The 144179-nt window shown below is 34.5% G+C and overlaps 1 protein-coding gene and 1 non-coding gene across 2 annotated transcripts; both read left to right on the forward strand.

The window, feature by feature from the left end:
• The first annotated feature begins 4003 nt into the window (after positions 1 to 4003).
• Positions 4004 to 112595, forward strand: HDX (highly divergent homeobox). Its single transcript, XM_066249772.1, has 9 exons — positions 4004 to 4150; positions 11002 to 12111; positions 35049 to 35102; positions 73510 to 73656; positions 87018 to 87225; positions 95752 to 95831; positions 99503 to 99583; positions 107877 to 107996; positions 112470 to 112595. The coding sequence occupies exons 1-9, from the start codon at positions 4004 to 4006 to the stop codon at positions 112593 to 112595; spliced, it is 2073 nt and encodes a 690-aa protein (XP_066105869.1).
• Positions 97329 to 97458, forward strand: LOC136318053 (small nucleolar RNA SNORA11). Its single transcript, XR_010728019.1, has one exon. It is a non-coding gene; the product is annotated as a small nucleolar RNA SNORA11 (small nucleolar RNA).
• Positions 112596 to 144179: the final 31584 nt, after the last annotated feature.

Raw genomic sequence — 144179 nt, forward strand, 5'->3', positions numbered from 1 at the left:
TGCATATGTATAATTCCATTCATATGGCATTCTATAAAACTCAGAATTATAGAAAACAGATCAGTGGTTGCCAGGAGCTAAGTGATTAGAGGGATTGATTATAAGGAGCATCATAAGATAAAGTTTTTGGAGTGATAGAATTGTTCCATATTTTTATTGTGGTAGTGCTTTCATGACCACTGTGTATATTTGTTTTAACTTAAACTGCACATCAAAAGAGTAATATTTACTAAAGATAAATTTAATAATAATAATGAACAAAAAATACAATGTTAATAAAGACACATTGGTCAGATAAAGACACTCAAGGTGTTGCCCTGGCCGGTTGGCTCAGCGGTAGAGCATCGGCCTAGCGTGCGGAGGACCCGGGTTCGATTCTCGGCCAGGGCACACAGGAGAAGCGCCCATTTGCTTCTCCACCCCTCCGCCGCACTTTCCTCTCTGTCTCTCTCTTCCCCTCCCGCAGCTAAGGCTCCATTGGAGCAAAGATGGCCCGGGCGCTGGGGATGGCTCTGTGGCCTCTGCCTCAGGCGCTAGAGTGGCTCTGGTCGCAAGATGACGACGCCCCGGAGGGGCAGAGCTTCGCCCCCTGGTGGGCAGAGCGTGGCCCCATGGTGGGCGTGCCGGGTGGATCCTGGTCGGGCGCATGCGGGAGTCTGACTGTCTCTCCCTGTTTCCAGCTTCAGAAAAATGAAAAAAAAAAAAAAAAGAGATACTCAAGGTGTTATATTAACCTAGGCTTAACTGTTTGTAAACAACAAAATAAAAGGCTTACACAAACTTCTAATTTTTAATGTAAACAATGTTATATTTGAATTGGTGATGATTTTATGGACTCCCATTTTTAAAATCAGATTTTCCAAGTATGAGTACTTATGAGTAAAATATTTTATGACTCCAAATTAACCCATTAAGATATTATTAGGGATTATTAGAGCTGATTTTAAGTGTGACATCAGATATATAAGAACAGTGTTATACCTGTATAGGAATTTATATGATATATTCCCATGTGAAAATACATACTTAGTTATCAAGAAATTCTAAAGAAATAGTCTTTCCTAGAAACTGTATTTTTTAATTGAGTTTTATTGAGGTCATTTGGATAATGATCATACAGGTTTCAGATTCCCAATTCTATAACACACCTCAGTACACTGTACTGTGTGTTCACTCCCCCAAGTCAAGTCTTTGTCCATCACCAATCATCACCCCTATACCCTCCTCTTCCTCCCCCATCCCCAGCAATCTCCACATTGATGTCGGTGACTGTGAGTTTAAAAGCTGCATTTTTCAAGTACGTCTGAAACAATAAATCAAAAGTATGTTATTCACTGCTCTGCTAGTTTGAATGCAATATACTGAGTATAATGTAATTTTTTCTCAATGGCTCAGGGTTCTCATTAAAACAAAAAATCCTAAAGCTGACAGCAACCTGATGAATCCCATACCTGAATATGGTAAATAATAGTGCCTAGCTATACTTAAAAATATAAATATGTTACAACTGTAGCATGCTGTACAATTTAAGAAAAATGAGTTTGCATACCCTTAATTGTTCTACCAACCCAGGCTGGCAAGTGAAACAAGTCATGTAATCCAATATTTTACAGACTAGGAAATGGATGCTAATAGAAATTAAGTGATTTACCCAATATATCACAATGATTCTTAGAGTAGATCAGAGGTTGTCTTATTCTTATGGGGTGGCAGGTACTTAAGAGGTGGGGCAATGTAAAGAGTATTAATTTAGGAATTCTTGGGATAAAGCTAAATGACTGGCTGTTTCAATATTTAATCCCCAAATTCAGTTATCCTCCCTACTCCAACTCAGTGAATCTCAATTTTCATGAAACCAGTAGACTGTCGTTTTATCCATCACATATATAAGAACCCAAATTTTAAAATGAAGGTTTTCACAAATCTTTGATTTTTGTGCAAATGATTAAAAACTTTGGTTTTGCAGTCATTCAGTATTGTTACACTTAATAGATCAAGATGACTAGGGCAGGTAGAGGTAATGACAAGGTAGCTTGCCTGTAAGGGTTTATCTACTTATTACAGTAAAGAATAAGCTTGCTATTACTTAAAAGAATAATAGTAGGTCTCTTGAACAAAGTGAATTTCTTGATGCTGCTACTAAATTTAAAGAAAAAATTTAAAAGTTCATAGCATTGTTATGGGAAGTTGACTCTAGAAATCTGTTCAGCATTCATTACATAGTTTGGTTGTTGGTATCAGTGAGAAAAAAGTCCTGTTGTGTTTTTAAAGGTTCATATCATAATTGGGTAAGTATAGCAGTTTTAGCCAGCCAGTAAAAAAAATTCCTATATATCTAGTGCAGCACACTTGGGAATCAGCCATATCTTGCAGTCTAGGGGTTTCGTGGTATTACAGCCCTACAGAAAAGGATCAGAGCATTAGTGACTGAAGTTGACTCCCTTTCTCAGGACTCATTCCGAAGTTCATTACTTCTAAGTCCAGACCATATGAAGTTTTTCAGGTATTTTACCTCCATCTTTTGGCTGCTATTGTGACTATAGCTGAACTCTTTAAAGAACCCTAAATTGCTCAGAAAACTGGTAGCCATAACAGTAAATATTACTTTAATGGATACTATCCTCTGTCCCCAATATTTCTGAAGATTGGTTGGGTTGCAGATAAGAGGTTTATATTGCTGCGTTAGTGTACTTGAATGAGACCCCCTTCAGAAAGTTAGTGGAGTTATTGGTTTCTGAGTGTTCCAGAAAGAAACTTTGCTTTCATTTTTCTATTGCCTTCTCCAACAACTAATTTTCTTTAATCTGATCCCTTAACATAAGATAAGGAAGTGTTTGTAATAGAGTCAGGAGTACAAATGCAAATGATACCTCTCCGATGGCCTTTAATTTCTTTATGAGACAGCTTTATTATTTAAAATATTCAGAGAAAGAAAAATTAATTCTTTATGTCAGTGTACTTTGTTGTTTTCATAATCACTATACTAAACTGGCTTCTGTTCGGTTTGGCTTACGGTGTTTTTCTTTTTGTTGTAGTTTTCCTAATTTTGAGAGCCACTTTCTTTGGGAAGGGTTTTCTTTCTGTCAACTTTTAGCAATAACAATTTCAGTGTGACAGCTTTTAACAAGAACCTGAAATTGCTTTAATCTAAGTACAAGATTAAAAATATAAAAACATAATGCACTACTAGAATTTCTTTTTTAAAAGAGTTTGACTTGCCTTTTATTTATTTATGAGATTCACAAAATTGTTTTCCCTTAATGTCAAACATGTGGCTTGTTGAAGGGAAGGATAAAGTGTTTATAAATTTATTTTGTCTAATTTTGATGTTAATTTAATTAAAAGTTTCATAGTGTTTTGCATAGGTTTTTTTTAGTAAAATGTACATATTTTTAAATTTTGATTTGTGTACTACAGTCATTAAAAATAATTACTTTGGTTAATATTGCCTAAAACAATTTTCACAGTCGCTAAACCCTCTTGTTTATTTTTAAGTTTTAAAAAGAGGTTTTGTTTTAATATATAAAAGGAACCCCTTATCTTAGAAGGAAAATAAAATAAAAACACACTTTTGTTCCAGAGAACAGCTTCTGGCTATGAGACATATTCCAGATGCCTGGCTTGACAAAAAACAGTCAGTGTCCCTGTTGATAATTGACCACGTATGGCTACCACCATCTCTGACTTTACTAGCCATAAATATTTATTTTAGTGAAAGAGACTTTTTCCTTCATGTACTGACACTACCCAGATAAGGATTTTCCTTTTGTTGTCTTTAGAGTTAGTACGTTTTCTGAGCAAATTCAATGTGTTTGCATTATGTATAATTTTCAGTGAGAACCTGTCTCCCTTTAGCACACAAATTATTGCCCATTACTACAAATTAATTGACTTAAAAAATCTTTCAGCCTCAAAGGACTAAAATTGGTTTTGAAAAAACGTGCCAGTTCTACACATACCAAATTTTATTTCCAATTTTCAGAGTATCTTCTTTTATTTTTAGATGAATCTACGTTCTGTATTTACTGTAGAACAACAAAGGATTTTACAGCGTTATTATGAAAACGGAATGACAAATCAAAGTAAAAATTGCTTTCAGCTCATATTACAGTGTGCACAGGAGACTAAGCTGGACTTCAGTGTAGTCAGGGTAAGTATTGAGGTCTTCCACTCTTGAATTTGTAGCTTTTTATTGCAAGTAATAATTGCTTGATGTGAAAAAGTCCATCAGGGTTTGAAGCCACTAATTTTATAAACAGCTTCATTTTCCTGGTATAAAAATATTATTTTTAAATAACTAGAGCTAATTATTTAGTGTGTATTTGTTTCTATGAATAACTTGAAAAACCTAAAGTTTTTGCACTGTAAATATATTTTTAAAAATCCCAGTCCTTTGAACTAGGTAAAATGTTATGTAAATTATAAAGAATTCGGTAAACCTGTTTCATTAAACAGTATCTTTAAAATTAGTTCTTGATCTTATACTTTCTTTAAATATAGACTTAATATAGGTATAACCTTACAAAAGAATATCAGTAAAACAGGCATTACTGAGGAAATATTGTGTATCTAACATATTTTCTTGTTGTATTTGAACTTTTCATCAGATAGTTATGATTTTAACATTTTTATCATTTTAGGAAAATCTAGACTTTCTTATGAATATTTACTTTTTTAAGTAAAACGCATGCATTTTAACGGGTTAGCCAATAAGGGACAAGAAATCACAAGGAGGAAATGTTCCTGGATCACAATTATAGTTATTCATCTGTAAAAGTCAGAGAGCTGCCAAATGTTTGTGAAATCAATGAGAAGGTGATAGAGAAGAGACAGGAGATATGTCCAGTAGAAGAAGTCACAGATTTCACTGAGTGCATAGCTTCTTTCATATTTTCTGGACATGCTACAAAATTAAATATTAACTTTCCCATCATTCATTCATCAAGCTAATATGAGGAAGAGAAAGAATATCATTTTTAAGGTTATTTTCTCTCAAAAGAACTTTCAAAGATCCCAAAGATAAAAATATCTTGATAAGTAAAATTCTTTGAGAAATCTATTTTTTAAAGACTAAAAGATATATTTACCTTCAAATAGGGAATTATGTCAGTAATTCTAAGGGTGTGGGAACATGCAAGGTATCTGTTGCTTATTGGTTGAGATCAATAATCATATTTATATTTGTTGAAGAACTAGAAATATTTCTTATTGATAACTTTACATTTCTTTTTTTTTTTTGTATTTTTCTGAAGCTGGAAACGGGGAGAGACAGTCAGACAGACTCCCGCATGCGCCCAACCGGGATCCACCTGGCACGCCCACCAGGGGCGAAGCTCTGCCCACCAGGGTGTGATGCTCTGCCCCTCCGGGGCATCGCTCTGCCGCAACCAGAGCCACTCTAGCGCCTGGGGCAGAGGCCAAGGAGCCATCCCCAGTGCCTGGGTCATCTTTGCTCCAATGGAACCTTGGCTGCGGGAGGGGAAGAGAGAGACAGAGAGGAAGGAGGGGTGGGGGTCGAGAAGCAAATGGGCGCCTCTCCTATGTGCCCTGGCCGGGAATCAAACCCGAGTCCCCTGCACGCCAGGCCGACGCTCTACCCCTGAGCCAACCGGCCAGGGCTACATTTCTTATTTGAAATGTCTTCAGTAAACCAAGAGAAAAATGTTAACTTGCCTTAGTAAAAGTAATATAAAATGTGTATCATTTCAAGTTGATGAGATTTTATTTTATAAGTATAAACTCACCCCTTCCCACACACACACTTTTGGTAACTTTTCTTTTTTTAATATTATTTTACCATTACTTTTAAGTGAAATGTGTTCTTAAGCAGCTGCTTTGTGGACTGTGACCTTTCATATTTCAAATTTGTTATTTCAATCTTCCCTAAGAACTTATTTGATTATATTTGAATATTGAGAGTGCTGGAATCCACTGGTTTATAGTTATGCTACTACAAATGGTGTGAAATCTAAAACAAACAATGAAAATAAAAGAAATGAATTCATAGAGTACAAGCTTATAGGTAAAATGTTATGTAAATTATAAAGAATTCGGTAATCCTGTTTCATTCTCTCTGCTATAGTACAGAATAAATTGTACAGAAATTTGCTCTTCCTGATCTAAATTCTAACTCAAATTTGTGTCTTTTCCATTCTGACAAAAAGGAAGTTTTTTTACTCATCATTCCACAACCTCCTTAACCCTCAGTAGTTTACTTGCTTTGTATGTTCTATTTGGAAGAGACTTTTTCTTGGTTTTAATATAGTCCCCCCCCCAAACTTGAATCCCATTTTACGAAACTTGATCTTAATATGATTAGAGCTTAAAAGGTTAAAACATCCATGCAAAAAATATATATACTGGGGTAATGGAACAGGAAAACAAACAAGAAGGTATAAAATAAGGAAAAGAAAAGAAATTTGGAGAAAATGAATTTTGAAGAGAGAAATGAAAAGAATTTAGGAACACTGAGATATGATGACTCAAATATGTTTCCATTTTTTGTATAGTCTATCACTTTGTTAGTCCAAACTTCAAATTCTTAATTCAATCTTGTTTGACCCACTTTTTTTCTCTCTCCAATGAGATATTTGGAAAGTGAAATCATTAATATCCTATAAGTATTGGTAATTTTTTTTTATAGAGACAGAGAAAGAGAGAGTCAGAGAGAGGGATAGATAGGGACAGACAGGAATGGAGAGAGATGAGAAGCATCAATCATTAGTGTTTTGTTGCGACACCTTAGTTGTTCATTGATTGCTTCCTCATATATGCCTTGATGGGGGGGAGGGCTAAAGCAGACCCAGTAACCCCTTGAGGAAGCCAGCAACCTTGAGTCCAAGCTGGTGAGCTTTTGCTCAAACCAGATGAGCCCGTGCTCAAGCTGGTGACCTCGGGATCTTGAACCTGAGTCCTCCGCATCCCAGTCCAATGTTCCATTCACTGTGCCACAGCCTGGTCAGGCAGCATTGGTAAATTTTGTATTATGTGACTGAAGGACTTTTTATTCATTTTTTTTTAAGAAAGAGGGTGAGATGCAGGGAGGAAGAGAGACGGTCTCCTGCATGCACCTCGACCAGAATTTACCCAGCAAGCCCCCTACTGGTGGATGCTCTGCCCATCTGGGGCTACTGCTCTGTTTCCTGGCAATCAAGATACTTTAGAGCCTGCGATGAGGCGATAGAGCCATCCTAAGTGCCCGGGACCAACTTGCTCCAACCATTCAGGACATCACTGCAGGAGGGGAAAAGAGAGAGAGAGAGCGAAAGGGAGAGAGAAAGAGAGATGAGAGAGAGAGAGAGAGAGAGAGAGAGAAAGGGGAGGGGTGGAGAAGCAAACGGTTACTTCTGTGTGCCCTGATCAGGAATCGAACCCGGGACATCTATATGCCAAGCTGACACTCTACTGCTGAGCCACCCAGCCAGGTCAGAATAACTTTAAAAAAAAATTATTCAGTTATTTGGAACCCTCAGACAATGATTTTTTTTTTATTTTCAACATATTAAGTGGAAAATATTTCTTAGTATTTACTACTTTTACTTCAATAGAGATTATTAAAATAGTTAAACACTTTATTACTCAGAGTTTTAATATGGAAATCAGTTATTGTACTGTGTTCACGTAATAATGCTCACAACATGGGAAGGTATATGGGGTGATTTTTTTTCTTTAATAAAGAACACAAGACTAATGATTTCTTACATCGATTCCCTTGTGTGTGTGCGTGTGTGTGTTTTCCTTTTTAGTGAGCAATATATATTTAGTAAACATTGTTAGTTTTGGGGCTAACAAGTTGCCTCCAAAAGGAAACTCAATCACCAAGGCACCTCATGTCTTTTCTGTCTAATTTGTTATAGATTAAAATACAAGGCTTGATAAAAAAAATATGTATAAAACAAAATAAAGTGGGTTTTAAAGTCTAGGGATCTCCTTTTAGTAAAGTACACAGATTTTGTGATATCTATGTTGGCTGCCTTCCAAGGTTAGAGAGTTGAGTTTTATATGCACACGATATTCTACTGAATTTTACTTTGTAGTGGGTACATAATATAAATACCTAGTGAATTATGTAAATAAATATTTGCACTATCTAAGTAAGCTATAAATGAACAATGCACTAAGATCACTCTTAAATTTCCTGTGTTAACGTAGATATTCTGGTATTATGATGAGAATATGGTAAGCTGTTTGTTTTTTTAGGAATATTGCAGAGCTGCCTTTCAAAAGTAGTAGCTCTTGAGTTCAAATTTACCAATTCACAATGCTTTTCCCATTTAAAGTTTTTAAATATAATGCTTATGTATTTTTACAAAACTGTATGCATCATAATTTCTTTGCTTATTTTTGTGCTTGAAAAGCCATATCACAGTAATGTATTTGGAATATTATAAAATTCACCTTTCTGAACCATATATTAAAACTATATTTATCAAAAACACATTTTATTAGATATTTGTTTTTTGTATATACTTTAAAACCTTTTAGATTTTCTCCCTTGCCTCATCTTGTGACATTTATATTCATTTGTCTCTTTAATTATAATTTTCACTTCTGCTGTTTAGTAAAACTAAATCAGAGTTAATTTAAAATTCCCACACCCTCATGTGAAGCAAAATTGAGCTATATCAGTTTCTGAAACTTTTTTTTTTTTACTAGAGAACATTAATTATAAAAGTATTAAACGGCCAACAAAGATGACTGTTTCAGGAGTTTCTCAACATAGTGGAAGGGTAATATGTTTTCAGATCAAGTAAAATTGATTTTGAATCCTTGTAGTAAGAATCCACAAACCACTTAACATTTCTAAACCTCACCTCCACCTACTCAATTTGAAAAATAGTACCTAGCAAAGGAGCCTATATATATGTGCATTCAATACTTAATAACTTTTATTTATAGAATCACAGAAAAATTAATATATTTGATAATTTTTGTGATATTCAAAAGCATGTCACACAAAAGTTAACCAAATATATTTGTATCATGTCTGTGCAAAGCTAGTTTATTTAATATTTTCCTTCATTTATTTTTTAAATAATTCTTAATAAATGAATGTGTTTGGGTATTTTATAATATGGTATAGATTTTGAAGTAATTATAAAATTTATTAATCATATTATAGAATAATATTTTATTGCATATTTTAAAAAGAATCATAATTTAGCATTGTAATACTAAGATTATTATAATAAATTATCTATATAAAAGTACATACTTTATAATTAAATACTAAATGCTAACCACTGGTGTTATTTTTATTAATAATATATTTTCTGTTTATAAAAGTAATACATATTCACACTATAAAATTTGGTAAGGAAAGAAAAGTGTAAAGAAGAAAATAACTACCATAAATTAATGACAAACTGAGAAAAATATTTGCAATTTATGACTAAGCATTGCTATCTTTAGTAGAAAATTGCTCTTATAAATCAATTAAGAAAAACAAATACCCAATATAAAAATGAATAAAAGAAATAGAAAAGCAATTCTATCAAAGTTATATAGTAACCATAGACATTCAAATCAAAAAAGCAATTATATACCTTTTATTAATTCCTGGGATAAAAAAAAAAGACTACAAAAAGATAATGCAAAGATTCCTAAGGGAGTGAAGAAATAAGAACTCTTATACATATATTGCTCAATAATTTGAAAATATCAGCCCTGGCCAGTTGGCTCAGTGGTAGAGTGCCTGCCTGGCCTGTAGATGTCCTCAGTTCAATTCCTGGTCAGGACATGCCTGAGAAACAACCATCTGTTTCTCCATCTCCTCCCCCTCTCCCTTCTCCCTTCTCTCTATCTTTCTCTTCTCCTCCTGCAGCCATGGCTCCGTTGGAGCAAGTTGGCCCCAGGCACTGAGGATTGTTCCATGGCCTCACCTCAGGTGCTAAAAAAATAACTTGGTTGCCCAGCAATGGAGCAACAGGCCTCACATGGGCAAAGCATCCCCTTGTAGGGGGCTTGCTGAGTGGATACCGGTCGGGATGCATGTGGGAGTCTGTTTCTCTGCCTACCTGCTTATAACTAAAGAAAAATAAAATATAATAAAAAGAAAATATCAAAAAGCAGAGTGATTTTTCTAGAATAATATTCTAACAGAACTACAGCACAAAAATGCAAGTACAATGATGTGTGTTGCAGTATAGTTTATAATAGTGAATCTTTGTAAAAGTAATCTAAATATTTTGTTTAGCAATATTAAATTAATCAAGTTAAAACATATTAATAGAGAAGAAATTTAAACTTGAAGATTGCATGTATATATTGTTTAAACTACTATTAGTATTTTCCAAGGTCATTAACTACCTTTAGTATGCTTTCATTTTTCACTATTATAAAGAAATATGTAATGAACAAAATTGCATGTAAACTTTTATATCAAGTTTATTGGGATGAAATTGGTTAATACAATCATACAAGTTTCAATTGTACATTTCTATAAAACATGGTCTAGATATTGCATTGTGTGCCCACCACCCAAAGTCAAACAATCTTCTATCACCATATATTTGGCTCCTTTCACACCTTACCGCTCCACCCCTTTCCCTCTGGTAACCACTGTACTATTTATTGTCTGTGTTTATGAATGTTTTATATCCTACCTCTAAGTGAAATCATAAAGCTCTTAGCTTTTCCTGACTGACTTATACATTTATGATTATTTTTAGGCTAAATTCACAGAGGTAGATTTACTAGATCAAAGGATGTAAACATTTGTAAGGTTCTTGCTACAGATTAATTGGATGAGTTTTGAGGACAAGAGCAACAATACAATTCTGTACTCGAAGTTCCTAGATATTTACTAAGTGTGAGTCCTCGATCATCTCTCACCTTATATTTTAGTTATGTTTCATTTCATTGTCTTTTTTCCCTTTATTTGTATAGGCTTTGGCTCTCTAACAAGTGAGAATATAATTTATCACATAAAAATTGTTTTATTTTGTTTTTTTTTTGTTGTTCTTAAGACCTTTCCATAGTGTCATATTTTTATTCTTCCAGACGTGGGTCGGCAATAAAAGAAGAAAAATGAGCAGTAAAAATTCTGAATCAGCAGCAGTAACAACAGGAGCTGTTTCTGGTACGTCCTTGGCAGCTCCAGACATTACAGTAAGAAATGGAGTTAATATTGCTCGACCTTCAAATCAACAGTCTTCTTGGTCATCTGCCAATAATGATGTCATTGTAACTGGAATATACAGTCCAGCCAGTTCACTAAGTAGGCAAGGGACAACCAAACATACAAATACACAAATTACAGAAGCACATGCAATCCCCATTCAGAAAATGGCTAGTAAAAATGATACTGAGTTTCAGTTGCACATTCCTGTTCAAAGACAGGTATCACACTGTAAAAATGCCTCTCTGCTCTTAGGTGAAAAGACAATTATATTATCAAGACAGACAAGTGTGTTAAATGCTGGAAACTCCTTATACACAAAGAAAAACTACGGAAGCTCTTCAATGCAAGCCTCTGAGATTACGGTACCTCAAAAACCATCTGTGTGCCACCGACCTTGCAAAATTGAACCAGCTGGAATTCAAAGACCATATAAACCTGAACACATAGGTGTTGCATCACATAACTTATGTGGGCAAAAGCCACCTATTAGAGATCCTTACTGCAGAACACAAAACTTGGAAATCCGTGAAGTATTTTCATTGGCGGTTAGTGATTACCCCCAGAGAATTCTGGGAGGAAACACCCCACAGAAGCCTAGTTCAGCAGAAGGAACTTGTTTGTCCATCGCAATGGAGACTGGAGATGCCGATGATGAGTATGCCAGAGAAGAAGAGTTGGCATTGATGGGAGCACAGATACCAAGCTACTCAAGATTTTATGAAAGTTGCAGTTCCCTTGGAGCTGAAAACCAAAGTACAACTTTGCCAGGACCAGGAAGAAGTATGCCAAATTCACAAATGGTGAATATCAGAGACTTGTCAGATAATGTACTGTATCAAAACAGAGACTACCATATTGCACCACGGACCTCACTACATACAGCATCTACTACAACCTACAGTAATACAAATCCATCACGGAGTAATTTTTCTTCACAGTTTGCATCATCAAATCAATTGAGGCTATCACAAAACCAAAACAATTACCAGGTAATGTGTCAGTTTATTTTATAACGGTTTTAAAGCCCATTGTTTGTTTGTTTGTTTTTTTAATTAAAAAAACTATGTTAGTATCCAGTTAAACTTTAGACCTGGGTCATTTAACTCATATTATAGTCATTTAAGAATTTTTTTGCTTCAAAATGGTGGGTTCGGGTCAACTTTGAAAAATCTTGTGCTCTTTTGATCATGTTTAAAAATGGTGCATTTTAATTCATGGAATATAATCATTTTTATAACATGACAGCTTTCTCCTGTCACTTAAAATGACTTTGATGAGGAAATAGTAGCCTTATGGGAAGCAACACATTTTCTATCACTAAAACAGGACTAAACTGGCTAGATTCATCCCTTTGAAAATAGATTATCTCTGCAATGATTTTTGCTTGCAGTGTGGAGAGATGTCACAGGATGAGTGGTGCTTTCCCTGGGTACATTGCCAGGGAAGTCAGTCATTTTTTTAGGTGATGATGGCTGAGAAGTCAGAACCTGCTGTACTCAGCCAACTCCTTTTTCTAAAAGAAAATGCTTTATTCAAACATTAAATGGAACATAAATCAAATATTCTTTTTAAAAATGTGTATAAAGAAAAGACATATTCACAGTAAAAATTAAAGCAATTTTATACTTGTGCAAAAAGTAAATGTCATTTCTTTACTGTTTCACACAGTTATTTATATATGCTTCAAATATTCTCAAGAATCAGGTATAAGCCTACTGTAGAACATCTTTTAAGGTCACAGATCTTCTCTGAAAAATCTGCTTCAAAGAATTTGAATAACAGAGCAAGGGTGTTCGCTATTTTTTCTTGCTACTAGCTAGACTCTTTAATTTGTTCAAACACAGTATTTAAGTTTTGTCAGATTTAAGATGCTTCCAGGTTATTCTAAATTAATATAAAAATAAATTTTCCATAACTCCTTCCATCTTTTAACTCTCTACTTCAAAATGAAAAGTATAGGAAGTACCCCTCTAGTACCTGTCTCTAATAAAGAAAGACTCCATCATCAGCATTAGTTTTCAGTTCTTATTGAGGATCTACTGATTTTCTATATTTGCTCTTTCTTAAAACATGCTTAAACTAACATGAGTTATACTGTAAAGATCCTTCTCAGTACCCACTTTCGTTCCCTATTCTTTTATACATTTTTACCCCTTCAGTGTTGTTTTGGATGGTAGTAATAACAATAGCATTTAGCATTTGTTGAAGGCTTTACACACACCAGCACCATGAGTCGCTTCATATTTTTTATTCATTGATTTTATTGGGGTACAGGTTCTTATATACCTGCTCTCATTTAATCGCCATGGTAATCTAGACAGAGATTTAATCCATATTTCAATAGCCTGTCCAAGATCACACAGCTAGTACATGACAAAACCAGGATGCAACTGAGAAAAATATCCTGTATTTTTCTGCTTTACCACACACCCTACCAATATTAATTGTATTAGAGTATTTAGAGGTCTGATAGTATAAAGTTGAATCCTCAAAGATAATTTAATTTATAGTTATACCATTTTATAATCTTTTTTCCTAAAAGCGCTTTTAAAGGGATTAAATTTGTTTTTTATAAAATAACTTTGTAAATGGAATAAAACTGAGCAACTTTTTTTTCTTTCTTTTTTTATGAACAGTAATTTTGTTAAAGAAAGGCAGTCTGATATAACAATTTAGAGTGTAGGTTTAGAGCCTTATATACTTGGGTTCAAATCTAGGCTATGCTGCTTTCTACTTGTGTGATCTCAGGCAAATGTCATAACTTCTATGTGTGGCATTTTCTTCATTTGTATAATATGGTTAATGACACTTCCTTTTCGGGAATGCTGTACTATGAAATGGCAAAATCTGTGCAAGGCTCTTTGTACGTTCCTTCTTACATACATTTTTTTTAATACTTAAACCATATAGGTAGAAAGTTAATGAAACTCTGCTAGTCTAGGTAGGTCTTTTCATTCCATTTCAAGTAAAATATTGCAAAGCCCACAATATCACAATGTTGTTGAGGAAAAAATAGCTGTAGCGCTGGCTGTGAGAAGACTGGAAATCAGCTATCAACTTCAGCATAATCTGTGTATAAAAAGCCCATATATTTCTATTAATATGATACCAGAGCTCCATCAACTTGACTTGAGACAGTATGGTAGAGATTTGTATGCAAAAAACACTTGGAGCATCATTTGACACTTACTTCCTTTTTAAATTAAAAAAATATTAATTTTGAGAGATGGGGAACATCGATTTGCTGTTCCACTTCTTTATGCATTCATTGATTGATGCTTGTATGTGCTCTGACCGAGAATTGAAACCACAACGTTGGTATGTCAGGACAATACTCGAACCAACTGAGCTACCTGGCCTGGACATTTATCTTTACTTTTAATTACTTGATATTTGGGGATTCCAGGGCAACCTAGGAAAGTGTAGTGCATGAGGATGAACATCTTAGTCCATTTTTGTTTCTATTACAAAAAATACCATAATCTGATTAGCTTAAACAACATTTATTTCTCACTGTGCTGGAGTCTGGGAAGCTCAAAATCAAGGTGCTGGCATATTTTGTGTCTGGTGAGATTCCACTTCCTAAAGTATAGAAGGCTGTCTTCTTACTTTCTCACTGTGTACTCAAATGTCATGAGTAATGATATCTCTTTTATAATGATACTAATCCCATTTATGAGGGCTCCATTCTTCTGCCTTAATTACCTCCTAAAACTTCAACCTCAAAAGGCCATCAATACTGGAGAATTAGGTTTGAAGATGTGAGTTTGGCTGGGACACCAGCATCCAGTCCATATTAGTTACCCTCCAAGATATTAATGAAGTTCATTACCAAGGTGTATTACTGTAACATCAGACCTAAAAAAACTGTAGCCTATGGCCATCTTGGCAGCTCATTAGCTATGAGACTACGGTGTATAAACAAACAAACCATTCTATTTAATTTCCGACCCTAGGACTATGTAATAGAGATATCTGCCTCTTTTCTCTGTTACATCTGGTATGTTCAAGCTATTCCTGGAGAATCATCTAATTCCAAGCTATCTAGGTGAATGAGTACAAATTGAGGGACTCCTAAAGGATGCTAAAAAGTGAAATCAGCTCTATTTTATAGTCACTTGGGAATATCATACTGTGGTTTAACTGGTAGTGAGGAAACTATCAGAAGGTGGCTATAACCAGGATACCATAGCCAAGGTCTACTTCAAGAAATCTGGCTAACCTCACTCCTTTGAGGGCAGATTGCAACCATATTGGTTTCCAAAGTGCCATTCAGTATTCATGTCATCATTGTTGGTCCACTATTTATCATGAGTGGTTTGATGAATAAAGATGAATAATTTACAATCATCTATGTGAAGATATAGGAACATTTTGGAAGATAAGTGCTACAAGATTTTTTGTTGCAATTATTGTGGATTAATAATCAACTGCATTTCCATCTTTGATGAGCTTCATAAGAATTTAGCAATTAATAAAAGTAGAACACTTTGAGCTTCTTTTAAATGATATATTTTTAAGTACAATGTATATATCCCTATTAGTGTATGTGCTTCGGTAGTGCCCTCCAACTTTCATCAGTATTTGTGGGCTTTGATGCATTTTTTTAAAAAAAACATGAAAGTTTAATGGTTGGAACGTTAAACATCATGGCATTTTAAACCAATAAAACTTATATTTTGATTTGAAGAAAGTGAAGCATAGTAACATTCAATGACTGTTAAAATTACTCTCAGGCAAATATTCAACTTCAAAAACGTAACAATAATCAGCTGAATGGCTTTAGTCAGCACAGATGATTTTTACACAACTTTGTTGAGATTTAATTCCCATAGGATAGAATTCACATATTAGGAGTGTATAATTAAGTAGTTTTTATATATATTCATGGAGTTGTTCAAGCAGCACCCCAATCTAATTTTAGAATGTTTAATCCCCTCAGAAATGAACTATGTACCAATTAACATACCAAATCCCCCATACCAGCACTAGACAACCACTAATCTTTTTTCTATTTCTGTGAATTTTCCTATTCTAGGTATTATTGTAAATGGAATTGTACAAACTGTGGTCTTTGGTAACTGGCTTCTTTCTGTTAGCATAGTATTTCCAAGATTTGTCTAGATTGTAGTATCAGCCCTTCATTTCATTGCTATATTACTTTTTATGTATATAATCATTTGTTAGTTGCTGGACATTTCAGTTGTTTCTACATTTATCTGTTGTGAATGTTATAAACATACATATACAAATTTTTGTATAGACATATTTTCAAATTTTTGGAGTACATATCTAAGAATGGTTTCTATTTCTTATTGTAAATCTATGCTTAACATTTTGAAAAACTGCCAAAATGTTTTTCTAAAGTGCCTGTACCACTTTACACTCCCACTTCATTGTATAAGAGATCCAGTTTCTTTACATCCTAACCAAGACTTATGTCATTCATTTTAATTATAACAGCTATTATGGGTGTGAAATATCTCATGGAGATTTTGATTGCATTTCCCTGATTGCTAACAATGTTAACCCTTTGTCCATTTTTAAAATTGGTTATTTGTGTGTTTTTTAGTTGTAAGTATTCAGTCCTTTATATACTCTATACTAATCCTTATTATAGATATGACTTGCAAATATTGTCTCCCAGTCCACATGCTGACTTTTCACGTTTTATACTGTTTATACATTAATGTTTTTAATTTTGATGAAGTTTAGTTTACCTATTTTTTTTCTATTGTCACTTGTGCTTTTGGTGCTGCATCTAAGGAAAGATTTATCTAAGACAAAATAGTGAAGATTGTCTTTTATGTTTTCTTCTAAGAATTTTATGCTTCATTTCTTACCGGTTGGCCTTTCATCGGTTTGCAGGTAACTTTTTGTGTGTGGTGTGAGGTAGTTTACCTGGATTTTTTTTTTGTATATGTATATCCAGTTGTCATACCTTTATTAATTGAAAATACTATACAATGCCCATTGAACAGTCATGCATGCCATCTTTCTCAAAATCAATTGATCATATATAAGTTTATTTCTAGACTCTCAATGTTATTCCATTGAGATATATATGTATATGTGTGTGCATATCTGTCCATTTACATATATATTTATGTGTCTCTCTTATGCTAATATCACATTGTTTTGATTACTGACACTTTGTTAGAATTTTTAAATTGAGAAGTGAGTCCTCCAACTGAATTATTTTTCAAACTCATTTTGTCTATTCTGGGTACCTTGAATATTCATACGAAATTAAAGATCATCTTGTCAATTTTAGAAGAAAAAAAAGCCACCTGGACTATAGATAAAGATGGTGTTCCACTGTAGATTAATTTGAGAATATTTTCATATTAGTAATATTGTGCTTTCTTATCCATGTATGCCTTTCCACTTATTACATCTTTTTTAATTTTTAATATGTTCTAGGTTTCAGTAGATAATTTTTTCATTTATTTTATTAAATTTATTTTGAAATATGTAACTCTTTTTGAGTTACCTAAAATGGAATTTCCATCCTAATTTAACTGTTGGATTATTTATTAATTTTTTATCAATCTTGTATTCTGAAAACTAGTATATTAATTATAGTAGATACTAGTGGATTCCATCTACAAGTACAGATAGTTTTACTTGTGTAAAATTTTACTGCATTTTCTTTCTTTCTTTCTTTCTTTTGTTCTTTCTTTTTTTTCTTTCTATTTCTTTCTATTTTTTGACTAATTAATAGTAACTCTAGTACAATGTTGAATAGAAGTGGAGCAACCAGATATATTTCTCCTCTTCTTGATCTTAGGTAGAAACATTCAGTCACTCACAATTAAATACATTGTATTTTGTAGATGCTCTGTGTAAAGATGGGGAGGTTATCTTTTATTCCTGGTATGTTTAGTTATTTTATCATAAAAGTATTTCTTTTTGTCAAATGCTATTTCTGTATCTAATGAAAAATTCATGTGTATTTTTTATTTTATTAATATGAGTACTTGAACTGTTTTCTTTTTTCAGTAACTATTTTTATATTTTTTCAGTTTTATTAAGAAATAATTAACATATGGCACCATTTAAGTTATATAGCACAATGATTTAAGTTACTTATATTGTGAAATTTTTATAATAGGTTTAGTTAACATCTATCATGACATATACATGCAAAAAAAAGAAAAACATTTTTTTCTTTGTGATGAAAACTATTGGAGACTACTCTCTAAACAACTTTCAAATATACTTTCATCAGTGTTATTAATAGTTATTATATTGTACATTACAGTCCTAGTACATATTTATCTTATAATTGAAAGTTTGTACCTTTTGAACACCTTCATCCAATACCCTCCAACCTCTGGTGACCACAAGTATGATCTCTTTTTGCATTAGCTGTCTTTTGTTTTTTACATTCCACATATAAGTGTGATCATACAGTATTTGTTTTTCTCTGTTTGACATATTTCAAATAACATAATGCCTGCAAGATCCATCTATGTTTTCACCTATGGCAAAAGTTTCTTCTTTTGACAGCTGAATATTTTTTCTATATAAGTAAGAAATGTATATATAATCATAACAGCACTATTTACAGTGACCAGTTTTTGCAAACAACGTAAGTTTTGATCTGCAGATTAAAGGGGGTCACAATATCTCTGTGACCAAGTGTTTTCATTGACTTTGGATCTATTCACAGAATTGAAATTGCTGGATCATGTGGTAGTTCTATTTTCAATATTTTGAGAGAACTCCATATTATTTTCCATAGTGGCTGCACCAATTTACAATCCCACCAACAATGCACAATGGTTAACATTTTTGCCTACATTCTTACCAGCATTTTTAAATGATAACTATGATTAGCCTAAGGTGATATCTCACTGTGGTTTCCATTTGCATTTTCCTTTTGATTAATGATGTTGAACACCTTTTCGTGTACCTGTTAGCTATTTGTATATCTTCTTTGGAAATATGTCTATTGAGAGTCTTTTCCCATTTATTAATTGAATTATTAGATATTATCTATTGAGTTATATGCATCCATTATATAGTTTGGATATTAATCTTTTACTTGATACATAGAATGGAAATATTTGCCCATTCCTTAGATTGTCTTTACATTTTGTTGATTGTTTCTTTTGCTTTACAGAGGTTTTTTGTTTCATGTTCCACATTTTTATTTTTATTTCTTTGTTGTGTGTGCTTTAGGGGCCACACCCACAAAAAAATAATTGCCAAGACCCATGTCAAGAAGATTTTTCCTATGATTTCTTTAAGAAGCTTTATGATGTCCAGTCTTACATATGTCTATAATTTATTTTGAGTTAATTTTAGAATGGTGTAAGATAGAGGTTATTTAATATTTTTGTATGTTAATTTCTAATTTTCCCAGCACCATTTATTTTTTTTTGTTTGTTTGTTTTTATTAAGTGAGAGGCAGGGAGGCAGAGAGATAGATTCTCGCATGCACCCTGATCAGGATCCACCCAGCAACGCCCCTACCTGGTGATGCTCTGCCCATCTGGAACTGCTGCTTCATTGCTCAGCAACTGAGCTACTTTAGCACCTGAAGCAAGGACATGGAGCCATCCTCATTGCCTGGGGTCAACATGCTTGAATGCATTTGAGCCATGGCTGTAGAAGGGGAAGAGAGAGAAAGAGAGAAGGAAGAGGGGGAGGAATGGCGAAGCCGATGGTCTCTTCTCCTGTGTGTCCTGACTGGAAATTGAACCTGGGACTTCCACACATGGGGCAATGCTATACTGCTGAGCCAACTAGCCAGGGCCCCAGCACCATTTATTAAAAGGAATGTATTTCCTCCATTGAGTATTCTTGGCTTTTTCATCAAATATTAGTTGACCATAAGTGCACTGCTTTATTTTTAAGATATCAATTTTGTTTTGTTGGCCTATGCATTTGCTTTTAAACCAGTTCTATATTATTTTGATTACTATAACTTTTTCATATAGCTTGAAATCAGGAAATGTGATGCTTCCTACTTTGTAACTTCTTAAGATTGCTTCGACTATTTGAAATATTTTATGATTCCATATAAATTTTAGTATTATTTTCTACTTTACTAAAAAAAAATGTCACTGGAATCTTGATAGAGGTTGCATTGAATTTGTAGATGGGTTTGGGTAGTATGGATATTTTAACAATATTTCTACTTCCAGTTCATGAACCGAGATACCATTCCATTTATTTTTGTCTTTTTCAATTTTTTTTTTCTGTCAATGCCTTATAGTTTTCAGAGTACAGAATTTTTTCTTCCTGGTTAACTGTATTCTTAATTATCTTCTTTTGCTTTTAATCTATTAAGAATTTTCTTTGTTTCTTTTTCAAACAATTTGTTGTTAGTGTAAAAAAATGCTACTGATTTTAGTATGCTAGTTTTGTATCCTGCAACTATACTTAATTTTTTTTTATTATATCATACAGTTTTTTTGATGGAGCCTTTAGGGTTTTCTCTATATATAGTCATGCAATCTGCAAATAGACACACTTTTACATCTTCTTTTTCAATTATGAAGCCTTTTATTTCTTTTTCTTGTTTGTTTGCTCTGGTTGGGATTTCCAATAATAGGTTGAAATAAAGTGGTGAAAGTGAACATCCTTGTCTTATTATTCTTTTCTTGGAAGAAGAGATTTCATCTTTTTACCATTGAGTAGGATAATAACAGTGAGCTTCTCATATATGACCTTTTTCTGTTTAGATATGTTACTTCTACATCTATTTTGTTAAGAACTTTTTATTATGAATGGATGTTGAGTTTTGGTTAATGATATTTTTTGTATATGTTGAGGTGATGTGATTTTTTTCTTTTGTCTTATTTATATGATATATTCCATTGATTAACTTTTGTATGTTGAACCATCCTTGACTCCAGGCATAAATCCTACTTGAAAATGGTAAATTATCCTTTTAAAATGTTACTAAATTTAGTTTGCTAGTATTTTCTTTTTTTACAGAGACAGAGAGAGAGTCAGAGAGAGGGATAGACAGGGACAGACAGACAGGAATGGAGGGATGAGAAGCATCAATCATTAGTTTTTCGTTGGGCATTGCAACACCTTAATTGTTCATTGATTGCCTTCTCATATGTGCCTTGACCGCGAGTCTTCAGCAGACCGAGTAACCCCTTGCTCGAGCCAGCGACTTTAGGCTCAAGCTGGTGAGCTTTTGCTCAAACCAGATGAGCCCTCGCTCAAGCTGGCGAACTTGGGGTCTCGAACCTGGGTCTTCCACATCCCAGTCCAACGTTCTATCCACTGCACCACCGCCCAGTCAGGCAGTTTGCTAATATTTTAATGAGAATTTTTCATTTTCATTCATCAAGGTTATTGACCTGTAGTTTTCTTTCTGGGTAGTATTCTTTTCTGGCTTTGTTATGAGGGTAATGCAGACTTTGTAAAATGAGATTGGAAGTGTTCCTTCTTGTTTGACTTTTAGAGGGAAAAATCTGAGAGGGATTAGCATGAATTCTTTAAATGTTTGGTAAGATTCACCAGTGAAGCCATATGGTCTTGGCTTTTCTTCATTAGGACATTTTTTAAAATGACTACTTCAAATTTCTTAAAAGTAATTGGTTTGTTCAGTTTTTCTATTTGTTCCTTATTTAGTCTTGGTTGAATATATGTTTCTAAGTATTTGCCCATTACTTTTGGGTTGTTTAATTTGTTGGCATATTCCTGTCCATAATAGCTTCTTTTTAAAATTTATTTATTTAATTAATTGTGTTTACATAGATTCTAGGGTCACCTCAAATGCATCCCCCTCCCCCATATTCCCCTCAACATCTCCCTTGCCCCCCTCCCTACAACATCCTCCCCACTTCCCTTCAGGTTTATCCCATCCTATCATCCCCTTTCCCTCTGTCTTCTTTTCCTCTGCTCCCTTTGATACCTCCTCTGTCTCCATTCCGTTCCTCAGTTCTCATTGTTCCTTGGATTCCTCAAATGAGTAAGAGCATACAATGGAGTAAAGACAGTCTCATTAACAAATGGTGTTGGGAAAATTTGACAGCTGCCTGCAAAAAAATGAAACTAGACCACCAACTTACATTATTCACAAAAATAAACTCAAAATGGATAAAAGACTTAAATGTAAGCCGTGAAACCTTAAGCATCTTAGAAGAAAACATAGGCAGTATGCTCTCCGACATCTCTCACAGCAATATATTTGCTGATTTATCTCCACAGGCAAGTGAAATAAAAGACAGGATAAACAAATGGGACTATATCAAACTAAAAAGCTTCTGCACAGCTAAAGACAATAAGAACAGAATAAAAAGACAAACTACACAATGGGAGAATACATTTGACAATACATCTGATAAGGGGTTAATAACCAAAATTTATAAAGAACTTGTAAAACTCAATACCAGGAAGACAAACAATCCAATCAAAAATGGGCAAAAGAAATGAATAGACACTTCTCCAAAGAGGACATGCAGATGGCCAATAGACAGATGAAAAAATGTTCAACATCACTAATCATTAGAGAAATGCAAATTAAAACCACAATGAGATACCACCTCACACCAGTCGTAATAGCTTCTTATGATACTTATGAATATCATTTCTGTCTTATGATACTTACGAACATTTCTGTTGTATCAGTAGTGTCTCTTTTTTATTTATAGTTTTGTTAATTTCAGTTCTCATTCTCTTTTGGTCAGTCTACACAAAGGTTTGGCAAATTAGTTTTATCTTTTCAAAGGATCAATTCTTAGTTTTGCTAATTATCCTATTTTTTTCTGTTCTGTATTAATTTATTTCTTTTCTTATTTTCATGATTTATTTCTATTTGCTACATTTTGTGGGCAGTTATTTTTATTTCTATTACTTATAAGTGTATAGTTACATTATTTATTTGAGATCTTATTTCTTTTTCTTTTTTTGGCTTTTATTACTGTTATTTTTAAATTTAATTTATTAGGCTTGGTGGTTTGCAAAATCATACATGTTTCAAATGCTCAACCCAATGTTAATGTTTACTGCTATTAACTTCCCTTATAGAACTGATTTTGCTACATTGTATAAATTCTGGTATGTTTTATTTCCATTTTCATTTGTCTCAAGAAACATCTTTATTTCTTATTTAATTTTATCTTTGATATATTGATGATTCAGGAGAGTATTAATTTCTATGTGTTTGTGAATTCTCCAGTTTCTTTTTTGTTATTAATTTCTAGTTTCATACCATTGTTCTCAGAGAAGTTAATTGATATGATTTTAATCTTTTCGATTTTTCTAAAACTTGCTTTGTGTCCTAACATATGGTCTATCCTAGAATATGTTTCATATACACTTGAGAATATGTATTCTGCTGTTATTAGATAGAAAGTTCTGTATATATCTGTTAGACCACTTTATAGTATTGTTCAAATCCACAATTCTATTGAATTATTGACTGGATGATCTATACATTGCTGAGAGTGACGTATTGATGTACTCACCTATTATTGTATTACTATTCATTTCTCCTTTTAGTTAGTTGTGGCTTTATATATTTAGTTACTCTGATGTTGGACACATAAATATTTATAATTGTTGAATCTTCTTGGTAAATTGACATATATATATATGAAAGTCATATATATGTCTAATAATATATACTGTATATTGTTATTTACTATTTTTTACAGTAAAATATATTTTGTCTAATGTTAAGTGTAACTACTACTGCTTTATTTTGGTCAGCCTTTGCTTGAAATGTCTTTTTACATTCATTTACTCTCAATCTATACAATATATATGTCTTTAAGGCTGTTACTCTTTCGTAGGCAGCATATTATTGGGTCTTGCTCTTTAAAAAATCTATTCAACCTTTCTTTGTCTTTTGTTTGAAGAATATAATCCATTTGTATTTGAAGTAATTATTGATAGGTAAGATCTTACTATTGTAATTTTGTTCATTGTTTTTTGTTTTTGTTTTTTGTAGATCCATTGTCTTTTTTATGTGTATTTTGATGTCTTTTGATAACAGTATGTTTTGGCTTCTTTATCATGTTCTTTTTTGCAATTACTACAAGATTTTCCTTTGTGGTTACCATGATGAGGCTTATATAGATTACCTTAAACCAGGGGTCCCCAAACTACGGCCCGCGGGCCGCATGCGGCCCCTTGAGGCCATTTATCCGGCCCCCGCTGCACTTCTGGAAGGGGCAACTCTTTCATTGGTGGTCAGTGAGAGGAGCATAGTTTCCATTGAAATACTGGTCAGTTTGTTGATTTAAATTTACTTGTTCTTTATTTTAAATATTGTATTTGTTCCCGTTTTGTTTTTTTACTTTAAAATAAGATATGTGCAGTGTGCATAGGGATTTGTTCATAGTTTTTTTTATAGTACGGCCCTCCAACAGTCTGAGGGACAGTGAACTGGCCCCCTGTGTAAAAAGTTTGGGGACCCCTGCCTTAAACTTATAACATCATATTTTAAAGTGAGAACAACATAACTTCAACATAATTCTTATACTTTTTGTTTTTACTTCTTTCTATCACATTTAGGTTATTGCTTTTATAATTTACATGTTATTAATATCTTGTAACAAAACACAATATTGTATTTATTATTTTTGCTTTATCCATTTTAAAAACTTTTTTTTTGTATTTTTCCAAAGTGAGAAGCAGGGGCGGGGGCAGACAGACAGACTCCCGCATGCATCTGACCAAGATCCACCCAGCATACCCACCAGGGGGTGATATTAGACCCCTCTGGGGCATTGCTCCGCCACAATCTAGTGTCTGAGGCAGAGGCCATGGAGCCATCTCAGCACCAAGGCCAACTTTGCTCCAATGAAGCCTTCACTATAGGAGAGGAAGAGAGATAGAGAGAAAGAAGAGGGAGAAGGGTGGAGAAGCAGATGAGCGCTTTTCCTGTGTGCCCTGGCCGGGAATTGAACCTGGGACTTCCACAGACCTGGCCAACGCTCTATAACTGAACAAACTGTCTAGAGCAATTTTTAAAACTTTTTAACTGGAGTTGTGAGTTATATACCCTTATTACCATATTGCAGAATCTAAATGTGACTATATATGTACCATTACCAGTGATACTTACACTACTTTTTTGTGTAAAGTATATTAATTAGCTTTCTTTTGCTTGCACTGAAATATCGCCTTTTAGCATTTCTTTTAATGCAATTCTACTTCTAATGAACTTCCTCAATTTTTGTTTGTTCTGGAAAGCTTTTATTTCTCAGTGTGTTTCTGTTGATGTTGAAACCAGAAATATCAGTGTCCATGCTACTCAGCCAAATAAATAAATACAAGGGTAACTTTTTAGGGGTGATTTATTCAAATGGCTGTCAATCTGAGAAGACAGGGATTATATACCCTAAAAAGCCATCTTACCTTTTTATACGGGGAAGAAATAGCTAAGAAGGAGGTTTGGAATTCAAGGGAAAGTTAATTAGGTGATAGTCAACAGACATTCCAGCCGAGGCGTACAAAAGCTTTGCTTGCAGTCTCTGGGGCACAAAGGTGGATTGTTTGCTGTCTTGTAAAGTTTTGTAGACTCATTCGGGTATCCCAGTTCCTGGAACAAAACTTTTAATTGTGTTAACTGTTAAGCCTGTTGACTTTAACTAAAGCTACTATTACTCCAGCTAAAATTTTAACTCTTGAGTTGCCTCTATCAATGTCTTTGGGTAGGTAAGACCTACTACTGTAGTCTATTTGAGAGCAAGTCTAGTCTTCATCCTCTGAGGATGAAGTTGGGGGAAACATTTGCATAGGACTATTGGCTTGATTCCTTACCTTAGTGAAGCCCTAATATGGATTCTGCAGCTGCCTGGATTCTCTGATTAGATCTACTATATGGATGGGACTGGGTTTTATATTCATCAGCAGATGAAGGTATAAATTACCTTCTCCTTCTTGGCAATTTAGCAGGATGGTACCCAGGACTTGTATGGAGTGTTTTTTGGGGACTTGAATCAAGCAAGAGTGTACTCTGAATTCCTTTTTTTTGGTCAGGTGAAGCCCTCAGTTTTGCTCTGCAGCCATAGAAAACCATGGAATATGCTGTCTATTCAAATGTTTATTTTGCTGTTGAATGGGCTCTGCAGGTTCTTGTGTGTTCTAGTTAGGTTCCGTAGTCAGACAGACTGAAGGCTATCTTCAGTGATGAACAGGTCTACTAATTAGATACCCTGCCTAGGCAAAGCAGGAGAGTCAGATTTAAAACTGGTAAAGCTCCTTGCTTTCTTAACTCAAGTCGACCCACAGCCAGTTCGCTGGCTTTGTTCTGCATACTATTGGCTTTATTTGATCTTCTCACTGCTTAAGTGCTGCTGTGTCACACATCTTTCAGTTTTTAATTTGTTCTTGTTTGTTTACTTTTTTTTTTAGCCAGGCTTTCTTGTCAATTAGGGCTGGAAGACATTGTACAGTGGATGGGACTGTTTCTCAACTTCCTTACTTGGGCTGCTTTAAGGTACTTTCAATTTTTCAAACAGGTTCTCTGGTCAGAAAGGGTGGGAGCTATCCTCAGACTTATCTATGAATTAATCTTCCTGCCTTTTCATGGCCCTGGAATCTTCCAAACCTGGTATTGGCTTTGTTTTGAGGATGATCTGCTTTTCTTAACTGCTTCTAAGCTTTAGCCCCACTGAGTCACACAACTTCCAGGAATTGTCACCAGCCCTTCTGGTCAGATGGGTCTGGAAGACACTTTCCATATTGAGTGTGTCTGTGACTTAACACCTTGCCTAGCATGGGAATTTTCTGGGGTCAGAATATTCTTCTTTTGAGGATCTAATCAAACAGAGCTGCAACTTGTTGGGTTCCCTGATCTGAGTGCACCTGAGAGCTAGTTCTATAAGTAACAAAGCTGCTGTTTGAGATTATTATTGAGACTTTGCATGTATGAACTCGGTCTTCCAAGATCTATGTGCTAGTTGCTGGTGCAAGTGTCCACCTTTTTCTCCATCGTTATCAGATTTCCAGTGGCTAGTTCCACAGATTCCCCTGCAGTCCCTATGGTGAGATGTCAGAGTAAGGGCTCCTACATAGCATCCCACAATGCTAGGAGAGGCTGGTTTACTCACTCCCATTTTTTTCTTTCTTTCTTTTTTATTGGAGAAAACAAACTCAGTAGAGTGTTCTCCATGTGTTGCTGTGCTGTCCAGGGAAGGAACAACATGGTCAATGTGTCACTCCTCTTATTATCCTAATACTGCTAATGCAGTCTGTTTTAGTCTTTGAGGTACAAGAAGTACTTTAGACTCACTTTTGTATTCAAGAATTGTCCCAGTATTGTCTTATTCTTGAATAGATATTTGTTGTGTATCTTGTAGTCGGTAAGGTGGTAAAGTCTGGAAAACCTTTATTGCCACTTTGGTGATGTCACTCTCCCCCTTCTGCCTTTAATGTTCATAAGTTTGGTGGTGAGTGCTTTCTTTCATTCTTAATTTTAGTAATTTGTGTTTCTCTTTAATTTTTCTTTTATCAGTGTATTAGTGTCCTAGGGTTGCTGTAAGAAATAACCATAAAGTAGTTAACTTGCAACACTAGAAATTTATTCTTTCACATTTCTCAAGTTCAGTGGTTGGAAATCAAGCTATCATCAGAGCTAGACTCTTTCTGATGGCTCTCAGAGAGGCTACTTGACTTGTAGTTGAATAACTTCCATCTGTGCCACCATCTTCACATGACTTTCTCCTCTGACCTCTTCAGTTTCTTCTCTTGTAAGGATATTTGTCATTAGATTTAAGTCCCATATGAATAGTTTGGGACAAGTGCACCTCAAGGCTTTTACTATGATTACATCTGCAAAGGTGCCTTTTCCAAATAAAGTCACAGCAGATTTTAGTGATTAAAAACATAGACATGTTTTTGGTAGTCACCATTCAATATACTACAGTAAATCCACCTAAAGTTTTGTAAATTTAATTGTTCTTTTAAAAAATAAAAACAAAGAACAAATTTGTTTCTGTTGATTTTTTCTTGTGTTTTTTCCATTCTCTATTTTCCCTTCCTGCTGCATTTGTTAATTAGTTTGATATTTCTTTGCTGTTTTTAAAAATCAAATTGCCTATTTGTTGTTGAATTTTAAGGTTTTTAAAAATATTTTCTGGATATTAACCCTTTATCAGATATACAACTTAGAAATATTTTCTGCCATTCTATGGGTTATTTTTGTTATTCCTTTGATAGTATTTTTTGATCCATGAAAGTTTTTAATTTTGATGTATTTTGTCTATTTTCCCTTGGTGTCATATTTTAGAAATCATTGTCAAAGGCAGTGCCATGAAGCTATTTTTCTACATCTTTTTCTCATAATTTCATACTTTTAACCTTTATGTTTTAAGTGTTTGTTCCATTAAAGCTAATTTTAGTTATGGTATAAGGTAAAGGTTTTTAGATTTAAAGTGGGTCTGTTATATGAAGGGATTAATGAATTTATATATACCTAACACATAGATACAGAAAACAAGATAACAAATCCCAAAGGGAAGGGGAGAGGGAGATAAGGGGAGGGTGCAAAGGGAGTGTAAATGACATGGAGGTGAGTGGGTAAGGTTATTATATTTAGTGGGACACTTGAATCCATGTTAACACAATAAATTAAAATTAATAAAAATTTAAAAAATAATAAAATGGGTCTGTATAAATATACTATACTTGAATCCTGTTTTTAATCTATTATTTCAATCTGTCTTTTAATTTAGGAATTCAATTACATTTAAAATAATTACTAACAGTGAAGTACTTACTATTGGCCATTATGTTTATCATTTTTTTTAAGCCTTATGTTTTTGTCCTTTATTGCCTCCATTGCTACCTTCTTTTCTATTTGATTTCTTTTAAATGCTTACTTATACTTTGGTTCAATGAAGAACCATATGCAACACAAAGACATGAAAGTCTAGCCCAACAAATATTGTAGCTTTATAAGAGCAATAAATCTTTTGCTATTTAGGTAGCTGATCTCTAAATATACATGTAATAAAACATTTCATTTCAGTTGTATATTTAAAACACAAATCTAACATTTGTCAGTTTACTTTATAAAGTTAATAAATAATTTGTGTATGTTCTCAAATATCTATTTTTTACATGAAAAAAATTAAGACAGTATTTTATAATGTTACAAAGTAAGATATCATGAGATCAAGAATTGTAATTGTACACTTCCCAGGGCCTGTAGATCAGAATATAATCATTTCATGTATCAATTTATATTGTTTTATTTATACTTTGATTTTTTTTAACAGCTAGCATCTTAAGAGACAATATGGTAAAATTAGATTTGCCATGTAATGTCTGAGTACTTTTTATGATTTTCTTGAAACATCTTGGAATTCTAGTTTTCCTGATTTTAATCTCTTGTGGTTTGTAAAATTTTAACTACTAAAATCATGTTAGGAAAAAAATCTCAATTAGCATTTTAGTTGTCAACTACAAGAACTTTTCTGACTAATAAAATTTTCTAAATACTAGTTTTATATTACTTAAGAAAAAAATTCATGTGCTTAAAAAAGTGTTAGTTTGCCAAAATTTATAATATTGAAATTTCAATTTGTAAAGCTTATTTAACTTCTGAAAGGTTTTCTAGAATTGGTAGAGAGGAGATGGGAGAATATTTTTAAAATAAGCCACTATATCTTTCCTCCTTTGCTCCTGAATTTATTTATTTTTAACCTGAAGCAACTTATTTTCCTCCTTCTATTACCTACTCCATATAACAGTCTCTTGTATATTTCCACTCTTGGCCTTTTGTTAAATTTCAGCAAGTGAAGCCAGTGAATAATGAAGGCCCTAGTGAATTCAATCAATCAATCAGCTTATATTTATTTTTTGTCTACCACATACCCAGCAGTGTCCTCTATGCGCTATACCTTGTAATTGAAAAACACCTAGAGAACACTGCTTATTAAAACAGAATGATTGATAGATTTTAATGCTCAACTAATACCAGAACATCTGATGCAAAGCTAAAACATTGATTTGTGAATCTCTTACTACTGAACTTTTCTGAAAGACATATTTATTGTCTGATTGCTTTAGTTAATCAAATTTTATTTAATGACTTGCTAATTAATAATATACTATATTTTCTTGACTCACATAAAATGTAATATATTTTACATAGGAGCTATCCTAAACCCATAAATTTGTCTGAACATTTTAAAATAGAATATCCAACATATGTGTAGAATTGTCTTTATAACAGATTTTTCTAATCAAATAAATTCATTTTTGTGTATATTCCCTGTGACTATATAAAAATAATTAGACTAAATTGTTTTAAATATGATATCTTGCCTTTAATCACCTCATAACCTAGTGAAAATATTGCAACAGGATTATATTTAGGATCTAAATTATAAGATTTTCTATTTTTATTTTTAAGATTCTATTTATTCATTTAGAGATGAGAGAGAGAGAGGAAGAGGGGGGAGGAACAGGAATCATTAACTCCCATATCTGCCTTGACAGGCATACCCAGGGTTTTGAACCAGCAACCTCAGCATTCCAGGTTGACTCTTTATCTACTGTAGCACCACAAGTCAGGCAGGATCTAAATTACATAAAATAAAATACAGTAAAATTACCTTTAAAATTTCTTAAATCATCCATTAAAGTAAATGTATTGCTTTCTTATCAATATATAACCATATACTATGATGTATATAATAATATATAATTAATATTCTGATACATAGTATCTATTTTAAGTATGATTTTTTCATGAGAAAGATAATGCATGATAGTTGATTTAAAAACCTTAACTATTCACATGATGTGACTTCAGTTTACATCCAAATAAGTTTCTCTACTCTTAGCCAAGAGTAGCAGATTTCCAACAGTAGGTACTTCTTTGCATTTACATTCAAAGTTGTGTCCCTCTAATTGTCCATTAGTTTGAGCAAGGCAACCATTTGGAGAGCTAGTTTTATGGTGGCCATAAAAAGACTATTCCAGTGATGTCCAGCCTGTCTAATTCTCTTCTATCTCATACATAAGACTTTTCCTTAAAAATATGTTTTTTTATTTCTCCTCCCAATTTCTACCTCACTTAACATAGTTCAAAGCCTGAATTACCTACCCCTTGACTAAACAATTATTAAAGTTTTTATACTTATTCAATTCACACTTAGTTAAATTAGTCATCCAAATATCTAAAAACACAATTCTGACCATATAACCTGTTGCTTAAAAACCTTCAATTGGCTCCCCATTTTCTACAGAATTAGATATAAACGTACCTTAGTATTAATGGCCTCCACAAAGCAACCTCAACTCCCTTTCTAGTTCTAGTTGAGCTGACAATTTCCAAAGACACCTTATCCTTTTAGTCCACTGTGTTTATACCACTGTTTTTCTCCAAAATGCTCTTTTCTATTTCTGTCTATCAAACGTATGCTCATCTTTTCAGGTTTGGATGAGATATCAATCCTCTAGTTGATGTAATTTTGCCACATCTTGAACTTGTATAGCACTTCATTTATTGACCTGTCGTCATGGCACTTATCATACCTTTCTTTGTATTAAAGTCATTCATATGCCTGTCTTATCTCTCCCTCTCGGATCATAGTTTTTGCCCTCCAGGAAATTATGTTTTACCTATCTTTTTCTTTTTCATTTTTATATTTCCTGTAGCACCTAAAACAGCACCTAGTATAGAAGATATGCTTGATAAATATTTGAACAAAATTCAAATAAGTTACCTTGGAAAGTTATCTATCCTTATTTCAATAATGTTCAATTTGCCAAAAAAGTTTCTGAAGTCCTTTACAATTGTTTTAAAGGACTGTAGGATTCTTTTAAAAGATTTCAGTGGTGACAAATCTTTGTCATTTGATGGAAAATTGATTTTGGAAAATGGAATTTATTCTTAGTCAAATTTAGTGAATAATGTGGCTGTTCAATCTAGGCTGTTATATTTTCAGTTATTGAAAAAGGAATGTGAAATAATGAGACAAATCTCTGGGTGAATCATAACTGACAACTCGAAAAGTAAAGTTTCCAAAATGATTTCAACAATGGTAATATCATTGTAATGACTTTATAACATCTTGAGTTTTCTACTTTGACTACTTATTTAAATGTGTAAGTTCTAATACATTTGTTAAATCTCTCTTGGCCCTTGTAGATTAATTTTGTGATTCTCCACACCACATTGTTGAAAAATGTCTTTGAAATTTAAATGTTATTTAAACTAGAAGTAAATTATCTTGTTCATTTGAAATAGTGCATTTTATAGTTTTTGGTGGAGAAACTTTATCAACATTATTGGACCAAACAAAATTTCTTAAATTGGAAGAAAATATATTTATACTGTTCTATGATTCAAAAAAATCTTATGAATTCAGCTACTATGCCTGGCTGTTCTGAGTTTTACCATAAGCGTAATAAACTGAAGAATAGATTAGTAGCAAACAATAGAGGGTAACTGAATATAGCATTTGAATACCATGTAACTGGTGCCTCAGAATTATAAAACAAAAATGTGAGACTTTATCCCTTCCTAAATCTCATGAAATTTATAGTATTGGTATATTAATTTCTTATGGAAGTTTTACAATTGGCTTAAGTAAGAAACTACATTTTATATTGTTAACATTTATAATATCCATGTTTAAAGAAATTAAATTAACCATGTTTATTACATGTATCATTTTTGTTATTTCATATGCAAACTTTTAGTCATTACTGGGTCTTTTGCAATTCATTTATGTTATAACTTATTTTACACATATTTCCATAACAACTTCATATAGCCAGCTTTAAATTATCCTAATATATGGGAGTATGTGAAGACATAATGCAAAATGTTTAGATATTTCTGCTTTATTTCAAAACTGTTGATGTGACTACTTTAGCAAATTTACCTCCTTCATTAAGGTTAGCAATCAATTTACTTTACACACAATATATCAAATACTAATTATTGGTTGCAAGACAAGAAAGTATATGTTTTGAAGAATTTTCAATAGAAATATTATCACTCTCAGTTCATCATTTTAAAAATAAATTATTTTTTTAATAATTTTATTTTTAATGGGGCAACATCAATAAATCAGGATACATATATTCAAAGATAACAACTCCAGGTTATCTTGTCGTTCACTTATGTTGCATACCCATCACCCAAAGTCAGATTGTCCTCTGTCACCTTCTATCTAGTTTTCTTTGTGCCCCTTCCCCTCCCCCTTTCCCTCTCCCTCTCCCCCCTCCCCCCGTAACCACCACACTCTTATCAATGTCTTTTAGTTTCACTATTATGTCCCACCTACGTATGGAATAATGCAGTTCCTGGTTTTTTCTGATTTACTTATTTCACTTCGTATAATGTTATCAAGATCCCACCATTTTGCTGTAAATGATCCGATGTCATCATTTCTTATGGCTGAGTAGTAGTCCATAGTGTATATGTGCCACATCTTCTTTATCCAGTCATCTATTGACGGACTTTTTGGTTGTTTCCATGTCCTGGCCACTGTGAATAATGCTGCAATGAACATGGGGCTGCATGTGTCTTTACATGTATCAATGTTTCTGAGTTTTGGGGATATATACCCAGTAGAGGGATTGCTGGGTCATAAGGTAATTCTATTTTCAGTTTTTTGAGGAACCACCATACTTTCTTCCATAATGGTTGTACTACTTTACATTCCCACCAACAGTGGATGAGGGTTCCTTTTTCTCCACAGCCTCTCCAACATTTGCTATTACCTGTCTTGTTAAATAAATTATTTAAACTTCATAATCTTTAGGCATTCTAGTTAATTGATATTTTACTCTAATGAGACTTTAACTTGAGAAAAAGTAGTTTTATAATATTTCTTAAAAGAATTATATCAGTTTTAACTTATCCTCAGTATATTAATATATTCTGAACTCAAAGTAAAATGGCAGGTCTAGTGGCCAGGGGTAGTAATAATTTAACTGAAAATTGAATAATTGACTATATTACCTTATTATTTACATTGGATGATCATCATTTCTTACTAATAGGAATAATAGTAATTCATTGGCTATCACTGAATATAATTTATCAAATTCAATAAATGTTTGGTTGAATACCATGTTCCCACCGCCACCACTTAGTGAAAATAAATTGTCTTATCAATTTCTCAGGAGGTACTCGTTTGGGAGGGAAGGAGAGGACAAGTGAGAGTTTGAAGTATTCCAAAAGTTTGTGTATCTCAAGTAAAAGTATGATAAAGTACAGGCTAACCTGAGCCACAGCTCATAGGACTACCTTGGTCTCTATAAGCACTCTCCAGAATCCAACTAGGGTAGCATTTATCTGCTTGTGTGGCATGCTGATGTAATAAGGTGTTGCTGGCTATTTCCCTTAGTAGCTTCTATTTAAAAAAAAACCTTACAGGACTGACGTGTGGTGACACAGTGGATAAAGTGTTGACCTGGAATCCTGAGGTCGCCGGTTTGAAACCCTGCACTTGTTCGGTCAAGGCATATATGGGAGTTGATACTTCCTGCTCCTCCCCCCTTCTCTCTCTCTCTCTCCCTCCTCTCTCACTCACTCCCTCTCTTCTCTAAAATGAATAAATAAAAAAAAATTTAAAAAAGGAACAGTTATGTCAGATGAATAAATCCTGTGAAGTAATACAAAGCATGATGACTATAGTTAATAATTTAAATATTGTAATTCATTCCAAAGAGCACTGCATATTTATTATAAGAATTTTATTTTTCATAGATTGCCAGACCATACTTTCAGGCCCCAACTATGTCTTAGAAATTTTGTTGAATTCCAAGGGAACCTTGCACCACTTCTAAAATTTCCCCACCAAGGAAGTCCTTTTCTATCTAGTGCATTCAATAAGGAAACAGAATTGTTTATGTGGGGGATACGCTATGAATGAAAACCTATCTTGAAGTCTTATGTGATTTTTTTTGGTGTTGATCAGCATACCAGGTAGTGTTAATGCATACCTTACTGAGATTACATTTGTTGTTTCCACAGATTTCAGGAAACCTTACTGTGCCTTGGATTACAGGGTGTTCTAGAAAAAGAGCAGTAAGTAATCTTTCCTTTAAAGCAGCAAATGGGTTTTCCCCTGTGTTGTTAGTAGGGATGCCATTGAGAAAACTGTAATGATATTTATAAAGTTGGCAAAACCAAACCTCAGTAAGACTGCATTATCGCAAAGGATATATTTTGTGATCATAATATTTATATATACTACAAAAGTAACCTTAAAGAAAATGCACTAATCAGTGCCTTAGATAATATTTGAGCACATTTTTACAGTTTTTAAAAGCATTGAAATTAATAAAATAAATTAATAAAATGTTGTACTTTTTCTACATCTAGTTAACCCAGCTAATTTGATCATAACATTTGAATCGTGATTGATTTAAACATCTCAGTCAAAATTAAATAATTTATATTAGTATTAGTGCATTTTCATATCTAGCAGTAATGAGTAACTCATATTTTAACAGTCTTATTTAGTTTTTGTGTTAAAACTGTTTTGTGATGTTAATATAAGAGAACTTCATCAGAATTGTGTTTTCTCAATGAATCCCATCTAGTTGGTCTGTGTAAGACCCATAAATCTACATTTTAACAAGCAGTTCAGGAGATTTTTATACAATAGTCCATAGATAAGAAATTATTAAAGAATTTTAATAATAAAAGAGACATGAGAAGACTTTTAGAAAGATAACTCAAGTTACTCTATTAGATAGTTTTGAGGATAATAAAATGGAAGCTAGTATTATAGTACTGGACAGGATTATGTAGACTCCTTTTTCTTTTTACTTCCACACAAAATAAACTACATAGCATGAAAGTAATACAGGAGGCCACCAAAGGAGAACTCTGAAAGATGGAGAGAAAGCAACTGGTTAAGGACTCTAAGGCTTTGAAGACCTACAAGGTATTTTGTTGTCATATAATAACATCAGGTGACACAGATTAGGCATAATATGACCCCCAATCTAACAAGAGAAGACAACTTGGGGGGGGGCTTAGTCCTCCCATTTAATAGATGAGAATCCCACAAACATGAAATGAGCTTGGTTATATTGGCCCAAAAAGATCAATTTGAAACCTCAGTGACAATAAGTAAGCAAGGGAAATATTTGTTTGTTTGTTTCCCATTCTGGGCCTGAACTTCTTTCCTAGAAAAACTGGGCAATAATATATATTTTTAAAAAGGGAAGCCTTTTTGTTCCTTTAGGTCAGAGAATTATTTCTCCCACTTTTAGAACCAAGTGACTTAATTAATACCAGGAAGTGTGATCAGGACACCATAGCTTCCCAACAAAGGAATTGTGTTATTTATCCTTAAATAATGTAAAATTTAATGGAGAATCTATTTTTTGACCTTGAGACACTGGTCTATTAGGTGGCACCAATAAGCAACATCTTTCCACAATAATCCCTTAGGCTGGAGAAGGACCTGTGTCCCTTAAGATTGTAGCAGTAGTGATCAATGGGAATCCAAGTGATACCATATAGACCAAAAAAGTTAAAATATCAGTACAAATGGTCTGAAAATAAAATATCATTGGAACCAAAACCCATAAAATAGGCCAAGACCTGTGTGCTAAACATAACTGGGTGACTATTAGATAAAATGAAAAGATTTAAATAAGACCAAAGGTCTGCCTGACCAGGTGTTGGCACAGTAGATAGAGCATCCTACTGGGACGCAGAGGACCCAGGTTCGAAGCCCCGAGGTCATCAGCTTGAGCGTGGGCTCACCAGCTTGAGTGCGGGGTCACTGGTTTGAGCATGGTATCATAGACATGACCCCATAGCGGCCGGCTTAAGCCCAAGGTCACTGACTTGAAGTGCAAGGTTGCTGGCTTGAGCCCAAGGTCACTGGCTTGAGCAAGGGGTCACTGGCTCAGTTGGAGCCCCCTGGTCAAGGCATATATGAGAAAGTAGTCAATGAACAACTAAGGAGCCACAACAAAGAATTGATGCTTCTCATCTCTCTTCCTTCCTGCCTGTCTGTCCCTATCTGTTACTCTCTCTGTCTCTGTCTCTCTGTGTCACACACACACTCACACACACACACAGACACACACCCCAAAAGTCTCCTATCATAATGGATAAAGTGGGTAGGATATAATTGAAAGTCATCAATAATTCCAAGAACAGAGAATCGCAGCTTGAATAACAAAAGAAAATCAAATGCAATGAACACTGAGGTGAATTAGGTAATGGGATTATCTGACAAGGATTTTAGAGCATCCATGATAAAAATACTTCAACATGCAATTACAGATTATTTTTAAACAAATGAAAATTTCAAAAATTATAAAAGAACTAAATTAGAATTATAGAACTGAAAAATCCAATAAATAAAATTTTAAAAATAACTTTCTGTATGGCTCAAAATTTGAGAGGTGTTTTAAAAAAATAGAATCAATGAACTTGAGGACAGATTGATAAAGTTTACCTAATTTGGACAACACAGAGAATAATGGTTGAAAACTTAACAAATTTAAGGAAAAAATAATATAAACCCACAGATTCAAGAAACTGAGTGATCTGTAAGCAAGATAAATGCAAGTAAATCCATACCCAGACACATCGTAATTAAACTTCTGAAAACTAAAGATAAAGACAGAGTCTTAAGTTTAGCCAGAGAGAAATACATTTCCTATGGAAAAACACCAATTCAAATGACAGTAACAGATTTTTCATCTGAAATGTTGGAGAAACAAATGCCAATATTTTTCACATGTTTAAAAAATATAACTTTCAGCCAATAAATTTGTCAAAACTGGATTATTTCAGGAATGAAGGAACAATAAAGACATTCATAAATAAAAAAAAATGAAAGAATTTGTTAACTGAAATACTAGATATCAGGTATATATTGTTGCTGAACAAATCATCACTATTTTAACAGCTTAAAATAACATGTATTTATTATCTCAGTTTATTTGGGTCTGGAGTCCAGGCATGGATTAGTTGGATCTTCTGCTTAGGCTCTCACAGGATGCAATTACAGTGTTGACTAGGCTATATTCATTTATAGAAGTTTTAATGAGGCTAAATAATACACTTGTAAACTCATTCAGGTTGTTGGAACAATTTATTTCCTGTGGCTTTAAGATTGAGACCCTGTTTTCTCATTGGCTGTCGGCTGGAGGTTACTCATATTTTCTAGAAGAGGCTGCTCACAGTTCTAGAGGCCCTTTTTAGTTCTTAGAGGATACCCACAAGTCCCAGATGCCTCCCACAATTTCTTGTCATGTAGTCTCTTTTGTTTAAATGCTCACATTTTTTCTAAGCCACCAGAGTTTCTACAGTGAGTCTGCTAGCAAGACAAAGCCATTTACAATGAAACATAATCACAAGGTTGATATTTTCTTATCTTTATTATATTCTATTAGTTAGAAGCAAAGCAATGGTACCCTCACAGTAAGTAAGGGAGAAGGGATTACATAAAAATATGAAAAGGAGATGGTGGGTTAATGAGGTTGCAAACTTAGTGACTGTCTACCACAGGCAACAGATGAGTGGTGTTAAAGCCTCCTAGTCCGTTTTGTTACTTTGAAAAAGTTACTATTCTATGGTGCAAAGAAGAGAAGCCTAGGTGGGGTCTGGAAGGTCTCCTTAAGTTGAAGAGATGGAGTTAAGAGTACAGAGAATATAAGATGCTTAATGTTTGCAGACAAGAGTATTGAAGAAGAGAGAGCTATGCAAAGAAGATACGTCTTGAAATCATGTTGTGCTTTGTCTTTAACTATATACTTTCTCAAAGTTGTTTTGGCTGTTGTAGGTCTTTTGAATCATCATATGAATTTTAAAGTCAATTCGTTATGTTCTATAAAAGTTTACTGTGTTTCTGGTTAGAAATGTTTTGAATGTATATGTATGGAGAGAATAACATCTTAGCAATAATGACCATTTTGACCCTGAAAAAGTTGTATCTCCTTATTAGTTTAAGCCCTTTAAAAATTTCTTAGCAATATTTTTTTATGAGCACACCTTGTAGATATTCTGGTTTCCTTTCCAAACCACCACAATAAGGTGAATATTGCAATAAAGCTAGTCACATGAAAGTTTTGGTTTTCCAATGCATATCAAATTTATGTTTATACTATACTACAGCCTATGAGGAGTACAATAACATTATGTCTAAAAAATGTACATAACTTAATTTATTGTTTATAATGCTAATCATCATCTGAGCCTTAAAGAAGAAATATATATATTTGTGTGTGTGTGTGTGTGTGTGTGTGTGTGTGTGAGAGAGAGAGAGAGAGAGAGAGAGAGAGAGAGAGAGAGACTGTGCGCGCATGCGCACACGCACGCACAGGTGAGGAGGTTTGCCTCTGTGTAGATAGCTGTTGACTGATCAGGGTGCTGCTTGCTGAAGTTTGAGGTAGATGTGTTAATTTTAAAAAATAAGACAACAGTGAAGTTTGCAACATCAATTGACTGTATCATCCAGAAATTTCTCTGTAGCACATCATGCTGTTTAATAGCATTTTATAAATGTAGAACTTGTTTCAAAACTGGAGTCAATTGTCAGAAACCCTGTCATGACTTCTTCAATTAAATGTATGTAATATCCTTTGTTATTTTAACCATCTTCACCAAGAGTAGATTCTATCACAAGAAACCACTTTCTTTGCTCATCCATATGAAGCAAGTTCTCATCCATGTCTGTTCAGTCACATCTTCAGGCTCCATTTCTCATTCTAGATCTCTTGTTATTTTCACCATAACTGCAGCTACTTCCTTAACTGAATTCTTAATTCCCTCTTAATTGTCATGAGGGCTGGATTCAACATTTTCTAAACTTTTGATAATATTGATATTGTGGTCTCTTCTTCATGAATCATCAATGTTCTTACTGGCTTTTAGAATAATGAATTATTTCCAGGAGGTTTTTTAATTACTCCACCCAGTTCCATCAGAGGACTCAACAACTATGAGAGCTATAGCCTTATTAAATGTGTGTGTATTTTTTAAAATAATAAGACTTGAAAATCAAAATCACTCTTTGATCTGTGGGCTCCAAAATGGATGTTATGTTAGCAGGTATGAAAACATTAATCTTATTACATATTTCCATCAGAAAGAAAATTTTTCTGAGAAGTATTCCTCAACTTAAACTATTCAGTAACCACATTGTAAACAAATGTGCTGTCATCCTGGCTTTTTTTTTTTTTAATTGAGCATAAGAACAGTCAATTAATCATTATTTTTAAGGGCACTAAGATTTCTAGAATGGTAAATATGTACTGGCTTTAACTTAACATCACCAGCTTCATTAACCTGTAACAAAAGAGTCAGCTTGTTGAAGCTTTGAAGCTAGGCATTGACTTCTCTTTTGCTATGACGGTGTTAGATGGCATCTTCTTCCAATATAAAGCTGTTTCCTTTACATTGAAACTCTGCTGTTTAGTGTAGCCACCTTCATTAATTATATTTGCTGAATCTTCCAGAGAACTTTCAGACCCTTCTACATCAGCACTTGCTGTTTCACTTTGTACTTTTGTGTTATGGAGATGGCTTTTTTCTTCTTGAACTCTATGAACCAACTTCTACTAGCTTCAAACTTTTCTTCTGCAGCTTTCTCAACTCTTTAAGCCCTCATAGAATTAAAGACAGTTAGGGCCTTTCTCTGGACTAGGCTTTGGCTTAATAGAAGGGGGTGGCAGATTTGATCTTTTATCTAGACCACTTAAGTTTCTCATATCAGTAATAAAATTGTTTTTGCTTTCTTATCATATGTGTGTTCACTGGAGTAGCACTTTTAATTTTCTTCAAGAATTTTTTCTTTGCATTTACAACTTGGCTGTTTGGCACAAAAGTCTAGCTTTCAACTTATCTTGGCTTTAATGTCTTTTTCATTAAAATTAATCATTTCTAGCTTTTGGTGTGAAGTGAGTTATGCTTAACTCATATCTTTACTTGAGTACTTAGAAGTCATTACAGGTTATTAATTGGTGTAATTTCAATATTGCTGTGTGTCTGAGAATATGGAGGCTTGAGATGATTAGAAAGACAGGGAAACACCTGGTCAATGAAGCAATCAGAACCCACAAGGCATTTATCTATTATTTTCATAGTCTTATATGTTTGTGGTGTCCTCAAATAATTACAATAATAACATCAAAAAGACCTTATCATAGATCACCATAGCATATATAATAATGATCCAAACCTTGAAATATTATGAGAATTACTAAAATGTTTCACAGAGATGCATAGTGAATAAATGTTGGAAAATGATGCTGATAGTCTCATTCAATGGAGGGTCACTATAAACCTTTTATTTGTAAAAAATGCAATATTGTAAAACAATAAAGTGAAACACAATAAAATTAAGTTGACCTTTATTTCTTTTTTTGTAAAATGCTTACTTAAGGAACCATACTTTTCTTAATTTTCTATCTCTTTTTAAATTTGAATACTACTAGTGACCAGAACTGTGCTAAACAAATGTTAGCAAGATATCCTTCTTTATACAAAACCAGATTTTTAATCACATTAAATACATTTTCTATGATTACCAGTGCATTATACTTTTAAATAATGTACATGTGTTTTAGAAAATCCTATGCTCTATAGATATATTATTCCATTTAAGTATTGATATATTTCCTACCCTCAGTGAAAGTGTCTTCTCTACAAGAGGTAAGAGGATGTATTCAAAAAGTCAATTGTGATTTCCGGTTGAAAATTTAATTTGACATTTTTTACTTTGTTTTAAAATACTCATAGTGTAAAATATACCATTTTAACTACTTAAAGTGTACAGTTCAATAGTATTGAGTATATTCATATTACTGTATAACCAATCCCCAGAACATTTTTTAGTCTTCATTCCCCTGTGTCTCCAGAGACTGACAACTACATTCTACCTTTTTTGTTTCTATGACTTTATTTACTCTAGATAACTCATGTAAATAGATTAATATAAAATTTCCTTTTTGTAACAGATTTAATTCACTTAGAATAATGTCTCCAAGCTTCATCCATGTTTTAGCTCTTCCTTTTTTTAAGAATGAATATTATTCCCTTTTATATATATTGTAAAACACATTTTGATTGCATCAGTGCATTAGTTGATGGACAGTTGGGTTGTTTGCATGTTTTAGCTATGGAGAATAACATTTTCATGAACATTGTCATACAGGCTTCTGTTTGAGTTCTTCTTTTGACTTTTGGGGGGTATATACCTAGAAACAGAACTATAAGATCATATGGAAATTTTATTTTAATATTTTGAGAATTGTCATACTGTTTTCCATAGTTGCTGAACCGTTTTACATTTCCCCCAGCAGTGAACAAGTGTTCTAATTTTTCCATATGCTCACTATGTTATTTTCTGTTTTTGTTTTTTTTTAATAACCACCCTAGTAGATGAGAGGTGATACTTCATTATGGTTTTGATTTACATTTTCCAGGTGATTAATGATGTTGGTTATCTTTTCATGTGCCTTTTAGCCATTTATATATATTTGGGGGGGGCAAATGTCTATTTTAGTCTATTGTCTGATTTTTAATCAAGTTATTTTGTTGTTTTTGTTGAGCTATAATAGTTATTTATATATTCCTAATATTAATCCCTTATCAGACAAATAATTTATATTTTACATTTTGATAACTCTGTCTTGAATTTCTGGGATCTGTTCCTGTGATGATTAATTTTATGTGTCAATTTCACTGAGCCACTGGCTGCCTTGGTATCTGTTCAAGTGTTATTTTAGGTATATCTGTGAGGATGTTTCTGGATAAAATCAAGAATTGAATCACTAGACTGTGTAAAGCAGATTGTCTTCCGTAATGTAGGCGGTCCTCATACAATTAACTAAAGACCTGAATAAAATAAAAAGGCTGAGTAAGAAGGTACTCCTTCTGCCTGACTGATTGAATTAGAATATTGTTCTTTTCTGAAAGCCTTTGGACTAAGACTGAAACATTGGTTATTTTTAGCTCTAGAGCGTACTGGCTTTCTAACTTAATTTTGAGCTATTGCTTATCCTAGTTCTCAGACCTTTAGACAGACTACAACTACACTTTGGCTCTCCTGGATCTCCAGCTTGCTGACAGCAGATCTAGAAAGTTCTCAACCTCCATGATTGCATGAGTCAATACCTTATAATAAATCTCTCTGTTTCTATGTTTCCTTTTATGTACTATATACATATATACTTATTCTCTCTATACACATACATGCACATATACACATACATACTTTTATTAGTTTTATTTCTCTGGATAACTCTGACTAATCTCTTCATAATCCAAATCCACTTATACTTTATTCTTTCTTGAAAATAACATCTCTTAGATGTATATTATAGGTGTCTTGGCATGAGGTATCTTGAACTCTTAGTCCCAGGATTTCTGTCTCCAAATCCCTGACCTAATATTTTTCTGAAGTTACTATATGTGAGAAATTACTATTTTTGTTTCCACTCTTTTAAAAAGATCAACAGTCAACCCTAGAGTTTAATCTGACATAGCCTAGCTAACATTTTACTTGTCAGACATGCAGTTGCAATCACAATCTTCTGCTACAGGAATGTAATGCAAAAAAAATCTTAAGCAGGAATAGAAAACTTCATTCTGCTGACAAGCAGAAGTGAAGCAAAAACCCATTTAACATAGCCTATGGTTAAAAACATTGAATTCAGATAACTAGACTTGTTTAAAAGTCCCTGAAGGAATGGACTCACCCTTTTTAGAAAAAATCAAGTAAGTTATTTCTCCCTTTAAAGTTTGGAGACAGCAGTCTCAATAAAAAATAGAGGGATTGCTGATAAGTTTTTATGTACAAGAGAAAACTTAAAAAAAAAAAACAGAAAAAAATATCAGCACAACAAAATCTTACACAATGAAATCCATCACTTCAACATGTATACATAATTTCTATTCTTCAGCAACAAAAATTAAAAATTAGAGGTAGAAGATATTTCAATTATGATAGGCACATAAGGGAGGCTCAAAACTGGTATAATTTTCTTCCTCGGTGCAAAAGAGTGGGAATTGAGAAAATCCTGGGTTTTAAATTTAGCTCTGCCAGTTTCTAGTTGTGAGCCTATGACTTTATCCCTGAGAGTTAATTTCCATATGTGAAAATGGGAATAATGCTACGTACCTCATAAGATTGCTAAAGTCATTAAAAGAAAACAATATAAAACATATCATGCTCATAGAAAGATCCAATAAATGTTAGTCTCTCTTTGATACCTACCCTCCCACACACATCCACTTATATCTTAAGCAGAAAGGAAGTACAAGATACTTTTGGGTGATGACTAATTTAAAAGAATCACATATACCTGAAAGAATCTGTTATTTTAGTAAGAGCAGCAGTAGCTTATTATGCTGTAAATTTGCCCAAGCTTCTTTGTGAAGGACATTTTATCCTGCTTTCTTTTTCCTTATTTTAGAAACTACAGGCCCTGGCTGGCTGGTTCAGCAGTATAACTTTGGTTCAGCATGTGGAAGTCCCAAGTTTGAGTCCAGTCAGGGCACAGAGGAGAAGTGCCCATCTGCTTTTCCACCTCCTCACCCTTCTCTCTCTCTCTCTCTCTCTCTCTCTCTCTCTCTCTCTCTCTCTCTTCACTTCCCACAATAATGGTTAGAATGGTTTGAGCAAGTTGTCCCCAGGCACTGAAGATGGCCCCATGACCTCACTACAGGTGCTAAAATAGCTCAGTTGCCAAACAACAGAGCAGCAGCTCCAGATGGGCAAATCATCGCCCACCTGGTAGGGGGCTTGCCGGATAGATCCTGTTCAGGGTGCATGTGGGAGTCTGTCTCTGTCTCTCTGCCTCTCACCCTCTCACTTATCATATTTTTCATTCCATAAGACAGACCTGACCATAAAACGCACCTAGGGTTTTAAAGAAGAAAATAAGAAAAATAATATTCTGAACCAAATGGTGTGTTAAAATATTTAATAAAATATACCACAATAATATTTCAACAGTGTAAACTCAACAGCAATATTAACAAACATCAGCTCTGTTATTAACAAATGAGAAGAGACTTTAATGTTCAAATACTCTTCTAGTTGTCTGGGAATCCGCAGCAGCTAAAAAAAAATGAACATTTGCTCCATAAGATGCACAGGCATTTTCCCCTCCACTTTTGGGGAAAAAAAGTGCATCTTATGGAGCAAAAAAATACAATAATTTAAAAAAAAAATGACATTTGCATATGCTCAAGACAGTAGATGAGTCTTTTTTTTTTTACAATTTTATTTGAGATATGAGATCCAAGAAACACATACGTCATTTGGATGATAGCTGGTGTGTGAATAAGTTCTGATTTCCTGCCTTGCATGTATCATCATGTAACCGTAAATGGCTCCATTAGAAGCTCTGCTTGGGATCCCTCAGTGATAGCTGCCAGGTTTACATTTAGTACTGCAAGCTACTACGTGCTCTCTGAGAAACCTGTATTGACTAAATTAAACCGTAGGCCTAACACCCTGCAGCCAAGTGCTGGAGCTAAAGGGCAAACTGTAGCATACTCCTTCTGCAATATGACACCTGGTGAGGTGCACATTTCCACCACTTTTACTGCTAAATTCCTATGGTCTTATACACTGGAGATATTTTTCCATATTCACTTAGCAATTTATAAAATTAAGAAGATAAAAATAAATCAAAATAAGAAACCCACACCAAAATGTAGTTTGAAAGAACCCTTTTATTAATAAAAATGGAATGAACCTGTAGATGTCTTAGTATGTTCAGATCTAATAAAATAGCAGCCACAAAGACAGAAAGAAGAAGGAGTCATAGAATTAGGCAAAAGGTATAAAACATAATAGCAAATCAGGTAGTTCAGCACTAAGGAAAACTTGCCTAACTTTTCTTTATATATCTTTTACAATATTAATCCAACAGCATTAAGTATTGTTACATTTTTCAGTATTAAGTACATTTGATATTTTATTTAAACATCAATTTATGCATATACATATTTAATATTTAAATATATATATATATATTTATTTTTTTACAGAGACAGAGAGAGAGTCAGAGAGAGGAATAGATAGAGCCAGACGGACAGGAACGGAGAGAGATGAGAAGCATCAATCATCAGTTTTTCTTTGTGACACCTTAGTTCATTGATTGTTTTCTCATATGTGCCTTGACCGTGGGCCTTCAGCAGACCGAGTAACCACTTGCTCAAGCCAGCGACCTTGGGTCTAAGCTGGTAAGCCTTGCTCAAACCAGATGAGCCCGCCCTGAAGCTGGCGACAGCGGGGTCTCAAACCTGGTTTCTCCACATCCCAGTCAGATGCTCTATCCACTGTGCCACCGCCTGGTCAGGCTAATATTTAATTTTAAGACATAGTTAATAAAAACTTTTTTCTATAACCTTAAATCAGAGATAAATCAATGGCAAAACTTCCACTAGATAAGGTCTTTTGTCATTCACTCAATTAATGTTGGGTGTCTACTAGGTATATAGTATACAACTATCCAGCACTCTGGTTTATAAATTTTCATTTACTGACACTAAAACTTATGGATGGCCAAGGATTCTCTATTGTAAATTTGAACTTACAGCACATTTTTGGTTTTTAAATCCTTCTTTAATCTTATTGCATCTTACAGTTTCTTTTTTTGTTCTTAAAATATCTTTTTAAAAATATTTGTATCTTACTGAACTAAGGTATAACAGATTTAAAATAAGAATTATTCACGTAAAATGTAATTAAATTCAAACAGGTTTTTCAGAAGATATAAGTTTTACCACAGTGTTCTTGCCTTAGAATGGTAAATCTTTTGTAATTAGTGTAAACTAAATACAATCATAAACATTAGACATTTGATTTGTAAGGTTGCAGCTAGTGCCAGGCCTGGCGTCACTTAGCAATGAGTGTGTATGTGTGTGTGTGTGTGTGTGTGTGTGTGTGTGTGTGTGTGTGTGTGTGTATGGTGTGCAGAGTTCAGATGCTATTTGTCTGAGAGATTTTAGGAAGGTTAGAAGAATGAGAAAGGGAGTCCAATTGTATAGAAAAGCCACTGAAAACAGCTTGGATGGGCCACAAGTTGTGTGGGGCAGGTTCTCAGGGAATCACCAGGGCAAGCCAAACAGTGGGAGCGAGCCAGCTTGATGGAGACTCAGGTATGGCACCCACCTATCCTCTGTGTGTGTGGTTGTCTTAGCAAAGGAAAATGGCTTCTGCCAGCACTTTAGTAGACAGAAAGTTGCCTTCCAGCTCTCGTCCTGATTTCAGACAATTAAGTTGCTCTTCATATATGTTCCTGGTTCCTTTTGAGCTGCTGCTCCAGTACGGTAGCTCAGAGTCCTTGTTAAGACTTTGCACAGGCCTTTTAAGAGAAACTGCCTGGGTTTTTACAAACATAAGTTATGGGTTATTTTTCTTCATCAGACTGGAACCCTGAGCCAGCAGTCCTGGTATAGGTCCTTCCTCAAGGAGGACCTCCACAGCCAAGGTATTTCTTTTGATTTTAAACTGCAATCCATGGGTATGGGACAAACCTTTCTGCATCTTCAAGCCTTGTGTGTCTTTTTGTCTTCAACAGGTTAGTTAGGTTAGTTTTCACTCACTATTTCTTTAAATAAGTCATCAATCTCTTAGTCTCTCTCTTCTTATTCTGGTACACCTATAATACAGATGTTACATTTCATGTTGGCCTAAAAGTCGCTTAAAGTGTCCTAATTTTTTAATTGTCTTTCTTTCAGCCTTTCAGATTGGGTATGTTCTGCTACCCTTTTTTTCAAATTACTGATTTTATCTTCTGCTTCATTGAACCTACTGTTCATTGATTTAGAATATTTTTCATTTCTGATATTACATTATTTGTTTCTGACTGGTTATCTTTTTTATGGTTTTTATGTCCTCTTTCATGCTGTTCCTCTTTTCACTAAGTTCCTGAAAGTTGCTACTAAGTTTCTTGAGCATTCTTATAACCATAATTTTGCAATTTATAACTGGTAAATTGCTTACTTCCGTTTCATTTAGCTTTTGTTTTTTGAAATTGTTCTTGTTTTTGTCATTTCACTCATGTTCTTTTTTCTCCCCATTTTAGCTGCCTTTGTATGTTTGTTTCTATTTATTATGTAGATCTACTATGTCTCCCAGACTTGGTAGGGTAGCCTTATGTAGTAGTTGTCCTGTGGGTGCCACCAAGTGCCACAGTCTTTTTTATGTAAGGTGGTTGGGTGCTCCAGAAATGTCTTTTGAATGGGTTATATATGCCCTCCTTTCATAATTGAGTATTGAATGTTCTTGGCCCACTTGTGCATTGGGTTGATCCTCAGATTGGCTGACTGTGAAGACAAAACCCAACTGCAGTTTACAAGCTGCTGTGCTGGAACTGACCACACAAAGTGGAATTTGCTTCAGCAGGGTCTGGTGCCTACTGAGATCTCCCTTTGGATATGCTGCTTTTGAAGCTTATTGAATGCTGTTCTATTGTTGTCTGATCTGGACCACTAAAGGTGTCTGTTCTACAACCTCTTGGGGGGGACTCTGATGGAGGTCAATGTCAGAAACTTCCTGTGAATGGCCCTGGGCAACCTGTTTGGAGCTACTAAACAATCTACAATTTGTGACTCTCTGCTGGACCTTGATGTGGATGGGAAAGACCAAGCTGTACACCGAAGCTGGCTTCCACAAGCACTTGCTCTGTGGTAGGTTAGAGAACAGTCAAAGAAACCCCGAGTTCTACCTCCACCTACTAGCTATCTGTTAGGCTTCTAGGCTTAGTTACTGAAAGATGCTTAGGTAATAATCAAGTTGCCAGAGGTATGTTCATAGTGTGTCACCAGGTGAAGGTGATTGCTGTTCACTAGAAAAATACAAGTTCAAATTCAGTGCTAGTGCTGAGTTAATGCCACCCAGCCAGTCTCTCTCATGGTATACCAAGTAGAACTGCTCCCTGCTAAATGGTGGGAAGGGGGTCTCGGAGTGGTCAAGATGAAGCCAACAGAATATATTGGGCACAAACAGAACGAGATTTGTTGTGCAGGGGAGAGCTCATTGCTGATGTAGCACACAAGGAAAAAGTGGCCTCCATCCTAGAGCCACAAAGCTCAGTCTATTCCATAGTCTGCGGAGAGCCTGAGTTCAACAAGGTGGGGTTTCTGAGAGTTGAGAAGATGGTGCTAGTGGATTTCCTATGAGTGGGAGATGGCAGTCAGGCTTGCCTGAAGGTGGGGAGTATGATGTTCTCACCGAGACACACAACTCAGTTTGTCTCAGGTTGTGCACTAACCTCCTGAGGAGCCTGCACTTGGCATGGCAGGACCATCAGAAGCAGTAGTTAAGGCCTCTGGGACACTGAAGTGTAAGGCTAGCATCTCCTATGAAAGGAATGTGCCAGTCAGCTTCATGAGAAAGTGACAAGAATAGCTGCTGGCCCAAAACCACACAACTCAGTCACTGACTCTCCTTGAGTCTGCCCAGACCTCTACACTCAAGTTCAGGCAGCTGACTTCTCAGCAGGGTGTAAGTTCTGCAAGGTGGGTGGACAGGGAGTCCAGATTGTTGGGCTATTGCTTTCTCCCAGGCTGATGTTATAACAAGGAGGATGATCCACCCCAAAAAAGATGCTGTCTGCCATGTGGGAAAGGGACTCAGCACAGGGATCATGGTGCTGTTCTTATAGCTCTACCCCCAGAGCCACAAGCTCCAGTCTTTCACAGGACTCTAGACTACTTTTCTCTCCTTCCATTGGAGCTGTGAGTAACTTCAAATGAGATTTTGTGTGTTAACCCATGAAGAAAGTGCTTGTCTCCAGTAGACACCTTTCTATCTCTGGCAGACAGAATCCCCATTGATTTTCACAGCCAGGTGTTATGTGGGTTCCTCTTTCTGACTCTAGTGCTTTTTGGTAGAGATGCTGTTGTGGATTTGAGACCCCCACATTCTTCAAGGAAAACCTTTGCAGCTGAGATATTCCTCCAGGATCTCAAATGGGCCAGACTTTTTTGCATCTTCACCCTTTCTATCGGTGTGGTTATGGCTCTTCTACAAATCTTTGGTTATAAGACATCTGTTCATCTAGTCTTCAGTTGATTATTCAGATTGTTCTATATTTGAGTTGTAAATTACAGTTTGGTCCTGTGAGAAGGGGACTGTAACTTCCATTGCTTTGCCACCAACTTGGACCTTTAACCTTTATTTTGTTAATGTGAAGTCTCACATTGATCTATTTGCATATGTTGAATTGTCCTTGAGCCCTTTCAACAAACCCAACCTAATCATCATGGACTATCTTTTTAATGTATTTTATTTGATTTGAATATGCATTTAACAGAAATATTCATCTGTAATTTTCCTTTTGGGGGTCTTTCTTTCCAGATTTTGGTATCAGGTTAATGTTGGCCTTATGAAATGAGTTTGGAGGTAATGCCTCTTAATTAACGTTTTGTAGAAATTTGTGAAGGATAAGTATTAAATCTTTGTCTAATGTTTGGTAGAACTCACTTGTAAAAGTCAACTGTTCTTAGTGTTTTTTCTTTTGAGATTTTTGATGACTATTTCAATTTATTTACTGTTGATTTATCTCTTTATATTTTATAAATCTTCATGATTCAGTCTATAAAGATTATATATTTCTAAGAATTTGTCTATTTCTTTAGGTTATCAAATTTGGTATAATCTCTCATAATATTCTTGTATAAACTTTGCTTTTCCAGTAGTGTCTATTATAACTTCTCTTTTCTTTCTGATTTTCCTTCTTTTGCTGTCTTTTCTTTTTCCTCTGTGAGTCTATCCAGTAGTGTGTCAATTTTATTTATCTTTTCAATGAACCAGCTCTTTTTTTAATTAATTAATTTATTTATTTATTTTTACAGGGACAGAGAGAGTCAGAGAGAGGGATAGATAGGGACAGACAGACAGGAATGGAGAGAGATGAGAAGCATCAATCATCAGTTTCTCGTTGCGACACCTTAGTTGTTCATTGATTGCTTTCTCATATGTGCCTTGAGCGCGGGCCTTCAGCAGACCGAGTGACCCCTTGCTCAAGCCAGCGACCTTAGGTCCGAGCTGGTGAGCTTTTTTTGCTCAACCCAGATGAGCTCGTGCTCAAGCTGGAGACCTCGGGGTCTCAAACCTGGTTCTTCCGCATCTCAGTCTGACGCTCTATCCACTGTGCCATCACCTGGTCAGGCGAACCAGCTCTTTTTTAATTAGTGGTTTCTGTCGTCTTTTTTTCTCTATTTTATTTAATTCTGCTTTACTTTTTAATATTCTCTGTTACTGACATTGAGCTAGTTTTTTTTCTTTTTTTTTAATTTTTTCATCTAGTGCTTTAAGGTGAAATGTTAGGTTATTTCAAATTTTTCTTGTTTCTTGAGGTGGACTTGTAGTACTATAAACATATCTCTTATGATTGCTTTTGCTGCATCTAAAAAAAATGTCCTATTGTCATCTTATATGTCTTTTTCTATGTCTTGTTTTTTGACCCAGTCATTTTTCAGTAGCATATAATTACTTTCCAAATGTTTTTGGTTCTTTTAGCTTTCTTTTTGTTGTTGATTTTTAGTTTTATAATACTGTGACCAGAGAATATATTGATATGATTTCAATGTTTTAAAATTATTTGAAACTAATTATTTTTCTAATATACAGTCTTTTTAAAAATATATATATTCCATGTTTGCTAGAGAAAAAAATTAATAACCGGGTGTTATGGAATGAATAGCTCTATAAATATTGGTTGTGTCTACTTGGATTAAAGTATCATTTAAGGCAGGGGTCCCCAAACTACGGCCCACGGGCTGCATGCGGCCCCCTGAGGCCATTTATTCGGCCCCCGCCGCACTTCCGGAAGGGGCACCTCTTTCATTGGTGATCAGTGAGAGGAGCATAATTCCCATTGAAATACTGGTCATTTTGTTGATTTAAATTTACTTGTTCTTTATTTTAAATATTGTATTTGTTTCTGTTTTGTTTTTTTACTTTAAAATATTGCAATGAGATATATGCAGTGTGCATAGGGATTTGTTCATAGTTTTTTTTATAGTCCGACCCTCCAACGGTCTGAGGGACAGTGAACTGGCCCCCTGTGTAAAAAGTTTGGGGACCCCTGATTTAAGGGTTATATTTCCTTATTTATTTCATGTTTTGATGTTCTATTAACTTCTGCCAATAGGATATTAAAGTTTCCTACTATAATTATAGTTTTCTCATTTTAGGTTTGTTACTTATTGTTTCATATATTTGGTTGTTCTCAGGTTTGGTGTATATAAATTGATAATTTTTATGGCTTCTTAATAAATTGTCCCTTTTATCATTTTTCTTGTTATCTTTTTATCTTAAAATCAATTATTTTTCTGATGTGGAAGTACAGCTATACCTGTTTTTCTCTGGATACCATTTGCTTGGAGTATCATCTTTCACTTCCTCATTTTGAGATTCTCTTTGTCACTGAGATTTGTGTCCTGAAGGCAACATATGGTTAAATCTTTTTTTAACTCATACTGCTAGTCTTTTAACTGATGAGTTTAGTCCATTTATATTGAGGTTAATTATTGAAATATAAGGACTTTCTATAGCCATTTTATCTTTGTTTTCTTGTAGGTTGATGTCTCCATTGCTTCTTTTCTTTTGTGTTTGTCTATTATTTAAGTTTGGTTGTATTCTATGATTTTTCCCTCTATTTCCTTTTTTATGTTTTATGTCTCATTTTTAGATTTCTGTTTTGTGGTTACCATAAGGTTTATGCAAAAACAGTTTCATATATAAAAAAGTTATTTTTCCTTTGATATTATCTTATCTTTTTCACCTGTGCAAGTTCAGTCCTTTCATCTCTCGCCCTTTTTTTTTGCCACAAATTATATCTTTTTGTGTTCCAAATTGCAGTAACTATTGTCTTATTTTTTTTAAAAAATATTTGATTCCACTCCTGCTTGCTGGTAGGATTTCTGCTGTCAAATCTGATGATAATTTAACAGCTTACTGTTTTCTTTTTTCTGGTTACCTCAAATATTCTTTGTTGTTAATTTTTTACAATTTTAATATAATGTGACTTGGAGAAGGTCCCTTTTGATTGAAGTAATTAGTTGTTTTATTAGTTTATTGGTTTTGAGGCTTCAGTTCTACCTACAGGTTTGGGAACTTTTCATCAATTTTTTGTTTGAATAAACTATTTCTCCCTTATTTCTCCTTTTACTATGTGCATTATTCTTATATTGTCTATCTCAGTCAGATAGTGCTTGTAGAATTCTTTCATTTTTTTTCCATGTGAGTCATTTATAACTTCCTATGTCCTATGTATCACTAATTCTTTTCTCCATCTGATTTGCTGTATTTCCTGATTTCACTAGTTCACTTTTTATCTCTTTATTGAGTTTTTCAGACCCAGAATTTTTTTAATTGTTTTAATATTTTTGATTAAGTATTTTTGTTTTATTGACTCCATTTATGAAGTCTTGGACTGCTTTTCTGAGTTTTTTTTTTTTGTATTCTATTCAGTATTTTCAGAATTTATATCTTGAATTTTCTCATTCAAATCAATCTTCTATGTCTGTAAATTTATTTTTTAGAGAATTGTTATTTTCTCCCTGAACTCCTTATTTTTACCTTAGTTACTCATTGTGCTTGATGGATTATTTCTCAGTTGAGACTTTTTTAGGATTTTTTTAAGTCAACTGTTTAGCAAGGTGATTAATAGTGTAACGGTTTTTTGTTTCCAGTAGGTGTTGTTGATTTACAAGGTTTTTTTTGTTTTCTTTTAACTTCACCACTAGGATTTTTGGTATTTCTGTGGGGTGCTGTTGCCTAGGCAGTGGGAAAAGCCCTGTATTCCTAGAAGTGGTAGGCATCCTTTTTGTGGCATATTTGCTTTGGTCTCTGGGCTCCATCATTGTGGTGAGACGTGGTAAATGGATCTGCTAGCCAGTGTGAACCCAGTGTTGCCTTTATGCAGCCTGAGAGGCTCCCCACAATGCCGTTCTCTCTGAGGTGTTTTAGCTGTCTCTACCAGGCTGTGGTATGATGGGTGGGGGCGAGGAAGGTGGAAGTGTGGGTTTGCACATCTACATCTCCGTGCTTTCCAGTGGGTTTATCTGCAATAAGTACAGACAAATTAGGCTGGAAAGTTGTTTCTGTCCTTTTGCAATCTGCTCAGTGAGGATTTTACTGCTGGGTGAGTCAAACTAGGATGAGGGGTATTCCTATAGCTACAACTTTGTCTGATGATGGTGGTTTCTAGAATGTTGTCACTCTGTGCACCACTTTCCTACCCCTGTCCCTGAGTTCAACTTCAATGTGTACCAGCCACCCAAACCTGACTGTCATTTCTAACCACCTAGTTTTATCTTTCCTTTTAGGCCTGCACATTGACTCTTCAGTGTTATCATGGCTGCTACGGCCATAGCATGCACAAGACTGCATCTGTCATTCCTATATTTATTTTTTCTAATGTCCCAAGTTCCCTAATTGCTCCAATAAACCCATGTTGAGATGTCTAGCTGTGCAGATTCCTAAGGCATTCAGACATGTTTGTGTTGAGAAGGGAATCATTTGTTGAATTATAGATGTTCAACATGTTGTAACTTGAAGAAGAGAGACGTAGAGGTCTTCTCATGCCACCATGCTGAGGAACATCACCAGAAACTATTTTAAATTATGAAATTATTTGCTCCAATATGAATTTGGGAAACAAATCACAGTAACTAACTCATTTTATTAATCACCTTAGAAGACAGTATTTGTTATTGGCATGCAGAAAATATGAGACACTGGTCAAACTTTCCTATAACTTTGCCTTTAAAGCATCAAGGATTTCTAATCTAAATAAGCAAATTGAGAAACACTGATAAATAAAAATAAAAGTTAAATAACATGTTGTTTGTACTTATATATCAATAAAAATGGGGGAAAGAATTAAGTAAAGGTGGCCAAAAGACACAAATATCCAGAAATAAGATAAGTACTAAGGATATAATATACACTTGATGACTGTAACTAACATTACTGTAAATTACAATTAAAAGTTGCCCTGGCCGGTTGGCTCAGCGGTAGAGCGTCGGCCTAGCGTGCGGAGGACCCGGGTTCGATTCCCGGCCAGGGCACATAGGAGAAGCGCCCATTTGCTTCTCCACCCCTCTGCCGCGCTTTCCTCTCTGTCTCTCTCTTCCCCTCCCGCAGCCAAGGCTCCATTGGAGCAAAGACGGCCCGGGCGCTGGGCATGGCTCTGTGGCCTCTGCCTCAGGTGCTAGAGCACCAAAATATATAAGACAGCTACTTCTTGACCTTAAAACAAAAACTAACAAAAATACAATCATACTTGGAGACCTCAATACACCGCTGACGGCTCTAGATCGGTCATCCAAACAGAGAATCAATAAAGATATAGTGGCCTTAAACGAAATACTAGAACACCTGGATATGATAGACATCTACAGGACACTTCATCCCAAAGCGACAGAGTATACATTTTTCTCTAGTGTACATGGAACATTCTCAAGAATTGACCATATGTTGGGCCACAAAGACAATATCAGCAAATTTAGAAAAATTGAAATTGTACCAAGCATATTTTCTGATCATAAAGCCTTGAAACTAGAATTCAACTGCAAAAAAGAGGGGGAAAAACCCACAAAAATGTGGAAACTAAACAACATACTTCTAAAAAATGAATGGGTCAAAGAAGAAATAAGCGCAGAAATCAAAAGATATATACAGACAAATGAAAATGAAAATACGACATATCAGAATCTCTGGGATGCAGCAAAAGCAGTAATAAGAGGAAAGTTCATATCACTTCAGGCCTATATGAACAAACAAGAGAGAGCCGAAGTAAACCACTTAACTTTACACCTTAAGGAACTAGAAAAAGAAGAACAAAGACAACCCAAAACCAGCCGAAGAAAGGAGATAATAAAAATCAGAGCAGAAATAAATGAAATAGAGAACAGAAAAACTATAGAAAAAATCAATAAAACAAGGAGCTGGTTCTTTGAAAAGATCAACAAAATTGACAAACCCTTGGCAAGACTCACCAAGGAAAAAAGACACAGGACTCAAATAAATAAAATCCAAAATGAAAGAGGAGAGATCACCACAGACATCATAGATATACAAAGAATTATTGTAGAATACTGTGAAAAATTATATGCCACCAAATACAACAATCTAGAAGAAATGGATAAATTCCTAGAACAATACAACCTTCCTAGACTGAGTCATGAAGAAGCAGAAAGCCGAAACAGACCAATCAGCAGGGAGGAAATAGAAAAAACTATTAAAAATCTCCCCAAAAATAAAAGTCCAGGCCCAGACGGTTATACTAGTGAATTCTATCAAACATTCAAAGAAGACTTGGTTCCTATTCTACTGAAAGTCTTCCAAAAAATTGAAGAAGAAGCAATACTTCCAAACACATTTTATGAGGCCAACATAACCCTCATACCAAAACCTGGCAAGGATGGCACAAAGAAAGAAAACTACAGACCAATATCTCTAATGAATACAGATGCTAAAATACTAAACAAAATACTGGCAAACCGAATACAGCAACATATTAAAAAAATAATACATCATGATCAAGTGGGATTCATCCCAGAATCTCAAGGATGGTTCAACATACGCAAAACGGTTAACGTAATACACCATATCAACAAAACAAAGAACAAAAACCACATGATCTTATCAATAGATGCAGAAAAGGCTTTTGATAAAATACAACACAATTTTATGTTTAAGACTCTCAACAAAATGGGTATAGAAGGAAAATATCTCAACATGATAAAGGCCATATATGATAAACCATCAGCCAACATCCTATTAAACGGCATAAAACTGAGGACTTTCTACCTTAAATCAGGAACAAGACAGGGTTGTCCACTCTCTCCACTCTTATTCAACGTGGTGCTAGAAGTTCTGGCCAGAGCAATCAGACAAGACAAAGAAATAAAAGGCATCCATATCGGAAAAGAAGAAGTAAAGCTATCACTTTTTGCTGATGATATGATCCTATACATCGAAAACCCGAAGGACTCCACAAAAAGATTATTAGAAACAATAAACCAATACAGTAAGGTTGCAGGATACAAAATTAACATACAAAAGTCCATAGCCTTTCTATATGCCAACAATGAAATATTAGAAAACGAACTCAAAAAAATAATCCCCTTCACGATTGCAACAAAAAAAAATAAAATACCTAGGAATAAACATAACAAAGAACGTAAAGGACCTATATAATGAAAATTACAAAGCATTGTTAAGGGAAATCGAAAAAGATACAATGAGATGGAAAAATATTCCTTGTTCTTGGATAGGAAGAATAAATATAATCAAAATGGCCATATTACCCAAAGCAATATACAAATTTAATGCAATTCCCATCAAAATCCCTATGAGATTTTTTAAAGAAATGGAACAAAAAATCATCAGATTTATATGGAACTATAAAAAACCCCGAATAGCCAAAACAATCCTAAGGAAAAAGAATGAAGCTGGGGGCATTACAATACCTGACTTTAAACTATATTATAGGGCCACGATAATCAAAACAGCATGGTATTGGCAAAAAAATAGACACTCAGACCAATGGAACAGAATAGAAAGCCCAGAAATAAAACCACATATATATGGTCAAATAATCTTTGATAAAGGGGCCAACAACACACAATGGAGAAAAGAAAGCCTCTTCAACAAATGGTGTTGGGAAAACTGGAAAGCCACATGCAAAAGAATGAAACTCGACTACAGCCTGTCCCCGTGTACTAAAATTAATTCAAAATGGATCAAAGACCTAAATATAAGACCTGAAACAATAAAGTACATAGAGGAAGACATAGGTACTAAAATCATGGACCTGGGTTTTAAAGAACATTTTATGAACTTGACTCCAATGGCAAGAGAAGTGAAAGCAAAGATAAATGAATGGGACTACATCAGAATTAAAAGTTTTTGCTCAGCAAGAGAAACTGATATCAAAATAAACAGACAGCCAACTATATGGGAACTGATATTTTCAAACGACAGCTCAGATAAGGGCCTAATATCCAAAATTTACAAAGAACTCATAAAACTCAACAACAAACAAACAAACAATCCAATAAAAAAATGGGAAGAGGACATGAACAGACACTTCTCCCAGGAAGAGATACAAATGGCCAACAGATATATGAAAAGGTGCTCAGCTTCATTAGTTATTAGAGAAATGCAAATCAAAACTACAATGAGATACCACCTCACTCCTGTTAGATTAGCTATTATCAACAAGACGGGTAATAGCAAATGTTGGAGAGGCTGTGGAGAAAAAGGAACCCTCATTCACTGTTGGTGGGACTGTAAAGTAGTACAACCATTATGGAGGAAAGTATGGTGGTTCCTCAAAAAACTGCAAATAGAACTACCTTATGACCCAGCAATCCCTCTACTGGGTATATACCCCAAAACCTCAGAAACATTGATACGTGAAGACACATGTAGCCCCATGTTCATTGCAGCACTGTTCACAGTGGCCAAGACATGGAAACAACCAAAAAGCCCTTCAATAGAAGACTGGATAAAGAAGATGTGGCACATATACACTATGGAATACTACTCAGCCATAAGAAATTATGACATCAGATCATTTACAGCAAAATGATGGGATCTTGATAACATTATAAAGAGTGAAATAAGTAAATCAGAAAAAAACAAGAACTACATGATTCCATACATTGGTGGAACATAAAAATGAGACTAAGAGACATGGACAAGAGTGTGGTGGTTACCAAGGGTGGGGGGGGGAGGGGGACATGGGAGGCAGGGAGGGAGAGAGTTAGGGGGAGGGGGAGGGGCACAGAGAACTAGATAGAGGGTGACGGAGGACAATCTGACTTTGGGCGAGGGGTTTGCAACATAATTTGATGACAAAATAACCTAGACATGTTTTCTTTGAATATATGTACCCTGATTTATTAATGTCATCCCATTACCATTAATAAAAATTTATTAAAAAAAAAATCTAAAAAAAAATTAAAAAAAAAAGTTAAGAGAATAGATCCTTAAAGTTCTCTTCACAAGAAAAAGAATTTTTCTTCTTTTATATTAGATTATGTACATTAACTAAACTTATTATGATAATTATTTCACAATAAATGTAGGTCAAATAATTATGCTGTATGCCTTAAACTTACACAGTGCCTTATCTTTCTTAAATTCTGCAAATGCTGTGAGAGATGAGGCAGTAGCAGAAAAAAATAAATTTGAAGCTAGCAGAGGTTAGTTCATGAGGTTTAAGGGGGAAAAAAATACCCATTTACATAACACAAAAGTGCAAGTTAAAGTAGCCAGTGCTGGTGTGGAAGCTGCAGCAAGTTATTTAGGAGGTCTAGCTAAGACAATCAGTGAAGGTAAGTACACTAACCAATAGATTTTCATTGTAGACAAAACAGCTTTACTTTGCAAAGAGATGCCATCTAATACTGTCATAGCAAGAAAAGAGAAGTCAATACCTAGCTTCAAATCTTCAACAGACAGGTTGACTCTCTTGTTGGAGGTTAATGTATCTGGGGACATTAAAGCAAATGTTTCTAAAAATCCTAGGGCCTTTAAGAATTATGCTGAATCAATTCTGCCTGTGTTTTATAAATGAAACAAAAAATCTTGGATGACAATGTTCATTTATAACATAGTGTATTGATTATTTTAATCCCACTGTTGAGACCTATTACTAATAAAAGAGATTTATTTCAAAATATTGCTCATTGACAATGTCTCTGTTCAGCCAAGAGCTGTGGTTAACATGTATAATGATATTAATGTTGTTTTTATACCTGCTGAAACAATATTCATTCCAGAGCCCATGGATCAAAGAGTAATTTTGACTTTCAAATCTCATTTTTTAAAAACATATATTTTATAAGGTTATTGAGACCATAGACAGTGCAATGGATCTGGGTGAAGTAAACGTAAATGTTTCTGACAAGGATTCACCATTCTAGATGCTAATAAAAACTTTGTGATTCATGAGAAGAGTTCAAAATATCAAAATAAATTAGGGTTTGGAAAAAGTAGATGCCAGTTCTCATGGATGACTTTGAAGAAATTATGATATCAGTGGAGGAAGTAACTGCAGAGATGAAAAGAGCAAGAGGACTAGAATTAGAAGTGGAACCTGAAAATGTGACTGCATTGCTTCAATTTCTTTTTTTTTTTTTTGTATTTTTCTGAAGCTGGAAACGGGGAGGAGAGACAGTCAGACAGACTCCCGCATGCACCCGACCGGGATCCACCCGGCACGCCCACCAGGGGCGATGCTCTGCCCACCAGGGGGCGATGCTCTGCCTCTCCGGGGCGTCGCTCTGCCGTGACCAGAGCCACTCTAGCACCTGGGGCAGAGGCCAAGGAGCCATCCCCAGCACCCGGGCCATCCTTTCTCCAATGGAGCCTTGGCTACGGGAGGGGAAGAGAGAGACAGAGAGAAAGGAGGGGGTGGGAGTAGAGAAGCAAATGGGCACTTCTCCTATGTGCCCTGGCCGGGAATCGAACCCGGGTCCCCCGCACGCCAGGCTGACGCTCTACCACTGAGCCAACCGGCCAGGGCCCATTGCTTCAATTTCAATAGAAAACTAATGATGATCAAGAAAATAGTTTCTTGATATGGATTCTATTCCTTGTAAAGATGACTTGAAGATTATTGAATGACAACAAAGGCTTTAGAATATTACATAAACTTAGTTGGTAAAATAATGGCAGTATTTGAGAAGACTGACTCCAGTTTTTTTGTTTTTTAATTTTAATGGGGTGACATTAATAAATCATGGTACATATGTTCAAAGAAAACATCTCCAGGTTATCTTGTCATTAAATTATGTTGCATACCCATCATCCAAAGTCAAATTGTCCTCCGTTACCTTCTGTTTTTTTTTGTGCCCCTCCCCTCCCCACTCTCCCTCCTTCTCCTCCCCCCCATAACCACCACACTCTTGTCCATGTCTCTTAGTCTCGTTTTTTATTCCCCACCTATGTATGGAATCATGCAGTTTTTAGTGAAATAAGTAAATCAGAAAAGACTGACTCCAGTTTTGAAAGATGCTTTATTATGTATAAAATATTAACAAACAGCATCACATTATACAGAGAAATTGTTTGTGAAAAAGTCATTCAATGTGGCAAAGTTCATTGTTTTCTTATTTTAAGAAATTGTGACAACCAACCCAGCTTCCAGCAACTATCATCTTGATCGGTGAATAGTCATTAATATCAAAGCAATAGCTTTCATTTGAAGAATTTTTATAACTCAGTGAAGGCTCAGATGATGGTGAGCATTTTTTTTTTGCATTAGAGTATTCTTAATTATGGTACATTTTTAGATATTATGATATTGTCATCTTTTTTGTGACAGAGACAGAGGAAAAAAACAAAGAAAAGAGAGGGGCAGATAGGGAAAGACAGACAGGAAGGAAGAGAGGTGAGAAGCGTCAATTCTTCATTACAGCTTCTTAGCTGTTCATTGATTGCTTTCTCATATATGTCTTGACCGGAGGGCTACAGCAGCAAGTGACCCCTTGCCCAAGTCAGTGATCTTGGGCTAATGCCAGCGACCTTCAGCTTGAAGCCAGTTGAGTCATGTCTTGATCCCAGGCTTAAGCCAGAGATCCTGTGCTCAAATTGCTCAAGCCAGAAGAACCTGTGCTCAAGTCTGCGACCTACCTCATGGTTTCCAATCTGGGTCCTCTTTGTCCCAGTCCGATGTTTTATTCTCGGCACCACTGCCTGATCAGGCTGCTATTGTAGTCTTAGTAGGTTTACAATAGTGTTTTTTCAACCGCCAGTTCATGGACTGGTGCCGGTCCAGAAATATTGTGTGGGTGTATGAAAGAGTTAACCATTCTGATGTTATATGAAGATTATAGAGTCTGCAATCATTTGGTCTATTTTTGGCAGAATGGCAACAGTCCACGGACTGGTGGTTGAAAAACACAGGGTTACAGTATAGTGCAAAAATGATTTTTATATGCACTGGAAAACACAAATTTTTATGTGACTTTATAGCAATATTTGATTAATTGTAGCATTCTGAAACTGAATTTGCAATATCTCTGAGATATGTTGTATGTAAGGCTAATAAGTATATAAAAATACTTGACTTTACTAAGAAATACAAGTCAAAACCATAAGATATATACAGAACTCTTTCTCACCAGTGGGAGTTAAGTTCTAATATCCCTAGTGGATTCCTGACACCAAGGATAGAATCAAAATTTCAACTTTTTGCTTAATGAAAGCACTTTATGGATTCTCTTTGGTGTATCTGAATTTCCAGCATCACTACTATTGTGTTTTGTGGCCATTACTAAGTAAAATATGGCTTCCTTGAACAGAAACACTGCGATAGTCAATCTGATAACCAAGACATTTAATAAGTGATTAATGGATGTGTAGTGTATACATTATGGATATACAGCCTGAAAAAAACGGTGATGAAATCCAAGATGGAGCAGAACAGCAAAGGATTTCATCATATTACTCAAAAGAGTGTCCAATTTAGAAGTATGAATTTTTTTATTTCTGTAATTATTTAATATTTTCAGACTGTGATTAACCATGTATAACTGGAACTGTAGAAAGTGAAACCACAGACAAGGGGGAGCTACTGTACAATTTTTTATTAAAATAACAAAAATTACAAAGCTCACTTAGCATTGATAAATATATATGAAAAGAAGGACTTTTACAGCTCCTGCCCAAAGGCAATTTGAATATATTATTTGAAAAATTAAATGCTCCTCCCAACTCTAGGAGACAAGAGTCATACATGCAGAGACTCGGTTGTATAGCTTCTGGGAGAGAGCTGGAGGTATAAACCACCAATGTCCCTGTGCTAGTACCTCTTTCACACTGCCCACAGACATTATCTCTCTGGGTCAAGAGCTCTCTCATATGGCATCAGCCTAGGTAAATGAGACCTTCGGCATCATTTCTCCTCACTCCTTGTGGACCCAACATGCAAAACTTGAACCTTGCTGAGGAATAAGCTAGGCTAACTGCAGCCAGCCTGGTCCTGTGGTCAGACTAAGGGTTATAGCAGAGATGCACAGGAAGACACTGAATTGTGTGACTCTAGGGTGTAGGGTCTAACATTAATCTGCATTGGAGTTCCTCCCAAGAGGACCCACAACACGCACCTAGTGGTGGACTTCAGAACATATCAAAGTAGAACCCAAATAACTCCACAAGTGGCACATCCAAACAAATATCTCAGCAAGCACTAGACTCTGCTGAAGCAAATTCTACTTAGTGGGGTCAGCCTCCACACCACAGCATGTACATTTTGGTCCAGGTTAATCCTCAGTAGGCCAGCCTGAGGGTCAACTCCAACCATGGATAAAACAACAGTAATCAAGGCTCAACTACAACTGAAGGGTTTACATAACCCACACATGGGACATTTCTAGAATACCTAGCTCTGGTAATCATGGAGACTGCAACTTAACCCCACAGGACACTTACTACATAAGACCACTATTCCATCCAAGACCAGGAGGCATAGCATAACTACTTAATATACAGAAAAATTACAGAGAGATAGCTAAAATAGAGAGATAAAGAAATGTGTCTTAAAGGAAAAAACAGGAAAAATTTCCCCCTCCCCCCAAAATATCTAAATGAAATTGAGTCAATCTTACTAAATACAGAACTGAAAACAGTGGTTATAAGAATGCTTAAGGAACTTAGTGGCAAAATTGATCAACTCAGCAAGAATTTAACAAAAGATAGTATGCATAAAAAAGGACATTGAAAACATAAAAAAAGAGCAGTCAGAAATGAAGAATACACTAGAAGGTATTAACAACAAATTACATGAAATAAAATATCAAATTAGAGATTTGGAAGACAAAGTAGCAGAAAACAATCAGAACATCAAACAGTAAAAGAAGATTAAAAAAAATAAGGGAGTTTATGGAACCTTTAGGATAACATCAAACGTAACAACATTGGCATCATAGTAGTAAAAGAAAGACACAAGAGAGAGCAAGAGATAGAGAACATATGGGAAAAATAATGACTGAAAAAATAGTTAACCTTATGAAGGAAAAAGAAACACAAGTCCAGGAAACACAGTCCCAGACAAGATGGCCCCCAAAAAAGACCATGCCAAGACACATCATATGAGAAATAGCACAGGTTAAACACAAAGACAGAATCTTAAAAGCAACAAGACAAGGACAGTTTTCTACAAAGGAGCTCCCACGAAACTGTCAACTGATTCTTCAATAGAACAATTACAGGACAGAATGTATTTATTAACACAAAAAATATAAAGTGATGAAAAGCAAGGATCTACAATAAAAACTTATCTACCCAGCAAGGCTATCATTTAAAATGGACAGACAAAGGAATAGTTATCCCTCAAACAAAACAAACAAACAAACAAAAACTCTTTCTAAAGGAGTTCATTAACACCAAACCAGTATCACAAGAAATGTTAAAGGGACTTTTTAAGAAAAAAAAAAAGGAATATAAATATGTATAATAAAATGCCAATAAATACTAACCTATCAATTATCACTTTAAATGTAAAATAAATGTTCCAATCAAAAGACACAAGGTAGCCTGACGAGGTGGAGGTGCAGGGGATAGAGCCTTGGACTGGGATGCAGAGGACTGAGGTTCCAGACCCCAAGGTCACTGGCTTGAGCAGAGACGTATCCGGCTTGAGCGTGGATTCTTCAGTTTGAGCACAAGGTCGCTGACTTGAGCGTGGGATCACAGACATGTCCCCACAGTCGCTGGCTCAAACCTGATGTCGCTGACTTGAGCAAGTGGTAACTAGCTCTGCTGTAGCCCTCCAGTCAAAGCACATATGAGAAAGCAATCAATGAACAAGCAATCAATGGACAACTAAGATGCCACAACGAAGAAGAATTGATGCTTCTCATCTCTCTCCCTTTCTGTCTGTCTATCCCTATCTGTCCTTCCTTCTGACTCTCTGTCAAAAAAAGGACATAGGATAACTGAATGAATCAGAAAACAATAGTCGTTTATATGCTGTCTAAAAATGCCCACTTCAGATAAAAAAATACATATAGTCTAAAAATAAAAAGATAAAATGTATTTCATACAAATAAAAATAAAACAGGGTGCAATGCTTATATCAGACAAAATATACTTTTAAGCAAAGGCTACAAAAAAAAGTCATTACATAATGGTAAATTATCAACCCAATAAGAGGATATAGCCTCATAAACATTTATGTATCTAATATAGGAACACCGAAATATATAAGGCAAATAATGATTGACATAAAGAGAAGAAGAGTTATACAGTTATACTAGGGGTTTTAACACACCATTGACATTAACAGATAAATCTTCAGACTGAAAATCAATGAGGATACAACAGTCTTAAATGATACACTAAATCAGATGGATTTAATTGATATTTTCAGAACACTTCAACTCAAAGAAGTAGAATGTATATTTTTTTCAAGTGTACATGGAACATTTTCCTGATTAGACCACATTTTAGGCTACAAACCTAGTCCCATTAAGTGTAAGTAGCTTGAAATCTTATCAAGCATCTTCTCTAACAACAGTGGAATGAACCTAGAATTCAATTACGAGACAAAAACTAAAGATCACAAAAACACTGCATAGTTGGAGGTGAAATTAATTGTTACTGAATTATTAATAGGTTGAGAATGAGATCCATGAAGAAATCAAAACCTACCTTGAAACAAATGAAAACAAATTCTACCTGAAATCTATGGGACACAGTGAAAGCAGTCCTAATAGGGAAATCTATAGCTATACAGGACTATTTTAAAGAGCAAGAGAAATCTAAGATAAACAATCTTAAATAAGCAATCTAATCTGAGAACTAGAAAAAAAACAACAAAGTCCAAAGTGAGAAAAAGGAAAAAAAATTTTATAGATTACAGTGGAAATAAATGAAATAGTGTCTAAATGTTTAAAAAGTTAAAAAGAAAGGAAAAACAAAAGCCAATTCTTTTAAAGATAAATAATATTAACAAAATTTTCAAATAAATAAAATAATAAATGAAAAAGAAGTAACAATTGATGGCACAGATATATAAAAGATTATGTGAAAATATATGAACAATTATTGCCAACATGTTAGACAGTCTGGAAGAAACAGATACATTCTTAGAAATACATACAACATTTCAAAACTCAAGAGTAAACCAAATATCTGTATAGACCAATTATATACAAACAACAAAATTAAAACAGTAATCAAAAAACTTCCAACAAAATAAAAGTCCTTGAAAAGATGGCTTCACAGGTGAATTTAAACAAATATCCAAAGAAGAACTAACAGTTATCCTTCTCAAACTAGTTCAAAAATAAAGAGGAGGAAAGAATCACAAGCTCAATTGACAAGGCCGACATCATCTTCATTTAAAAACCAAATATACATCGCTTCTCGGCCTTTTGGCTAAGATCAAGTGTAAAAACCAAATATAGCCACTGCTAAGAAAAGAAATTATATCTTCTGGAAACATAAATATAAAAATCCTAAGCAAAATATTAACAATTTGAGTTGAGCAATACATTAAAATGACCATACAAAATGAAGAAGTAGGATTTATTCCTGGGATACAAGTTTGATACAATTCAAATCAATTAATGTGATACACCACATACAGAAAATGAATGGTAAAAATTATATGATCATATCAATTGATGCAGAAAAAGCAGTTTATAAAATCCAGTACACATTTATGATAAAAACTGTCAGAAAAATAGTAATAGAGGAAACATACCTCAACATAATAAAGCCATATATGACAAACCCACAACTAACATTATACTCAATGAGGAAGAGCTAAAAGCATTTCCCTTAAGATCAGAACCAAGGCACTTTTCCCACTCTTTTTCAACATAATACTGGAAGATTTAGCCACAGCAGTCAGAAAAGATAGAAAAAAAAATCACCCAAATTGGAAATGAGTAAAACAGTAAGTATTGCAGATGACAGGATACTGTATATGCACAAAGCTAAAAATCCCACAAAAATTTGTGGATAAAATTGATAAATAAATTCAATTTGCAGGGCACAAATTAAATACTCAGAAATTCATTGCATTTTATACACTTAGGAATAAATTAAACTAAAGTGGTAGAAAGTCCTTTACTTGGAAATGTATAGGACTTTGAAGAAATAAATTGAAGAAGATACAAATAAATAGAGGTATATACCATGCTCATTAATAGAAAAAAGTAAAATGGGTAAAATGTTCATAATAACCAAAGCAATCTACAGATTCAAAGCAATTCTTATCAAAATACCCTCCATATTTTTCACAGACCCAGAATAAATAATGTAAAAAAAAATTATGGAATCACAAATGACCCTGGAGAGCCATAGAAATTTTGAGAAAAAAGTACAAAATTATAGTATTCCAGGTTCCTACTATCAAACAATACTACAAGTCTATAATAATCAAAACAGCAAGGGATTTGCATAAATGCAGACATATTGATCAATGGAACAGAATAGAGACCCCAGAAATAAACATACAAGTAGATAGTCAAGTAATATATGACAAAGTTGGCAAGAACGTACAAAGGGATATAGACACTCTATTCAATAAATAGAATTGGGCAAATTGGACAGATTCGTTCAAAACTGAAACTAGACCAACATTTCAGAGCATACACAATAATACACTCGAAATAGATTAAATACTTAAATGTAAGACAATAAACCATAAAAATATTAGAAAATGCCATAAGCAGTAAAATCTTTAACATTTCTTTCTTTTTTTTTTTTTTGTATTATTTTTTCCTGAAGGTGGAAATGGGGAGGCAGTCAGACAGACTCCCGCATGCACCTGACCGGGATCCACCAGGCATGCCCACCAGGGCGTGATGCTCTGCCCATCTGGGGCATTGCTCTGTTGCAACCAGAGCCATTCTAGCGCCTGAGGCAGAGGCCATGGAGCCATCCTCAGCGCCCGGGCCAACTTTGCTCCAATGGAGCCTCAGCTGCAGGAGGGGAAGAGAGACAGAGAGGAAGGAGAGGGGGAGGGGTGGAGAAGAAGATGGGCGCTTCTCCTGTGTGCCCTGGCTGGGAATCAAACCTGGGACTCCTGCACACCAGGCTGACGCTTTACCACTGAGCCAACTGGCCAGGGCCTAACATTTCTTTTAGCAACATTTTTCCCCCTGATATATCTTCTGGGCAAGGAAAATAAAAGGAAAAATTAGACAAATTGAGACTACATCAAATTATTATTATTTATTTATTTATTTTTACAAAGCAAGGAAACCATCAACATAACGAAAGACAACCTACAGAATGGAAAAAGATATTTGCCCGTGATACATCCTTAGAGGTTAAAATCTAAATTTTTGATGAACTCAACTCCAAAAAAAAAAATCTACACAATCTAACTGAAAATGGCAGAGGATCTGAATCTACACTTAAACAAAGAGGACACACAGAAGGCCAACAAATACGTGAAAAGATGCTCAACGTTACAAATCATCACAAAAATTCAAATTAAACCAAAAATGAAATATCATCTCACACCTGTCAGTATAGCTATCAGTAAATCAATAAACAAGTGTTGGTGAGGATGTGGAGAAAAGAGAACCCTTCTGCACTCTTGGTGGGAACATATATTGATTGATACAGCAACTGTGGAAAACAGTATGGAGTTACTTCAAAAAATTAAAAAATGAAACTGCCTTATGGACTAATGTTACCATTTCTGAATATTTATCTAAAGAAACCCAATATACCAATTCAAAAGAATATATGCACCCCTATATTAATAGGTGCATTGTTTACAAAGCTAAGATTTGGAAGCAACTCAAGTGCCCATCAATAGATGAATGGATAAGAAAGTGGCAGTACGTATATATAATGGAGTGTTACTTGGTCGTTAAATAGAATGACATTTTACCATTTGTGACAGCATGAATGGCCTTGAGGGGTATTGTGCTAACTGAAATAAGACAGAGAAAGGCAAATACCATTTATTTCATTTTTATGCAGAATCTAAAATAAAAATAAACAAAATATAAATGGACTCATAGATACAGAGAACAAAATGATGTTGCCAGAAGGGAGGATGTTTGGAGTATTAGGTGAAAAAGGTAGAAGAGTTAAGAAGTACATATTAGTAGTTAGAAAATAGTCATAGGCCTGACCAGGTGGTGGTGCACTGGATAGAGCATCAGACAGGGATGTGGAGGACCCAGGTTTGAAACCCCGATGTCTCCAGCTTGAGGGTGGGCTAATCCGTCTTGAGCATGGGTTTGCTGGCTTGAGTGTGGGATCATAGACATAACCACATGGTCACTGGCTTAAGCCCAAAGGTCACTGGCTTGAAGCCAAGGTCGCTGGAGTGAGCCCAAGGTCTCTGGCTTGAGCAAGGGGTCACTTGCTCTGCTGTAACCCCCCAGTCAAGGCACATATGAGAAAACAATCAATGAACAACTTAAGTGCCACAATGAAGAATTGATGCTTCTCATCTCTCTCCCTTCCTGTCTGTCCCTATCTGCTCCTCTCTCTGACTCTCTGTCCCTGTAAAAAGAAAAGAAAAGAAAAGAAAAACGAAGAGGAAGAGGAGGAGGAGATCATGGGTATATAAAGTAGAGCATAAGGAATATAGTCAACAATAATGTAATAACTATATATGGTGTCAGATGGACTCTAGACTTACTGAGGCAATCACTTCCTAAGGTATATAAATGTCTCGTCACTGTGTTGTACACCTGAAAATAGTGTAATATAGTATGTCAATTACAATTGAAAATGCATTTAAAAATAAAATTTTAATAGTTCTAATTTTGAAAGGATTGCTTCTTAATATAAATATATCGTTCAGTTCTACATTTAACTGAGATACATAATTAAAACAAAACTCTGCTCTCCAATGTCAGATTTTTGTCACCGTTTTCTTTATAAAAAGGAAGCAAAGAACTCAATTCCTGGAAATGTCCTTGGGCTGGTGAAGAGGCCAAAGGGTTTCTATTTTGTTGCAATATAAGCAAAGTGAAATTAACATGATTATCTGGTCACACGCCCAAGCCTCAGTTCCACAGTTACTGGAATGTTATCCTTTTCAAAAAATCTACAACGTAATTGCCTAATATGTCTGCCTCACTTGAAGCAAAGCTTAGGTTGTGGCATATCTTGTAAAGTGAAAGGGGCTTTAACGTCCAATAGTAAGACAAAACTGATGTCATCTTCAGATTTCCTCAAGGAAGAACTTACCTTCTCCATATGTGTCTGCCTTTTATTTTCCTACTCTAACAGGGTATTAACTTTTAATGCTAATTGATTTTTATTACTTTGTTTATTGTATTATTTAAAACATGCTCTTAGTAGCTTTAAAACTAACTGTTCTTCCTCATAAGCTTCTACTTAATAGCCATTGTCGTAATAGGTCGCCTTCAGCATTACTAGGTCTCAGACCCCAGTACATTTCTAACAAATCAAATCAGATTTTATTTAGTTCTGTTTAAGAGATGAGTAAGTCTTAGATGTCTTCCAAACGAGTTACAAATTAATTGGCTGAGTATGTTTAAGTTTTCTGTTCAGTATTTCTTTCTTTTTGACATAATTTAGGCTACCTTACACTGAAGAACTTGCTGCAATGGCAATGGAAAAATATGGGAATATTTATCCTGGCTGTTATGATGGACTATTTGAATCTACTTGGAACCTTATACCATTTATTCTGCTCAGTTTTTTATTGAGAATTTTAGCTCTATAACTATTAAACAATCAATAAAGGATGGGTACCTAATGAGATTTTTATGTTGTAAATAACTTGAGGGTTATTCCACTTGATTAAAAAACTTGGATGGCATGTTTTGATTTATTTATTAGGAACATGTAATTTGTACTAGTAGTTGAAATAAAGGTTACTTAGGATTTTTTAAGAAGTGTGAGAACATATTTAGCAATAAAGAAATTGATTAACACACAAAAATGTATTGCATTTCTTATGGAGATACATGTTAATTACACAATCTAACCTCACTATCATGGTAGGAAACTAAAATTTTATATATTGATTTTCCTCCTGATAGCTAAAATTCCTTTTCAAATGGATGTGGTTTTAAAATAAATTTGCTCCTATGGTTTAGTATTATGTCAGTTTTATCTATAAATTTTAAGTCATGTTTTAATGTATTGTATACATTATTTTCCATAGTTACCCTAATTCAATTTGAGAATGTTTCATTTTAAATTTCTGTTAGAAAGGAAATGTTGAGAGCAGTGTATGTCTAGGAAGGATTTGAAGTCTAGTCTCTGTGTGGGACCAGACTATATCTTGTTAGGCAAAGGCAGGAAAATAATCTTATATCTTATGCTGTGGTTAACAACCTTTACCCTAAATGCACTCTCACAGGCTCTCTCTTCCTCTCATCACAAACATACACTTACACATATAGGGCTTTGCAAGATATATATATATATATATATATAGTGTACCAGAAAGTTTTGTAGGTTTCTATCACAAGTTTTGACACGTAAGCACATGTTTATTTGGCGCATGTGTGCTTCTCTATTTTTTATCACTTAATGTATACATACTGACGTAGCAAATTAACTAAAATAAAATTGATCCACGTTAGGCTTATGTGTGAAGCAATAGTGTACCCATGGCTACTGATAAAGTTCATTTACGCCACTGTAATTTTTACGAATTTCAACAAGGAAGAAATGCTACAAAAGCATGTCTGTCGTATCCACCATATTCCACGGACTTAGCACCCTCCGACTATCACTTGTTTTTGTCCTTACAAAATTTTTTGAAGGGCAAAAAATTCAAAAATGAAGAAGATATCAAAAAAGCACAGGTTCAATTTTTCACATCAAAAGATAAAATATTTTTCAAAAATGGGATATACAAATTACCCTCACGCTGGCAAGAAATCATTAATAATAATAGCAATTATATTATTTAATAAAGTTTATTGATGGTAGACTATATATATATATTTTTTTTTTTTTTCCAAAATGAGAAACGGGGGGGGGGAGGCAGGAAGGAATCCACCTGGCATGCCCACCAGGGGACGATGCTTGGTCTCTATGAGGCATTGCTCTGCTGCAATCGGAGCCATTCTAACGCCTGAGGCAGATGCCATGGAGCCATCTCAGTGCCTGGGCCAACCTTGCTTCAATGGAGCCTTGGCTACAAGAGGGGAAGAGAGAAATAGAGAGCAAAGAGTGGGGAAGGGTGGAGAAGCAGATGGGCACTTCTTCTGAGTGCCCTGGCCAGAAATCAAACTCGGGACTTCCATACGCCTGGCCGATGCTCTATCACTGAGCCAATCGGCCAGGGCCGCAATATATATTTTTAATTAAAATTCATTTTTATATTTTTTCTCCACCTCTTGAAATAATTGGAGACATCATAGCGGAAAAGCTACTACAAAAAATGAATAGGTATATATCTATTTCTAGCTCTGCCATGGACTCTTTGTGCCCTGTTGAATGTGTACTCTGACCATTCTTCTCCTGATTCCTTATCAGCAAAATGAAGGTTATTATTCTATTGTGCTTCTAATTTACTTCCTAGGGATGACTCCAGGATTCATTAAATTAAAAAGCAATATATAAAGTCCATAATTTATTGTTTTAAAAAACCTAAGAACAAAAAGGAGAGGTTTATTATGAAACTTCCTAAGGCCATAAATATAATTTTTTCTTAGATGTACATTATATTCTTCCATTTTTAATTTACCTTTTTAATTAATTATAAAATTAATAGGAGACCTACGTGTATGGAAATCTAGATTATTATCAAAAGACATCACAGTGATGTAATATTGACGCTGATATTATTTTAATATATTACGTGTGAATATGAATGGTGTATCATAAAGAAAAAGGTAAGGCTAACAAGTGTTATTTCCAGAATTGTGGGTAATTGAAGCTCTCTTCTTTTTAAAATTTATCTGTATTTTTTACAATTACATGAATTATTTGTGATCATAACCATTTAAAATCAACATTGCTTAATTACTATCAATCAAATTTTTATTTATTTTATTCCACTACATCTTCATGTTATAAAAATAAATATAAATAAAATATCCATTTCAAAATGTAAACAGAGTAATAATTTTGAAACTAATTTAGCTACTATTACCATATTTCCCCATGTATAAGATGCACCTTAATTTAGGGGCCTGAAATTTGAAAAAATAATCTATTACATAAAATTATTGAACTCAAGTTTTATTCATCATAAAATTCATACAACTCCTAACCACTGTCAAAACTCCCATCCATTAGCTAGTCCTCATCTGTGTCTGATGACAAATCACTGTCTTTATATATGCTTCGTCCTCAATTCCATCTATGGCATTTGAAATACCACAACCACTGTATAAGATGCACCCAGTTTCTGGAACCCTAATTTTTCAAAAAAGTGTGCAACTCATACATGAGGAAATATGGTATGTGTTGAAAGTGACCTATTACATCTCACTATGATGATCCTCTCTATAATATGCTTTCTTTGGATTATTCTAATTTTTAAAATTTATTCTGCAGCTACAAGACCGCACTCAGTTCAGTGACAGAGACTTAGCCACCCTTAAGAAATACTGGGACAATGGCATGACAAGCCTTGGATCTATCTGTAGAGAGAAGATTGAAGCAGTTGCAAGTGAATTAAATGTTGACTGTGAAATAGTACGGGTAAGATATTTTCAATAATTTTCATGTTGTGGTTGATGAATATCATAAATGAAAGCTTTACATTTATATGAGGTGATAAAAATAATAGCATTAATAAAGTAGAAAAGATAACTCACATAATGGGAAGAAATATATCCAAATCATATATCTGATAAAGAACTTGTATGCACAGTATATAAAGAACTCTTACATCTCAATAATAAATGGCAAGTGCAAGTTTTAAAATGTATAAATAATTTGAATAAGCATTTATCTATAGAAGATAGCACTTAATATGAAGGCCAGAATAAAAAAAGACAGATAACCACTGTTAGCTAGGAAGTGGAGAAATTGGAACCATTATACACACCTAGTGAAAATGTAAAATGCTTTAGCCACTTTGGAAAACAGTCATCTAAATTTTTAACAGATTTATTATATAACCCAGAAATTTCACTCTTTGGTATATACCCAAGAGAAGCGATATGTTCACCCAAAACCTTTTACATGGATGTTGTTAACAAATAATACCAAAGAGTGGGGGGAAATGTCCATCAAGTGAATGGGTAAACAAAATGTGGCCTATGCATATTATGGGCTATAATAGAGCCATGTAAAATAAGGAAAGCCACATACAAAAGAATGAAACTGGACTACAGTTTGTCCCTCTGCACTAAAATTAATTCAAAATGAATCAAAGATCTAAACATAAGACCTGAAACAATTAAGTACATAGAAGGAGACATAGGTACTAAACTCATGGACCTGGGTTTTAAAGAGCATTTTATGAATTTGACTCCACAGGCAAGAGAAGTGAAGGCAAAAATTAATGAATGGGACTACATCAGACTAAGAAGTTTTTGCTCAGCAAGAGAAACTGATAACAAAATAAACAGAAAGCCAACTAAATGGGAAATGATATTTTCAAACAACAGCTCAGATAAGGGCCTAATATCCAAAATATACAAAGAACTCATAAAACTCAACAACAAACAAACAAACAATCCAATAAAAAAATGGGAAGAGGACATGAACAGACACTTCTCCCAGGAAGAAATACAAATGACCAACAGATATATGAAAAGATGCTCATCTTCTTTAGTTATTAGAGAAATGCAAATCAAAACTGCAATGAGATACCACCTCACACCTGTTAGATTAGCTATTATCAACAAGACAGGTAATAGCAAATATTGGAGAGGCTGTGGAGAAAAAGGAACCCTCATCCACTGTTGGTGGGAATGTAAAGTAGTACAACCATTTTGGAAGAAAGTATGGTGGTTCCTCAAAAAACTGAAAATAGAACTACCTTATTACCCAGCAATCCCCCTACTGGGTACATACCCCTAAAACTCAGAAATATTGATATGTAAAGACACATGCAGCCCCATGTTCATTGTAGCATTGTTCACAGTGGCCAGGACATGGAAACAACCAAAAAGCCCATCAGTAGATAACTGGATAAAGAAGATGTGGCACATATACACTATGGAGTACTACTCAGCCATAAGAAATGATGACATTGCATCATTTACAGCAAAATGGTGGGATCTTGATAACATTATACTAAGTGAAATAAGTAAATCAGAAAAAACAAGGAACTGCATTATTCCATACGTAGGTGGGACATAAAAGTGAGACTAAGAGACATTGATAAGAGTGTGGTGGTTACGGGGGGAGGGGGCAGGGGGGAGAGGGAGAGGGGGAGGGGGAGGGGGAGGGGCACAAAGAAAACTAGATAGAAGGTGACAGAGGACAATCTGACTTTGGGTGATGGGTATGCAACATAATTGAACAAAAAGATAACCTGGACATGTTATCTTTGAATATATGTATCCTGATTTATTGATGTCGCCCCATTAAAAAAATAAAATTAAAAATAAAATAAAATAATTAAATACTGAAACATGCTACAAAATAGATGAATCTTGAAAACATAATGCTAACTAAAAGAAGCCAGTCACAAAATACCATATATTATATGATAACATTTATTTGAAATTTCCAGAATTGGCATATTTACAGAGACAGATTAGCGGTTGCCAGAAGTTGGGTGTATGTAGGAATAGGAAATGATTTGTAAAGGGCATAGGTTTTCTTTTTTCATGATGAAAAATTTCTGGAATTAATGGTGATTGTTGCACAACTCTGTGATTATGTTTAAAACATTTTCAATGCACACATTGAGTCAATAGTGTGGTATTTTTACTTATTTATATTTGTGTTGTGATGGAGACAGAGAGAGGGACAGATAGGGATGGACAGACAGGAAGGGAGAGAGATGAGAAGCATCAATTCTTTGTTGCGGCTCTTAGATGTTCTTGGCCAGGTTGAGGGGCTACAGCAGAGCGAGTGACCCTTGCTCAAGCCAGTAACCTTGGGCTTAAGCCAGCAACCATGGGGTCATGTCTATGATCCCATGCTCAAGCCAGCAACACCACTCTCAACCTGGTGAACCTGTGCTCAAGCCAGAGACCTTGGGGTTTCAAACCTGGGTCCTCTGCATCCCAGTCCGACACTTTATCCACTGCACCACCAACTGTTCAGGCAATAGTATGGTATTTTAAATGTATCTCAGTAACATTGTTTTTAAAATTTTCATGAGGTGATATGAAATATATGTTACATATTATGTAAAGAATGATAAATTTGAAATTATATTGATCAGTTTGAAACCAGCAATTTACAACTGTTTGAAGGATGTCAACATAAGATTTAAATAGTGGCAGTGGTGTACCAGTAAATATTTAACAATTAGACCTTTAAGGAAAATATTTGTTGGTTTCCATGGTACAAAGTTTCTCACCATGGTTTATTCCTGTGCTCATTCCATGTGAAGTTCAAAGGAGATACCAAAATTTGGCTCTTGTGAGCAAATATGTGTAAGTTTCAGCTCACGCTAAGGGTCATCTCAGAATACCACAAGGAAAGTACTATTAAAGAACAAGTAACAAAAACAGGAAAGTCTTCTAGAGGAAGAAATAAAGTATTTTCTCATACACACATGAAGAAGATAAAGAAGTATAAGGAGAAGTCATAGAGCACAGATTTATCAAAATAAATACTATTTTCAAAATACTATCCTGTTCAGAGCCTTGTTTCTTATTTTGTTAGGATTTTGATGGGAAGTAAAACTAAATTTTGTATTTACTAAACATGTTATATGTTACACATACTAAGGAAGGATTTAAAAATTATTCTAAATGTGTTCAATTTTTAGGACAGTTGGAGTTTAGCTAGAGGGAAGGCACAAGAATACAAATGACAGAAAATTAATTGGAGTGGAATTATAGTATGAGGAACCTAAACAAAAGCCATGAATAAGAAAATGCAGAGCCTGAGTTTCTGCTATAATTGTCATATTTTTATTTTTTAAATCAAAGTTTATGCATGCACATAACTTAAGAGGTCAAATTCTATAGAACTTACTACAAGGCAAACATTTCTCACTTCTTTCTTTATACCACTTTCCAATAGCCAAGGTCAACCACTTCCCACTCTTCTAGATGATTCTCTTGGTATCTACCTCCATCTATGAGTAATGTGCTGTATTGATAGAAGTAGGCTTGGTTGTCAGTAACAAAAAGGCTCAAAATAACATAGCTTACACAAGATATTTCAATTTCATATACAAACCCAGAAGTATACAATTTAGAACTGGCACAGCAATTCTGCCTTGTGAAGTCCTCAAAGATTTTGATGCTTTACACCTTCCATTCTGTCATCCTTACAATGTATTCCTTGCCGTCCAAGTCCAAAATTATAGCATTTATGGTCCAGAAAACATGACAGAAATGGGAGAATGAAGAGGCAATGGGTATATACCAGCTAATTTGAAAGACTATTCCCAGAAACTGTCACAAGACACATTCACCTCTATAACATTGGCTAATGACATGCTGATACCAAATTACAAGGGATACTGCAAATGTAGTTATATTGTGGGAAACTAATATAATTTTTATTATTCTGGAAGAGAGAGAAAACAAGTATTGGAGAAACTAGTAGTCTCTCTCATATCTGTTTTTATTGTTACTTTTCATTTTTCAGTGCTAAGCATTGTTGATTTTCTACTATGAAATGTGAGGCTTTTAAAAAATCTGCTTCAAGATATTTTCATGAATTCTTTCACCTACTTATATACTGCTTTTCTTATTCTCCCAGTATAGTTATTTTATAATTTTGATTAGTTTGATATTCAGTGTTTTTTTATAAATTTTTATTAATTTTAATGGGTGACATCAATAATTCAGGGTACATACGTTCAAAGAAAACATCTCCAGGTTATCTTGTCATTCAATTATGTTGCATACCCATCACCCAAAGTCAGATTGTCCTCTGTCGCCTTCTATCTGGTTTTTTTTGTGCCCCTCTCCCTCCCCCTTCCCTTCTCCCTCCTTCTCCTCCCCCCCCCAGTAACCACCACACTCTTGTCCATGTCTTTTCGTCTCATTTTTATGTCCCACTTATGTATGGAATCATGCAGTTCTTAGTTTTTTTCTGATTTACTTATTTCACTCCATATAATGTTATCAAGATCCATCCATTTTGTTGTAAATGATCCGATGTCATCATCTCTTATGGCTGAGTAGTATTCCATAGTGTATATGCCACATCGTCTTTATCCAGTCATCTATTGAAGGGCTTTTTGGTTGTAACACTCAACAAAATGGGTATAGAAGGAAAATATTTCAACATGATAAAGGCCATATATGATAAACCATCAGCTAACAGCATATTAAATGGCATAAAACTGAGGATTTACTCCCTTAAATCAGGAACAAGACCGGGTTGTCCACTCTCTCCACTCTTATTTAACATGGTGCTAGAAGTTCTAGCCCAAGCAATCAACAAGATAAAGAAATAAAAGGCATCCATATCGGAAAAGAAGAAGTAAAGTTTTCACTTTTTGCAGATGATATGATCCTATACATTGAAATCCCCAAAGACTCCACAAAACCATTACTACAAACAATAAACCAACACAGTAAGGTTACAGGATACAAAATTAGTATACAAAAGTCCATAGCCTTTCTATATGCCAACAACGAAACATTAGAAAACAAACTAAAAAGAAATAATCCCTTTCATGATTGCAACAAAAAAGATATTCAGTGTTTAATGTAAATGCTTTTCACATTTGTATGATGTAATATAAATTATTATTTGTTCTTTTATGCATAACATTATTTTGTTTCCTTGGAGTTCATTACTTACTTACTTTTTGTTTTTTGTATGTTTGCTTGCTTAATTTTCTAGGCACTTAATACTAATTTTTCCTCACACCTTTCCCCATTTGAATATTTCTCCTCTCAATATATTTATACACATTTGGTAGTGTAACAATTTTATCATCCTGAATAATCTTCTCCTGGAATCTTGTAATCTGCTCCAATCTGGATTGGTTACTCTATACCCAGAGCACAAGAGTTACTCTGAGGTTTTCTATTTCAATCTTTTGACCATTTTCCATACTTTCAGAAAGGTGTCCTAAGTTGCAATTTCCAACTTTTCTCTGATGTATTTTACTTTTGTTTACATTCAGTCTGTCACTGATACTAATAAATACCATGTTCTATAATGAAAGCTTCTAGGCACCACTGACTGCTTACAGGGGCTCCTTGAGACCCTACAATGTAAGAGAGAGGAGATAAACACAAAGTATTTCTAAAAACATCCTCTCCCAAAATGAAAGATCAGATATACACAGGATTCCTAGCTAAGATTTTGTATAGAATACACACACACACACACACACACACACACACACACACCAAGAGGTTTTAGTTATCCTCACTTAGCCATTGCTACGTATAGATTCCTCAATTTCTGTAGAAAGCCTGATACACAGAAAAAAAGAAATGTTATCAATATCTGTTTGCTAAAGGCTAGTTAAAACCTTTGCTAGAGGAAAGTATAGAGAACTGCTCACTATTCTTTTATTTCTAGTGATATCCAAAAATGTCAGCTTGCGCACAGCAGAGAGAACATTTCAAAATGTGATGTGCTATAAGATGGCCTCTTTTGTAATATTTGGTAGATTAACTGTAAAGAACAATATATACTGCTCACAAAAATTAGGGGATGTTTTATTGTTTCATAGTTATTTTGAAAATATTCCCTGATTTCTATGAGCAGTATATTTGACATATAAATATATTCTTGAGATTTCAGAAGAAATTACATAAATGTTTTTAAGGCTAATAGACCTAGTTATTGATCACTAAGATAAACTTTGTCTCAAGATTTCTGGTTAACCGTTACTTCTGGTAAAATTCGGAAATTTCAAGTGCATATTTTTTGTTTTATGTTTTAAAAAGACTAAGAACAAACTTGTCATATTTTTTATTTTAATCTTATTCAATGTTATTATATGCACATATTTATTTAACTTGTAATGTTATTCCCAGGTTAATGCCTATTATTTATTGACTTATACATTCATCAAGTGTAAACTTAATACCTATTCTATACTAAAACTCTTCCAGGTGCCATGGAAAAAAATGCAACTCTATTAAAAACTTTTAATTTAATGTGGTAAAAAAAAATTAATGTGTTTCCGTTAACAGTAAATGGAATAATACAACAGAGGGTTGTTTTGAGGTAATATATAAGGATAATACGTGTAAAGCACCACATGCATGTTCTCAAAAATAGTTCTTTTCCCTATCGCTCTACAATTCAGTTTAATGCCTATACTTTCCATCTGTGTTTGGTTATAGTGGACAATGTCAAAACGTACTCTTATGTGGTCAAATTTTTGTATAAACAACACATGTTTGAATGTTTGGAATACAATTTGAAAGACTTAAATAAATTTCATGGAATACAGATGTATGTTTGTACATTTTAGATTATGTTTATTTTTCAAGGAGCAAGGTTAATATGAAGAAATGTCTTTAAATAGAAGAATGCTTTTCACTTACACTATTTTTATATATTTTTTCATTACAAATAACCTTCTGCCCCCCATGTGTGTGCAACACAAATAATGGTAAACCCTTTATTATCTACCATAGGCATTTACTCAAAACTGGTAGACACCTTGAAATTGTATTGCATGATTTTATTTGTATAAGGAAAATGAGCATAGATGTGAGAATTGCTTTCCAGTCAGTGACTGGAGGTCAGATAGCTTTTTGTCCAGTATAACATTATTTTTACTTCTGCTTCACCAGAGTATGACTTATCATAAGAATTAACTTGCACAATTCTTAAAGTACAGATCATTCCATTCCAGACCTTCTAAATCACAATTTATAGAGAAGGAAGTAATATATATGTTTTTGTCTAATTACCCTTATGATCAGATATATTTGGAAAATACTTCATTCACTTCATTACACTATGTCATTGTGACTAAATATTATATCTTGTTCTTTCCCTTCATAATACTTGGTTAAATTTTGTAGTTTATATTTTCTTGTCTAGTTGTTTACATCTATACCAATACTATATTGTTAGCTTAAGTTCCATAAGGACATATATCATGCCTACTTTTTCACTAGTGTATTATGAGCACTAGTAGTGTTTGGAACCTAGTTGATATTCAGTAATATCTGTGGGATGAATAAGTTCTTAAAAGAAAGGTGTGCCTTCTATATATAGCATATACAAAATAAATATTTATAATAATATACCTTTAAAATAACAGCAGTTTAAATATTTTCATGTTATTTTAATACATATAAACTTATAGAGTCTGAGAATTTTAATTTTTAATAGCCATAATATTTGTGTTGTCAATAAATAATAATTATGGTTGAAAGAATTATCCTATCGAGTTATGAGCATCCTAGAGGGAGAAAAATTATCCAGTAGACTAACAATTTAGAAACCAGTTCCTTCAGTTTGAAGAATCTGAGGCCCTAAGTGATAAAAATAATTTTCCTCTGGCTCATATAAAATGGTTGAAAACTTCAAATTTCAAAAATATAAATGCTTAATTTGAAGAAGAGAAAAAAATACTCTGTACATAATTACATAATTGATTACTAGAATGTAGAAGAGGATGTTTGGGATGAGGTGGACCCAGAGTGAAGAACTAGAACTGATGTCTAGAATTAATAGGCAAACAGATATTGATTTAGTTTAAAGGACAGACATTTGCAGGAAAATTATTCAAAAATTTGACTGGGGAACTAAGCAAATTATGCTTCATATTGCTGAAGTTGTCATGTGAAGACTACATAGCCATTTATCTAAAATGTTGAAATCATTTTTATTAGTTTTTATTTTTAATTTATTGTGTTGACATAGTTTCAAATGTCCCACTTAATATAACACCCTGTACACACCTCATTGTACCCCACGCAAAAATCTCTTCTCACCTTCAGTTCTCCCCTTGTCCTTGTGATCCAGAAACATCAATGTGTATAAATAAACAAACAATTAAACAAAAAAGATACAAGAATGATAAATTCTCTCTTAACAGCCAACCAGGAAAAGGGCAGCTTAGAAAGACAGAAAAATATTTAGACAACATATCTACTTCAGCCAAACACTACAGAAACTTTAGCAACACCTCACCCCTATAAAAAAAAGCCGTGTAGAGGGCTCATTTTTGTGACTTCAAGCTACAACTAGATGTTCTAACTACTCACAGAGTGGTTTCAAAACAAAAAAAAAGTGCAGAGCTAGGCATTATAAATCCTTTTTCCCCCGCCATGTCATTGAAGACTTTCACTCCCACCCCAGTCAAAATAATAAAGACCCCATTTTCCTTTTTATTGAGGTAGTGGTAGAGAAGACCTGTGGAGATACTGGAAGACCAAGCATCCCTAAGAGTAAAAAGGATCTCCTCCTTTGTCTGGTGTAAGTGGAAGCCAAGTGGAGAACTTGGTCTTCCACCCCTTTGTGGAAGTGTGCCATAAAATAACTAAATGATATACAAGATGGAGAACTTTATATACATTTTAATGAGCCTGGCTGTTTGGCTCAGTGGTAGAGTGTCGATTCGGCATGTAGATGTCTCAGGCTCAAGTCCCAGCAAGGGCACGCAGGAGAAGCGCCTATCTGCTTCCCCACCCTTCCCCCTTCCCATTCTCTCTATCTCTCTTTCCGCTTCCCGCAGCCAAGGCTCCACTGGAGCAAAGTTGGCCCGGACACTGAGGATGGCTCCATGGCCTCTGCCTTAGGTGCTAGAATGGCCCGGGTTGCAATGGCGCACTGCCCCAGATGGGTAGAGCATTCTCTAGTGGGCTTGCTGGGTGGATTCCGATGAGGAGCATGTGGAAGTCTGTCACTCTGCCTCCCCTCTTCTAACTTTAGAAAAAATAAATAAATATATAAAATTTAGAACAATTATTGAAAATGTTGTGTAAAGAGATACAGAAAAAAGCCTGACCGGGCGGTGGCGCAGTGCATAGAGAGAGTGGAACTGGGATGCGGAAGACCCAGGTTCGAAACTCTGAGGTCACCAGCTTGAGCCCAAGGTCGCTGGCTCAAGTAAGGGGTTACTCGGTCTGCTGAAGGCTCGCCATCAAGGCAAGTATGAGAAAACAATCAATGAACAATTAAGGTGTTGCAATGCGCAACAAAAAACTAATGATTGACGCTTCTAATCTCTCCATTCCTGTCTGTCCCTGTCTATCCCTCTCTCTGACTCTCTTTCTGTCTCTGTAAAAAAAAAAAAAGAGAGAGATACAGAAAAAAATATATAGATAAATCAAAATGGAATTCTAGAAAGTGTTCACACAATGTATGGGAATACAGGCAGAAAAACACAAAAAACAAATATTGAAATAAATAAAATTATATACATAAGCCATAACAGCAATAATTGCATTCTGCATTTGATTTAAATGGCCTAATTTTCCAATTAAAAAAAGAGAGATTAACAATCTGTATTTTTATTATTATTATTTGTATTTTTCTGAAGTTGGAAACGGGGAGGCAGTCAGACAGACTCCCACATGCGCCCGATTAGGATCCACCCACCATGCCCACCAGGGGGGGATGCTCTGCCCATCTAGGGCATCACTCTGTTGCAACCAGAGCCATTCTAGTGCCTGAGGCAGAGGCCACAGAGCCACCCTCAGTGCCCCGGCCAACTTTGCTCCAATGGATCCTTGGCTGCAGGAGGGGAAGAGAGAGACAGAGGAAGGAGAGGGGGAGGGGTGGAGAAGCAGATGGGTGCTTCTCCTGTGTGCCCTGGCCGGGAATCAAACCCAGGACTCCTGCACGCCAGGCCAATGCTCTACCACTGAGCCAACCAGCCAGGGCATGGATTATTTTTTTAATTAAGTGAGAGCAGGGGAGGAAGAGAGACAAACTCCTGCATGCACCGTAACTGGGATCCACCTGGCAAGCCCCCAGTGAGGTGATGCTCTGCCCATCTGGGGCATTGCTCCATTGTTTGGAAACCAAGATATTTTTAGCACCTGAAGCAGAGGCCATGGAACCATCCTCAGTACTAGGGGCCAACTTGCTGGAGCCAATTGAGCTATAGCTGAAGGAGGGAGGAGAGAGAGAAAGAGAGAATGAGAGAAGGGGTAAGAGGTAGGGGTGGAGAAACAGATGGTCACTTCTCCTGTGTACCCTGTCCAGAATCAAACCGGGGACTTCCACATGCTTAGGCTGACGATGCTCTACCACTGAGCCAACTGACCCAGGTTAACAAACTGGATTTTTTAAATGACCCCAGTTTATGCTTTTTATAAGAAAGTAAAATATAATCATATATGTTGATTAAAAGTAAAAAGATAGAAAATACATTCAAGCATGAATCAAAAAGAAAGCAGGAGTAGATATATTACTATTAAATGAATGAATGTCTAATAGCAAGCTTTACCCTCTGTGTATAGCATACACAGATACAAATATATAATAATTTACATTTAAACAAAAAACAATTTAAAATATGATTACATATTAATATTATCCTACTCTACTCTAAAGTAGACTTCAGAACAAAGAAAATTACAGAGACAGAGAAAGACATTACACAGGATAAAGAGGTAAATTCACCAAGGGGACATTGCAATTTTAAATGTGTATGCATCAAATAAGAGAGCTGCAAAATATGTGAAACAACGATTGATAAAACTGAAATGAGACATAGGCAATTCCAAAATTATATCTGAAGATTTCATTACCCTTTACCAAATAAGGAATAAAGTTATTACATGGAAAATCATCAGTGATACATCAAAACCACACTCGATCATGGAACAGAATAGAGCTCAGAAATAATCCAGTGCATATACTGTCAACTGATCTTTGATGAGGATGCCAAGAATACACAATGAAGAAAAGATAGATACTGTCTTCAATAATTGTTCTTTGAAAAACAGAATATCCGTATGCAAACGGATGAAATTGGACTCTTATACCAAAATCAACTCAGAATTAATTAAATACTTAAACATAAACCTGAAACCATAAACCTCCAAGAGAAAAGTTAGAGTAAAATATTATGGACATTGGTCTTGGCAGTGATTTCTTGGATATGACATCAAATGTACAGGCAAATGTAAAAGCAAAATAGACAAGGGAGATTAACTTAAACTAAAAAGCTTTGCCCTGGTTAGATGGCTCGTTTCGTTAGAGTGCCATCCTTGTACACAATGGTTGTAGGTTTGAACTGGGTCATGGCACATACAAGAACAGCTCATGTTCCTCTGTCTCCCCCTCCCACATCCTCTCTCTCTAAAATTAAAATTAATAGCTGTGTGACTCTATTTATATAACATTCTCGAAATTACACATATTAGAGCGTTTCCACGTGTTGGAAATGGTGGGAAGGGTAGGGAGAAGAATGGTTGATAAAGGAACATGTAAGTGTGTATACACATACTTAGTATATTTTCTATTTTTTGTTATTGTGATACAATTATGTAAAATGTTATTGAAGGCAACTGAATGAAGATGTATCTTTGTAACTTTTTGACATTTGCCATTGTGGAAAACCTTATGGAGGATTTTCAAAAAACTAAAGATAGAACTACCATAGGATCCAGTAGTCGAAGTTTGAGTACATAAAGAACTCCCAAAACTCAACATTAAAGAAAACAACTCATTTAGAAAATAGGCAAAAACATAAAGAAACATTTCATTGAAGAGGATATATGAATGGTAAAACAAGCACATGAAAATATTTTCACTCTCACTTTCCATTGAGGAAATTACATTAAGAAGTTAATCATTGTTCACTACATGCTCCAGTGAGAACAACTAAAATAATAAAAAATACTATCAAAAAGCTGGGGAAAATGCCAAGAAACTGGATCTCTCATAGATTGTTGGTAAGAATGTAAAATGGTACAACTGCTCTGAAAACAATTTGGCAGTTTAGTTTAGTTAGAAAGCTAAACATATAATTACCATACGATTGTGCAAGTGCATTCTTGGGCATTTATCCTGGAGAAATGGAAACTTATATCTGCATAAATTCCTGTACATGACTATTTATAGACGCTTAATATGTAATAGATAAAACTTTGAACAACCCAAGTGTCCTTTGTAGAGTGAATTGTTAAACTATCATTGAGGAGAAAAACAGGAAAACGGTACATAACTATCATAGAATACTACTTAACAATAAAGAAGTAAGGGGCCATTGTATATGCAACTTAAATAAATCTCCAGGAAATTATCCTGAGTAAAAAAGCTAATTTCAAAATGTGACATGCTATGTGACTCTATTTATATAACATTCTCGAAATTACACATATTAGAGCGTTTCCACGTGTTGGAAATGGTGAGAAGGGTAGGGAGAAGAATGGTTGATAAAGGAACATGTAAGTGTGTATACACATACTTAATATATTTTCTATTTTTTGTTATTGTGATATAATTATGTAAAATGTTATTGAAGGCAACTGAATGAAGATGTATCTTTGTAACTTTTTGACATTAAACTTATTTTAATATAAAACATTTTTAAATTGTTATAAATCCAATAAAATAAAATTGTTTATTAATTGAAATACCCAGGTAACCATTATAAAGCCAAATAAAGTTAATAGAAAGTACATTTTCACCTACAAAGAGCAAGTTTCAGAATGGAAGAGGTGAATTATAATTATAGCTGTATGTCTGATTTCTTAAGAAAAGAATCAATTCATGTTCCTTTTGAAAGATTTGGTAAATTATTTTCTCCAGAAAAAACAAACAAAATAAAAAAGCATTTTACAATAGACTGCATAGTCCTGGAAAGTCATAATATTAAATAAATATCATCATTCTGCTAATAAGTTATATAATAGTAAATACAATTATTTTTATTTTAACTTACTGAGTAATAATAAAATTTTATTATACAAGGTACCTACTTATTCTTTTTAATCATATTTTATGCAGTATTCATTCATTATTTTAATGACCAGAACTGTTAAGTTTTCTTTGTTTATAAAACTTCCTCTTGTATTTCTCTTACAAAGACTTGGATTGGGAATCGAAGAAGGAAATATCGTCTAATGGGGATTGAAGTTCCACCTCCAAGGGGAGGCCCTGCTGATTTTTCTGAGCAGCCAGAGTCTGGTTCTTTGTCTGCACTCACAACAGGAGAGGTACCTGGTCCGGAAGTAGAAGAGGATAATGACAGAAATGATGAAGTGTCCATCTGTTTGTCTGAAGGAAGCTCTCAAGGTATTTATATGGTTCACCTCCTAATGACAGCTTTTGTAAATTTTATGCATTTTTACTTTCTTTTCAGTTGCTGGACTTCAAATCTAAAGTCCTCAAACATTTGGTCAACTATTTTAAAAGTAATTGATTTATATTTATTCTATTTTTCAATGATAAATATATATTTAAAGTATACAACATGATGTCTTGATCTACACAGACATAGCAAAATGGTTACTACAGTCAAACTAAATAACATATCCTTTTCTTTTGTATGTGGTAAAAACGTCTGAAATTTCCTCTATTTGCAAATCTCCAGTATTCAGTATAGTATTGTTAGCTGCAATCATTACATTGTTCATTAAAACTCTAGTCTTATTCATCCTATGTAATTGTAACTCTATACCCTTTAACAACTACCTCCCCTTTCTCCCCAGCTACCCACCCTGGTAACTACTATGTATCTGACTTAAAAATTCCACATATAGCCTGACCAGGTGGTGGCGCAGTGGATAGAGCGTCGGACTGGGATGCGGAGGACCCAGGTTCAAGACCCTGAAGTTGCCAGCTTGAGCGTGGGCTCATCTGGTTTGAGTAAAAAAAAGCTCACCAGCTTGGACCCAAGGTCGCTGGCTCGAGCAAGGGGTTACTTGGTTTGCTGAAGGCCAGTGGTAAAGGCACATATGAGAAAGTAATCAATGAACAACTAGGGTGTCACAAAGAAAAACCGATGATTGATGCTTCTTATCTCCCTCTGTTCCTGTCTGTCTGTCCCTATCTATCCCTCTCTCTGACTCTCTCTCTCTGTCTCTGTTAAAAAAAAAAATTCCACATATATGTGAGATTCGGCAGTACTTTTTTTTCTGTGTCTGGTTTATTTCAATTAGCATAATATCCTCCAGTTTCATCCATGTTGTCAGAAACGGCAGGATCTCTATTTTAAGGCCGAATAATATTCCATTGTGTGTATGTGTGTGTGTGTGTGTGTATGTGTGTGTGTGTATAATGGGCACTTAGGTTATATTTGTATCTTGGCTATTATAAATAATGTTGCAATGAACAAGGAACCATAGATATCTTTTGAGATACTGATTTAATTTCCTTTGGTTATATGCCCAGAAGAGGGATTGCTGGATCATATCTTAGTTCCATTTTTAATGTTTTGAGAGACCTCCATACTGTTTTTCATGATGGTTGTACATTCCCATCAATCATACACAAGGGTGCTCTTCATATTGGCACTGCACTTACCATTTACCTTTTTGATTTGTAGTAACTCCAACTAAATGATCTCCTGAATTATTTCATCACAACAAAGAACATTCATCTACAATGATGGTCTCTTACATTTAGAAGTGTTGGTTATCACATTAATCTATACATGAAAATTAAGTACATGACTGTTTCCGTTTTACTGGAATTCTAATCAATTTAGGTTAGAGCATTATGAACGCATTGTAATAAAAGACAATATGGTGTAATGTAACAATTACCTAGATCTTCCACGAGTTCTTATTGTTACTTAAGGCAAAGTATTGAATTCATTGGGTTTTAATTTCCTCACCTTCAAAGTATAGAAATTAGGCTGGATTATCTTTATAATACATCTCAGTGTTTTCTTAAATGAGAACTCAAATAATATGTAATTATACCATTTGTCCAGGAGTAGTATTTTTTTTTTCCTTGCATTTTTCTGAAGCTGGAAACAGGGAGAGACAGTCAGACAGACTCCCGCATGCGCCCGACCGGGATCCACCCGGCACGCCCACCAGGGGGCGACGCTCTGCCCACCAGGGGGCGATGCTCTGCCCATCCTGGGCGTCGCCATGTTGCGACCCTCCTGGGTGTCGCCATGTTGCGACCAGAGCCACTCTAGCGCCTGGGGCAGAGGCCACAGAGCCATCCCCAGCGCCCGGGCCATCCCCGCTCCAATGGAGCCCCGGCTGCGGGAGGGGAAGAGAGAGACAGAGAGGAAGGCGCGGCGGAGGGGTGGAGAAGCAAATGGGCGCCTCTCCCATGTGCCCTGGCCGGGAATCGAACCCGGGTCCTCTGCACGCTAGGCCGACGCTCCACCGCTGAGCCAACCGGCCAGGGCCCAGGAGTAGTATTTTTATTTGACTGTAAGCATAGAAACAGTTCTCTTTTGAGACCTTTTATTAATGAACAATTATATTGAGGTTTAATTTACATATAATAAAATCTATGCTTTGTAAATGTAGAATTCAACAATTTTTAATCAATTCTATAGAGTTGTGCAGTCATCACCATCACTGAATTCCAATTTTAGAATGTTTTCATGACTTGAAAACATTTTCTTAAGCCCATTTTGCAATCGATTTTGTACTTCCATCTCAAAACCCACACAACAATTGATCTGTTGTCTGACTATATAAATTTGTCTTTGCTGGAAATTTTATATAAATGGAATTATATAATATTCTATCTTTTGTATCTGTGATAGAGAGAAAATCTTGCATTGCCCATTTGTTTGTTTTTACTTCATTGATCAGGATATTAAGACCATATTTTTAAGATTTTTTTTTTGCCTTTTAAATTTGCTTATTGAGTTTTCTCATGTGAGAACCTTTTTCATGCATTTTTATATATTCAAATATACCAATACTTTCTTGTATGGTTTCTGACTTTGGTGTCATTATTACAAATTTTTCTTTGTACTACAATTATGTAAACATACCCCTATATTTGCTCCTTATGTCCTTATGGTTTCATTTTTTAACTTGATATTTATTACATTAGAATTTATTTTGCTTTAATAAGTGTGAGAAAAATATCTAATTTTATTTTTCCAAATGTTTAACAAATTTTCCCTAAATTATTAAATATGTCAGTGTTTTCTCAGTGAATTTAAGTATAGCTTTTTAAATCAAATATTTACACATGCACATTTATATAAGCATGCATACACATCATGTAGACAAAATTCTGGATTTCTTATGTTACATTGACCTGATTATTTATAACTGTTGTTTTATAAAATATGTAAATATCTGGCAGGATTCTCATTATTCTTAGCTCTTGTAGAACATTGATTCTTCTAAAAATTATTTTCCTCAATCCCCTTCCCCATAATTTATTTATGATTTTTATTGGCACTGAACTGAATATATAATATAATGTGTGAAGTTGAATTCAAATTCAGTTAACATATGTTGAGTTTTAGATGATGGCAAGACATCCATGTGGAGCTATCCAGCCTACACTTTCATAATGTGGGTATGGAACTCAGAAAAGGGGTTAAAATATGGGAGGATATTTAGGAGACATCAACAGCAAGGTTAAAATAATGTCCTGACATACAAATAAAAAATTTAGCTCACTGAGAAAATGGAAAACAAAAGAGAAATATAGACAAGGACTTTGTGTTGAAAACAAATCCAGATTTGGGGACTGAGGAAGAAGAGAGTGTCGTTGAAAGAACATTCAGATACAGGAGAAACAGGATACTATATTAGTACTGAAACCAAGGAAAGAGAGAGTTTCAGTAGGAAGAGGAGTCATTCTCTCAATGATCTCATATAGGTTGAATAGCAATTCCTCTCATCTGAGTCATCTAAAACAGTGGTCCCCAACACCCGGACCATAGAGCGGTACTGGTCCGTGGGCCATTTGGTACTGCTCCTCAGAGAAAGAATAAACAACTAGTATTATTTCCGTTTTACTTATATTTAAGTCTGAACAATGTTTTATTTTTAATAAAATGACCAGATTCCCTCTGTTACATCCGTCTAAGACTCACTCTTGACCCTTGTCTCGGTCACGTGATACATTTATCCCTCCCACCCTAAAGGCCGGTCCGTGAAAATATTTTCTGACATTAAACCAGTCTGTGGCCCAAAAAAGGTTGGGGACCACTCATCTAAAATATAAGTGTACAATAGAATGTGGGGAGGGAGATATGAGGAATTGCTGATCAAGGGGTATAACGTTAAAGTTATACAAGAGGAGTAAGTTCCGGAGATCTGCTAAGCAACCTAATGCCTGTATTGGCTACTTAAAAACTTGTTATGTGGTAAATCAAGTTGTGTTCTTAGTACCAAAAAAGGAACACAAGGAATCTTTTGGAGGTGATGGGTATACTTATTACCTGAGCGGTGGTGATAGTAAGAGGAGTGTATATATGTGTCTAAACTTACTAAATTGTATATATTACTTATGTGCAGTTTTTGTATACCAACTATATTCAGAAAAGCAGGCAAAATAAAAATTTAAAACTGAGAAGCCATTGAATTGTATTTAACAAGTTGTTAGAGCAATTGCATGCATAGACGAGAAAGGCAACCAAATTGCAATAGGTTGAATAATGAAAGGATATAAAAACTGTTAGTATTGAGAAGGCCATGAATTTTCTTTCTTACTAACATTTGTTATCAATATTGATGAAGATCATAACAGAGAATTTAGTGTACAGAAAAACTGAAAGAGGAAAAAGAAAAAAATGAAAAGCTATTGCATCATTTCCATGCCCCTTATTTCTAATCTAGTTAGTCTATGAAACCATTTTTGTCTGATAGTAGTGTTTACCAAATTGTATATGTCTGAGAATACTTGAATATTTTTAGTGATTAATAAATAGATCTTTAGAGAATGACTGTGTGTTTCTTTGGGTGGATGGGAGACTTATGAATAAATAATCTGATAAAAAGAAATTACATAAACCCCTAAAGAGAGTTTCATTCCCCAACTCCCACTTCCCTACCTGATAGTGAATTTTAATAAATAAGAAGTTAATGGAAAAAATGAGTAAATTTTAAGGTTGCTAATGGACCACTGCTACTACACTGGCATCCTTTGTCATTTTATAGCGTGTTCTCTAGACAGCTGGCATAATAATCAAGATTTAATGAGAAAAAGGAGAGAGAATTTAATGCATGAATCAAAAAACACTTGATGGGAGAAGTGAGATTGTCTAGAGTTTCTCTCAGTGGCTTATTTTTCACAGCTGTATGGTAAGCTTTTCATTTTTATCTGAAATTGCATCAGAAACAAAACAAAAGAACTTTCACGTACTGAAAAGAGCCTGTTTTGAACTGTTCTATCCTAATTCTGCCCTATTCACTTTCTCATTTTGCTGATGGAGAATAGTAATCTGAGTAATTTAACTGTCTGATCATTTTGTGATGATTAAGTGAATTGTATCATTCTGCTTAGCCTAATGTTATGCCTTTAAAATACACTAGCCATATTCTCTTGTAGTTATGAAAATGTAGTTAAATGTATGTTTGAGATATCCATTAATTACATGACTTCTTAGAATAATGAGTAGCTGACCATACTATTTCAATAACCAGACAAGCTGAAATTCGGGATCCTTCATAATATGGCTGCTTATTCAACAGGGTTAGTCTTCTAAATATTCAAGAAGAAAAAAAAAAGTCTTTAAATCAGGTCTTACATTTTAAATGTTAAAATCACTTAAAAATCACATTAAACGTTTCTAGGAAAACATTCTATAAGCAAGAAACAAGGATTTTTTTAAAGCACAGTAAAAGGCAGGTTTACTCAGTCACCAAAAAGTACCATTTATCTTTTAACAGTTCCAATTCCATTCTTTTGCTTCTGAGAAAATAAGCACTTCACTGATACAGAGTTTTTGAGTTAACCTCTAACTTCAACCTTCTCTTGCCCACCTTTGCTTCTCCCATTTCCTTTTCTTTTCCCTGTATGGTGTGGAAGAGAAAGGAGGTGTGGTTAGGATTAGTTTCAGGAATTTTTGTTTGTTGGTTGGTTTGTTTTTAAAAAGCTGCCTCTCATCTAACTGCAAACTCTGGCAAAATTAATAGATAACTCAGTTCCTGAATTTCGAGTTCTATGTCTGCCAAAATATATTTAAAACTGGGTAATTGTGAAGATTTCTCCTATTCAGAGAAGCAAATTGTTTAAAGTATGGAAATCATTAACATCTATAACATTAAATTTCATAGCATAACCTTTTTGCAGCTGTATCTATTATGTAGGTGTGCAGATGAAGATAATTCTCCTAACAGTTACTATGGCCACCACATAGAGTGCCCTCTAGAGTTTTCACTGATTAGTAATTACACTTACTTGTTTGGTTTCTAATTAGCGAGGCTGATTTTCTTGAGGAATAACCAAACACATGGACAGTGTTTAGCTTTCAAACTTTAACTAATGCGCAAGCTATCAGTAAGCAAAAGAATCATGCTTTATTCAGATGTATCACTTCACATTTTTTTATTTTAAAAATCCTCAACACAGTTTTCATTTACATCTTGTAAAAATAATTAACCATGCATGAACATGTTGCTGGTAAAGTGGAACTATGTAGAAATTACAAGGAAGTGAGAATAGAAATATAAGCAAGACAGTAAAGAACGATTCCAGTAATGATCTTGTGGATGAGAAATATAACCCTTACTCTGAGGTTGCTAGTATTTAATAGCATCTCTGAAACTCAACTTAATGACCTTTTTCCCTCCCTTCATTTCATTTACTTGTTGATTACATAGAACTTGAAATGTCTGTGATTCGAAATCCTAAATAACAAATAGATCATAGTTTCCTCTCTTTAGCAACCAGTCTTTTAGAATACATACATACATATATACATACATACATACATACAGACAGACATACATACATAATTGGACATTGCATTAAAATTCCAGTAAAATTTCCCTGGATATTTAAATTCTAATCCCTATGTATTTATATGTGAGTTCCTAGATCAACCATGTTTTCTTCCTAGTCATACCCGTGTTCATACAGAGCACACATATCTCTTCATGGAAAGAAATGGACTCTGAAAAATGTTAGGAGGATTAATATTTTTGTTCTGCTTTGTACAGTGAAATAAAATGTCACTTGCTAAGGGGATGGAAAACTTCTACTAGTATTTATGCAAATAAGCTTCATAATAGGCCTGTGCAGAAAGAACAGAGAGAAACAATACTGCCATGTTTTCCTAAGAAGTTGAGGTAGGAGTAACCTAAAACGGGTGTTCTATTGTAGGTGCCCTATGCTGTGAACTAGCCACTTCCCTAGCTCAACACAAAGAGCTTTTTTACTAGACTGGTTTCTCTGAATTACTTTTTATTTCTTTTATTTTACTTATTTATTATTTTATTTTATTTTTATTGAATTTATTGGGGTGACATTGGTTAATCAAATTATATAGGTTTCAGGTATACAATTCTACAATATATTATCTGTATATTGTATTGTGTATTTGCCATCCTGTCTTTTATTATTTATTTCTCATTTTTAGAATATTGAATTTTGATTATAAAAACAACATAGGTTCATTATAGAAAACATTGGAAAATACAATGAAAAATTTGGAAATAATACTACCCTTCAGTTATAACCATTCTTAAAATGGAAATGCAAAAATGTTTTTGCCAGTGTTTTCTCTTTATCTGTATACAGTTGTGTGTCTATGTGTGGGAGGGGTGTGTGCATGCATTCACAAACAACAGCTTTTTTACAAAATCAGAAACATACTATATTTATAGATTTGTATCTTATCATGTATTTGAAATTTTTCTTTTCTCTTGTTATAATAAATAATGCATGTTTATTTTAAAATATTTAATTAAGAATGAGCAAATGGAAGAAAATAAAAGTTATCAAAATAAGTAAAATTAGAGGCCCTTGCCAGTTGGCTCAGTGGTAGAGCGTCAGCCTGGCGTGCAGGAGTCCCGGGTTCGATTCCCGGCCAGGGCACACAGGAGAAGCACCCATCTGCTTCTCCACCCCTCCCCTCTCCTTCCTCTCTGTCTCTCTCTTCCCCTCCTGCAGCCGAGGCTCCATTGGAGCAAAGTTTGCCCAGGTGCTAAGGATGGCTCTGTGGCCTCTGTCTCAGATGCTAGAATGGCTCTGATTGCGGCAGAGCGATGCCCCAGATGGGCAGAGCATCGCCCCCTGGTGGGCATGCCGGGTGGATCCCAGTCGGGCGCATGCGGGAGTCTGTCTGACTGCCTCCCTGTTTCCAAATTCAGAAAAATACAAAAAAAATAATAATAAAATAAGTAAAATTAGACAAAAGGAATAAAAAATTTTCTGCACTTTCATCCAGAAAGAATAATGGCAATATTCTGGTATAAATAGCTTTAGTTTTTTTCTCCATGAATACCATGAATATGAACACAATTTTTCTTTAAGTGTAGTTACTTAATAGGTTTTGTCACCTTCATTTTTTCTCTTTCCAGTGTATCATGAATATTTTCATTACCAGCTATCCTTCTATTTTATTTTTAGTAGCTTCATAACATTTATTTTAAAGATAGGTCTTAAATGACTCCTCTAATCCTCCATTGCTAAACATATAGGTTGCTTCCTTTTTTTTTTTTTTTAGTTATGAACAACACAGTAGTGACCATCCTTGCATTTTTACCTATCTACACATTTCTTTAGAACACATTTTAGAAGTAGGATTGCTCCTCACAGTATGTTTGGAGTGAATTTTCCATTTATTTTTTTAATTACCTATTTGATCATAAAGAAATAATTCTAAATAAAGTTTTAAGCAATGAAAAATGAAATCATGACCCTTTTTTTTTTCTGCAGACGAACCCAATGAACTTGTTCCTAATGAAACTAAGGCTGATAAGGAGGAGGACCACAATACAGTATCTGAGGATAATGTGGTATGTACATTTTGCAATTCCTCATCACATGATGGTTTTCAAGGATATGTTTCCAACTGGTGACAGTATTAGTGTTGTCAGAATAAAGTTTTACTCTATTTCACAAACTAAAACAGAACTTTTCCCAGTGAAATTATATATCTTTAAGGGTTTAATAAATGAAATTTAAAGCACTGTCAATTTAACCTTATATTTTTGATTTAGAAGATTAACAAATATAAAAACCTAATGCTTACTACACGTAAGACATCTTATACATAACAAGTTATTTACTTCAACACATTTAGCAAAGAGAAGATTTCTTCTCATTTGACAGATGGCAGAATTAAAACAGAGTTTAACCTGAGATTAACAAGGGAAGAAACCTTTTGTTAGTTTTGGGAATTGTATCCAAGGATTCCTTATTCCAAGATCTCTTTTTAGACCATACCTATCTCGTGTACTGTGTTTGGAACTTTTTCTTTTTTCTAGTGAATTGGACTCTATTATCTTAAAAATTGCAGCCTTAGCCAGATAGCTCAGTTGATTAGAGCATCACCCTGAAGAACAGAGGTTATTGGTTTGATCCCTAGTCAGGGCACATACAGGAATAGATCAATGTTCCTGTCTTTTCCTCACTCTCTCCCTTCCCCTCTCTAAAATCTACAAAATAAACATTTTAAAAAATTGCAGCCTGATCTGTGGTGGCGCAGTGGATAAAGCATCAACCTGAAATGCTGAGGTTGCCGGTTCAAAACCCTGGGCTTGCCTGGTCAAGGCACATTTGGGAGTTGATGCTTCCTGCTCCTCCCCCCTTCTCTCTCTGTCTCTCTCCTCTCTCCCCCCCCTCTCCTTTCCAAAATGAGTAAATAAATAAAAAAATTGCAGACCCTGGCCAGTGGCTCAGTGGTAGACCGTCAGCCCAGCATATGGATGTCCAGGGTTTGATTCCAAATCAGGGCACATTGGAGGAGTAACCATCTGCTTCTTCCTCCCTCCCTATCTCTTTTCTCTCCGTCTTCCCCTCTCACAGCCAGTGACTGGATACATTCCAGTGTGGCCCCTGGACATAGCTCTGTCGGCCTCAGGTGCTAAAAATAGCTCGGTACTCAAGCATCAGCCCAGAAGGAGTTATCAGGTGGATCCCAGTCAGGACACATGCAGATGTCTCTACCTCACTATCTCCCCTCTTCTCTCCTAATTTTTTAAATAAAAAAATAAAAAATAATAAATAAAAATTGCAGCAATGGAAGACCGTATTAAGCAATTGAATAGCAAGCAGAAGCAGGCAATGTGTGGATTAAACTGGGTTTTATAAAAATATATGAACATTATTGATATGCAGAGATGTCCTTTAAGCAGCTGATTTAATGGCATCTGTTTATATTGTGACTCTATCAACTCAAAAAGATATTGAGATAATATTAAAGTTAGACATAAATACATGTTATTGTACTTTGTTTTTGCTTTTGAATCAGTTTTGCTCTTATTTGAAACTTTTAAAAAAATGGCCCCTATGGGGTGTGTTCAGAGCTGGGGGCCTATAGAAATGGCTGCTTGGTTTACAGCACACCCAACAGGAATTCAGAGTCATTGTAACAAGGGGCATAAAACTTGTGCCCTTCCTATAAACAGGCATTTTACATGTAAAAAAAGAAAGGTCCCTATAATGGATTTTTCTGTTATAAAATTGCTGTAATGTCAAGATTTACCCTGGCTTTCATTACAAACATTGTTTGTCTGACACATTGCCTCATCTGCTTAATAAAAACAAAGCACATAAAATACAGTTTTGTTCTTTTTTGTTAAACATCAATGTATAGCAGTGTTTTCTACAAGCAGAATATAGGTTAGGACTGTGTTTTATTGATTTTAGTCGTGATTTAAGTTTGATCCTTCTAACTAAATTCAGTGGGCACATTGGGGAAAAACTTATTTTAAGGCAAAGTCATGTTTTCATTATATAGCTAGTAATAATTGTTTTTCACACGTATTGATTATGCTAATATTTTAAATCCCACCAAGTAATAAAACTCTGCTCTAGATTTGAGTTACATAATACGTTACATATGATTACTTACAAATTGGAACTTCTTTTCCCCTAAAGGCATGCTCATTTTAGCCTGGATTTCTCTGCAGTGGATTTCTCCTACAGCAGACATTTGAAGATAATGAATGAAGTCATGGCATGGGATGACTCACAGTCACTTAGGCACTTAGTTTTTCAAGAACAATTGGTTTTCAAAGACAAAGATTCAGACTTTCAAAGGTCGATCTTCTCTGCCTGTAACTTTTGAGTGTCCCCAATTATCCACAGATAACAAATCACAGAGACATATAAGACCCATTTATATGCACAAATCTATACAGTGGCCTTTGTGCCTTCTTCCCTAGATTACTTAGCTACCTTTTCCCAGAACCAATACAAATATATGAGAATCTAAAAACATCATCAAAAAATATATCAAATCTGAGGTCTGGTGAAAGCTGACATGATTAAACCCTAAGTTTATAGTGATTATAATAAAAAACAAAACATTTTATTCATCTCCAGGCAGCGGTAGAAAGCAATTTCATTGCAGCTGTCCTCCTGACTTAGAAGCCTGCAGGTCACAAACCCTGCTATAGTATTGTACTCTCATAGACAATATGCCAAATATGATCATTCCAAGATTGTTTGCGACTTTTAATCACCATATATATTGCTTGGTGGGAAGCTTGATTTCAAATTCTGCCTACGACATGTTGCTATTAATGTGCTTGTTCTTAAAAGACTGCCTAGTGACTAACTCTAGCTTAGCTTTTCTCTTTTTAAAAATTTCTTTTAGGTTGTCAGGGTTTAAATGTTTAAAAGTGTTTTTCCTTACTGTTTTTTTATATGAAAGAATAATAACTAGAACTGCTTTTATCTTATGGTTTTGCTTTTTGTAAAAATGTTTTCATGATTAGAAAACTTGCCTTGCCCCCACTTTTGGAGCTTATTGGTCATTTTTTCATCAGTGCGAAGTTGTTTTGTTTATACTTTTAACAGTACCTTCTCTGTGCAAGATATTGTAAAAATTATGCTGTACCTTAATTCTAAAGCTAAGAACAATTCAGTATCTCTCTCACTTTTCTTTCTTACTTTCCAGTGAAGGAAACAAATAACCATGCTATTTTCATAATTACATCATACATATCTGCTTTTAATTGTCTAGTAAATAAGTGAATTTTTAAAAGCGTATTTGACTTTGGAATGCTTGTCTCCTGTTGACATTTTACATTAGAAATTGCAAAGAGGTGTATGGGGGCTTTAAAAAAAAACCCTTTAAACCAACTGGATATGGTATCATTAAATCCACTAACCTTGTAGAAAACAAGTTCTCTTTACTAAGGATGCTATTTAAGCAGATATGAATGCTTATTTTTTTCAGTGATATTGTGAAAGGATGTTTTTTTTTAATTTGAAGTAGTAAAACAGTAATTTTCTAGTTATTAAGAAGTACTCAACTAAAGGTCGAAGGAAGTGACTTAGACATACACTGGCTGTAACACTGAGGAACCAATCAGTTATCAGAGTTTATTCCAGATATTCTAGACCAGATAATCCCATAACTAAAACTGAATATTGAATGCATACACCTTATACATTGTTGAGTGTAGTGATGATGATCAAATCTATATTTATGAAAACTTCTCTACCTTTGTTACAGAAAATAGAAATTATTGATGAAGAAAGTGACATGATAAGTAATTCTGAAGGAGAACAAGTGAGCTCTTTCTTGGATTATAAGGTAATAGTAACTTCAAATTGTGAATTCATTAGAGAAGGTATTAAATGGCGCACACTTTTATAGTACTTATATACTAGTTTATTTCATTCACATTAAAAGTTAAACATCTTGGAGATACCACATTGACTCTCAGAAAACTTAAGGTCTCAGTTGCCTGGCATTTTAATTAATATTGGCTGCTTCAGTGGTTATAGTTATAAGCAGAGTTTGCTCAGCAAGAGTAGGTATTGATGGTGTATGACAAGGTTATGCCGTACAGAGCGGTGGTTAATGTGAAATTTATGGCAATGCTTTTTTAAACCCAATGTTTATTTTTAAATGATGATAAAGGAGAATTTTTTCCAGATTTTTTTTTTGCTAATTTTATCTTGAATTGCAACTTCTGAAGACCATTACAAAAAAAACATATATAATAGTATATCTATTTTAGAAGTTTAAAGATAATCCTTAAAGCAAATAAATTAATATGAGTAGAAATTATTTTTTTCTGATGTCACTTATTACTAAACAAAAAGGATTACTTTGAAAGCATGCTATAAACAATTTTTATTAATTTCTTTGTGACAGAGAAAGAGACTGAGGGAATGAAAGATAGGGATAGACAAACAGGAAGGAAGGGAGATGAGAAGCATCAACTCTTCTTTGCAGCTCCTTAGTTGCTCATTGATTGCTTTTTCATATGTGCCTTGATTGGGGAGCTCCAGCAGAGCAAGTGACCCTTTGATGAAGCCAGAGACCTTGGGCTTCAAGCCAGTGACCTTTGGGCTCAAGCTTGCAATCAAGGGGTCATGTCTATGATCCCACGCTCAAGGCAGCAACCCCACGCTCAAGCTGGTGAGCCCATGCTCAAGCTGGCAACCTCAGATTTTCAAACCTGGGTCTTCTGCACCCCAGTTTAATGCTCTAGCCACTGCACCACTGCCTAGTCAGACAATTTTATTAAATTTTGAATAAGCTGTCAGTCCATATGTTAATATATTTTCTTCATATATGTATAATTGCTTTCCCTTTGTTAACCAGTATCCTATCTTACAAGTTAACTTTGGAATCTTCTGATTCTCTACACAAAAGTTTTTTTCTTGGGTTATCATAAGAGTTTAAAATAGAGACTAGTACTTTGTTATTAACAGAAAATAATATAACATCTAATCACAAAAGACAACAGCTGTCATTTTCTCAAAATTTGTTGTTTTACTAAAATTGAAAGTTATGTCATTTAACAGATTCTGCTTTCTAAATGTTCATAACATGTCAAACTTTAAAAATGTTGAACATTTTAAACACAGAAGAAAATTATCTTTTAAAATTTATTTTCTAAGTGGTCAGTCAGCACAATACAATTCTGTATTTAAACTGTTTTTCCAACAAACAAAATTATAAAGTTTTTGGTTCTGAAGTACAAGAGATCATTGTAATCTCTCCTATATGACCATAGATTTCTAAATGCCCAGTTCAGGATAAAAATGGCTCTGCAAGCCACTGCTTGGCACAGTTTATGGAAACTGCAGACAAGATGACTGGATTGCACAGCTGTTAAGTGTGCTCCACTTAGCACTCTCAAACAGTTGAGAGGGTTGTGCCCAGAACTCTGAGGATTCCTTCTAGGGCCTTTCCCTTCTGGTGTTCTAGCACACTTGAGAAGTTTTAGAGCAAAAGCCAAGACAGAGCGGAGTGTCCAGTCCAGAAATCTTAATATTTTCATTGAACTCTAAAGCACATTTAATGATCCAGTGTTTTCCCCTGAGTAAATGCTGTGAGAATAGGATGTCTTTATAGCACATAGCCATTCTACTTAAACTTCTTTAATTCTCAAAAATCAACACCTGTATAGAAATATATCTTTTTATAATCATTATTAAAAATATTTCAGTTCACTTCATTTGTGAATTTTGTTACTTTAAGTGTAACCTCATATAACAGTTCTCATAGCTGATTTTAGGATGTTGATTTTAAAGCATCCTTATCAGTTTGAAAATTTAATTTTTCTTCAGAGAATGTTTGTACTATATTTGCATACACATTAATATTTCTTATTAGGGAATCAAAATCACTTTATTGGTTTCTTAAATATATTCATTAGAAGCTTTTTAATTATCTATGTGTTATCTGGATGTGGTTAGCACATAGGTGTCCACTACCTACCTAATTCCTAAGTGAGTAAATGTATCATTATAAATTCTTTTAAGGCTACTATGGAAGTACTCATTTATATGAAATCAATATAGACAAAAAGAAAAACAAGATCATGATAACTTTTTCCTATACTAAATTGAACAGTCTCTCATTATTCTTGGGATTCACTGTAACAAAATGAAAGAATATTTCTGATATTCATTTGATAATTGTTACTGTGCAACCATCAGTGCTCAGTTTGGGCATACTGGAATTTCTGATTAATATATAGTTCTAAAAATCCATAAAATCCTTATTGCTCAGAGTTCTAACTTAAAATGCTTATGAGACAAGTTCGTGATCTCAGTCCCTGAGGCATGAGCAGTATGTCATAAAATAACACCTTGAATATTCCTTACAATCTTCTTGGACAAAAAATTGACAAATCTTACTGGAACTTGAGGAAAATTTTAACAAGAAAAATGAACTAGATCTTGTTTTCTGAAAGTCAGTTGTTAATGTTACTTTACTAGCTCCTCTCACAAACACTCCATTTACTTAGGAAAATCTCTAAGGTAAACATAAATCAGTGCTTATAATCTTGAGAGTGTTTAATAAGTTTTTAAAAAACAGCACTGAGAAGAAAATATCTGCAATATTAAATTATCTTAAAGCTGTTTATGTTTTTTAAAACATTGCATAGATACTGAAGGGGAGAAAAATTCACATGAAAAATCAAAATCTACATACCAATAGATGCCTTATGATGCTTGCAAATATGATTTTTTTTAAATAATGGAGTGCAGCTCAAAAGGACTTTACATTCAAAAGAGACAGTAAGATAATGAGGATGGGTATCAACTGTATTCAAAAAGACTTCCAGATCAGCACTTTACTAGTACTATTGTTCTGAAAATGAGTACTAAAGAAAACAACACATATTTAGAGTTAGTAAAATGTATTGTGGCAGGCGCATGTTGAATTTTATTATAATACTTACTTGTAAATTAGATTGCTATAGAGTGCCTTTGGATAAGGAATTTAACTTGAATCCTCATTTTCAGGTGACTCACTTGATATTAAATAGTATGAAAAGGAAGCAGTTTTATTAGATAAAGTATGTTCTAAACTGAGCTGATAAAATAGTTGATGCAATAAACATGTTCATAGATTGAATGTGATTAATATAACTGCATCCCTTCATCTAAAACAACGAAAATGCCTGTAGAATAAACTAATTTTAGTGTCTTCTATGAAAGTTTTTGTAAAAATGCTGTTAAAGTTTCTGCTGTGCACTTTGAGACCAATTCTCCATCTGCAAATAACACTGGGGAAATAAATTTTTGTTGCATCCACAAAAACACTTGTTCTTACCTAATTCAAGTGTGCTGATCTCAAATCTGACATTAGTTTTTCTCTATAAGCTACAGTTTTTTGCAATTCAAGATTTTAGGTTTTCATCTTATTGTAAAATTTCAACATTTAGTTTAACATAATGAAGTAGAATGTCTTCTTGGGCATCATCTTTGTGAAAATATAACAATTTATATAATACAGTAAATACACTAATACACTAAAAGATATAATTGTGTCAGAATTTGTCTACAATTTTGAAATAGAACATATTAAAACATTTATTTAAATTCTATTCAGGCGAAAATTTACATTTTTAGCTGTTGCGTTTGTGTACTTGTTGAGGACAATCTCATTTGATGCCCCAGCAGTAGTCTGCTCATCACTAACAGCTCCAAGTTTTCAGGAAATTTATCAAGGTGACTTTTCAGAAAGTGAATCTTAGCACTCATGTTACATCCAATGTCGCAGAAAGTCAACAGCATCCTTTGAATCAGAAGTTTATAGTTTTCTGCTTTTTTTGTTGCCAAGGAAGTTCTTTGTAACTGCCACAAAAGACTACCATGCTGCTTTCTCCTTCTTATTCATCTTCCTGGCAAATTCTTCGTCACGTATGAGGGTTCGAATCTGAGGTCCATTGAATACACCTGCTTTTATCTTCTCGAATGATAAGGCAGGAAAAGCAGAAATAATATGTTGAAAGCATTCACTTTCTCTACTCATAGCTTGAACAAACTGCTTCATTAAGCCAAGTTTGATGTGAAGTGGGGGGGGATGATCCTGTCTCGATTAACTACAGTGATTAACTACAGGTTTATTCACAATATTTTGCATCCCTACTTCCAGAGCTTCACATTTTGGCCACTCCTTCTGTGTCCAGTGTTTCTCCCAAGCTTGGCTGTCCCACAAACACAGAAAGCAAGGATACTTCGTGAAACCTCTCTGTTGTCCTAGCAGGAAATTTATCATTTTAAGATCCACACAAATGATCCAGTTATGCTCCTCATACTTCAGAAAGTCGAGGACAGTTTTTATGTCATTATAATCTTCTTGCAGATGAGTTGAATAACCAATTGGAACTGCTGCATAAACATTGCTGTTGTATAGGAGAACACATTTCAGACTTAGTTTAGAGCTGTCAAGAAATAGCCTCCATTCTTTTGGACTGTAAGTGGTAACACCTAGCTGGCTGAGAAGACTACTGATATCACGACAGTAAACAAAGTGTTTGTCTTTGGAAGAAAAGTCCACAAAACTTTGTTCATGCTTCCTTAAATGGGATACTTTAGCTGACCAGTGAAGTACATTCTTTTCTTGAAGCCTGGAGGCTAGTAACTCAGCTGCTTTCTTTGATAGGCCCAAATCTCTTACTAAGACATTCAATTCGGGTTGCTTAAACTGCTGAGGGGTTAATGATTGCTTGGCATCAGAAGAAGACCCTTCAGATTCTACAACCACTTCCTCATGCATTTTATCAAAATACACTTGATCACCATGTTCACTTTCTTTGTCCTTAGAAGAAATAAAACCATTGAAAACTGGAACTGGGAGTGTCTCAGAGTGTGGGATAGGTCATATTGCTGAAGGAATATTAGGATATGCGATCTTATACCATTTTTTCTTGCCGATGCTCTTTGTATGGATCAGACAGAAATAACAGTCACTGCTGTGGTCCTTAGGTTCACAGAACCATGGGAATACCAAAAGGCATTCCTTTGTGTTTTCCTTTAGTCCAGTTACAAAGCATTTCCTCACAATTATGACACACAATATGAGGAGCCCAATTCTTGTCTTGATCGCCAAAGGGAACTTGAAAATAGGCAATATATGCACGTGTCACAAATGATGAAATATTGTGCCTTTGACATTGAAGTGTTTAACAGCCACATATATGATGTAACAGAAGGTGTCAGGATTATTCTTACATTTACGCCTACTCGAAGAAGCCATGATTCAATCTTAAAACAAAATAAGAGGGTGTTTTTAGCAGATAATAATTTTTTACATTTAAAAACAACTACAATTATATAAAAGTGATGTTTGTAAAACATTAATTGCCTGCGGTTGTGTTCAATCCAAGAGTTGTTGCCCTTTACTCCAATGTAAAAACCAATGCATGCCATTAACTGTGACAAAAAGAAATTAAAATTGTATAAAAACTAGAGCATGCACCAAAAAATGAATTTCAGATTTAGAATCAGCGATGCAGAAATATATAGAAAGAGTTCTAAAACCTCATGCAACAGAAAATGTAAAAAAATTTGTTCCCTGATCAGATTATTTTTATGGTTTTTTGGGGGGTTTTTTTGGCAAAGGGGCAGACTAATAATTTATTTTTTATTTTAATAAGTTTTTAATATTTTTCCATAAGTAATATTCACCTTCTTTTACAGTTAGATCAGTATTAACAAGTGGATGCAGTTGTGTAACCATGACTATAATCTGTTTATTCATCCACTGATGATCACTTGTGTTATTTCTAGAGTTTGGCTATTGTGAATAAAGCTGCTGTGAATATGTATGTATTCTTTTTGTGGACATGTGTCTTCATTTACCTTAGCTAATACTTAAGACTAATATTGCTGAGTCAGATAGTAACAAGGGTAGATTTAATTTTATTAGAAACCACCAAACATTTTTCAAAGTGGTTAGACAGTTTTACACTCCCACCAGCAATGCATGAGACATCTAATTAGCCCTCATTCTTACCAGCAGTTGCTATTGTCAGTCTTTTTAACTTTAGCTATTTTAGAATATTACTAGTATAATCTCATTGCAGTTTTAATTTGCATTTGGTCATTCACATATATTCTTTGGTGACGTGTGTGTTCAAATAATTTGCCTGCTTTTCATTTGTTTCTGGTCTTATAATTGTGTTGTAAGAATTCTTTATATGTTCTGAATGCAAATTCTTATCAGATAACTTGATTTACAAATATGTTCTTTCAATATGTACCTTGTATTTTTATTTTCTTAACAGTGTCTTTTGAAGACCAAACAGAATTAATTATTTTTTAAATCTGATGAAGTCTTTCTTTTAATTTTCATGCTTTTTGTGTCCCCTTGAGGTATCTTTGCCTAACACAAGAACACAAGGATTTTCTCCTCTCTTTTTCTTCAGAAGTTTCACAGTTTTAAGATTTACCTTTAGGTATAGGATCTACTTCTTATTAAATTTTGTATATGATGTGAAGTAGGGTTTATGCATTTTTTAAATATCTGTTTATAATTGTTCAACCACTGTTCTTTGAAAGACTATCATTTTTTTGTCTACTGAATTACTTAAGCACCTTTTTTATTCCGAAGTGAGAAGTGGGGGAGGGGGACGTGAGGGCAGACAGACAGACTCCTGCAAACGCCTGACCATGATCTACCCTCCACCTGGAATGCCCACCATGGAGCGATGCCCGGCCCCTCTGGGGCGTTTCTCCTGTGTGCCCTGACCAGGAATCGAACTGAAGACTTCCACACACCGGGCCGATGCTATACCGCTGAGCAAACCGGCCAGGGCCCCCGCAGCACGTTTTTTGAAAATCAACTAAATATATATGACCTTTTTTAGCACATATATTTCTGGACTCTGCTTTGTTCTCCTAATCTATATGTCCACACTTTTGCAATACCACACATTCTTGATTTCTTGATTACTGTAGATTTAAAGGTAAATCTATTCAGAACACATTTGTGGCCATTTTTTTTTGTTTGAACCTTATAAACTTCAAAACTAGAATAACTAAAGATTATTAATAGTATATACATTTTACTCATAAGTAAACAAAGTCACAGAGAAGTTAATTGGCTTGTCCAAGTTTACACAGTTATCAGTAGTCTTGGCACTAAAATCTTTCCAAATCATAGTCTACTACTTTTTTCCCAAACAAGTAGAAAAAATAATGAAGAGATTACTGGTCTCAAATTAGTGGTATACACTGGTTTATTTGGAGATATATTCTGAGTAATGGAATCCTACCTAAAGGCGGGGGGGGGGGTTCAGGGAAAATAATTAAAACAGTTTTAGCAGTAATTTTAGTATCTTCTTGGAAAAAGAAAATGATAAAACTTTTAGTTCTCAGGATTTGACTTTATGAATGGTACATTAGGCATCATTGCATCTGCAATTACTTTTTACTTGGCTTTAATGGGCTCTATCTATTCTTAATCCTAATCCAAATGCTAATTAGGTTTAGTATAGGAGAAGTCTTTCTAAGACAAAACTGTTTCTTGATTTTTCTCTTACTGGAGTTAATTTTATTTGATTTTGGACTTTGCAAATTGTTTTCTGTTGGTGATTTGCTTTAAAAACATCCCTTGATTAAAAGGAAAATTTTCTTCTGTGCTCTATATTCTTTTATGCTAAAATTTTATATTCTTTCTTGTATAATTTGATTGTTATTTTAGAATTTTATTGTGCATCAGCTATGTACAGTGTTGTGGGGATTTTTTGGTTTTTTTTTTTTTTTTTTTGGTGGCAGAGACAGAGAGAGTCAGAGAGAGGGACAGATAGACAGGAAGGGAGAGAGATAAAAAACATCAATTCTTCATTGTAGCTCCTTAATTGTTCATTGATTGATTTCTCATATGTGCCTTGACCAGGGGCTACAGCAGACCGAGTGACCCCTTGCTCAAGCCAGCGACCTTGGGCTCAAGCTGGTGAGCCTTGCTCAAACCAGATGAGCCCATTCTCAAGCTGATGACCTTGAGGTCTCGAACCTGGGTCCTCCACATCCCAGTCCGATGCTTTATCCACTGTGCCACCACCTGGTCAGGCGCTATGTACAGTCTTATGTTTGCATAGGCTAATTATATTGTTTGATGTTTTGTCCTTCAGAATGAAGTCAGATTCATTGAAAATGAGCTAGAGATTCAAAAGCAAAAATACTTTAAACTTCAGACATTTGTTAGAAGCTTGATACTAGCTATGAAAGCTGAGGATAAGGAACAGCAGCAGGTAGGTACTGGAAGAGAATTGTAACATGTAATATATCATGTTGAATAATGGCATGTCACACTTGGGTTTTTCATATATTTTTTAATACTTCATTCCTGCTTTACATCAAGGAAAAATTTGTTACTTATGAACTTTTTCAGCACAAATTTCTTGAGATTATATTTTCAAATTTTTGTTTACTGCTTTAATGGAAAATAAAAATAACTGAATAACATACTATAATTCCAAGTTAACTTTAAAAAGTAACTTAAAATAATTTTAAATAAATTATCAAAATGTTTGTAAAGACAGCTACTTTAACAGGAGAGAGACCTATTTGAGAACCCTTTATTAATGAAAGACATGAGGCATTTACCTCTCTTGTGGATTTCAGTTGCTTTGTAGCCTATACTAGAGTTCACATATGTTTGAATACTTCTATTTCATGATATTTGCTCACCATTAAAAACATGAAATTATTTTGTGAAAGTCTTTGTGATCACAGTGCATCATTTACTTATCCCAATTTAACTAAAGTATTTGAGTCCTCTACCCCAAAGATGAAATTAATGTTTTCTGACTGTTGCTATGGATTTTTGTTTATAAATTACTCTTGAATGCCATTTTTGTCTGATTTTATCTGATATTTTTGTAACAATTTATTAAGTTTGCGAAAAAGGATTATAGGATTATAAAATTCTATTCAACACTAAATTATACTTCATTTGCTTCTGAGTTGTATACTGCCATGGTGATTTCTTGTCAAAAATTTTCAGTATGAGTAGTATGTCACAAAGGTAACCATTAATTAAGAAGCAGTCTCAGAAGTTTTTATTCAGCAAGGAATCTCAGAAGTACAGAAATATATCACTTATATCCTAACAAGACTTCACATATCATCACAGACAACTTCAGAAGAAAATATTGGAGTCTTAGCATCACACAATTCTCTTTTTTTAAAAAGAAAAAAAAGTCTTTATATGTTTCACTGAACTACTGAACCACAAAATTTAAACTAAAAGAACTTACTCATGAGGTTCAAATCAACACATACATTTTTTATACAGTTTCATGAATTTTGTTCCCCTTATGCCGCACACGCACAGACACCACAAGACAGTAATCTTCATATACTGTGCCAGCTTTCTTTAAGCATATTTCTTTATTATGTCAGTTATGCTTAGCTCATGGCAAACTGAAAATGTGTTTGTTTTTTAGGAATCTAAAATAAAGGTTTTATAGAATAAGGTTTTAGTCTTAAACATGATCCCATGAGGACTGTAAATTTTAAATAACTGTAAAAAATATTAGGTCCAACTATAGGAATAACTTGGAGTGTGGTTTTGGTCCTAGAAGTTATAGTATGGTTTTGAATTCAGAGTTATACAACCAGCTAAATAAAAGTTTTCTATGTCTCTTGATATCTAAATAACACACAGATTGCATCTTCTTTGCTAGTTTTGACCTTATCCCTAACTTGCTTCTTTCTGTAAAACCACTCACAAATAGGAAAAGTAACTACTTTACATTTAACTTTTCTTCTTCTCTTATAGTTTTTTTTTCTGACAAAGATTAATGAACTAAGATATGAACAAAATGATGGTTAGGAAACAAAGAACATTATACAAAAAGCAATTGTAATAAAAGTCATAGATTATATAATAAGCACCTAAGTAGAAACTACTAATTTTCATAGTTGATTACAGATATAATGGATCTCAAAATATGGTCTCAAAATAGAGAAGACACTAAGAATAGTTCATAAAAGTTATTTATACGATGTCTTAAATTATTGATTTAACACTCTGAAATTCTTAGAGGTTTATTTCTAGAAGAAACAATTTCATTGGTTTCTCATTTTAAAAAATCTGTCTTTTCAATAATATTGATTTGGGTAAGTTGAGTGAGATGAGTGATACACAGAATATTTTGCCCAAATGAAACATTCCTGGCTTTAAAAATGTATGATAGAGTCTGACTGAAATATTATATTACTCAAAGTTTTTTTTTTTAAGTAAATGACCATTTTAAGATAAAAGTAATGGTCCTGGCCAGTTGGCTCAGTGGTAGAACATCGGCCTGGCGTGCAGGAGTCCCGGGTTCGATTCCCAGCCAGGGCACACAGGAGAAGCGCCCATCTGCTTCTCCACCCCTCCCCCTCTCCTTCCTCTCTCTCTCTCTCTTCCTCTCCCAAAGCCAAGGCTCCATTGGAGCAAAGTTGGCCCGGGCGCTGAGGATGGCTCCATGACTTCTGCCTCAGGTACTAGAATGGCTCTGGTTACAACAGAGCAACACCCCAGATGGGCAGAACATCACCCCCTAGTGGGCATGCCAGGTGGATCCTGTTTGGGCACATTGCGGAGTCTGTCTGACTGCCTCCCCGTTTCCAACTTCAGAAAAATACAAAAAAATAAAAGATAAAAATAATATTGTCGTGAGTTATCTTCCCTTGATAATTCACTATGTGAATTTAGCCAGGTCAATTGCCTTTCTTGAACTTCAATTTCTCTACTTTGCAAGTAAGATCAGAATGATTAACATCATAGAACTTAGCATTTATACCCATAAGGCCTAGAATAAATGTTACAGAGACTGATGATATATTTGGGAAATGCTTTAATCTTTTGGGAAAGGTGGTCATAGGTCACACTTTAAAGATAGATGAATCAAACTCTGAAGATAGATTGATGAAGATTCTAACAATTAACCTTTTTTAAAAATGTTAGTATCTGAGATAAAGGCAGTTCTAGAAATTGGCATACTCTAAGTTGTGTTCAGTATGCCAAAATTGCAATCTGGTAAGATACTGAAAAAATTTTTGAAGTAGTCTTTAAGTATTAGTAGTGCTCTATGTTGCCTCAGATTTCAAAGTTTTTCTGTTTTGTACTACACTCAGTTGTTGGTCAACTATGTGAAATGCAGTGACGAAGAAATAAATAATAGTGCTTCTTCAATTTTAAGGTCTCCTCACTAAAATTCAGAATATCATTAAGTCTGCTCATCCACTTGATTTTTTAATACTCTAAGCACGTGTTGAGTGAAAGATAGTTGGAACACTTTGCCCTCTTTAATATAACTTCTTCACAGTTACAAAGTAAATTAAATCCAGTGATATAGTCCTCATAAACTATGATTTGCCAATGTTAGAAAAAGCTTTGTTTCACCTGGACTGGGTGGGTAGTACGCAAATGTTATAGAAAAAAAATGGCATCATGTCTTATTACTGCAACCTAGCACCTTAAAAAGCATGTAGTACTTTCAGGTAATTTCTTTGTAAATACTCTCAGTTTCAGCAGGAAATTTAAGAACTATTTAATAGTATAAAATAAATAACTTTTTTTCAGACAAATTTCATCTTTTCTTATGCAGCCTGCCTGACAAAAAAGGAAAGGTTTCTAATGTTGCCTCTCTGCTGTAAGACAAAATATATAAGATTTATACATCTCACTTCTTTTACTAAAGAGAATGGGAGAGTATTGTCTTATTTCAGCAGTGGATTTTATGTTCTCCAACATGCCCTGTATTTCTGTTTCTTAATTAGCTAGCAGCAAGCTTGCATTTGTTTCTGTTCCCTTGGTCCTTCTTTACTACTACATCCAAAGTCCACATTACAAGCAATGCTTTTTAAACATTTCCCATAAATACATTATTTTTTAGTATTAGGAGCAACATATCTCTCATTTACTTCATAATTTTTTATGGTCAAATGAGCTTCAGCACTGTTAACTACATAAAACTTGATTAACCATTAATTTCTCTAGTATGGATACATGTTCCACAGCCCTGGATGAAAAAAATTACACCATGGCAAAGCTTAGTTCATGGCTCTTGCCTTATCCTAATTATTACCGCAGAGAAACAACTGACCCTCTAGGTACATCATTACGCAGCTACATTCACTGACTCAGCTGTGCTCTGGTGGGTGTTTGGCCATCTGTAGATTTATGGGCATAGCCTAAGAAAAGAAAAAAAAATCACTTCGCATTTTCAAGTTGTTCAAGTTTACTCTAAAGTAAAATAGTTAAACTTCTCTTTTAACAACTAAGTTCTTTCTCTTACTGTCCTTTGTGAAATGTGTTTTTCTCTAAAAGATGGAATAACTAGACAAAATTATTTTAATAATGAATATAATTTTAAAGCCCTTTAGCAGCGATCAGTGAACACTCAAAACTAGTAGAAAAATCACTTATCTCCAACACTTCAAAGCACTTGTTAAAGAATAGTTGTTCATCTCTCTCCTGATTTCCCTTTTGTCCAGTTTTCTACTGTACATAATCCACTCTCAAGATCTAGTATGTTGTTACTTCCTTAATTTAACAGTGTATTAAGTATTATTCTCGTAGGTGAGATACCGTATATGTTTCTGAAAGATAAATGTTCCTTTCTTAAAATCCATAAGAATAAATCAACATGAAAAGACTGCAACTATTAACATAAAATTGAGGGGAAAATCTGTCCACATACTAATTAAAAAAATTGATTTTTCTGACTCAGGCGCTGCTGTCAGATTTACCTCCTGAATTAGAAGAGATGGATTTCAATCATGCTTCACCGGAGCCTGATGATACCTCATTCAGCGTGTCTTCTTTATCAGACAAAAATGCCTCAGACAGTTTGTGACTTGAGGCAGGGTGTATATGATACAGCCTTTCGGTTGCCTAACAGGTGTGCATTCCACGATAACTGCATTCTATTGGAGTGCAATTCTTCAGCTGAAAAAACAAATTTTTGAAACCAGTACATTATGTGAAAGATGGGCAAGATATAATGGCTACAGTACAAAAAAAATGTATGTGAAATATAAAAGCATTGTTAGAATGTATTTCCCAAACTGATAGAAATCTTGGGAAATAATTGTATTTAATTTTGAGCATTTTAGCATTGAAATGCGTAATATCAATTTTTTTATTTTTTTTATTTCATAGAAGAATCTTAGTTTTAATAATAGTTTTGGCCAGAGATACACACACACTAAAGTATTTCAACATTGTTTATTGGGTTACTGAAGCTTGATTACTGTTTTTGTAGCTGTTACATCTTTCTCTCTCCTTTTCCTAACATACACTTTTACTCAGGAAAGTGGGCTGTAAATTGAAACAAAACTTTGAAAGTCATTTAACCTGGATGAATCTTGAGATTTATTTTTCAAACCCCTCGAGAATTTGACTTAAGCTAATGATTGAAAATTGAATGATTGCTAATATATAACTGTAAATTTTTGTCATTCCTTCATTATCCAACACAAATACTTGGGGGGAGGGGGAAGCACTATGGAAAAATAACTCAGCAACATGAAGTCAAATAATGGAAGTGTACAGAAACAAAATGTTGTAAAAGATTTTTCTTGATGGAAATTCTTCATTGGTACAAATGATAATTATTGATGATTCACATCCTATTAGTAAAATTGTATAACTGAGTTAGGTGAAATGTTGCGCAAATATTACAAGTTTATTACCATCTTCATAATATTTTTTTTTTACTTCTTACATTTTATGAAACAGGAAGTCAGTGTAAGCCACTAAGTTTTCTTTTATCTAGTCATTCAACTTTGCCATAAAATTTACCTCATTTTCATATGAGGCTTGTAAACAGACATGGTCAAGAGTAATATCCAAAAAGAGTTAAACTACTTTGGTTGCAAATCACAGTGCTCTGGATTTCCTGAATACTATTTTATGAGCATGCTATTCATTTGTTTTATTAGCAGGTACCACATGTCAACACACTGTAGACAATTCTTTGCAGACCCCTTCCGGATACCAGATGGCATTATCAGGGCCCATAAAAAAGAAAATACTAGTTTCTCCCTGAGCACACTATATAATATATTTGTGGGTTGACAGTGTGGAATTGTGTTGCATGGTTAAATTCTACACATAAAGAATGTTAATAAAGTAGCTTAGATGGCTCTTTTAGCCATCAAGTTTCTACGGCAGATATTTTTGTAAATTTTAAGAATAAACAATTTTGATCTTGGAATTCACAGATACCAATTTACTAATGCAGAAAGGCAGTCATGAATGTCTTTGACCTTGAGATGCCCCCTCATCACACACATAAATAAGTAGGGTTCATTTGTAATCTTTCATTTTGTCAGGTATTTGTTTAATTTAATATTGCTGCCATCATACTATAGTTTTTTTGTTAACAAAAATGTATCATTGGTTAGGTATGCTTCTTTTTAGCTGACAGCCATATGGTTCATTGCAAACACTGTTTAGTACTCCTTGCTGACAAGTCAAATTTTATTTTTTTTTAAAAAAAGGGTTCTGAGTAACAATAAAATTTCAGATATTAGGATTAAATTTATCTGTCTCGCCAATTACTTCATGAGATAAAGAGTCCCTACTATGTGGAGCAAATATATAAATCATTTAAGTTGCATGAACAAATTCCAGGCCTTTAAGCCTCTCTTTTTTATTATTAATTTTAACGTGGTGACATTGATAAATCAGGGTACATATGTTCAGAGAAAACATCTCTAGGTTATTTTGACATTTGATTATGCTGCATTCCTTCCTAGTCATTGACTTTATCTGTAAACTCTAGTTTTTCTGCTTCTTTTTTAAACTCCTTATTCGGTTCTTGTTACAAAGTGAAGATAGATGATTCTCACCTACATCTTTCAACTATGGATTTTATTTGTCAGATCACAGCATTTAGTCACTAAATCAAATAATACTCATTCACCTCCTACTGTAAGGACTTCATTGGATTTCAATTGCTCAGTATGCTATAAACTTTAAAGCAAATAATTTTTTTATATTCTCAAAGATATTAATAAAATTTATTTAATTAGAAAGTTTAATAGATTTAAGGATTCTTCTAGGTGTAATTCTTAGAAAGACTCCTATTTTGAGAAAAAACATAGACGATTCCATTGTCCCTGTTTAAAGTTCCATTAAAATAGAAACCGTGTAAGTCATAACAGTACACTTAGAGATACTTTTGTTGTGGCATTTGTGCTTTGGCTCCAGAATTATTTATTTTACTATCACTGCAATTAAAACCTTTCTAAAATGACAGTCTGTGGCTGTTCTGTAGCAGGAACCAATGGAAATAGCTATATCCAGAAAGAAAATCAGAATTGGCAGAATGAAAAATATGCCAAGGTCAAGTATTTGAAAATCTATTATGAAGAAAATATTTATTTCATACATATAGATTTGAATTGTTTTTGAGACATTCTAGAGACAAAAAAATCAGTTTATGACTTCTTTTATGAACATCTTCATGACAGTAGAGGAAAAAACCACAAGTGTGTAACAATCCATCTTGCTGGAAACTAAGTGTCGCATGGAAGAAACCTACTCAAGACACAAACTGATGTGAAGAGGAAGAGGGGGAGGCCTGCCAGAGGCAAAGAAGACCTGAATTTCCTTCTCCCTTAGCTTTTATTATCAGAAGCAGAACAGAGGTAACAGGATTACAAGGGAGGGAGGTCAGGTGATAAGGGGAAAGAATGACTAATGGCCATTTTGCTGACATGGAGAAAGGGCTAATTTGGTCAGAACATTCTTTTTCTTTTGCTAATTAACAAGCACAAAAAAGGGGCAATCTAGAACCTCTAGGCTAATTTTCTAAAGCCAGTTCACATGCATTCCTTTGTGTCTGCGAAAGGTCATTCATTCACACAGCTTCTTGGTGTTTGCATCCAAGACACATTCACTCAGGGCTTTTAACTGAAGTTCCCCAATCCAAATCATAGAGTTTATGGTTAGTTGGGTGATCCCCAACACAAGTGTGTCTTTCTAGAGGGCTTATGACATAAAATTGAAACAGATCACACACTGTCTAAACCATTGCTCACAAAAAAAGATGTCAATGTGAAAAAAATTTTTTCTTTTACCTAACTTTGATGTTTACTTAAATTTTAGGATAGCTAACCAGTTTCCAAGCAGAAAATGTGTATCCAAGAGCACTTATCTTCCAAAATCTGTAATAAAATACAAAAACAAATGAATAAAGTTACCTTCCCCATTTCATCCAAACATTCACAAGAAAAGTACTGCAGTTACCCTGGTGAATAGGAAAATTAACACATGTAAGAAAAATTTAAATTGGCTTTTTTATGGAACCTGGGAATGTTTTATGGCATCATATGATAAAAAGTGTTTTTTATTGTTGAGGAAGAATAGTCTGCACCCCAATCACATCCTTTGTTCTGTATACTACCAAGACTTCAAAAGACGTTCAAGAGGTCATTTTTACAAAGACAGCAACATTTATTTTAAGACACTCTCACAGTCGGTAATATGTAAATTTGTAGGGTAAAACATTAGGTATGTTTTAAAAGAATTCTAGACTCTAAGATCTATATCATTGCTATTTTTGAAAGGAAGAGGCATTTAGCACATTTCCATGGAATAGTTTCCTCATAGTAGACTGATAGCTTATGATTGTTTTTAAGGAACATTCTGGAAACAAAAAAATGAACTACTGTCCTTCTTCTACATTGCAGTGATGATATACCATATATATATATATATATATATATATATATATACACACACACACACACACACACACCATATATATATATATATATATATATATATATATATATATATATATATATATATACCAATTTACTAATGCAGAAAGGCAGTATATATGAGATTTTCATTTGGATCCTAAAATTGCCAAATTCTGATAGATTAACCTTTTAGGAGAGTTATAAAATCCATAGTGTCTAAATGGTTAGTCAATAGGCTTATCTTTGAAGTTGATGTTATCCTTGGCAGACAGCACCATGTCTTTTTCAGCAAGCTATGATCTGGTGATACAATGGAAGAACCTATCAACTTGTGAGCCTACAGTCAACATACCACTGCTGAAAATAAACCTTTGTTAATATCAGATTTGCTAAGGTACAAAAAAGAATGAAGTGATATTTTAATGAAAATATAATTATGATCCATTAAAGTGCATATTAAGTATATATTGTTCCACATTGAAAATTTATTTTGGATTAACTTGTTAAGTAATTAATTTTAGAAAACTTGCAACCCATTTTACTGGTACTACCTCTGAAACATACTATCACCTTAAAACTGTATCAGACTGTAATGTGAACTTTTGTAGGGTTTTTATTTAAACTTTTATAGAAGCAATAAATGATTTCCAACTAATAGACATCTATGTCTTTATTTTAATGTTTACTGTATTTTCCTAAGTTTTTGTGTTATAAGCACTGTATCCCTTTTAAAGATAATTTTCCTTCACAAAAATAAGGATCTTAGAAGCAAACAAATAAAATGCAGAGAATAGTAATGTATTGGGGGTCCTAAATGGTAGAACATGGAGTATTCAAGTAAAAATTTGGTTGATTTCCAAGCTGACATGTATATCATCCTTTATTGACTATACTTAACAAAGAATTAATCCAATATCAATAGAATAAAGTAAATATTAGGTAATAGACAACAATTTTTTTATTGATAGCATATTTAAATGTGATTAAATCAGCAGGTAAATCATCGGAGTACAGTATAAACAAGGAATGCTATTTTTAAAGATTTTTTAAAAGGTGATAACGTGGCATCTATCTTTTGTCTGTCTTTCACATCAGTTAAGTAGACTTTTCATTTGGGTGAAGTTTGCCCATACCTTATTTTCTCAAAGTCTTCTGTCAATTAAAAGTCTTTATTTTACCTAAGTAAAAAAGGAGGACTTGGGGGGAGTTTAAGTACCCTATAAGCAGTTTTTCTTCCCAGCTGACAAATTTTCAAGGATGTTGCAAGGAGAGACTCACATGCATTTCGAATGACCCACATCTTTCTCAGCTCCTGACTGGTTGGCTCAGTGGTAGAGCGTCGTCCTGGCGTGCAGGAGTCCCGGGTTCGATTCCCGGCCAGGGCACACAGGAGAAGCACCCATCTGCTTCTCCACCCCTCCCCCTCTCCTTCCTCTCTGTCTCTCTCTTCCCCTCCCAAAACCGAGGCTCCATTGGAGCAAAGATGGCCCAGGTGCTGGGGATGGCTCCGTGGCCTCTGCCTCAGGCGCTAGAATGGCTCTGGTTGCAACGGAGCAATGCCCCAGATGGGCAGAGCATCGCCCCCTGGTGGGCAGAGCATCGCCCTCTGGTGGGCATGCCAGGTGGATCCCGGTAGGGTGAATGCGGGAGTCTGTCTGACTGCCTCCCCGTTTCCAGCTTTGGGAAAATGCAAAAAAAAAATGAGTGAGAATCATTATACATCTATTTAAAGGACAATTCAATGGATGAATATGACTATAAATTGAATGAAGTTTTCACACCCTTTGAGGCTATCTTTTTCACATTTATTTTTTATATCATATATTAAAAATAATAGATGTTCACCTGACCAGGCGGTGGCACAGTAGATAGGGCATTGGACTGGGATGCAGAGGACCCAGGCTCAAAACCCTGAAGTTGACAACTTCAGCACGGGCTGAAGTTTCTTTCTGGTTTGAGCAAGTCTCACCAGCTGAGACTTGAGCAAGGGGTCACCCACGGTTTCTGGATTGAGCAAGGGGTCACTCGGTCTGATGTAGCCCCCTGGTCAAGGCACATATGAGAAAGCAATCAATAAACAATTAAGGTGCTGCAACGAAGAACTGATGCTTCTCATCTGTCTCCCTTCCTGTCTGTCTGTCCCTCTCTGTCCCTCTATCTGTCTCTACCACAAATAAAATAAATTTTAAAAATAATAGATGTTCATTTATACACATTTTAGAAAATACAGATACTATAAAAAAATAAAATCACTTGTAGTCCCACTATTCAATAATAATCATTGTTAACATTTTAGTATATTGCATTCTAGTCATTTCATGTGCTTATTACATATATACTGCTTACAAAAATTAGAGGATATTTATCCCTTCATTTTTGTGAGCAGTTATTTAGCAAAACTTGGATGACACTGAATAGTTATGTGTCCAACTTTTTTTTCTTAATGATGTATTGAGAACAATTTATCATGTAAGTATTTGTCACCAACGTATTTTAGTCTCAATTATATTTGGATCTGAAGAAGAATTTTTTTTATATTTATAAGAAAAAAGCAAGCTTTCTAGTGATGAAAATCCTTTTTGTTCTAAAGGATTAGCAAGTAACTGCTTTACATTAAAACTATATTTCTTACCCTAGATTTAAAACAAATGATGCTACTTATTTACTTTCACAATAACAAAGTTTCTATACTTTGGCTGTCAGTTACAAGATAGATCTTAATACTTTTACCCAAGTTATGTTTTTATTTCCTATACCAGCAATCTATTATAAACTTTAAAAATTAAATAAAATAATTTTTAAGTATAAAATGTCTCATATTAGTTATACTTACATGCACTTAAAGTAGTACTTTTTTTTAAGTAAGTTAGAACAGAGTTCTGATTTTTTCTAAGAAATAAGACTCTTTTTCTTTCTATTATAATGTTTCATTTCAGCCATTTTGGAAGTTTGGGAAATTTTGCCAGTTCTGGATTTTACTGTGAAATAATATTTGATGATGTAACATAATTTATACCAAGACTAGTATAATCAAGTAACTCTTTTGTGATTTAAGTCACATGAAATTTTAATCTTTTCAATACATAGGTCATTTCCTAGTTAAAAATTCAACCTTCAAGGAAGGTTATAAATAATTTTCTCAAGCTGTTAGGAGACCATTCAATACACGGTTTCAATAATGTTGAAACTGGTATCAATCAATGTTTGTTAGATCAATTTGGATATAGCTGTTCTGAAACTCTGGTCACAGGTGTGATCTCCATTCAGATTGCTTAGTTTAACAGTCGGCGTTGGTGGTATAGTGGTGAGCATAGCTGCCGTCCAGATTATTTAGTTTAAGGGGAAAAAAACAAAGAAAAAACAAAAAACCTGTTTTACATGAACACCATGTACCTATATTTCTTGTCTTGCAGTCTGTCACTAGTTTCAGAGGACCAAGGGGAAGATATGGGTGGATATAGACAACCTTATGGTATCTTAAATGTTATAAAATAATGGATTTTAGGGAGTTTCTTCTGTACATTGGCACTCATTTCCCATGCATCTGATAAAAGCTTACTAGTAGTAATTTATTGGAGATAATTTGGTATAAAATGCAGTCATCCCTGACATTAATTTAATCAATGGCAATCTTGACAACATTGGGTGAAGAACAAGACAGTGAGAGATAATTAAGAAGGTGGGTCATTAAAACTAGAGATGGATGAATACAAAACCTCTAAAAGTCTTAAGGAAGATATAACAATGGAGGACACTAAAATTACTTGTTTGCAGGAAAGAGGGAATTCTAGACTTTAAAATCTAAAAGGTTAAGTGTATATATAGTAGTATATTGCAAGGATTAGAGTAGAATATTGTTGGAGTTAAATCTTGGTATCAAATCTTAGTTTTAACATTAGGTGTATGATCTTGGACAAGCTATTTGAATTCTTTGTTTAAGTTTCTTTGAAAACTGTGATAATGGCCCTGGCGAGATAGCTTGGTTGATTAGAGCATCATCCCAAAGCACAAAGTTGCCAGTTCGATCCCCAGTCAGGGCACATACAGGGGCAGATCAATGTTCCTCTCTCTCTCTCTCTCTCTCTCTCTCTCTCTCTCTTTCTTCTTCTCTCACTAAAATCAATCAATATTTTATTTTATTTTTTTGTATTTTTCTGAAGTTGGAAAAGGGGAGGCAGTCAGACTCCCGCATGCACCCGACCAGGATTCATGCCCACCAGGGGGCGATGCTCCGCCCATCTGGGCCGTTGCTCTGTTGCAGCCAGAGCCATTCTAGTGCCTGAGGCAGAGGCCATAGAGCCATCCTCAGCGCCAGGGTCAACTTTGCTCCAATGGAGCCTTGGCTACGGGAGAGGAAGAGAGAGACAGAGAGAAAGGAGAGGGGGAGGGGTGGAGAAGCAGATGGGCGCTTCTCCTGTGTGCCCTGGCTGGGAATCGAACCCGGGACTCCTGCATGCCAAGCCGATGCTCTACCATTGAGCCAACCGGCCAGGGCTAAAATCAATAAATATTTTAAAAAATTAAAAAGAAAACTGTGGTAATGAAAATACTTAGCTTATAGAGTTATTGTGAGAAATATAATAATCTGTCATAAAACGTTTAGCTCTGTGCCTAGTACACAATAAGTGCTCAGTAAATGTTAACCAATGTTATTATGATTACCTACAGAAAAGGAAATTGAAGGGATTCAAAGACAATTTTCTCTTTCCATTTTTTTCCTGTGTAGAAATAGTTCAATATAAACATCAAAACACAACTCAAAGCAATTTCACCTATATTTTGTATCTTACTGGCAAGGTTGTCACATACAAAGGGCAGTACAATTTTATTGGCAGTGCTCTCACTGATCTTTTTAACGCCTTAGAGAGTTGATAGTCATTCTCTCTGGCAAAGAGCTGCTATGAGATTTGGGGTGAATCAGACTCATTATCTTCCACTGGAAAAAATATTGATGTTATATAACATATTCCATCTACTTGTATTTATGCATTACCTGTATATATACACTTTTATAATCTTGTTATGAACCAAACTCATTATTGAAAAAATATTTCTTCAAATATTTATTTGACTATTTATATATCCAGTGCATACAGGTAAATTTATGACACACAAATTTGACATTATCTTCAGAAATGTTATATTAGTTGCTTTGTTTTGGCTTGTCAATTAAATGAATCAAGGAATGACTTACTGATACATGTATCAACTTGGATGAACCTCAAAGACATTATTTTAAGTAAAAAAGAAAGGAAGAAACAGACACAAAAGGCTATATATGTGTCATTCTATTTATATAAGATTTTGGAAAAGGCAAAGCTATAGGAACAGATATCAGTCAGTGGTTGTTAGGGATTAGGGTAGGAACAGGTGATAAACTCTAAGCTAGCACAACGAAACTTTTTATGGCAATAGAAATAAAAGTGAATTCTATCCAGTTATTACTGGTTCTGGAATACGTATGCTAAGCTATTTTGTTCAAGCACATGTTATTTATTAATTTGAAACTGCATCATGGCTTTTCTGACTGCATGTTTTATGCTTACATGTGGTTTTCCTTCCACTCAATTCATGGACACACCTTTTGCTTTCTAAGGGTTATTTTTGCTAATCATACACAATTTCAAAATACTTAGTTCATGTATACTGGGTCAGAGAAAAGAAATGTTTATCTTAGTTATGGCTTCTTGCTACATGCAACATTATTTTTCTTAATTTGCTAACATAGATTCTAGATAAATTAGCTAAACATTTAAATGGATTTATTTTCTTTTATGACTTCTATATTTTTATATTCATTTTCCATTTTAAAAGCATTAGCATACACATTAACTCAAATAACAGCAATGAAAATAAGAAAAGCCTAAGACATTAAAAGCAAAAGACATCAGATTTACTCAGATAGAAAACATTGAACCATTCGGGTACAAGTGCTGGAAACCATAAATTTTTTTAAAAAGAAGCTTAAATACAGGATTGTAGAAGTAGAAGTCTTAAGAGCCAAAACACTAACTATCAAGGTTTAAAAAAATATGCAAAAGCTAATAACACAATAATTAATTTTTCTCCTCATCCTAATTAAAAACTCACTATTTTCTAGGTTTCTGTTCCTTCTTTTTCCTTTTGGCTTTTTCTAGTATAAATATTTTTTGTTGGAAGGGCTAAAATTATTGAGAAGAATGTTCCTGAATCCTAAAATCTATTCCTCAATCTCTCCCTTCTTCAATAAATTACAATATAGTGTGATAGAGAAGAAAGAACACTGGCTATCTGGTTTTGCTCAAGCTGTGAGTTTTTCCATCTAAGAAAAAGAAATAAAATTACCTGTTCTAAATGCCTCTCACAGTGTTTGTGAGAATCAAATTAATTAATTTGAAAAACACTTTACAACTGCCTGAACAGTAGTTGTACAGTGGTTAGAGTGTTGACCTGGGATGCTGAGGACTCAGGTTTGGAACTCTGAGATCACTGACTTAAGCATAGAGTTACCAGCATGAATGTGGAAATATCAAAATGACCTCAGGGTCACTGGTTTGAGCCCAAATTTTTATAAGCCCATTTAATAATACAATGACCCTTTACTTCCTCATTTATTATTGTTTCTACCATTATTCTTCCCTTAGTGATCTCAAAGTAGGGAATGGTGTGGTTCAGTTTTGATGTTCTTGTGTCTCCACAGCACTCCAAATTCTAATAATAGAAGAGAAATATTTTAGAAGTAAATATTGTTAAATCACTTTTGTCATAAGAAAAGTAACTTGTGCCTGACCTGTGGTGGTGCAGTGGATAAAGCGTCAACCTGGAAATGCTGAGGTCGCCGGTTCGAAACCCTGGGCTTGCCTGGTCAAGGCACATATGAGAGTTGATGCTTCCAGCTCCTCCCCACTTCTCTCTCTGTGTCTCTCTCTCCTCTCTCTCTGTCTCTCTCTCGCCCCCTCTCTCTCCTCTCTAAAAATGAATGAATAAATAAATAAATAAATAAAATTTTTTTAAAAAGCCTTTAAAAAAAAAAAGTAACTTGCCCAAGGTCTAAAAGTTAAGATAACCCAAAAGCCAATATAAAACTGACAAATTCCTTGTACTAATTATCCAATACACTTTACATTCAATAATTACATGCTCAGCATCCATTTGGGGTTACATATTTCCATATGTGGTAGTACTTGTGCTTGTTTAGTATACTTCCCTGAAACAAAATGGAATCAAAACATACAATGATTAGAAAGAAGACTTTCACACATCCTACCTTAATGCTGGAGGTTTCTATCTTTATTTTTTTATCAGTATATATTTTTAAAAGTGCAGTGTCCATATATCTACCTTTAAGATAGAACACAACCCTCTATATACAATAATCACTCAGAAATACTTGTTGATGGTGATATATTATTCTCAAAATACTAACATTAAAGAAAAAATCAACTAGTCAATTTCAGTATAGAATATCAGATTTAAAAGAGACTTTAAACAGTTTCAGATCAACTTTTATGCCAACAAAAAAATCTTTTTAAATATCACTGGCCTATAATCCTCCAGCTTCTAGTTGAATACTTCTAGTGATAGGCATATTACTCCTTAAAAAAGCAAGCTTTGTATTGTGACATCCCTTAAATATTCTAAAAAACTAAGTTCTGGCTCCCTATAATTTCTATGATCCACATTTGATCTCTTAGGTGATACAGAAAAATTTCCCTTTTGTGTGTAAACTTCCTGTAAATACTTGAAGGAATAAGCATGACCTCTCTCTCCATCCACACATCAAAATTCTATTCCTAACAAGTATTTCTTCCATGTCAAACAGCCCTAGTTCTTTCCAACAGTTTCAGATTTAACTTCATAAGCAGACCTTAAACCAGCCTGATCAGTCTCTTCTAGAAGACTATCTGAGATTTTATACCTGGAAGAAAATCATATTCCTGCTGCAGTATAGCCAGTTAGCAGTAAAGCAGAGCTACTAATGTTGTTGCTCTGGATTTTGACACAATTAAAAAGGCTTGAACTGCATGTTAGAAAAGCTAAATATTCAACCCACCATGCACACTTTTACGTTTTTTTCTTTGTTCAAATTAGCATTCTATTGAAATTTGGAGATCTGTGCAGCTTATATCTTGTTTAGCAATGACCAAATATAGTTGTTTACTCCCATTACAAATCTCTAAATTACTGAGAAAAGAAACCTTGTGCTTCTTAAATTCTTTAAGAGTAAATATTTTTTAATAATGAAGAAAGCTTTCTATTTTTAGGAGGTTTTAAAGATGTAATCTTCTATGTTTATGCTATGATGTTCTCTGTCATTGAATAAAATTATATTGAAATTTCCTAAATAGTTACAGAAAAGATAATATTAAATAGTCCTGTTAATACAGTTTTTAAGTGCCTTTAAAAAGATGAAGGTTTTGAGGTAAATACAGTATTTGAATCCTCCCCCAAACACATCAAAATTACAACTAAACTACAGAAATATCAACATTCACAGCCACCTGACATCTAGCTGAACAGAAAAGTCCTACAGCTAGGGATTAAGGAAGAAACCACTTACACCCTGGTCAAAGGGGCAGAAATGCAGAAAGGGCTAGACCCACACCCGCGCATGACAGATAAAAATCAGATGGGTTATCTCTGCTGCAGAGTTTCCCCCTGAGGAACAAGGAGCCCCAACCCCACACCAGGTCCCCAAATCTAATATTCTAAAGCCAGGAAGATACATAAGTTTTATAACTCCTGGCTGTAAAAACCAGCCGAGGTTGTGGCTGAGTGAAACGCCGCTAGAGTCTCAGACAGCTCTTGTTAAAGGGTTCACACATAGACTTACTCAAACTCAATGTCTTTGAGCTCCAGCAGTGGGGCAGCAGCTTGAAAGGAACCAGAGACATAATAGAGATGAACTGAATTGTCTAGCATCAAGGCAGTTTTTGCACATTGAGTATAATGTTGGATGTGGGTTTATCATATATAGTGTTTATTGCATTGAGGTATGTTTTCTTTGTTTCCACTTTGCTGAGTTTTTAACATAAATGAGTGCTGGATTTTGTCACATGCTTTTTCTACATTTATTGATAGAATCATATTTGTTTCTCTATTTTTAATTTTGTTATGTGGTGTATACTTTTTTGATTCATGGATATTGTAACAACTTTGCACAGCCTCTCGGTCATGGTGTATGCCCTTTATAATGTATTGCTGGATCCAGTTAGATAACATTTTGTTGAGGATCTTAACATCTATATTCATCATGGATATTGGCCTATATATTTCTTATTTTGTAGTGTCATTATCTGGTTTTGAAATTAAGATAATGCTGGCCTCATATAATGAGTTGGGGAATCTTCTTTCTTCTTCTATTTTTTAGAATAGCTTGAGAAGAACAGGTGTTATTTCTTATTTGAATGTGTGTTAATATTCTCTTGTAAAGCCATCCAGTCAAGACTTTTATTTTGGGGGAGGTTTTTTATTACTGCTTAAATTTCACTAATTATAATTTGTCTATTTAGATTCTCTCATTTTTTTAAAAAAATTTACTTTTAGAAGATTGTGTGTTTCTAAGAATTTATCCACTCCATCCAGACTGATCAATTTGTTAGTATAGAGGGGTTGTTTTTGTTTGTTTAAAATTTTTTATGATTATTAATTTTAATGGGGTGACATTGATAAATCAGGGTACATATGTTCAGAGAAAACACCTCCAGGTTATTTTGACATTTGATTATGCTGCATTCCCATCACCCAAAGTCCAGTTGTCTTCCATCACCATCTAACTGGTTTTCTTTATGCCCTTCCCCTCCCCTAAGTCCCTCCCTATCCTCCCTCCCCCAACCACCACACTCTTCTCCATGTCTATGAATCTCATTTTTATGTCCCACCTATGTATGGTCCCATAAGAATCATATAGTTCTTAGTTTTTCTGATTTACTTATTTCACTCCGTATAATGTTATCAAGGTCCATCCATGTTGTTGTAAATGATCCGATGTCATCATTTCTTATGGCTGAGTAGTATTCCATAGTATATATGTACCAAAGCTTTTTAACCCACTCGTCCACTGATGGACACTTTGGCTGTTTCCAGATCTTCGCTATTGTGAACAATGCTGCCATAAACATGGGGGTGCATTTCTCCTTTTGACACAGTGCTATGGTGTTCTTGGAGTATATTCCTAAAAGTGGGATAGCTGGGTCAAAAGGCAGTTCGATTTTCAATTTTTTGAGGAATCTCCATACTGTTTTCCACAGTGGCTGCACCAGTCTGCATTCCCACCAGCAGTGCAGGAGGGTTCTCTTTTCTCCACATCCTCGCCAGAACTTATTCTGTGTTGTTTTGTTGAGCGCCATTCTGACTGGTGTGAAGTGATATCACATTGTGGTTTTAATTTGCATTTCTCTAATGATTAGTGATATTGAGCATTTTTTCATACGCCTATTGGCCATCTGTATATCCTCTTTGGAGAAGTGTCTATTCATTTCTTTTGCGCATTTTTGATTGGATTGTTTTTCTTCCTGGTGTTGAGATTTACAAGTTCTTTATAAATTTTGGTTATTAACCCCTTATCAGATGTATTGTCAAGTATGTTCTCCCATTGTGTAGTTTGTCTTTTTATTCTGTTTATATTGTCTTTAGCTGCACAAAAGTGTTTTTAGTTTGATATAGTCCCATTTGTTTATCCTTTCTTTTATTTTACTTGCCCATGGAAATAAATCGGCGTATAGAGTTTTTAGTAATATTTTCTTATAATTCTTAGTATTTTTTTAGTGTCAGTTGTTACTTCTCCTTATTCATTTCTAGTTTTATTTATTTTGGTCCTCTTTTTCTCTCTCTTTTTTTTTGATGAATCTGGTTAAAAGTTTGTCAGTCATGTTTATCTTTTAAAACAACCAGATTTTGCTTTCATTGATCTTATGCATATTTCTTAGACTTCATTTTATCTGTTCTGATATTTATTATTTTCTCTCTTCTACACTGTGGGCTTTGTTTGTTGTTCATTTTAAAAGTTCTTTAAGTGTAATGGTAGATTGTTAATTTAAGATTTTGATTGTTTCTTGAGATAGGCCAGTAACGCCATGAATTTCTCTCTTATGTCTGCTTTCACTGTTTCTCATAGATCTTGGTGTATTGTTACTCATTTTTATTTGTTTTAAAGTATATTTTGATTTTTTTCTTGATCTCATTCATTGTTTAATAACATGTTATATAGCCTCCATGTCTCTGCGTGTTTTTCAGTTTATTTCTTGTAATTGATCTCCTGTTTCATACAATTATTTTAAGAGAAGATGCTTGATATGACTTAAATCTTATTAATGTATTTGGACTCATTTTGTGTTTTAACATGTGGTCTATACTAGAAAATGTTCCTTATGCACTTAAAGAGAATGTATATTCTGCTGCTTTGGGGTGAAATGCTCTAAAGATACCAATTCAATCCAACTGATCTAGTCTGTTATTTAAGGCCACCATTTTCTTGTTGCTTTTGTCTGGAATATCTACCCATTGACGTCAATTGGGTGTTAAAATTCCCTGCTATAACTGTATTACTGTCAATCTCCTTTTACGTCCATCAAGATTTGCTTTACATATTTAAATGCTCTTATGTGGAGTGCATAAATGTTTGCAGGGGTTCTGTTCTCTCGTTGTATTGCTCCCTTTATCATTTGCAGTGTCCTTCTTTGTCTCTTGGTATAGCTTTTGCATTAATTTTGGTTTGTCAGATATAAGTATTTCTTTTCCAGCTTTTTCTTTCATTTCCATTTGCATGAAATGTCCATTTATATGACTTTACTTTTAGTCTGTGTGTATTTTTTGTTCTGAGGTAGTCTCTTGTGGGCAGCATATATATGGGTCTTCTTATCTATTCAGTCACCCTATGCCTCTAGATTAGAGCTTTAAGCTATTTACATTTAAATATTTAAATTGATTATTGGTAAGTAAGTATTGTCATTTTATTTAATTTCCTCTGTTGCTTCATCTTTGTTCTTCCCCCTCCTTCCCCTCCTCCTCCTCCTCCTCCTCCTCCCCTCCTTCTCCTCCTCCTCCTCCTCCTTCTTCTTCTTCTTCTTCTTCTTCTTCTTCTTCTTCTTCTTCTTCTTCTTCTTCTTCCTCCTCCTCTTCTTCGTCCTCCTTCCTTCCTTCCTTTCTTCCTCCCTCCCTCCTTTTTCCTTCCTTCCTTCCTTCCTTCCTTCCTTCCTTCCTTCCTTCCTTCCTTCCTTCTTTTCTTCCTTCCCTCCCTCCTTCTCTCCTTCTTTCCTCCTCCTCCTCCTCTTCCTCTTCCTTCTGTTCTTCCTCCTCTTCCTCCTTCTTCTTTTTCTCCTTCTTTTCCTTTTATGTCATTTGCAATACTGAGTTGGTGGTAGCAAACTCTTAGCTTTCCTTTCTTTCTTTTTTTCTTCTGGAAAGCTTTTCAAAACTGGATGGTATATCAGTAACTCTTCTTGACTCTGGTCTTCTGGGCTGGGGAGCCCAGCTTGGGGTTTAGGTCCCATCCTTCTCAAGTTTAACCCCTCAGAGCTGTGATTTCTCACAAGAACCTCAACCAATGCTGAGGAGTGAGGCCAGTTCTTTTTGTGTCTCCACCTTTTCTGCCCGTCTTGATACTGCTTCTGTGAATCTTTCCTTATAAGATTCCTCTTCAGCTAGTCTTCATTTGGTTATTAGGGTTGATTTTTCTTTATCTGTAACTTCAGTTTGTTCCTGAGAGGAGGTGAGTGTAGCTTCCACCTACTCCCATCTTAAAAAAAAATCCATTGATTGATTCTTGTAAGTGCCCTGATTAGGGATCAAACCTGCAATCTTGAAATATTGAGATGACACACTAAGCAACTGAACTATTTGGCCAGAGCAGAGAACTTCTTATACCTTTCTTCTGATGATTAGTCTTTTGGAAAGCACTTGATTAAAATCTCATTTATGTTTTCTTAGCCATACTTTCATATTATTTGATTTTTACTGATTTATGAAAATTAAAACAAAATAGAAGCAATCTTTGTTCAGAAGCATTTAAGTCGGACAAGAAAAGAAAATGTCTTATTTCCGCTGTTCCCTGTTTTATTTCAAATTTTCCATTGCTCACAAAAACACATTTTCTCTTAACATCCCAAAACTGTTTTCATACAGGGTCAGAAAATATATTTGACTAAAACTGATCTCTAGGATTCTACATTTTCTTATAGTTGGATTTTAAACTAAAATAACACTGGCAACAACATTAAAATGTCAGAAAATAATTGATCTAGGGTGAACTTTTAAGTCATCAAGTCTGACCTCTGCTTCCTGGAAATATGTAAAAAACCACTTTCTTCAGATGGAAATGTTGTTTGCCTGAATTATCTTGGTATTCAAAGCTCTTCACAGTATGGACTCAACCATTTTCACTTCCTCTGGATCTTGTGTTGCAGTTATATTGGACTATCTGGGTGTCTGAAGTGTACCTTCCTACTTTCTATGATTTTGTTTATGCTGCTACTTTTGCTTAGAATTTTTTCACTTCATCTCCACTTGCCCATATTCTACCTCTATCACCTATCTGTTTACACTTAGCCTTCTGTGTCAAATATCTGCAGTTTCTATTAACCATTACATCCCCTGTTGTATTGTTTATAGTTGCAGTTCAGTATATTTTTGTTAAATATTTTCTAAATTCTATATTTTCTACTAGGTGTAACCACTCATTCACTCAACAAAAATTTATTGTGGATAGAATAATGTATACAAGAGACAACATTTTTGTCTTTTGAAAATTTTATTTTAGTGGAAGAGACAAAAATAATTTATGTAATTTATATAATGATAAAATGCTATGAAGAAGGTTGTAGAGTTGAGAACAGGAAAGGTGATAGATTAATCTATATTTCATTACAGTGTCATTAAGTATGTATTTGAGGGGTTTGAATAGTTTTCATTTTAACCAAATAAAATAATTAGTAACAACACCTAACATTTTTATTTCATTTAGTAATTTCAAAGGATTTTTCAGCTTTTCTGATTTGGTCCTCACAACATACTTGTGGACTAGATATGATTTTAAATGTTCCTGTTTTATAAATGAGGTAGATAAGGCCCAGGAAGTTTCTTTATTCAGTGTTAAAAGGTGGTTCCCACTTGGTCATTTATTTATTCAAAATATTTATTGGTAAGTTACTTTTTGAGAGAGATATAAAGTTACTTAAGACGTGTTTCTAAGGGGCTTACAATTAAAAGGGAGAAAAGTTTAAAATGAACTCATATTATCCAAGGTAATATGACCTCAGTCCTAAGAAAGTATCAAGGTGGCGCTCTGGTAATTCAAATGAGAGAGGGGCTACTCCTGCTGAGGAAAATTTAGGAAATAGTTAGGCATTTGAGCCGGGTCAGAATTTTCTCTTTTATAATGGCAGTGTGGAGATAACCTCAGATGAGTTCTCACTGAGAGAAGTGACTCAGCCATTTCATTTCGCACATTATAAAAAAATATGACTATAAAGCAGTGGAACTGATTTTGTCATGTGGTTCATAAATTGTTTTTGCTGGCAGCTCTAAAAAAGCTCTTGCATTATTTAGAGTAAAGGCAACATTATTATAAAAAAAATGTGTAGCTTTTCAAAGGTATTACTTTGAAGGGAACATCACTTATTTGACTGTACAATCCCAATATTTTTTAATAAGTTAATACTTTGTTTTCAGATAAGGATTACTTCTGCTTAACAAAGCTGTTGTCCCCTATGTTGTCAAATCATATGCCAGGAACTGGGAGATCATACAACAAAAGCATCATAGGACTGTAATGCAATCTTCTGTATCCTGTTACCTTAAAGAAAAAGAACAGCTTGGGGGATGAATTGTTATAATAGGGATCTTATGAGATTCCTAAGAACTTCCTTAGGTAAAGTGCCTGAGGTTTGAAAGACAGGAGATGAATATAATAATATTTAGATTGAGACTGCAGACTGCATAATTATAAATGTGAAAATACAAAATAAAGAATTTTTAATGAGCTACACTTCCTAGACTGCAGTAGTTTAAAGAAATAAAATAGTTTTACACAGTTTGTGTGGCTAAGCCAAATGTTACAATTAAGCCAAATTTTAAAGATTGAAATACAATATCTTAGAAATGTATGCAAAGATGTGACCTTTAAGAGTACTAATTAAAATGACTTTGGGAGCACATGCACGACATCTCATAAAATGATTTTGCACATAATTATTGATAAAATATATTTTTAAGTAAGTTGTTCATTTTTTTCTAGAACATTTTTAAATTGTGGTATAAAGATACATAATAAATATTTATCCACTTAATCATTTTAAGTGTACAGTTCAGTAAAACCATAAGTATGTTCACATAATTTTATAACAAATTTTTAGAATTTTCACCTTGCAAAATTGAAACTTTATACTTATAGAACAACTTCCCCTTTCTCTCTCACCCCAGCCCCTAGAAACCATTCTACATTCTGTTTTGATGAGTTAACATTCTTTAGGTATCTCATTTAAGTGGAATCATTCAGTATTTGTCATTTTGTGACTAGATTATTTCACTCAGCATAATATCCTCAATGGTCATAAATGTTGTTGTATAGGATAACATTCCTTCTTTTTAAAGGTGGAATAATATTTCATTTTATGTACATACCAGATTTTCTTTATCCATTTCTCTCTCATTGGACATTTAAGCTACTTCCACCTCATGACTATTGTAAATAATGCTGCAATGAACATAAGTATACAAATATCTCTTTGAGATCTTTCAGTTTATATATATACCCAGAATTGGGATTGCCAGATCATATGGTAATTCTATGGTAATTTTATATTTAGTTATTTGAGGATCTTCCATACTGTTTTTTACATTGGCTGTATCATTTTATATTTCTACCAACAATGCACAAGGTTTCACATTTCTTCACAACATCATTGAAAATTCTTTTTAATTTTTCATAATGGTCATCCTAATGGCTGTGAACATTATCTCATTGTGATTTTGATTTGCATTTCTCTAATTATTCATAATTTATAACTTTTTTGTTTGTTTATTGGCCACATATATATCCTTTTGAATTAATGCCATTTTAGTTCCTTTGCATATTTTTAAAATAGAATATTTTTGTTGGATTATGAGTATTTATATACTCTAAATATTAAACTTTTATCATATAAGTGATTTTCAATTATTTTTACCCATTCCACTGGTTGCCTTTTCACTCTGTTTATTGCTTCCTTTGCTGTCCAGAAGTTTTCAAGTTTCATGTAGTCTCATTTCTCTTTTTACTACTTTTGTAAAATTAAATTTACTGAGGTGACACTGGTTAATAAAATTATATAGGTTTCAAGTATACAATTGTATGATACATCACATATATTGCATTTGTGTGTTTATTACCCACAGTCAAATCTCCTTTCATCACTACATATTTGATGGGGGTTTTTTTTTTACGATATTGTTGTCTATGCTTTTGGCATAATATCCAAGAAATCACTGCCAAAGCCAATGCTCAGAAGAATTTTTCTTGTTTTCTTCTAAGAATTTTATCATTTTAGGTTTTATATTTAGTTTTTAAATCTATTTTGAGTTAATATTTATGTGGTGTAAGATAGAGGTCCAGTTTCAATCTTTTGCTTGTGGATATCCAGTTTACCCAACACCATTTGTTCACAAGATTTTACTTTCCTTATTGTGTGTTCTTGGTCCCCTTGCCAAAGGTGAGTTGACCATATGAACAAGGTTTTATTTCTGGATTTTATTCTACTCAATTGTTCTATGTTTTTGTTTTTATGCCAGTACCACAGGTTTTGATTACTGAAGCTTTGTAATATATTTTGAAATCAATAAGCACGAAGCTTCCAACTTTGGTCTTTCTTTTCTGTTTTTTAAGATTGTTTTGGCTATTTGGTTCCCTTGAGGTTATATGTAAATATTAGAATTTTTTGTCTATTTCAGAAAAAAAAAAGCCATTAAGATTTTGCTAGGGATTGCTTTAAATCTATGGATCTCGGTATGGACTGGAATATTATATTAAAATATTTTTACAGAACTTAATAATAAATAAATAATGTACATAGACAATAAGCTGAAATACTGTTATACATGTTACTGACATCATTTTATACATGCAAAATGCCAAAGGTAATAGGTAGGTTTAACTACATTTTAAGCAGTGAGAAGTAATTTTGCCTTCTGTTTTTTCAGAGAACCAAACAGTACCCCAATGTTCTCTCTTTCCAGTTTTTAAGCAATAGAAAATTATTAATGATTCTTTCCTGTAGCTTCATAATGAATATAAGGAAGTGATGTACATGAATTTGAGTTAGGAGATGGATCCCATAAATAGGCTACTTCTAGCCTGTTTGTGCAAACTATGGTAGAATCCCTTTTATATATTAGTCACCAATTGCTCCAATAGTATGATCTCAGGGAACTATTAGCTGAGTTATAAGTGAACATATTGAGGATCTGATGCTTGAAATGGCACTAATACATAGTAAATATTGAAAGGCGCAACTTTAAAATATAGTTTGACATCATATTAAGGTGTTGGTATGATTTATATTTTTAAATGAAATGTGGCTAACTCACAGGTTATATGGATAACTCAAGGTCATGTTAAAAATGGAAAGCTGCCTGACCTGTGGTGGCGCAGTGGATGGGGCGTCAGCCTGGAATGCTGAGGTTGCCGGTTCAAGACCCTGGGCTTGCCTGGTCAAGGCACGTATGGGAGTTGATGCTTCCTGCTCCTCCCCCCTTCTCTCTAAAATGAATAAATAAAATCCTTTAAAAAAAATGAAAAGCTGTGCTTGGAATAAAATCAGAAGTTCCTAATCCCTTGATATGTAGCACCTATTAATTCTCTACAAGATTTTTTTTCTCTGCCTATAATGAAATAATTTTCCTACAAGATACCCACTAGAAAGATTCCCTGAATATATTAAGGCTTAGACTAGTTGGTAACAAAATAGCCCATCAATTTTGCCAGTTAGATGTAAAGAATCTGTCAAAGTAGTTGGCTGTATGACTCAATTGATCAATCAGCTAAGGCAAAGCAGCAAATGTTAACCTTATGTACCTGCAACCTTTAAAAAGGCCAGCAAGGTGATGATGAGTGCTGTTCTATTTTTGAAAACCTAGAATCCCATTTATGTCAGGCATCGGATGGGGCTTGGCTTGTGAAATGAATGAGATGGTACGGGTATTCTCCTTAATCAGTTTTTTTATCTGCATTCACTACAAGGGGGCAGCACAGCTATACAGATATGCTCACATTGCTTCTTAAGAACTCATAAACATGCATGGTCATGTTTCTTAAACCTTCCTCTTGGCTTTCACTTCATGGGTATGTAAAATTTCTGCTTGCACTTGAACTAAGTGTGAAAGATCAAGCATATTTCCAGGATGACTTTCAACCTGACTTTTAGTGTAAAGACAGTCTGACTTTCTGAGAACCCTTAGAAAATTGAATTTTCTTTGAAAATAAGGTTGGAGTGTGAGTAGGTTTAAAGGGTTCAGAGAAGGACTGAGCAGAGGCACTTTTTCATGCCTAGACTTCTAGTACTGGTGTTTGAACTAATGAATCTACTGCTAAGAAAAGGTGAAAAACAAGACCAACAGTCACAGACTTAACTTTTTTATTGTTGACTATTCTCTTGACGAGAAATTTGTACTTCATTTTTATTTCTGTACCCTCATGATGATTGTGTGACTTATAAAGTTAGTGTTATTGTGGTAAACTAAAGAGTTGGTTTGTGTTTCACAGGTACAGATAACCCCTGCTATCTATGGGTTTCATTTCACTTCTTCCCTTACATCTTCTCTGGCTTTCTTTGTTTCCATATTTTACTACTTATTTTACTATCCACCTGTAATGTTTGCAGTACCCTGGGCAGGAAGTGTTAATTTCATCAGTTAGTTTTATTGGTTTTAACCCCACATACATTTGACAGAAGTAGCCATGGAAGTTCATATAAATTCCGAGGATTGGGCAACATACTAGAAATTCTATTGATCACCAGATCCTTTCTCTAGCTGTACCTTTAACCTCCCTCCTTCATCTTACATCATTTCCTAGAACCAGCATGTCCAACAAGTAGACTATGTGGTTTACCAAATTCAAGCTGAATACTGTCACACAACAGTCTATGTTGTGTGAAGGAGCTTCTCAACCTGTGTACCAAGCAACAGATAACTGGGACTAGGTTTCAGGTGTGTTGAGACACTAATTTTTACCTCGGCCCTTGGGATGGTCAGGCAGAGCCCACGGTAGCTGAATATTCTGAGCCAGAGTTGTCTCTGACCACTCACAGACTCATCTACAATATTTATTCCAGTAGTATTTTTATGTGTGCCATGATGTGAAAAACCTTGCAAAACACTGCCTATTGTAAAGGGATTTCAGAAATGGAAAAACCCCCTCAGGGATTTTTGTTATCAGTAGCTTGCGCAACTCAGTCAGCCAGTATAACACTTGAGGAAGTCAATATTATTTCTTATGAGGCAAAGGTGTAATCACTGCTATTTAGGATGAAAATTGGCTAGGCTTGAAGCTGTGCTGTGATATTTATTTTCCAGGAATATATTAAGAAACCTTAGTTAGCTAGCATGCCAGACAGGCTATCTTGGTAAAAGTATTCAGGCATATCTTTTTCTCTCCATTACTTATGATATAGAGTACCCTAAGACTTTGGGGACATACAAATTTGTGTAAAGCCATTATTGCCTTTAGGGTTCCAGTAAGTCATGACCCCAAACTGGATTAGCCCTAAATGAGATATATTGTTTATTTGCCACACTTATATTTTTTTCTTGAATTCAGCTCAACAAGCAAGTCATAAAGCCTTTTTATTTTCTTTTTGTATATAGTGAAGCTTGATGCTCTGAGGAAAAAATAAATAAATAGGACATACTCTCTGTCTTCAGGGTACTTTTGGTTTGGCAGTGTGATAAAGAGAAAGAGAACAACAATTATAATACTAAGGAGAGTAAAATAAATAAAATGGAATAGTATCACAGAGACTCAAAAAAGTAGGCTATCCTTTTCCTTTCAGAGGAATTAAGAGAAACTACATGGAAAAGATGGAGCTCACATCAAAAAATTAATCAAATTCTAACTGACATAGATATTATTGTAATATTTAAATTTCAGAGGGCTTTTTTCCAACCTTCAACTTGTATCATTGCGATAACACATAGACATTCAGTCAAGTAACTATGAATCAAGCCTTTAACAGACTACTTCCACCCTCACCTGTGTCCCAAGATCTGCACATTTAAGAAACTTTACTTAAACTAGATGGTCAATATCTTGTCTGAGTGGCAACAGTAAACTTTTAGTGATATAAAGCATTTAGCAGGAATTAGAATTTGAAAGTGGGAACCAAATATGGCTTTACAAATTTCTCAATTCTGTCATAATTTACTTGAATTAATAATACTGATAAATGTTTAAAAGACCCATGAAGTTCAGTGTGTTATATTATCAATTAGGTATTTTTAAAGTTTTAAATGCCCCCTCTAAATAGATTTTTAGTGTTAGTAGTGAGACTTGTTTCATTTGAGTTTTTCACAAGAATTATAAAGACCAGCTGAATCATAAAGTCAAATTCAACTAATTTCAAGAACTGTTTTCCTAGTGACAGTTTTATATTTTCATTTCTAACTTGGATAGCTTTTATTTATTTCACTCATTTACATTGTGTGGTGAGAACTTGAATACTACATTGAATAATTACATAAATAGAGCAGCCATCCTTGTCTCGTCTCTGATTTTAGACAAAAAGATTTCAGGTTTTCTTTCTTTCTTTCCCCCCCCCCCTCAGTGAGTACGATTTTAATTGTGGGCATGTTATATAATGTTTTTATCATTTTGATTTAAGTTTATTTTATACCTTCTGTAGCCACTTTGTTGAGAGTTTTTATTATAAATGAATGTTGAATTTTGACAAATGATTTTTCTGTGTGTATTAAGATATTTTTAACCTTGGTTTATTGATATCATGTATCACATTGTTTTGCAAATATTGAACAATTTTTGCATCCTTGGTATAAATTCCACTTGATCATGATGTATAATTTTTATTGTATTGGTGAATTCAGTTTTGTCAAGAATTTTTATATTTATGTTCATCAGGAATATTAGCCTGTAATTTTTGTCCTTTTGTAGTCTCTCTCTATATATAGTTTTCTTCCTGTAGTTTATTTTTATTTTCATGCCATTGTGATTGTGGTTGGAAAATATGCTTGACATTATTTCAATGCTTTTGAATCTATTGGGGCTTGTCTTGTGGACGAATATATGGTGTATCTTGGAAAACATTCCATGTGCACTTGAAAAAAATGTGTATTCTGCAGTTTGGGATAAAATGTTCTATAAATTTCTATTAAGGCGATCTGGTCTAATGTGATATTTAAGGCCATTATTTCCTTATTAACTTTCTCTCTGAATGATCTATCCATTGAGTAAATGGGGTATTAAAGTTCTCAACTATTACTGCATTACTGTTAATTTCTGCTTTTATATTCATTAATATTTGCTTTATATACTTAAGTGCTTCTATGTTGGCGGCATAGATACTTACATTTGTTATATTTTCTCCTTGGATTGCCCCTTTGTCATTTTGTTATGACCTTCCTTGTTTCTTTTCACATTCTTTGTTTTAAAGTCTATTTTGTCTGATAAAAGTATTGCTACCCCAGTTTATTTTTCTATTTGTATAGAATGTCTTTTTCTATCCTTTCAGTTTCAATCTGTATGTTTCTCTCCATCAGAGTGAGCATCTTATAGGCAGCATATAGATGGGTATTTGTTTTCCTTTTTAATCCATTCAGCTATCATATGTCTTTTGATTGAAGTGTTTAGTTCATTTACATTTAAAATTTAATTATTGATAGGAATGTGCTCGTTGCTATTTTGATTATTGCTTTTTTTTAGTTCTCTGGATCTTTTTCTTTTTGGTTTGCTGGTTTTCTTTACTATTTTGTTTGCATTTTTTAAATTTTCTGTATGCTTTATAGGTTTTTGGTTTTCAGTTACTATGAGGTCCATTTATAACCATTTACATCTGTTACAGGCTATTTTATGCTGATAGGCATTTAAATCCAGGTGAATTCTAAATGCACTATATTTTTATGCTCCCCTACATACTTTATGTTTTTGATGTTATGTTTTATATATTTTGTCTTGTGTATCCTTTGACTATTTATTATAGTTATAGTTAATTTTGCTACTTTTATTTTTAACCTTTATGTTTGCTTTTTTAATTGGTTGATTTACTGTGTTTATTATATATTTGCCTTTACCAGTGAGATTTTTGTTTCTTTCTTGTATTTTCTTATTCTTAGTTATGGCGGGTTTCTTTTTTTTTTCTAAAGAAGACCCTTTAACATTTCTTGTAAAGCCAGTTTACTGGTCCTGAACTCTTTTAGTTTTTGATTGCCAAAAAAACTCTATCTCTTCATCACATATGAATGATAATTTTTCTTGGTATATAGTATTTTAACTGGTAGAGTCCTTTCTTTCAGTATACTAAATATTTTCTGCCACTACCTTCTTTTCTGAAGAATTTTGCTGAGAAATCAGCTGATAACTTATGGAGTTTCTCTTGTATGTGATTTGTTTCCCTTTTTCTGCCTTAAAGATTATCTCTTTAACTTTTGCCATTTCAATACAGTATGTCTTGGTGTAGGCCTCTTTGATTTCTTTTTGCTTGGAACTGTCAGTGCTTCCTGAACCTGTATGTATGTTTCCTCTCCCAGATGAGAAAGTTTTCAACCATTATTTTTTCAAATGTACTTTATACCCCTTTTTCTTTCTCTTTCTTCTTCTTATGGAACCCTTATAATGCAAATGTTAGAATGTTTGCAGTTGAGCTCCCTTATATAATCTTCATTTTTTTAAAACTAGTTTTTATTTTTGCTGCTCTGGTTAGGTAATTTTGACTTTTCTGTCTTCCAGATCGATAATCTACTTTTTTTTTATATTGACTAATTTGATACTGATTCTTTCTAATGTAATTTTCATTTCAGTTATTTTCATCTTTATTCTCTGAATGGGTATTATATTTTTCAACTCTGTTAAAATTCAGTTTGAGTTAATCAATCTACTGTCCCATTTGTTGAGCACCCTTATGAGTGTTCCTTTGAATTCATTATCATGCAAATTACTCATCTCTGTTTTATTAGAGTTTTTCTCAGGGAATTTTCCTTATGTCTATATTTGAGAAATAGTCTTCTGTCTCTCTCTCTCTCTTTTTTACTTTCTGTGTTTGTCTTATAAATTAGATTAAATGTCTATCTCTCCTAATTTTGAAAAAGTACATACTGTGTAGACTGTGTGCCAGATAGTTCTGGCAGACTGATTAGAGTCAGGGCTGATTTGTTCCATACCTGGTGTGGCATCTGCCCAGAAGGAGTGGGTTATAGGCTGGAAAGCCTTGTGTACATGCTCATGCAGTAGATCCCTGTTTTTCTGTCTGTTAGAGGTCAGAAAAATGTTGGGGTGGGGAAGCCTCATGAGTTTGTGCTTCCTTTTCCTTCCGATTTAGATGGGGCTGCCTAATGTGTATGCAGCAGACTCTTGATTTACCTGTTCCTTAAGCTAGATTTGGGTGAGGCTGTCCTGAGTGTGTGCTTTGTAGCACCCACTAGTTCCATCGTTCTCCAGACAACGCCACCCCATGTGCACACATTGCAGCACTTCGCTAGTTCCTCACTTTCTCAGAGTGGACCAATCCTATGGCGCTTGTGCAGCAGTGCCAGTGCTCCACCAACTCGGCACCTTTTCTTGGAGGAGCAGCTCTACAAATGCTTGCAGTAGTTCCTCATTAGTTCTTGAGTCAAAATAGCTCATTGGCCTTTGGAACTTCCTACTTCAAAAAGAACTTTTTGTCTGGGGCTTTGACCTCAGTATTTGGTATTAGACATATATTTCAGTCCAGCTTTTGCTTGAAACTAGCATATTGAGGGACTTAAGTGGGAATACTATATGTCCTCTGCTTTCTTAACACCTATACACTTTACATTTACACTCCGGCATTTATTTCTGATTTGGAATTAATCACTAAAACCTTTTCATCTGTTTGATTTTACTTCACTCAAGACCTTACTTGTTTCCTTAAAATGTTCCTCTGGGTTATATTTATATATTTTTCTTTCAGCAAAGAGTTGAAGAAAATTTCCTTTTGGAGAATGTCATGTTGCCCCTGGAGATAATTTGTTTTCCTAGGGCTCAGATATTCAACTCTGTGTTTTTGAACCTATTATAGGAACAGTGGGACACAATGAATAACACATTGACTGTGGTGTTTTTATTTTGTTTGAAATGGCTTCCGGTTTCTGATTTACCATCTTGAAAACTGTCTTATAGCCAATATACAGAGCAGAAAATTCTATTCTTATGATGGTATCTGAATTATAAAGACTTTTCTGGCTTAAAATGGCTAGAACTATTTATAAAGCAGGTTCATGAGATAAAGATTAAAAACACCTCTTGATTGTTCTCTTTATATAATTTATCAATATTGCCCATCCATAAAGGCAGCTATTTAACAACATCTAGAGTTGGCTAATTTGAGAAGACTAATAATAAATGTTATATTAGAAGGTATTTGAGCTGTCCTAGGGGTGATAGAAGGGAGATATACATGTGAGTAGGGTGGGGAAAATTCAAGGAAAAACTCAAATTAGTAACTCTTCTTGTCACTGAATTTAGCTACACATTAGAAACTCAGCTTGATATGCTTGTACTGCACATTATCCAGTCATTAAGAATAAGAATATACTTGTGGAATGTAGAATGGAAACTGGCTATAGTACATTTGTTGTTAGCACTGTCCTGATGGCCCTCTACTATACTAGGACAGCCATACCCATAAGCTGAAATAGGTTCTTGGTTCCATGCAGTAATGTGAAGAACAATAAAAGGCATCCAATCAACAAAGTGTCACCTCTTCTTCTTTAGTTTGTCATAGCTTTTGTTAAAGGATTAATTGTCCTTGTTAAAATATAAATGTTATCTAGAATGAGGAACATATTACACATTCACCATTTTCAACCATCTCAGCTGGTTTATCCTTGAGCAAGGTTCTCAAAATCAAACAGATGACAAAGTTGTCCTGAATTTCCACTAAGTCAGAAATAAATGCAGGGTTATATAAATGTGACTAAAGATAAGCAAATTTTGACATTAAGAGGAGAAATAGCAGACATCAGTGGTAAGTAGGAAGAGAAAATTTAGAGAAAGAGCATTTTTCTTAGGCATTTCTACTACTGGAGAAAAAAATGAAGTAGTAGGCATGAAAAATTTGGAGATCTACCAAAAATAAGAAATGTAACATAAGACTTTAATATTCACCTCCTTCATCATATTAATCCTCAACTTAGATACACTAATTTTAAGGATATGTGCAAATCTGCGTAGAAGTCAGGACTTCCTTTCTTGGGCTGTGGTCTTGATCATAACAACAGATGTTTCTTTTTTTAATCTCTTTTTTATATCTTTTTTATTTTTGACAGAGATAGAGAGAGAGAAAGACAGAGAGAGGGACAGAAAGGGACAGACAAACAGTAAGGGAGAGAGATGAGAAGTATCCATTCTTTGTTGCTGCTCCTTAGTCTCTTTAGTTGTTTATTGATTGTTTTCTCATATGTGCTTTGACCGGGGGGGGGGGGCTCCAGAAGAGCGAGTGACCCCTTGCTCAAGCCAGCGACCTTGGGCTCAAGCCAGTGACCTTGACCTTCAGGGCAACAACCTTGGGCTTCAAGTCAGCAACCTTGGGCTTCCAGTCAGCAACCTTTGGGCTCAAGCCAACGACCTTGAGCTCAAACCAGTGACCTTGGGTTTCAAGTCAGCAACTTTTAGGCTCAAGCCAGTGACCTTGGGCTTCAAAGCGGCAACTTTTCATGTTTATGATCCCACACTCAAGCCAGGGAACCCCTTGCTCAAACTGGAGAGCCCACACTCAAGCCGATGACCTCGGGTTTCAAATCCAAGTCCTCTGCATCCCAGTCCAACACTATCCACTGTGCTACCACTTGGTCAAGCAACAGCATCTGTTTCTAAATAAGAGTTACAAAACTAGGTGCCTTTTTCTTCCCTTAATACCCATAAACAATGGAAACCTCAGTGTTTCTATTGCTGAGCAGCCACATAATTTCCTTCCATTCTTATCTTCTCTTTGTGCTTTGTGCTTTTCTAATTGTTATTCATGGCCATTCTGGTTACTTGGGTTTAAAGTTAAATAGGTTTAACCTTGGTTTTAAGTATGTCAGGGGCTACTTCTACTCATATTTGCATCTTAAGATTTACCTGCAAGCTGTTTAGAATTCCAAAAAGGACTCTAAACCTCCTGTTGACCCTGCAGGCTTACTGAGCAGTGAGGTGAGAAAATGTTGGAGTCCCCATTGCCTCCCTCTCATAATTTTCCATGCTACATGCATAAATCTTGCCTACATCTATGCAAATAAATATGTATTGAGGGTAATAAGGAGGTTTTTACAGCAAGGAGCAAATTGTCAAAATGGACTTTCAGATCAGATACAGTCAGTTCCTTGGGTAAGGAATATAAAGTATTCATTCCCAGCACTGACCTAATTCCCTCACTCTCCCTCTCTGGAGCCCTGTCCTGGCTTCATGCCTTATAGTATTTTTTTTAAATATTTTATTTATTGATTTTTTTAGAGAAGGGAGAGAGGGAGAGAGAGAGAGAGAGAGAGAGAGAGAGAGAGAGAGAGAGAGAGAGAAAGGGGAGGAGCAGGAAGCATCAACTCCCATATGTGCCTTGACCAGGCAAGCCCAGGGTTTCAAACCGGTAACCTCAGTGTTCCAGGTCGACGCTTTATCCCACTGCGCCACCACAGGTCAGGCTCATGCCTTATAGTATTATTATTATTTCAGAAAATGCATTTTTAGGATTCATATTTCATCTCTTCAAAAAAGAAAGCGCATGATTCTGACTGAAGGGTGTGTGGGATGGTTATGAAAGCTTTACGTGAAGAAATACAAATGACAAGATAATTTGGCTTTCTGTTGATTGTTTTGTTTCAGACTATGGAATCCTTCATCGATCAATTACAGCTAGAAAAAAATAAACACATCTGTGAATTTACACAAGAATAAAACTTTAGGCCCATCAAAATTAGCTAATAGCTGTCTACTTGCTGGCTGTCAGACTATCAGAGAGTGCCTTGAAACTGCTTCTCTGTCCATCTTGAATCCAAAACTTAACAATGAAGATAAGAGGGCCACACTAAAAGGAGGACAGAACTGCAGTATGGTTTGACTCTGGGGAAAATAAAAATCTGGAGAAGACAGTGTGAACATACCTGTGTCTGCATTGTAATGTGTTTGGCTGACATCACAATGATTATTTCAAAGTTTCACAATGTTAGAGTAGATAGAATATGAAATTGGGAGATAGGGGCTCTGGGTCCTAGTTCTCTTGTTCCCACTGTTTAAAAGCTTAGAAGGACCTCTTTTTCTCCCTCCAGCACCAAAATGAGGTGACTTGTCAAGAAGATCTCTATGGTACCTGCTAAATCTAATATTCTATGGGTATTAATCTGCAATTTCCATGAATAATCAAAAATTATAATCATCAAATTATATTCAGATAATGTTGCCCAAAACAAAATGTGTAAATATTTTGTGTTGAGGAACTAGGAGGAGAGTAGTCTTTGAATGAATTTTTTCTCCTCCTCTGAGGTTTATTCATGCCATTGTCTTAGCCTTGTGTGTCCTTTAACACCATATCCCCAAATTATACTTGTCAAAATTC

The sequence above is a fragment of the Saccopteryx bilineata genome, chromosome X (assembly GCF_036850765.1).
Source record: "Saccopteryx bilineata isolate mSacBil1 chromosome X, mSacBil1_pri_phased_curated, whole genome shotgun sequence".
NCBI lineage: Eukaryota > Metazoa > Chordata > Mammalia > Chiroptera > Emballonuridae > Saccopteryx > Saccopteryx bilineata.

Excerpts from the sequence above, each read along its gene's own strand:
- HDX (XM_066249772.1), top strand. The coding sequence starts at position 4,004 with ATGAATCTACGTTCTGTATTTACTGTAGAACAACAAAGGATTTTACAG. Across the intron at positions 35,103-73,509 it reads GGTGTTCTAGAAAAAGAGCA|CTACAAGACCGCACTCAGTT; the intron begins GTAAGTAATCTT and ends TTTATTCTGCAG. Across the intron at positions 99,584-107,876 it reads GCTCTTTCTTGGATTATAAG|AATGAAGTCAGATTCATTGA; the intron begins GTAATAGTAACT and ends TTTGTCCTTCAG.